Raw genomic sequence first — 119,082 nt, 5'->3', positions numbered from 1 at the left:
AGTATGTAAAAAAAATTAAATTAAATTAAAAGGGGGTGGAGGAAGAAAGAAAAAAGACAAGACAAAGCCAGGCTACCACCTCAGGGCGCAGTGTTTTGTTTTTGCACGTTTCACTACGAAAAGTCCGCTGGCTGCCAACCAACCAGTTTAACCTGCTGCCGCCGCTGCGCCTGCGCAGGAGTTTGTTTACGAAGTCGGGGCTCGGCTGGGTCCGGGGCTCGGGGCCTCGGGCGTTCACTGTTTTGATGGGTAACTCATGATGAAAATTATTTTTTCAGCCAGGAACACGGGTTGGAGGTTAAGAACAGGACCGTTTCTGTGTAAATCTGAAGCCAATGAAAATACGAACGGTAATGACAGCTCAGAACTCTCAAAAATTGTCGCCCCAGCAGACCTGTCGTGCAGAGGATAGCACCACCCTCGCCATAACGCAGAAGTGATAAGCAGCAAAGTAAACCCAGGAGCCGAGGCAGTATGTAGGGGCCTCCTTAAACTTAGTCTCTGTTATGGAAAAGATGCAAATACGCCTCAACCTGAGGCCAACCTCGAGCAATATCTGCCTGAGACTGACTCTTAAAGCCAGGTCAAAAAGGCAGCCATGCAAATTTTGAAACTAAAAAGAGATGACTCTAGAAGCAGTCGCCAGAAAAAGCACAAACCAAGAAGCAAATTTTAAAAGATGGTTTTAAGTTCCCTTCAAAGACAGTTTCAGATGGCTTAGAAGGCTGTGATACAAAACAAGAAGATAGGTTGAAACTACCAGTATGTCTTACAGATACGACTGGATGCACTTGCAAATAAAAAAGGCAGGCAAGCTGGTTTTTAAAAAATCTTTATAGAAAAGTTTCTAATGGTGCATTTTAATGTTCTCAAAAAGAACCTTAAATAGGTTCAGCTAAACCTGGATCTTTATCTTAGAGTTAGGTGAAAGTATAGTTTGGCAATTTTATCGGATTCTGTTTGTCAGATTTCAAATGATGCATTTGAAGACTTTAATTTGCAACAGAAGGTGAGATGTTTAGGGAGCATGGCATTAAGTAGAGAAAATGTATAGTCCTGTGAGGAGGGGCCAAATTTCTTAGGCTCTGGATGCTTTCAACATCATTCACAGTGCACAGTGAGCTTTCATTTAAAAAAATATAGCCTCTGGATTTTTCTTATATTCAATACCAGAGGACCGGTGCATGAAATTCATGCATGGGGGGTGGGGGGTGGGAGTGTGTGTGGGGGGGTGTCCCTCAGCCCAGCCTGCACCCTTTCCAATCTGGGACCCCTTCAGCTGCCAGACATCCCTCTCATAATCTGGAACTGCTGGCTCCTAACCGCTCACCTGCCTGCCAGCCTGATTGCCCCCTAACCGCTCCCCTGCCAGCCTGATTGATGCCTAACTGCTCCCCTGCTGGTCCATCGCCCCCAACTGCCCTCCCCTGCCAGCCTGATCACCCCCAAATGCCCTTCCCAGCTGGCCTGATCTCACCCCCAACTGCCCTCCCCTGCTGGCCATCTTGTGGCAGCCATCTTGTGATGATGACATGCGTGACACCACCTAGGCTTTAATTATATAGGACTAGAGGCCCGGTGCACAAAATTCATGTGGGGGGGGGGTCCCTCAGCCCGACCTGCACCCTCTCCAATCCAGGAGCCCTCAGGGGATGTCCTACTGATGGCTTAGGCCCGCTCCCCATGGGCCTAAGCCATAGTCTGGGCTACCTCTGCAGGAGGTGATCGGGCTGATCAAGGGAAGGTGCCGCCCCCATCGCCCTGCTGCTGCTGCTGCCACTGCTGTCTGCCGCAGCCACCAAGGTGTTTTCATCAACACAGACTCCAGTCCCTTCACCACAAAAAAATGACAACTTTCTTTAGGCATTTTCAAGATGTCTCTTTCATAGGATATGACCTTTCTTTCTTTTTTTTTTATCCTCACCTGAGGATATTTTTCCATTGATTTTTAGAGAGTGTGGAAGAGAGAGGGAAAGACAGAGAGAAACATCAATGTGAGAGGGACACTTCGATTGGTTGCCTCCTGCATGAGCCCTGACCTGGGCCCTGGCCAGGGAGGAGCCTGCAACCTAAGTACATGCCCTTGACCAGAATTGAACCTGGACCCTGCAGTCGGCAGGCCGAGGCTCTATCCACTGAGCCAAACCGGCCAGGGCAGGATATAACATTTCTTAGCTCCTCCAGCAGCAGAACTTTGTTTTTTCCTCCAGAAATGAGGTGGGAAAACCCTAGATCACCTCCTTGGATTCTTATTACCCAAGTTACCAAGAACACAGCAAATGGCGTACGGGGAGCTTAGCCGATGAGTGGTCACCACCGCCGTGGTGAGCTGGCAGGCTCTGCTCTCTGCAGGATGAGCTGCCGCGGCGAGCTGGCCTGCACCATCCATGGCTTGCCTCACCACACACGCAGTCCTCTCCCGCCCACCTGCGTGCACAGCCTCCTCCTGAGCCGTCGTGACCATTATGGCATCCTAGACAATTTGCATATTACCTCTTTATGTATACATATAGATGATAGTAAAATTTAGTAAATCTAGCAATTTGGACACTTACCTTTTAAGGCAAATTTGTACCAAAGTCAGAAGTGACTTTACTTGCTTCATTTTCTGGAGGTACATTCATTTGGTTGAGGGAAGGTGGTAACCAGTTTTCTAAGCCAACGTTGAATTGACATTTTCTTCATGACTAGCCTTCTGGTTCATACATATTAAGCACAATTAAGGTGAATTGACTCCTTGTTCACCTTAATGATTAAGACTCACTCATAAAAAAATGGCTCACTTTGTCAAGGCAATCCACAACTGTAAAAAAACTGAATACTTTTTTAACCCTCACCAGAGGACATATTGATTTTAGAGAGAGGGGAAGGGAAGGGAGGGTGTTGAGAGAGAAACATGACAGGGGATTGAACAGAAAACCTAAGTGTGTGACCTGGCCAGGAACCGAACCCACAACCTTTCAGTGTATGGGAGTACTGGACAATGCCTCAACCAACTGAGCCACAATGGCCAGAGCAACAGCTGAGTGCTTTTAATGCATATGATGAGATGGCTCAATAAAAAATTAAGTAGGGGGATTGGATGATGAGTTGATAAAGAATTGGGAATCCCTTGAGAGGATTGTGATGACTGATGAAAATGATAATGTAAGACTGGTAAGTAGTCAAATAAAACTTCATCTTTGTTCACTGAAAAAAAAGCAATTGTTTGATGAGTAAAAGAGACACTACTGGATTGATTTCCCATTGTTTGTCATATCACTCAGGAAATAATAGTTAGAAAAATGTCCACAATCGGTAGCTGAAAAAATTATCCATACCATTTCTTTAGCAGTGTATTAAGCATGCTCCTTCATGATTACCCTGACATTGTAAAGCAATGAAAAACTGCTGCCATTTGTATCAACATATTTATGTCAGTCTGGGTTCTTGAATTATTCTGACCCCAAGACAAATAAGAGGAATTGCTGAACAATAAATCTGATATGTATTACCAACTACCTAAAAGTGGCTGAATCAATACAATATTACTAAGTAAATGATAGAAACCTTTTGTCATGACATAACTTTACTTTTTTTAATAAATAGATAATTTTAATTTTAAAAAGTGTTAAACACATATATTAAGGCCAAATTGCTGCTTGTAGCTCTGCACTCTTTTAAGTGTTGGAAGTAACTCCAGCACTCTTGTTATGCCTTAAGAAGGAATGTTTCAATCAGATAGAAGGGAATCCTCAACAAGGGGGTGGTGAGTGTAACAGAAAAAGAAAGCATAAACTCTGGTTGTGAATGTTAAGCAATACCCACTGAGGGCATCTCTGCTGAAGCTCTTTTCCTTGTGCTAACTCCGCCCCATCCCCACCCCTCCTCCCTCCCATCCCCACCTCTGTGTGGCTGGCTTTTCATTACAATTATGTCTCTGATAAGGAAAGGTGCCTTTCTGCTCTGCCATCCTCAGTGTATTGAAGAGTCTTTGGTCATAGTCACAGGATGGCTGCCAAAGCTCCAAACAGCAAGTTCTCATGTGAAATGTTCCGAACAGAAAGGAAGAAGAGCTATAGGTAAAGAAGAAGAAAGCTTTGTGGCCTCTCTTATCATTCCATATGACTTCCCTTTACATCTCATTGTTCAACACTATTTGGCTACCCACAACTTTGAGGAAGGCTAGGAAAGTATGTATAGGGAAAACAGATACATTCTTTAATATGGTGCACTAAGAATAGCAGGGATATGGGAAATACTGTATAGGGTTAGGAGCAGATAATTTGAAACCTATGCAACTTTATTACTTGAGGACCATAAAAGTTACTATGCTAATAAAAAAAATTCTACATAGTTAAATCTCCAAAGGCATTTTTACTCAACAACATCCTTTAGAGAGCCATAAGGTCCAATATGTTAGCCACTAGCTGTGTGTGGCTATTAAGCATTTAAATGTGCTAATCCAAATAGAGCTGTGCTGTAAGTATGAAACATACACCGGATTTCAAAGACTTAGTATGGCGCTGGCTGGGTGGCTCAGTTGGTTGGAGTGTTATTCTGTACACCAAAAAGATTGTGGGTTTGATTCCTGCCAGGGCACATACCTCAGTTAAGGGGATTGCAGCACATAGGGGAGGCAACTGATCAATGTTTTTCTCTCTCTCCCTCTCTCTCTAAAAGTCAATTTAAAAACAACATATCCTCCAGTGAGGATTAAAAAGAAAAGACTTAGTATGAAAAAAATAATGTAAAATATATCATTAATAGTTTTTTTAATATATTTTTTATTGATTAAGATATTACATATGTGTCCTTGTCCCCACGTTACCCTCTACCCCCCCCCCCCCCGCTCATGCCCTCACCCCCCCGTTGTCCATGTCCATTGATTAGGCCTATATGCTTGCATATAAGTCCTTTGGTTGATCTTTCCCCCTTACCCCCACCCTCCCCTACCTTCCCTCCAAGTCCCGACAGTCCAATCAATGCCTCTCCGTCTCTGGATCAGTCCTTGTTCATCAGCTTATGTTGTTCATTATATTCCCCAAATGAGTGAGATCATGTGGTATTTATCCGCTCTCCAGTTCCATCCATGCTGTGGCAAATGGTAAGAGTTCCTTTTTCTTCTTCCTCTTCTTAAAGAATACCTTTCAGCATTTCAGATAATGCTGGTTTGGTGGTGATGAACTCCTTTAGCTTTTTCTTATCCGTGAAGCTCTTTATCTGACCTTCTATTCTGAATGATAGCTTTGCTGGATAAAGTAATCTTGGTTGCAGGTTCTTGCTATTCATCACTTTGAATATTTCTTGCCACTCCCTTCTGGCCTGCATGGTTTCTGTTGAGAAATCAGCTGACAGTCGTATGGGTACTCCCTTGTAGGTAACTGACTGTCTTTCTCTTGCTGCTTTTAAGATTCTCTCTTTGTCTTTTGCTCTTGGCATTTTAATTATGATGTGTCTTGGTGTGGTCCTCCTTGGATTCCTTTTGTTTGGGGTTCTCTGTGCTTCCTGGACTTGTAAGTCCATTTCTTTCACCAGGTAGGGGAAGTTTTCTGTCATTATTTCTTCAAAAATGTTTTCAATATCTTGCCCTCTCTCTCCTTCTGGTACCCCTATAATTCTGATGTTGGTATGCTTGAAGTTGTCCCAGAGGTTCCTTACACTATCTTCATATTTTTGGAATCTCTTTTCTTTTTTCTTTTTCGGTTGGGTATTTTTTGTTTCTTTGTATTTCAAATCTTTGACTTGATTCTTGGGATCCTCTTGTCTACTGCTGGATCTCTGTAAATTATTCTTTATTTCAGTCAGTGTATGCTTAATTTCTAGTTGGTCCTTTTTCATGTCCTCCATGGTCTCATGATACTTATTGAGGGATTCATTAAATTTATCGGCGGTTTCCATAAAATTCTTGAAAAACCTTATAAACGTGGCCTTGAACTCTATATCCAATCGTTTGCTTTCCTCCATTTCTGCCATTTGTGACCTGTTTCTTTGTCTCCGCATTTTGGCAGCTTCCCTGTGTTGATAGAGTGGCCCTGTGCGCCAGGTGTCCTGTAGGGCCCAGTAGCTCAGCCTCCCCAGTTACCTGGGGTGGACACTCTTGGTGCACTCTTGGTGCCTTGGTTGTTGTAGAATCACTGGGAGGAATTGACCTCCAGGCCAATTGGCTGTGAGAATCAGCTGTGTCTAAAGTGGGAGAACTTCTGTGCTGAAGACACCCTTCTGGGGCAAGACTTGCTTCAGTGGGGCTTTGGTGCTCACTGAGTCTGCTCCCTGAGTGTGTCCCTTATGGATCTGAGGAGTTGCAGTATGGATGGTCCCCCTCTGACCACTGGGTACAGTGGCTCCTGGATCTAAGGAGGTGCTAATTCAGCCTCTGCCTGAGGCCACACAGCTGAGCCTCTTCGTGGCTCCTGCTGTGTGGCCTCAGGCAGAGGCTGAGGCCACACAGCAGGAGCCACGAAGAGGCTCAGCTGTGAAGCAATGCAAGCCGCTGCGGGGCCTTGGGCCTTCTCTTGGAAGTTCCGGGTCTGCCTGGCTCGGCTGCAGTTAGGTACATTCACATGCAAAAGCCTCTGCCGCAGCCTGGGTGGGGCGGGGTCTCAGGGAGTCAAAGGGCGGAGAAAGCAGCCATGGCCGATTCTCCGCCCGGAGTCGCGCGTCTCAGTGTCCCGGTAACGGCTGCAAGCACCTCTGAGGGAAAGCCGCCCTCAAGTTCGCCCACTGCCGGACAGACCAGCCTCTCCCCGTATGAGTCCTGGGTCCCCAGAGACTTCCCAGAACCGGAGTTCAGAGCAGTCCGGAGCTTGTGATTCAAAAAGACAGCCGCGTCCTCAGGCGCCACCCCCTTTCCTCGCGCGCGCGAGCCGCCGTACCTCTGCACTTCACCTCCGCAGCGCCTCTGGCTCTCAGCGTGCTTTTCTTTCCTTCTAGTTGTAGAATTTACACTCAGCCAGCCTTCCTGTTGTTCTGGATGATGTTTGCTCAGTCCTTTGCGGTAATTTTCAATTGTTGTGTGAGGCGACAATTTCCTGGTGTTTACCTATGCCGCCATCTTAGTTTTTTTTTCTATCATTAATAGTTTTTATATTAATTACATCATTTCACCTGTTTCTCTTTTATTTTTATTTTTTTAATGTGGCTACTGAAACACTAATTGGATATGGGTTTTATATTTCTGTTGGACGGTGCTGCTTTAGACCCTTTAATCCTGGAAAATGTGCTTCCTCCTTGGACATATAGATCCTTGATAGCTTCTAATTAAAAATTAAAAATCTGGTCCAGAATTTAGCTTTCTTTATCAATCTGTTTCCTCCACCACACACAGGAAAATTATTTCACACCTTCATTTACATTGCAGCTTACCATAAAAGAAAAACTTAAAGGTTCTTGAAGCCACTAAACAAGACTTTATTTGCATTAAAGGAAATCACTCCTAAATAATTTTTTCCCCTCAAGGTCCTTATATGCTAAATTTTTCTGTTTAATTGTGAGAAGGCTTGCCCCTGATTGCTCAAAATGTAAGTGTGCTGGGAAAAATAATGAATGAGCAAATGTAATTTCTGAATTATTTTGACATTTCTCCATTTTCCAATTACGTATGAGCTAATAATGACATTATCTGGCATACGCTTGTTATTGTGAGAGAGAGGACTGCCAGTAGGCAAAAGGGAGAGAGAATTCCAATCCTATATTTTTAAAGGGTTTGCATATGATTTATGGGCTATGTTGGACACGGTCAGTGAATACTAACAGGGAATAAGATGCTTCTTCTAGTCACCACATTAACATTTAGTAATGTCTCATTGGATTAACTCAATCCCAGTTAAACTCTATTGAGCTCTTAAGACCCGTTTCAAAAGCACCCTCTGTAGACGCCTTCTCTGATCTCTAGAACCTGCATAGCACTTTGATTATATTATCTTTTTATAGCACATATATGTGGCCTGTATTAAAGTTATTGTCTCTTTGTTTAATTTGTGTAAGTAGACTAAAGGCCCCTGCCCCCATTGAAGACAGTGATTGTATTTTATTCATTTTTCGAAATTCCTCTGGTGACTGGCCTTATAGTTCATACAAATTGGGCACACAAGTATTTGCCATATTTAATTGTACTGAATCTATCCTATGATTTAAGGTATAAGTTGGTATTTGATTCAAATCTCTAGTGTAGGAGTGGGGAACCTTTTTTCTGCCTAGGATGATTTGGATATTTATAACATCATTCTCTGGCCATTCAAAATTATCAGCTTAAAAATTACCCTGCCATATTTGGTCAGACATTTAATGAACTCACTCCTAATGCCTTGGCAGGGCCAGACCAAATGATTTCAAGGGCCTTGTGGCCCGTGGGCTGGACATTCCCCACCCCTGCTGTAGTGCTTATAAAATGTATAACAGAACCCTCTGTGTAGAATAGTATTAGAAAATCCATCTAAACATGTTAGAGTGTGTACTGGTGGGGTTTTTAAAAAATTATTTTAAGTGACTATGACTAAATCCACAGTAAATACAGACCTATAATAAATCTGGATCCATATAATGATGACTCACGTTTTTAAAGACTAGTTTTCTGTGTCTCCCTCTTCCCTCACCTTGCTCAGTGCCTTTCCCCTTTCCTCCTAGTTTTAAACTCCTTATATTTTCTTTACTTCCCTGTGTGTTTTTTTTTGTATGTGTGTTTTTTAAAATATATTTTATTGATTTTTTACAGAGAGAAAGGGAAAGAGATAGTTAGAAACATTGATGAGAGAGAAACATCAGTCAGCTGCCTCCTGCACACCTCCTACTGGGGATGTGCCTGCAACCAAGGTACATGCCCTTGACCGTAATCGAACCTGGGACCTTTCAGTCCACAGGCCAACACTCTATCCACTGAGCCAAACCAGTCAGGGCTACTTCCCTGTTTTGATAATTGTTGAAAACAAGAGATCAGTAAGGGATGCCTAACTTCTAAAACATCATAACCACATTTAAAATCCTGGGAAGCCAGCTTTCATGTTTAGTAATGTCGTGATGAGCTTAGTAATTATTAACCCTGTCCATCTAATTATATCATCCTTTGTCCCAATAATCAAGGCACTCAAGAATGATAATTTATTTCTGTTCTGGTTTTTTTCTCTTGGGTGTACAGTATACTGACACAAATATCATGTTGACTGATAAACTGGACTTTGATGGAAGAACTCTGTTAGTATGGCAGAAGCAAAAGAGAACCTACAATTTAGGCAATCAGTATACAGTTTTCCTAAATTTTCTATTATTTATTTCCATTCTTATATCATGTTTCTGTGCTTTTCTCACTGAGCTTGGAGGCGGAGGCCCTCAAATACTTATTTGTATGTATTTGACTCTAGCACCAACACAATGCCTGACACATTGTAGGGCATCAACAGATGCATGAGAGAGTGAAATGCAGATTTGATTGAACAATTGCACATTGCATGTGAGCTTGGTTGGGTTTAAATATGTGCTTATATTGGTTATAAATGGTTCAAATTGGTTACCTAATTTGAACCATTCTCTGAATGAGTGGTGGTTGAGGAAGATCTTTGGTTGTAAGAAACAGTCTCATTGGTTACCTCAAGTAAGGTGTGAAACGTGTGCATGTTTGTGTTCAGACGTGTGACAGGAATCTTAGCCATACTGCCAAGTCCCCAGAACATGGGAAACCAAACTACTGGGCCTTGAGAGGGTCTCATATAAAGAGGAATCAAAAGTTCATTTGGCATGTTGGGAGTTCTAGACACCTTTGCCATGGAAGCCTATCATTCCAACACCCAGTGACTGCTGGTCCCTACATGTCCTTTCTCATCATCTGTCTATTCTCTTTTCACTATGACCTGATTCTTTTTTAAAAAAATATATTTTATTGATTTTTTACAGAGAGGAAGGGAGAGGGATAGAGAGTCAGAAACATCGATGAGAGAGAAACACCAATCAGCTGCCCCCTACACACATCCCACCAGGGATGTGCCCACAACCAAGGTACATGCCCCTGACCGGAATCGAACCCAGGACCTTCCAGTCCGCAGGCCAACGCTCTATCCACTGAGCCAAACCGGCCAAGGCTATGACCTGGTTCTTACTATACTTCCCAGTTTTCATTCTTGAGTGAGAATATAAGATTGAATTAGCTAATACCCATCTTCCTTCTTTTGGGCTGAGATATCTGTACCAGGCCCCTCAGAAATCACAGCTCTCGGTCAAGAGCACATGCCATACATGGTATAGGGGTGGGGCACTTTCTCTTAAAAGGGACTATAGATTTAATGGTCCCATGACTGTCATATCTTGGACCCCTAATAGAATGCAGTAGTGACTATCTCGTTGATCTTCACTGGAACGTGTGTATTTGCCCATATCTATTGGTCTCTACCTACTTTGCATTAATTTTGTTTAGAGGATTAAAATTGGCCTCACTGGATGGTACAAAAAAAGGTTAAAGACTGTAGATTATTCTCTGAAGTCAAGGTGAATATGTCAAGAGGCAATACATGTATTTGTGTGGGGGAGGGTATCTTTCTGAAAGAGCTAGGTTTGGTAGGAAAGGATCATCAGGCTTAGGTTGTTATCTTGACTTTGCACCTACTTGTGAGTGACCATAGATAAGTCACGTTTTATCTCTATTTCTACTTCCTCTCTTGTTAAAGGTTCTAACACTTTCCTTGACTACACAGACAATTGTTAAAACACTCTGCTGTGCATAATAAATGGTAAATTCAGATAATTATGTGAGTAATGTATGAAAATGATCTGAAATGTTTAATAGGTAGAATTGATGCCAATTTAGAGTTCAATTACATTTGGTGGGGATTACAACGCTTGTGTATGCATGTAGAAAGGTAGATTATAAATATGGTTGCCGTTTGGAATATTTGCAGGATTAGGGCTGACAGCGCTGGCCTTGTGCTGCCCTCCTGTGCTGTTTACACAGCGCAGCAGGACAATTACATTCCTGTGGGGGGAAATTCCATCTTCCATCCTCAGGTGGCCACAGAGGGCCTAATTATTCTGAATGTTTCTGTGTTTCTTTAGTAAAGGAAGAGAAGGAAAACTGCACTGGAACATGCTAGGTCAGAAGTATAAATCCAAATTAAGGGAAAAGGCAACAAATTGCAAATTGCATTTGACACTGGAGATAAAATTGGTCCAGTGATATCGGAAGATCCTAAGCCAGCGGTTCTCAACCTGTGGGTCGCGACCCCTTTGGGGGTCGAACGACCCTTTCACAGGGGTAGGCTAAGACCGTCGGAAAACACATATATAATTACATATTGTTTTTGTGATTAATCACTATGCTTTAATTATGTTCAATTTGTAACAATGAAATTGGGGGTCACCACAATATGAGGAACTGTATTAAAGGGTCGCGGCATTAGGAAGGTTGAGAACCACTGTGACCTAACCAGATTAATGAGGTTTGGAGAAGATACCATTATGACAGCATCAGGAAAGGCTTTTGTGTCAAAAATACATAGAAATTTAACTGATTGCCCTTTTAATATGCAAGGATTTATGATGCAGCTTTACACTGTTTATTTGGTAAATAAGACAGTCTGTTATGGTGAGAACAGAAGATGCTTTTCTACAATGATTTTCAAAGCAGAACATTAGCCAGTTGAAATATGAGACTCACAAGCAAAGCTAATTCTGTGCTAATTCTCAGCTTATTCTCCAAGTGATTCCTTTCAAAGAGGTAAATTTGTTGACATGACAATTTTCAGAAATTTATTTTTGAAATAAATTTAATAGTTTAAATTTATTATGTATTTTGCAATTATTAAATTGTATAAATTTATGTTTAATCAAAGTAGGAATTAAATAAATTGTTCGGAAAAGATATTGAAGGAAGCAGCATGAAACCACACAATAAAACAAGAAGAGAAGATAGTGACCTTTGTAGTGTGCTTACTCCTCCATCAGCTAATGCCCAGACCGCACCCTTGGCCTGCTTCCAGACTGGTTTCCTGATGTTAGGAACTAGATACTATCTTCTTAGGTTGGTTGTTATGTGTACACAGTTTATTCTGTGGGCATACAGCATACATATGCATGACTCTCTCTTAGTCCATCCCAGTCAAGCTTTCATATCCTCCACTCTACCAAAACTACTCTTATCAAGATCACCAATGATCTCCATGGCCAAATCCAATGACTAGTTCTCAGTCTTCAACTTACTTAGCTCTATCAGCAGCATTTGAACCATGTGATCTCTCTCCTCCTTGAAACAATTTATTTTACTTGGGTTTTTTAGTCACCTCTCTCTTGGCTTTTCACTCTATTCGTGGCTCCTTTCCATTCTCCTTTGCCTGAATACTTCCCATCCTCTTGATGGGAAACAGTAGTACCCCAAAGCTCACTGCTCAGGGCTTTCCACTTCTCTGTCTCACTCCCTTAGAGATCTTATCCAGTCCTATCCTATATAATAAAAGCCTAATATGCTAAGTTTCTGGTCTACTGGTCAGCCATTCAACCAATCAAAGTGTAATATGCTAATGATATGCTAAGGCTGCTCAACCACTCGCTATGATGTGCACTGACCACCAGGGGGCAGATGCTCCAACCAGTAGGTTAGCTTGCTGCTGGGATCCAGCCGATCAGGATTGAGTGAGACAGGCCAGACTATATAATAATAGGACAGGTCCCTCTGCGGCTGGCCAACCTCTGCGTCCCTTTCCAACCCTGATCATGCATCAGTGGGGTCCCTCGGCCTGGCCTGTGCCCTCTCGCAATCCGGGACCCCTCGGGGGATATCAGAGAGCCAGTTTTGGCCTGATCCCACAGGCTAGGCCAAGGGACCCCACTGGTGCATGAATTTGTGCACTGGGCCTCTAGCCCATATAATAAAAGCCTAAGCAACCATTATGGTGGAACGACCAGAACGACCGATCGCTATGATGCGCAATGACCACCAGGGAGCAGACGCTCAATGCAGGCGCTGCCCCCTGGTGATCAGTGTGCCCCTCAGCCAGAAGCCAGGCTCACTCCTGGCAAGCACAGCTGCCACGGAGGGAGCCTCTCCTGACTCCGCAGCAGCAGGCACAGCGGGCCGGGATGAGCATGAGCAGCAGCCGGCCTGATTCAGGCTCCTCCCTGGCCACTTGCTGCTTGGCACACTGCTACATCCCCCGAGGGGACCCAGACTGCAAGAGGGTGCAGGCGGACTGAGAGACATGCCCCCTCCAGTTCATGAATTTTGTGCACCGGGCCTCTGGTGTCTTTAATATCATCTAACTGCTAAAAATTTCCAAATTGTATCGCCAACACAAACCTCTCTCTTCTGAATTCCAGACTCATATGTACAACTGTTCACTCAACATCTCCATTTCGATGTCCATGGATATCTCAAACTTAATACATTCAAAGCAAAGTTTGTTCATCCCTCAGTCATCCCTATTTTAGTAAACAGCCATACCTTTCTTCAGTTGCTTAGGCCAAAAAGCCGTGGAGTCATTATAGACTCCTCTCTCTCATACACACACTCCATTTCCAATCCAAAGATACAGGGTTGGCTGTATCTTTAAGAACACATCTATTAACTCTACCCTTCTTTCCACCTAAACTGCTACCACCCTGGTCTGAGCCAGCATGACCTCCTTTTGGATTACTTCCATGGTCTGCTAACTGGTCTCCCTACTTCTTTCTTGCCTCTTTGAATTACTTTCCATTCAGTAGTCAAAGTGATTAAAGTCAGCAAAAGTCAGATAAAAACTCTGCTAAAAAATGACTTACCTCACCCAGCTGGTATGACTCAGTGGTTGAGTGTTGACATATGAACCAGAAGGTCAAGGTTTGATTCCTAATCAGGGCGCATGTCCGGGTTGCAGGCTTGATCCCCGGTAGGAGTCAGCTGATCTACCTCTCTCTCCCTCTCCCTGTCTGTCTGAAATCAATAAAAATATATATCTTAAAGATGACTTGCCTTGATCAGAATAAACTTCAAAGTCTTTACTATGGCTTATAACGTTTACATCATTTGGGTCCCTACTTCTTCTCTTATTTCATCTCCTAACTCTTCATCGCTATTTATTCTATTTTTGGAACACAGAAAATGACATGGTCCATACCCTAATTTCATTCAGGTCTCTACTCAAATGTCCTTTATCAGAGAGTCTTTTCCTCTTAATATAGCATCTGCCTTCATTACTCTCTGTACACTCGACTAGTTTATTTTTCTTTTTGGCACTTATAACAACATGACATACCACGGTTATTTATGTGTATTATGTGCCTTCCACACTTGAATGTAAGCTCTATTCCATAAAAGCAGGGAGACTTTGGCTATCTTTGTTTTCTACTGTGTCCCCAAAGAGTTTGGCATCTGGTAAGGGCTCATTAAAAATTTAATGAATGAAAGAATTAGCAAATATTCATGTGAACAATTATTCAGAGAGTTGCCAGGGGCAGAAAATGGGGGCAGTTTCCAGTTGTTATTCTTTTAGGGGTAAGTCTGCATAAACTGAAGGCGGAGATCAGAATCAATGGAGGTTTTCTCCTTCATGTTTTTTTCAATGTTGAGAATAGAACAGTGATGGCGAACCTTTTGAGCTCGGCTTGTCAGCATTTTGAAAAATCCTAACTTAACTCTGGTGCCATGTCACATATAGAAATTTTTTGATATTTGCAACCATAGTAAAACAAAGATTTATATTTTTGATATTTACTTTATATATTTAAATGCCATTTAACAAAGAAAAATCAACCAAAAAATGAGTTCGCATGTCACCTCTGACACGCGTGTCATAGGTACGCCATCACTGGAATAGAATGTAGTTTAATATGGTGACTTGGTGGTGAATATGTTTATTGTTCCAAATTCCATATTCTAGTCACAGAAGTTGTCCACTTATGTTTCAGTCATGGAAATTAAATCATGTGTATGGGCATGAATCCAGGTCTTGCCACTTATTTCCTATGAAACCAGTCATACTGGTAAACCTGCACATGCTTACTACGTTTTACTTGAAAGTGAAGATTTTTCTCTAAGTGAAAATGCCTGAAGCATTTTTTTTTTCTTTAAGCTCTGACCCCAGTAGATCCATTTTAAACTGTTCTTGAATCCAGTTTCTTTCAAAGATGCTATTTTTTCTTTCCAGGAAGTTGAATCTTATTTTCCCCAGGACATTCTTTTTTTTTTTATTATTGCTTAAAGTATTACAAAGAGTATTATATGTCTCCTTTTCCCCCCTTTCTTGGCATTCCCCCGGCCTCCCCTATCCCCCAGTGTCTTATGTCCATTGGTTATGCTTATACACATGCATACAAGTCCTTTGGTTGATCTCTTACACGCCCCCTCCTGTCCCCCAACCCTCCCCAGCCTTCCCGCTGTAGTTTGACAGTCTGTTCGATGCTGCTCTGCCTCTGTATCTATTTTTGTTCATCAGTTTATAATGGTCTTTATTATCCATAAATGAGTGAGATCATGTGGTATTTTTCTTTCATTGACTGGCTTATTTCACTTAGCATAATGCTCTCCAGTTCCATCCATGCCGTTGTAAATGGTAAGAATTCCTTCTTTTTTTTACAGCAGCATAGTATTCCATTGTGCAGATGTACCATAGTTTTCTAATCCATTCATCTGCTGATGGGCACTTAGGCTGTTTCCAGATCTTAGCTAAGGTGAATTGTGCTGCTATGAACATATGGGTGCATATATCCTTTCTGATGGGTGTTTCTGGTTTCTTGGGATATATTCCTAGAAGTGGGATCACTGGGTCAAATGGGAGTTCCATTTTTAAGTTTTTGAGAAAACTCCATACTGTCTCCCACAGTGGCTGCACCAGTCTGCATTCCCACCCGCAGTGCACGAGTGTTCCTTTTTCTCCACATCCTCTCCAGCACTTGTCTTTTGTTGATTTGTTGATGATAGCCATTCTGACAGGTGTGAGATGGTACCTCATTGTTGTTTTGATTTGCATCTCTCGGATGATTAGTGACTTTGAGCATGTTTTCATATGTCTCTTGGCTTTCTGAATGTCCTCTTTTGAAAAGTGTCTATTTAGGTCCTTTGCCCATTTTTTGATTGGATTGTTTATCTTCCTTTTGTTAAGTTGTATGAGTTCCCTATAAATGTTGGAGGTTAAACCCTTATCAGATATGACATTGGCAAATATGTTCTCCCACACAGTGGGCTTTCTTGTTGTTTTGTTGATGGTTTCTTTTGTGGTGCAGAAGCTTTTTATTTTGATGTAGTCCCACTTGTTTATTTTCTCTTTAGTTTCCAAAGCCCTAGGAGCAGTATCAGTGAAGAAATTGCTTTGGCATATGTCCAAGATTTTGTTGCCTTTGGATTCCTCTAGTAATTTTATGGTTTCCCGAGGACATTCTTTTTATGAATAGTAGGTAAATTATGCCAGGGAAGCCTCCAAATAATTTCCATCGTACCAAGTCTTTGCATCTTCTACAAGAATCACCACAATGCACTCTGGACTCAGCTTCAGAAGCGCAGGCACACTAATCCTAGTGCCTTTTCTAGTCTCTTTTGTGGCTTTGGAATACTCAGCCTTCTCTCTCCCAGGGCCTCCTATGCAAAAGAGGGTAACGGCATTTGTCTCACAACTGAGGTCTTATGGGGATTAAATGTGATGGCACCAGCAACGGTGCTTTCAAATATACAAAGTATTGTGTTCATCAGGGATGTCTTGGATTCAACTCACAGAAACAGAAACTCCATGACTTGGGGCAAAAGAGGGGGGAGATTGTTTTATACGCACAGGGCTGTTCCATAGAACTTAAGTGCAGGGAATGAAACCTCCTGAGCTGCAAGATCCAGAAACTGGGGGGTCTTTGGTTGCTAAGAGTTATCTGTCTTTCTAAAACCCATGGTTTCTCTTCTCTGCCCCTCCTGGCGTGTTCTTTCCTTTCTTCTGACCCACTGCAGTCTTAATCCGCAATGCCAGCACGATTGAAGATCGCTTTCTTAGAATGGCTCTTTCAATCTCAAATCTGCTGTACCTCATTAATCTCAAATTTACAGTTTACTAATTCAAGATCCTGAGCCCTGGTTCCAAATTTTCAGTAGAGAGAATTCGGCTGGTCCAGTTTAGGTCTGATAAACACCTCTCTCCTCATCTTGTCCGCTTCAGGAAGGGAATGGAAAGAGTGGCATATGGTCTGCTGTCCTTGTCAGAAGAGGCGAAGGAAGCAGACTCTGAGAAGGGAGTATGGGACAGTGAAGACCTCAAGTATGACATGAAAGCACTGAGAACATCACATGCGTTCTTATTCCCTTACTTTTGTAATATTTAATCTGCTCAGCATCTGACCTGGCCATATGATAAATGGCACACTGTAAGCATGTATGGGCCTCAGAAAGCCACACCAACCACGGCATCACTTCACGTTATGTGTCACATTCATGTCTCTGTTGTCCTCTTCGGGAACATAACCTCTTATTCATTCTTTCCTTGGGTATCCAATTAATTTAATTGCACATACTGGCTTAATGAAGCCAATTTCTTTACCTTTCCCTATTTCCTATCTCCCAAACTTCCCTCTGTATTAGTTAAGATTGACTGTAAAATGCTATAACAAATAGACCGAAAATGTAATGGTTCAACAAAATAGAAGTGTGTTTTTTTTTTCTCAAATCAGTTCAGGGACCCAGGTTGAGGGTGGCTCTGGTATCTTCAACATGTGGCTTCTAAGGTTGCACTAGCTTCCCCTTTTCAGCCCATGGGAAAAGGGAAAGAGGCAGAAGTGAAGGGGTCCTGTGACAGGTTTTCTGCACGAGGCCTGGAAGACACATACCTTATTATATTCTGTTGGAAAATACTTAATCACAAGGTCACATCTATCTGCAAAGGAAGCTGGAAAATTTAGTGTAGCTAGGCACCTGTATGCCCCGTTATAATTCTGATACTGGTCAGGAAGGCAAGAATGGGTTTGGGTGGACAGCTAGTAGTCTCTTACTTTTACCCTCTGTGGTACTTCTCTAATTAATGGCATTATTCTGTAAAATACTCAGGCTTGGGTTCTTACAATCATCCTCCAACCTTCATCTCTCTCCTTATCTGTTATAACTACCTAAGCAATCCCATATTCATTCCTTACTTTCTACTGCCTCCTCCACGGCACTGCTCAAGGCCTTTGTATCTCTTGGTTGAGCAGCTGTAATCAACCTCCAAAATTACCTCCCTAGGTCAGCCCTCAGAGGCTCATCACACTCCTCTTTCACTCTGCTGTCAAGTGCCACTTCTTAACACAAAGATCCAACTGTCCAAGAAGTTTGAGCACCTTAACGGTTACACCTCTACTCACCGGCAAGGCTGTGAGCACCACATACAGAGCACCTGCAGCTATGCCTTTGTAGCTCAGGGGGTCATTCCAGACTGCCTCCTACTCTGTTCCAAACCGTCTCATTCCCGTCTCATGGCCCACGCTTCTACCCTTTTGCCTCACACCAGGACTCTGCCCAACTTTATCTTCCTTTGGATTAACACCATAATGGGACTGTCTACCCAGCTTTTCATTCAGCTATGTCCCAGAGATGGTCTCTCAGGACCCAAGCTTGCTCTTTGTTCAGCAGACAAGTTTGGACAGTGATCATGTTATTCTCTTCACTCAAAGCAACATGAGTTCCTATTGCTTATGAATAAAACAGATTTTTTTTTCAGCATGCCATCTATGGCCTGCCTCCATCTGATCCCATTCCACAATGACCACCCTCACCAATACATCCTTATAATCTTCTTGACATTTTTCTCATTCTTTAGTATCTGACTCATATATCACCTCCTCCAGAAGCCTTCCTCGTCCTCCTCTTTTGTACTCCATCTTTGTACCACGTTCTTCTATGCATTGCTTTCTACTCCTATAGCTTTCGTGTATACAATGACCTCCCCATCTAGGGTGTATACACCCTACAGACAGGGACTGTGACTTAGTCATCCTTGCAGAACTCATGCTGCTGAGAATAAAGCCCTGGGGAATACTTTAGATCATGTTATTTCCACTGCTTAAGATCTCCTGATGCTCTCCAATGGCTTCCTATATCACTCCGTCAATGACAGAAACCCTACATAGGACTACATGGTCTTATAGTATCGAATGTTCCTGTTACCACTCTCCCCTTGCTCCTTGCTGTTCCTCGAACACATCAGACAAGACCCCACCTCAGAGCCTTTGCATTTGCTGTTCCTTTTATTGAGGCACTCTTTCCCCAGATATCTGCACGGCTCGCTTTCTCAACTTCTCAGGGCTTCTCTCCAAGGCCACTTTCTCAATGAGGCCTTCCCCAATCGCTTTATTCCCACTGGGACTCTTGCAACACGCTCTTTCCCTCTCCCCTGATTATTGTTTCTCCACAGCAGACATCACCTCCTTACATAATACATACTTTCCTCATTTAATGTGTTTCTCTCTCTCCCCCTGCTAGAATGTAAGCTTCATTCTAGTTTGAATCTGTTTGTTTACTTCTGCATCCCCAGAGCCTAGCTAGGATAAGGCCCGGCATATGGAAGACACCCAATAAACACTTGTTGAAAGAAAGTAAGAAGAATTACACTAATAGAAAGTGTTCAATAAATATTTGTTAAATGGAATGAAAAGTGTCAGGAACAGAGGACTGAACTTTCCAAATTCTAAAAAAATATGTTGGCTTGGGAGAACTGTGAAAGTGAGTGAAAGCTGCCTCATTATAAACATCCTTGAGGAAGAACTAAAATCGTGTATTGGTGGTGGGAGGGGCAACTGAGCGAGGCCATGTGGGCCTCGCGGAGGCATTAGGGGCTGCCTTACTTCCCCACTTGGATACAGTCTGTCACGCAGGTGTTTCCCTGAAGTTACCTCCTCAGCTTGTGAAGCACGCAGAACTCTTGAGCGGCTTACCTGACACTTCTCAGGTGTAACTAGGAAACTACCAGGAGTAAAAATGACAAAAAAACATCACCCACGACTAGATTTTGGGGTCCTGGGGAAGCAGAGCCCATTGCCGAACAGTGCGGAGGGGACCCTTCCGTCTTCTCCCAAGGCTCCGCCTTGACGCTGTTGATCTGAAATGCTCCTCCGCCTCACTCCTTTGCAGCCGCCTCCTTTCGCAGGAGGACGCGCTCCTGATCTCCGCCTTCCCTCCTCTCTCCTGGACCCATAGTATTTTTTTTTTTCTTTCTCACGCTTCGTTGCTGCTACTACCGCCCACACCGGCCCTCTCTTTATTGTGCCTTGACTGTAAACAAAACACGTTAGCTCGTAGCAAGGTCGATGTAGGCACAGTTTCTCTGCTGCCAGCCAGACGTCTTAAGGTGGTGTGACTATGACTCGTTTATTCCTCAAGATTAACAAAACAACAACAGGGTGCTGCTCCTAGGGATTAACGGAAGAAAGGTTCATTAGGTATGGAGGATAGAAGCATTGCTTTTCTACTTTTCTGTAGGATATGGAGTCCAAAAATAAAATGAAACTCTGTGGCAAGGTGTACCCCTCTGGAGTATCTCCATTTACATATTTGTGGCAGTGTGTGTATTAATGCATGTGAATATATGCTAACATATCATATGGAATTCCTGTAGAGCCCAGCAACTATTTTAAAATTTCGACCACAATGATCTAATTTCAGGGATGGGGTATAAATTATGGCACCGAGGCCTACCCCAACTGGGCTGTCCCCTCTCTTCCTCTTCTCCAGTCCAATAAAACTGGGGCATGAAATGTAGACAAATGAAGATGAGGCCACCTACTTTGATCCCAGGTGCAATATTTTCAGGAAAGAAGTCCTGACCTGAAGCAAGTATTGGGCACTGCCTCCCTCACTGCTCCCTGGGTAGGGTATCACCCCCGTTCCTTTGGGAATCTGCATTTTAGTTGAACTAGTGGATAGTGATACCAAAGGCCAGCGACAGCTACATTTAAATATCAGTGACCACAGGCCACATCAAGGAAACAGCAGCTGGCAGCCCCGGGCGTGTGAAGGAGCCATTCTGAATTACTTATAAGAGAGAAGGACCTGCAGATTACAGCACAGGCAAGTGCAGACAAAAACACTGACCCAGCTGGGGCCATCAGGTAGGAAAGAAAGAAAATGAACCAGCTTGGGAGAGGAGACCTCTGTCTAATCCTGTCTCTGCTGCCTACTGGACATGTGTCCCTGGATAGGAATCCTCCCAGTGTCCATTTCCTCAGTGGTAAAGAGAGGGGGGTGAACCATAGGGCTGCCAAGGCCCCTCTGAGCTCTAACCCTGTGGTGTGTATGAGGTGAAGCAGGCACAGTGTGAACAAACAATAATGTGGTTAAGAAAGGTTAAAAATCAAACGCACCTGGAGCATAGATGCATAAGAAAACATCACTGCTGTGGACTATTAGAATCGAAGGAGATTAGTTTCCAGTAAAATATATTAATTTGGGCTCAAACCAAGATTATATGTCTGGGGGTGGGGGTGGGGGTGGGATGGCAGTTGAAGACCCATTGAGATCTGAGATGTAACAGCTGTGCCCTTGCTGTTTTACCTTCTACCACTCTGCTCAAGACCATACTGATGGGTAAATTTCAGGTTGCCAAGGGGAGCAGAGAAATGCCTGAACAATATCAGTTCTAAAGACATGGTGGTGGTGGTTTTGGAAATCACTGCAGAATCTGGACTTTCAGATTATGAAAGTCCAACAGCATTCACTTGGCACCTGACTGTTGTTCTGGGTGGGAGAAGTGAATCTGGAGAGAAAGGCGGGAGAAGGAAGGAGCTGTTGTAGTTGGCGGCGGGACTCAGGTAGAGGAAACTACCACCACCGGGGAAAGAACTGAAAAAATACAAAGAGACGAGTTCCTACACGCAGCCCACGTCCATGGCTTTAACCGTGTTTGGGAGGCACGAACCTGGCCCAGGGGGTGTAACCTCGCTTTTGAACACTAAAGGTGTTTGAGACAGCTACAGAGTTTATTAGGGACTCAGGAGACCAGTTTGAGTTTTAGATCTTGAAATCTTATTTTGATTGAGAGCTTGGGTTCAGAATATACACGCTATTATAAATGTCACGCCTACTCCAGGCTAATTTGCAGAAAGACGTTCGCCTTGGCTTCTTCCCTAAGCCCCCTGTCTCCCCTAGAATAGCTGAGACTTCTAGGCTAAGGGTGAGCTAACCACGGCTCACCCACAGCTAAGGCTCCCAGACCCTCAAGCCCAGTATTTCCCCGCCTCCCCCGCAGTGCTAGAAGTTGGGGCAACAGGTAAGAGCCCAGCTGCGGGCGGGGCCCCCAACGTCTGCCTTCCCCGTAGCTGCCCGCAGTGAAGGGAGGGGGGGGGTAGGGGTAGGCCGGGGGGGGGGGGGGCGGACAAGATCGCCACGGAGGCGCACAAAGCGCAGCCAGCAGCCTTTGAGATCCTCTGGTCCAGCCCTTTGCTTGCCCGCAGAGGAGCGGGAGACCCGGGCTCCGGGCGGGACGGCTGCGCGCCCGTCGTCAGCGCAGCGCAAGGCCCCGCCGCCCCGGCCCCTCCCCACCTTCCCCGCCGTTTGGCTAGTTTGTTTGTCTCATTTTTTCATTTCTGCGAGGCCGGCCGGAGCAGGTTTGCTGGCAGCAGTACACCTCCAGCAATCACGGGACCAGCCAATCTCCGGGCGGCGCTCTCGGAGTCGGCGCGCTCGGGAGGCGGGGAGGCGGCGGGATCGCTCCGGGGCCACCTTAAGGCCGCGCTCGCCAGCCTCGGCGGGGCGGCTCCCGGCGCCGCAACCAATGGATCTCCTCCTCTGTTTAAATAGACTTGCGGTGTCAATCATTTTCTTCTTCGTCAGCCTCCCTTCCACCGCCATATTGGGCAACTAAGAAAAGGGGGCTCGTCTTTTCGGGGTGTTCTTCTCCCACTCCCCTCTTGCTCATCCCTCCGCGACTCTGACGCCGGCAAGGTTTGGAGAGCCGCTCGGTTCGCGCGACCCGCGGGCTTGCACCAGCCTGGACTCGGACGGGCTCTGCCGCCCCCGCCTCTCGCCTCTCCCCTCCCCTCCCCGCCCTCCCGCTCCCCGTACACTTGATCGGCGGAGACTTGGGGCTGCCTGGCCGGGGCTTCCCCCTCACCCCTCCCTAGACCCAGCGCGCTCCTGACGCTCGCCAGTTACTTGTTGGGGTTTGTTTCTCTTGGCTCCCAGGGCAGGCGCAGGGCTTATAAGAGCAGTTCGGGCTGGGTCGGGGCGTTTTGTTTTGTTCGGTTTTGTTTTGCGAGAGCGCGCGCGAGAGGCGGTCGTAAAGACCTGGGAGGAAGATGTCAACCGTGAGAGTGTCTAACGGGAGCCCGAGCCTGGAGCGGATGGACGCCAGGCAGGCGGAGTACCCCAAGCCCTCCGCCTGCAGAAACCTCTTCGGCCCCGTCGATCACGAAGAGTTAACCCGGGACTTGGAGAAGCATTGCCGGGACATGGAAGAGGCGAGCCAGCGCAAGTGGAATTTTGATTTTAAGAACCACAAGCCCCTGGAGGGCAGATACGAGTGGCAGGAGGTGGAAAAGGCCAGCCTGCCCGAGTTCTACTACCGCGCCCCACGGCCACCCAAAGGCGCCTGTAAGGTGCCCGCGCAGGAGAGCCAGGATGTCAGCGGGAGCCGCCAGGCGGTGCCTCTCGTCGTGTCCCAGGCAAACTCGGAGGACTCGCACTTGGCGGAGCAAAAGACTGATGCGTCCGACAGCCAGCCGGGCTTGGCGGAGCCGTGCGCCGGGATGAGGAAGCGACCTGCAGCAGACGGTAAGGACCCTCCCCAAGCCATAAAATGTCTGTCTGTCTGTCTGGGGCACCGCCTTGCCTGCTTGTGGGGCTTGACCCATCCCCTTTCTTTTCAGCCTACTCCGGTGCGTAGCTTCTTGGGAGGGAACTTTCGTAATCTTAGGTTGCGCGTGCTGTCCGACTGCTTCTCTGTGTTTATGATTTGTGAGTCAGGAGCCCGAGATTGTGTTATCTGATAATTTTACTAACCGAAAGCATCGCAGATGCTCGCTTATAGCCGGCGGTAGGTATGTGACAGCGTTGGGGTGTTTATCAGCGGCCTCCCTCTGCACTTGGGAGAGCGCGTTTGGGGCGTAGCAAGCGCTCTCTGTTCTGTGAAAACAACCTCAGTCTGCGCCCTGAAAGGCTGCTTGGCATGACGGGGCCCAGGATGGTGGGTGGAGGTGGTGGGTTTTTCATTCCCCGACGATTGAGCCAACTTCTGCCAGCCATTGTTTTTTCTAATAAAGACTGTGTGTGTTCTTTCTTTCTTTCTTTCTTTCTTTCTTTTAATCCCCTCTTGTCCCTAGATGCCTCTTCGCAAAACAAAAGAACCAACAGAACAGATGAAAATGTTTCAGACGGTTCCCCGAACGCGGGCTCCGTGGAGCAGACGCCCAAGAAGCCGGGCCTCAGAAAACGTCAAACGTAAAGTGCTCGGGTGGGTTGATGACCAGGAGCTAATAACTGGCACCCGAATCGGGCTGCAGGAACTCTCTGAGCTTTCCAACCCCAAGATAACCTGATCTCAGTGGCTGCCGGCAGATTAGAGCTTGTGGGTTTTTCTTTTGTTTATATTTTGTTAAGTCAAAAAAATCAGGAATGGCGAAGGCTAGACATCACTGTGGGGATACTGTATTTCTTCTCAGTTTCCATGTCCTCGGGTCATTTTCCCTTGGAACACGACGAGAGCAAGTGTTCCAGACAAGTCCTTGTCACCAGGGCCCTGTGGGTAGCAACGGAAGTTCCCTGTGAGTCCCACCAAAACATGTTGGGAACAATAGGTTCTTTCCTCATCTGACCAAGACCGAGGGGTGTATACCTCAGACCCACTTCAGGAGAATTCATTTCCTAGAGGTTCAAGTTGAATAACATATTCTGGGCCATACATGGAAAACTGCCCCTGCCCCCCCCCAAAAAAAAATTAAATTTAAATTTTGAGGGAAATGTTAGGTACAAATGGCTCATATTTGGTTAGTCAAACCGAAATGCAAAAGGAGAGGCATGTTGTGTTCTTTTATCATTTTTATAAACTGTCACTTTCCCTGTTTTCTGATAAGTTTTGAGGTCAGAGAAGGAAGCTGCATATTTTTAAAAACCAAAATAGAAAGCTCAAACAACAACAACTAAGGTTCCTACAGAAGTTCTGGTAACACTGAGGTTGCAAAGCAGAAGTTAAATTAACTCTGCCAGAGTAAGCAATCCAGGAACACGTCAGCGTGTGTATGCTAATCGTGCTATACCAGGGTGATCTGGATATTTGTATGGGAAATGGATAGTAGATATCAGGGCTGTCGAGGGTGGGTCTACCCCCAAACAAGGGAAGTGGAGATTTTTCCATCTACTAAAATCGATCAACATAAATAATTTGAGTAACTCGCTCCCCCCCCCCCCAACTTTACATGGATTAGCTTTTCATAAGAAGCAGAATATAGGTATTAATAGTTTATATACCTCTTACAGACAAGACTGTGACCTCTTCTCTCCCCCTCCCCCCATACATGCTCATAGCCTAGCATATAAAGAGATCTTAATAGATGTTGGTACTAACTTTTAAAATCCTCATGTATAAAAATTTAAAAATAAGTTAAAGAATCATAGGGATTAAGGTGGGATTCAAGCGTGTTGTGTTTTTAAATCATAATGTCACATATATGACTTCTTCAGATACATCTGATATTTTCAGAGCTTATACAAAATGGAACTATAGACCCTCTGTATTACAGCTATATATGAAGGGGGAAATTGGATGAAAAACTGTTCTGACACATCCTCATCACCTGCAGCTGTTGTTGGTTTGTGACTTGTGGCCTAGCTCAGTAGATGAGCCACCGTAAATCAGACCTACTGGATTTTGACCTGGTCCCATTGTGACATAGAGAGGCATTTGTTAGTAAATATTGCCCTTTCAGAGAATACTAGAAATAATAGGAAGGCCCCCTTCAGGAGCATTCATAGGTATATCCTGTATACGACTAAGACACTAGGATATTTTGAAAAAAAAATGTTAATAGAATTTTCTTTGTAGACTAGAAGTTATATTTTCCATTGTTTCTCAAATTTAGAAAATTTTGCAACTCTTAAGTGTTACAGTTTCTTAATTTTCCTCTCTCCGTTCTTTCTCACCATCTTTGACCCCCATTCTCTAGACCAGGGTTTCTCAACCTCTGCACTGTTGACATTTTGGGCCAAGTAAGTCTTTGTTGTGGGAGGTTATCCTGTGCATTGTAGAATGTTTGGCAGCATCCCTGGTCTCTCCCACTAGATGCCAGTAGCACCCCCCTTGTGACAACCAAAAATGTCTCCAAACATTGCCAAATGTCTCCTGGGGGACAAAATTGCCCACTGTTGAGAACCAGTGCTGTAGACAAAAGTACACAACACAGAGGAGAGCAAAAATTCAGTGAAGGGAAGAAACGTTGGATAGAGATGACTATAGTCATCAACCTTTAGTACATACTTTCTTTTCCATCAGGTATTTACCAACGAAGACAGTGACAAATAATTCCTGTACTTTATTGGTAATGTTATTCTGGTACTTTTCTCCTAATTCTTTCCTCTGTTTCTCTTGCAGAATTGAGACTATGTTTCCTTGTTTATCAGATACATCACTGCTTGGCGAAGCAAGGAAGATATGAATTAAACATTTTAAATACATATCGCTGACTCCATGGAATGGATGTCCTGTATAAGCACTGAAAAGTAACAACACAATAACACTAAAATTTTAGGCACTCTTAAGTGATCTGCCTCTAAAAGCATTGGATGTAGCATCGTGCAATTAGGTTTTTCCTTATTTGCTTCATTGTACTACCTGTGTATATAGTTTTTATCTTTTATGTAGCACATAAACTCTGGGGAAGGGAGAGGAGGGGGGGAGAGGGGGGAGCTGAGGAATTGGCTTTGGGAGGTATGAAGAGCTTGCTTCGATTTAGAGCAAGGAGAAAATTATTTGACTTAACATGAAGAGAAGCAGTTTAAGGAAAGGGTTTGAATTGTTTTCTTTAAAGTTGTAATGTCCCTTTCAGTGAAAACTGATACTTCGTTTTAAAAATCATCCAAATTTGAACACTGGCTGCAGATAACTGCTATTTATTTTTTACATGAAGCTATTTTTTTCATTTGGGAGCTCTGATTATTCCGTTATGTAGCAGTAAATGGCTTTTTTTTTTTTTTTTTTTAACAACAACAAAAAACTGTCTTTAGTGCTCCCCTTAAAATTGGAATTTACCAGTTAATTATTTAGCAGTTAGGTAATCACTCCAGGTAATTATAGGCAAAAAAATATAAATGGAGGGGGGGAGTCTGAATGCTCAGAATCAACCATCTAATTTTTATCAGATTTGTTGAGAAAATTTCTGAATTTTCTTTTCACTTTGGGCTGTGTAGACAAAGTCAAAATAATTCTAAATCCTTGGATATTTTTAAAAGATCTGTAAGTAATTTCACATGAAAAATAATGAAATAATTTTAAATTTAAAGCTTCTTATTCTATTTGCTAATTTGCCCAAAGGAAAGTAGTGTTTTAAGAGGAAAGTGTGTATACAAAAAGCCCGTCTGGTATAAGTGAAATGGATACTACATCTTTAAACAGTATTTTTCATTTCCTGTGTATGTGTATGAAAAAAAAAAAAAACCATTTGAAGTGTACCTGTGTACATAACTCTGTAAAGACACTGAAAAATTATACTAACTTATTTATGTTAAAAAAAGATTTTTTTTTTAATCTAGACAATATACAAGCCAAAGTGGCATGTTTTGTGCATTTGTATATGCTGTATTGGGTAGAATAGATTTTTCCCCCTTCTTCTGTTAAATAATATGGCTGTGCTTAAAAGGTTGCATACTGAGCCAAGTATAATTTTTTGCAATGTGTGAAAAGATGCCAATTATTGTTACATATCAAACAATCAATAAAGAAAGCTTCCATAACTGTTCATTGAGTTGAACTGTGTATATTGTGTTTTACTAAGCTTGAGGTATTCAACCTGGCATTTTAGTCATATTTACACAAATATAGTAGGAAGTGGAAAATACCTAGACAATTCAGGCCCACAACTCATGTTTATGTGGATCCGAATGTGGTAGTAACTATTTTCCAATTAGTTCTGTAGGGGTGGACAAAGCTTTAGAAGTAAAATGTGGAAAAGCCATATTTTCATGTAAATAAGATTGTTAAATTCTCCATTAGTTCAAATATTTATGTCTTCTAGGATATGAATGTGTCAGAACTAAAAATTCTTATATAAGTGTACACTGATCACACATTTGCAGGATTGAAAATGAAAGTAACATTGATGGTTTATCTAAATTCTCTATTTACACATGCGAAGTGTTGTGGGGAATTAGAGCAATTGTTTAGAGTGTCTAATCTACACCCCTTGTGCAAAATACTCAAATTTATAGGCCCTTTAGAAATTAGTGTGCATTCTACAGTAATTTAGATAAAACCAGCATTCTTCAAATTTCACTGGTCATCATACACAAGTTCCTAAACTTATAAATTTCCTGGTAATCTACACAACCAAAAATTGGTTAACCTAAATACAAAAATCTGAGGGTTTTAGGTTCTCACATTCACATAGCAGAGATATTTTTTACTTAAGTAAGAAAAAAAATTCGGACATTTTAAAGTCAGTTTACTAAAATCCTGTAATTTTACATTCTCTTCAAAATGTAAAAGTAAATTATTTTTTTCTAGGAAACTGCAAATGGTTAAATCGCAAAAATCTGAATTTGAATTAAATCGTTTCCCTCAAGTAGTTACATTTACATTGTTGCGCCCCAAAAGGGGGCTCTAAACAAGATAGTTTCAGCTTATTTTGACCCGAAGTTGCGTGTGTGTGTGTGTGTGTGTGTGTGTGTGTGTGTGTGTGTTTTAAAAATAGGGTTCTCTCTACAGCTGCGGGAAGGGAAAAGTAGGTCCTTCGCTGGCTGGGCTACATTTTCCAAGTAGGTATTATTTTAATTAAAGACTAAAAGGTGTTTTGTGATTCTATTCAAAACACGTATGGGTGTTTTTCAGGAAGACACTAAGAAAACAAGAAAAACAATTCAAAATGGGGAGGAAGGAGTGCAGGGAGAATCAGGAAATAATGAAATAAAGTTTCTCTGAAACAAAAAGGGTACTTTAAAAATAAAAAAGTTTTTTTCTAACATGAAAAAATTCCTCTTAATTGTTGCACGGACCCCATTTCCCTTTCCTAAAGAGGCACCTTTAATGTGAATTTTTAGAGGTTGCGTTTTAGGAGTGCTGGGCCAGGAAGCGGCGGATGCTCGCCGCGCTGGGCACGTTCACAGCAACGCAGTCCCCAGTCGTCGTGTTGATCCATTCCACTCCTGTGTCAAGTCTCCAAATGCGTCCCCCGCGATTCGGAGCGTCCTCTCCCCGGTCCAGGACTGCGTCGCCCGCCGCGAGCGTCCCTCGGAGGGGACCGGGCCACCAGCACCAGCCACCTCCTGTCCGGCTACCCTGGCCACTGCGCCGTCGTCTCTCCTTATTGCCCCGCAGTTCCGCGTTCGCCCGCCGCGGTCATTGCGGGGTCGGGCTGGCTGACGCTTCGGGACAAAAAGACCAAATCTGGCTCCGGGTCTGCAACTTGCAGCTCCCGCACCGCCGGGGTCCCTGAGCGCAGTACACGCGCCCGGGGCGCCCGCAGGCCGCGAAGGGCGGCTGCGTCTCCGCCTGAGCAGCGGAGCTGAGCGGTTTCTCAGAAACTTGCCTCCCTCATCATCTCTCCTCTGGGCTAAGAAAGAAGCGAAAGCCCCCCACTCCTCTCGCCAAACAGACCCTCCCCATCAGTACTCTGCCAACTCCAGAGCGATGGGGGGACCCGAGCGAAAGGGAGAACTTTTCCGAGTTCGTGTACCCTCCTGGGCAGTAGCACCCCCCCCCACCCCCCCACCCCCCCACCCCCCCACCCCCCGGGCTCCAATGACCCGCAGCCCCGCGCTTTTCGAAAGGCTTCCCCGCTCGCCGGCAGCCAGGAAGGCCGTAGGGGCGCACCCGAGGGCCGAGCGCCACCGCCGCTCGCGGGGGTCGCTGCCTCCCTTCCATCCGCTTGGCGAAGTCCTCTGTCGCATCCCCAGCTGCCTGGCACGAGAGCTGCGGCAGGGAAGCACTAGCAGAGGTTACGACTCGGGGACGGAAGGGACCGAGGAAATAAAACAGGGAGCGGGGCCGATGGCCTTTCTGGCCGCGGTGCGCCCACCGCCCTGGCCGCGCGCAGCGACCTTTCCTGGCAGTCTTGGAACGCTGCCTTCGCCATTTCATCTTCATCATCACTAGCGTCGATACTTGCTCTTCAGAAACTTTTTTAGGTGGAAAAGGATGTTTTAAAAGCTCGTCTAGGCTCTCCGACCTGTTTCTCAGAGTACTAACTTTTTAAAATCTGCCATCTCTTTCACCTGAGCCACACCCTACGCTCAGTCTCCCTTCCCTCCCGGGCAAATTGAAGGTAAAAATACTGCCAGCGAGGCGGGGGTGGGGGAGAAGTGGGCCCACGATCATTATAGAACCACCACCCGGGGCGGGGACAGAACTCGGGGACCTGGTCAACAACCGGGGCTCTCGTGGGGGTGGGGTGGGATGGGTGGGGTCAGTCTCGGAGCCCGCAGAACCGAAAGTGTAATGTTTACACGTAAACTCGTCTGTGTGTGTCCCCCACCCGCGTACCAACTCCATCTCGCGTGGGGGCACAGGGTAGGGAGGAATAGGAAAGTAAAAGATACAAAAAGAACTCTGCGTGTTGGGCGCGAAACGTCGAGGCGCCTCGAAAGGAACGCGAAGGAAAAGCAGGGAGAAGGCGCGCAGCCGAGTCCAGTCCGGGGGATTGCATCACTGCAGCTCCCCCGCAAGAAAATGGGCTCCAACCCGCGGCCACCATCATGGCGCTCGGCCGGGCCCGCGCTTCCCGCGCGCATTCCCCGAGCGCTCGCGCCACGGGCACCGAGCCTCCAGCGAGCGTTTGCAAACATTTCCTCTCCCTCGCGCGCGCGCGCGCCTGTCCCCCCACCCCCTCCTTCCTTTTGTGTGCTTGTGTGTGTGCGTGCGTCGGTGTGACTGTGTGTGGACTAAGATTGTTTTTTTCCTCTCTCTTTTTTTTTTTCCCCTCCCGTGCTGGTGGTTGTAAACTTGATTGGCATTGGCTGCGCCCACTGACCCCTGCGCCGAGTCCACTGAAGATTTAAGGTGGATCCGAGAGGCTGCAGCTACAGGCGGAGTCTCGCGCTCAAGCTGGTTTTGGAGGAAAAAAAAAACAACCACCCCAAACCCGGCGCCCGCCGTGTTTTTACGCATCCCCTGCGGTACCAGCCCCCGCGCGCCACGCCCGCCGCTCGCTTCCTCCGCCCCCCTCCCCCCGCCCGCTTCTTCCCCATTGGCCGCTGAGTGCAGTTTGAATTTTTTTTTTTTTTCTGGGACGATTGTTTTCTTGTGAAAAATACAGTTCTCTAGATCGTGTGCCAAAACCGCTGCAGCGGACCAGGTGAGGTGTTTAGCTGGTTTAGTGGAGGCGGGAAGGAAGAGGATAGGTGGAGCTTCTGTTCCAAAAATTTCCCCCAAAGTGCGGTTGACAGCGTACAGACGGGTGCGGTGCGTGGGGCCGCCGTCACCAACCGGGAGACGCTTCGGCGGGGCCAGGGATGTAGTACAAACGTTAATGGATGTCCAGGGTGCGCGTTTCGCCGGCCGCGGGCCGGAGGTACTGGGGAGGCGCCGGCAGGAGCCCCAGGCGAGGATGCACCTTCCCCTGCTTGGAAAGGTAGAATTAGGGAAGGCGGGAGGGTGAAGGTGGCCCGGAAAAGATCACCTCACTACCACGGGGGGAAAGAAAGAAGAAAAAAAATAGAAGAAATGCAAATACAGGGGGAAAAGTGTTATTTCAGGAGCCACCTAGTCAGGGATCACATAAGTCTGGAAGTCGGTGTCATTTTTACTGAATTTTTAAAAGAAAGTTGTCTGTCTCTCATTTCCAGAGTATTTTTATGGAAGGAGAAGGCTGAAACAAAACTCAAAGAAGGAATGATTTTGAAAGTGCCTTTGACTACTGGATCTGAAAGTTAATTCTTTTGATGAAGTACTTTAAGATTTCGGATAATGTTATTTGTAAAACAGGTCTACTACATATGATATCCCTCGTTAATTATAAACCAACTATGTTTTACTTTATGGTGAAAAATTTAAAGTTTATCACAATTTAAATTATTCTCCAAATCAGTTTATCTCCAGATTAGTGAAGTTGGCATATAAGCATATAGGTGTTTTTTGTTTTGTTTTGTTTTGTTTTGTTTTGTTTTGTTGGGGAGGGGGAATTTTATCTGTTTCTCTTGTTGCAATGTAGTTGACACTTTGAACCAGAATTTCAGCCCAGCCTTTAGTCTAACAGTTCCTATTCAAACCACCCCATCTATTTCGTAGTTCTTAATTCCCCCAATACTTCCTAGCCCAATTAACCAACCCCTTAAGGTAAGCCCAACCCAACAAAGTTGCTGAGACCACCATATGCCAACCTGCTCGTGCCCTTGGCAAGGAAATTTTGAGCTAAAATTGCCCCCAAATAGACTGGCTAGCCTCAGTGAATTCATCATCCCTGGAAGTGTGAGTCAAGCACTAGTCTAAGTGACCCCTCGATTAGGGACATTGTAGAAAATATTTGACTATCAAATGAATGTTTAGATTTGTGATTTGTAAAGTCTATTCCAGACCCTTGAGATATTATATTTCTAACATTTGAGTTTCTGGATTTCTATTAAATTAAGCAGTTTTCCTTTCTCATGACCATTTTCTTGAGTTGAATTGTCCAATATGGTAGCCAGAAACCATATGTGGCTGTTGAGCACTTGAATGTAGTTAGTCCAAACTGAGCATTGCTGAAAGTGTGAAATATACACCAGGTTTCCAGAATTAGTATGAAAAATATGTTAAATATCTCAATAATTTTTTTTAAAAATATTGATTTCAGAGAGGAAGGGAGAAGGAGAGAGAGATAGAAACATCAGTAGTGAGAAGGAATCATTGATCAGCTGCCGCCTACACGCCCCCACCCTGAGGATCAAGCCTGAAACCCAGGCATGTGCCCAGACCAGGAATCGAACCTTGACCTCCTAGTTCATAGGTGGACACTCAACCATTGAGCCACACCAGCCGGGCAATAATTTTTATATTGATTATATGTTAAAATGGTCAAACTTTTGAATTATTAGGTTAAATAAAAATATTAAATTTAATTTCATCTTTGTTTTTACTATTTTTTAGGGTGGTTACTAGACAATTTTAATTTACAGATGTGACTAGCATTATATTGTTGAACATTGCTGTTCTAGACCAACACCCATGGTAACATGAAGCCCCCATCTTTGCGTTTGGTGGCTGGTAATACTGAGTAGGTGGTAACTTCCAGCTGCCATCCTAACTTCCGAAGTTAAATCAAGGCCCAAACTCAGCCATTGGAACCTTTAAGAAGAATGTTACCAACATCTAACACCTACCATTTAATCTTTAACACAGTATTGGGTTTGAGCCCAAACCATGGAAATATGGTACAGATATGTCTAATTAAGTCAGATTTGATCACAGCTTTCCACATTTTGTAAAGAGAGAGACTGGGAAGTCCAGTATGTTAGGAATGACTCTGGAAAAAATGTAGACCCCAAACAAAACTTCCACAAGTAACTTTTCACTACCACTGTTCAGCAGACGTGAACAAATGAAAAGGTGAGTCATATTTTTGGATAGGAATACTCAACATGATAAAGATGGCAGTAAATTAATACCTTTTCAATTAAATTTATACCTTTACACTAAATTCTGGTAAGATCTAGTCATCCTATTTTGTTTCATTGTTCTATCAGTTTCAGCACTCAGAGCCAAATTATTTTAATTACTATAAATTTAGAATATGTTTTAATTTCTGGTAGCACTAATCCTCCACACCCTAACTAGACCCTTTTCAGAAATTTCCTGGCTTCTTTTGCTGGCCTTGTTTTCCAATATGAATTTAAAATGAATTTAGCCACAAATATACCGTAATCCCTATTGGCATCTACACTAATAAAAGAGAAAGATACAAATTGGCTGTACCTTCACGATGCCCACCAGCCAATCAGGAGTGAGTATGCAAATTAACCCAACAAAGATGGTGGGTTAATTTGCATAAGCAGGCTACTAGCGGCCAGGGCGGGCGAAAACAGGCATTCCGCACAGCCCCAGCTGCTCTGGGCCTCTGAGCAGCGTGAGAAGGCAAAAAGGCGGCTCCTGGCTGGAGTGAAGGCGGTGCCAGCAGCCAGGGGAAGGAAGGCCCATTCTTGCACGAATCTTTGTGCATTGGACCTCTAGCTAAAAAATAAAGTGACATTTTTGTTTCACGCTGTATACCAGCATAAATTCCTAAAGAATTTTAAGTGAAGTGTAAAAAAAATTAAAATTAAGCCCTAGCCGGTTTTGCTCAGTGAATAGAGCATCAGCCTGTGGACAAAAGGTCCCAGGTACGATTCTGGTCAAGGGCATGTACTTCGGTTGCGGCTCCTCCTGGTCAGGGCTTATGCAGGAGGCAGCCAATTGATGTGTTTCTCTCACATCGATGTTTCTCTCTGTCTTTCCCTCTCACTTCCACTCTCCCTAAAAATCAATGGAAAAAATATCCTCGAGTGAGGATTAACAGCAATAACAAAAAAATTTAAAATTAAAAAAACGAAGCCATGGACATACCAGAAGAAGCCTCAGAGGATTAAAAAATATATAATCTCAGAGTGGGGAAGGTGTAACTATGACAGAAAGCATAAAATTCATAAAATGTAATGTTGATAATTCGATGACATAAAAATAAAAATGTTTTTTATGACAGTAGAGTGAAAAAAGTGAGATGGGGGTTGTGTGAGTATACTCAGTGCCACGGAGCTGTATAGTTAAAAATATTTAAAGTGGTAAATTTTATTTTGTTATGTGTAACTAACTACAGTAGTAAGTAAATAAATAAAACCGCTAAAATGTTTTAAAGGTCACCCATGTTCTAGCTAAGTGAATTTTGCACAGCGTTCTGGTCCCATCCTCTGGGAGACAGACACTGGTGCAGTGGTTTGATTTCAGGCTCTGGGAGAGTCTTGCTTGGGTTTGAGTCCCAGCTACCTGACACCCCGCCTGTGAAACTTGTTGCCAGTTACTCCACCTTCTAAAGTTTCTGTTTCTGTGGCTATGTAATGAGCTGTTTACAGTTCTTCCATAGGGTTATTAAACTATTCAGTAAGATGATGTATGTGCAGTACTTAGCATAGTATCTGGTATACATATAATACATAGCCATTATATGTTCATAAACAATATAATTAATAGATGTCCAGTTCTTATTTTGGATTCTCAAGTAAGCACAAGCAGCACTATATTAACCTTGTAAATATGTTTTCTCATTTTTAAACACTGCTCTTATTACCCTTAAAAAGAACAAATGATTTTTTTTTGGTGGCATTTAATGAACAGAATTAATGTATTGCAAAAAATGGTCAAAATGGTACATTTTATGTCATATTTCACCACAATATTTTGAAAAGCTTAAAAAGAAAAGGGTATTTGTTAAGTTTAGGGTCATCTCTAATTATCTTAGAGAGAACCTGGTATGGATTTGTTTGTGGAACTAATCAGTGACACACCCATACACAGACAATGGAAAATGTTTGCAATCCATACATCAAAAGGCTAATTTCCCTGATAGTGTCTATAAATACATGAGAAAAAGCAAACAAACCAATAGAAAAATAAGCAAAGGCTATGAACATGGTTTTCAGAAAAGGAAATACAAAAGGCTTCTAAAATGTGAAAACATTTATAGTTTGAGACTATTGGGACATAAATTATATAGAGAATGCATAAATTTAAGTAAAGAGTTGCAGTTAGTGTCACTCAGATGCAAAGGTGGCGTTGATCCTTCCTTGATAGTTTAACTTTTGCTTCCCTCCCTTCGATCCAAGGCTGAGTTTTCCCCAGCTTCGTTGACCAGAGAAGCAAGGAGTTTGCGTGTGTGGAAGCCACAACTACCTTTCAAGTTCAGGGTAAAATCTCTCTCATTCTAAGCATGTAATCTTTGGCTTACCGGCATCATCTTACTTTGCCCTTAGAAATCCCCTGCATCAGCCTCTTAAAGCAAGCACAGTGACCTTTCTCGACACATCTCGTCCATTCCTGTGTTTAATGCCTGTACATTAGCCCATAATCGGAGTCTCTGAAATCATGGCTTGATTCTGGTTTTTCCTTCAAGTTCTTTATTCTCTTAAAGCTTCAAGCAGAATTTATTATATGATTAATATGAAACGTCAGCGTATATGATGGAGTAAATGGTGTTAGGTTAGAACCACACATACATAATGCCTTTTATGTACTGTGGTTTTACACTTGGATTCAGTAGTTCCTTTCTACAAATTTACTTTTGGGAAATGGTCAGATATGTGACTAAAGATGTATTTACCAGCATGATCATTGTGAAGTTACATATTAGACTTTAAAAAGAAACTAAATAAATAACCGAACAACATCCCCTTAGATATAGGGTTAAAGGATTGATTATGTGGTTGCAACCATTAAAACATCCAGGTAGCTTTATTTATATTAATATAAAAGTCCATAATATTAAACCAGGTATAGAACAATATTTATGGTATAACCCCATTTTTTGTAAAAATAATAAAATAAAAAAATTTAAAATTCACATGTGTATGCTTCAATTCCTGAGAGTAGAATTATGAAGAGACTTTCATTTTCTTTATTTACGTATTGGTTGTATATTTTAATACTGGATTTTAACAGGGAAAAGCCATAAAGATATTTCAAATTTAAAAATAATTACCCTTAAAATTCTTGAATGGAGACCAAGTTTCTCTTTGTAGTCTCTCTTCTCAGATATTAGCACAGAACAAGGCATTTCCATAATTAATTTTCCTTCCTAAACTTAATTTTTCTGTCTAGTTTCAGATATCATTAAGTCCCTACATGAATTATGAGGAGTGTTGTGTGTTTGGGTATATGGTTTTGCTTCCAGGGCACATAAATTAAGGGCAGAAATATCATCCCATTAACTCAGGGCTATCTTAACAAGCCATGGAAAATTGAGCCTATTCCATCTTTTTGCCACATGGGATCCTGGTGGTAACATTATCCCAAACCTCACATTCCTTGATCTTTGGCATTTGGCACACCAGGATTCTGCCTGGAATTCAACGGCTCAACTCCCTGCCCGTAGTTTAGTTACTTAGGGCATAGTGCTGGGGAGATTGTTTTAAATTTCAAGTTAGCAGGCCGGTCTGGAGCTGTCACTCTCCGTGGGCCGGGCCTGGGCGAACTGTAGAATTTCAGAACACGGAGAATGGGAGATCACTGCATCCACTTTCATTTTGCAAATGAGAAAATTCTAATCCTTGATTTCCTGTAAAGTGAGGAAGTTAGGCAAGGTGATTTATAGGTTCCTTTTGGCTTCCAATCCTGTGATTTGTTTCCTAGTCAAGATCACGCAGTCCATCCCTATGGATCAGGTTTTTTTCCAGGGGAAGCTGGATTACTGATTTTTGGCCGCAAATTGCGTACTCACAGGAGTCAGAGGAAGATGACAGTACAATAGTGTAGGCTGAAGAGTGAACTTTTATGATCTCCCTAGAAAAGAAAAGCATGTGAAAGTATAACTTCATGGTTGCTTAGTGGGACTAAACACTGCTTCATTGTTGCATGAAGACTCATGGAGTCCCTGCTATGGGCCAGGCTCGCTGTCTTCAACATGACAGACAGGAGCCATACCCTCTTGGAGCTCCCGGCTGCTGGAGGAGATGGACAGGGAATCACAGCCATAGTTATTTAGTGGGATTTAGGTGAGTGTCCTGAAGGATCAGTGCCATGAAGGGACCTCAGAGCCCCTGCTCTGTGCTCCTACAAAGGTGTCCAGCGGAGGGCGCCAGCACGGGCGGGAATCCAAGCTCTCCCCAGGCCAGCCATGTTTATCCAAAAGAAACAAGCCTTTAAAAATCCACCCCCCCACGCAGTGCCTTCTGGTTTTCTGAAAGTCCCCTGTGTTGTAGTGGTTGCTCCGTAGTGGACGATATAAGGGTTTGGAACAGGGGGCCTCACCTAGTGATGGGGGCTCGCAAGTCCCTCCTAAGGCAATGACCTTTGAGCTGAGACATGGAGGCTGAGCAGGAGTTAAGCAGTTGGAGGCAGGAGGGGAAGAAGAGCGATCCAAGCAGAGCACCGTCCAAGGCCCCAAGTCAGGGAAGGACTTGGGGGAAGTGAAAGAAGGTGCTTGTGGCTGGGATGCCATGAACCAAGAGCAGCAGGCACGGGTGATGTGAATGGAGTGCTGGGAAAGTCCGGATGGCGATGGGCTCTTAAAGCCATGTTAGGAATTTCGGACTTGACTTCAAGAGCAGTGGGAAGCCGTTGGAGACTGAGAGTGACTTGAGCAGCTTCCGTTAAACTTGCTTATTTCCTCATTGCATCTTATTCTAGTCAAAACCCTTAGTACTGCATTGGGATCGTTCCCATAGGATGCGGGAAAGAAAGTGCAGGCCGGCACCTTCATTCTTCACACACATAACCAATATAAAAATGTTTTAAAGCTCTGGGCACATGGTTTTTCAGTAAGTGAGGGGAACGTGAAGTCCTGGGACCATCAGAACAGATACTGGTCACAAGTGATATGTCTCAGGTTTTGAAGGAGGGCCCACACAGGCACCATGGCGGGTGTCAGTCTGCTGCACTGGAGGGTGGAATAAGCCCTTCTCACCCCTTCCGCTCCACCCTGCCCTTGTTTAGCTTGCAGTCTGTTTTCATTGCCATAATGAGCCCATTGCTTGTCATTTAGAAGCTTGCCCATGTTTTGTCCCTTGCCAATACAATTGGTGAGTATCTTCTAAGCATATGAACAGCTTAGGGGTGAATACTGAATCATTTTCTTCAAAACTACCTCAGCATTTTAATCATGTTACTGAGCAGCTGGATTCAGTGTTTACTAATACTTTGGCCAAAGGATTAACTATTTACTAGGTTTTGGAAAGAGACATCAGAAAGAGAGATAATAAAAATGAACCCACAGGGACTTAAAAATATATATTATTTAATTAATTATTTATTTTTAAATATATATTTTTATTGAGTTCAGAGAGGAAGGGCGAGGGAGAGAGAAACATCGGGGATGGAGCCCACAACTCAGGCATGTGCCCTGACAGAATCAAACCGTGACCTCCTGGTTCATAGGTCAACACTCAACCATTGAGCCATGCTGGCTGGGCTTGTATTTTGTTGTTGTTGTTTTTTAATTGAAGATTAGTAAAAGAGAGACCTCTGCTGGCTACACTGGTATAATGCCCTAGAGTTGGTCTGTCACCCACTGAGAAGCCCCCTTTGAAGCTTTTACAGGTAGGTGTTAGAACACCCATGGCTCACTGTTTGTTCATTTCCTCAGCTATCAACGCAGGTTCTTTGAAGCTAATCCAAGTGACCTGTGATTCCAAGCCCCAATCACAGTAGTTCTGTCTTTAGGAAAAGTCTTAGTTTTTTATATTTCTAAAAAATTATAGCGTTATTTTTGAAAAATATTTTTGATTTCAGAGAGGAAGGAAGAGGGAGAGAGAGATAGAAACATCAATGAAGAGAGAGAATCATCGACAGGCTGCCTCCTGCACACTCTGTCACTGGGGATAGAGCCTGGAACCCATGCCCTGACAGGGAATCGAACCGTGACCTCCTGTTTTATAGGTCAACACTCAACCCCTGAGCCATGCCGGCTGGACAAAAAAGTTACAGCTTTAAATATCAGCCCCGAGACAAACCCAGACCTGAAATAACTTATGAATTTTATCTTTGTTTCCTTTCTCTCTTCTGCCCTTCACCTCCCTTCCTCCCTCCATCGGTAAAACAAATAAAATAAATCTTCACTCAAAAGAGAGTACTGCTAAAACTGGTACATCTACACAATTGAATACTACGCTGCTGTAAAAAGGAAGGAATTCCTACCATTTGCAACAGCATGGATGGACCTGGAGAGCATTATGCTAAGCGAAATAAGCCAGTCAGAGAAAGATAAATATCACATGATCTCACTCATTTGTGGAATAAACTGATGAACAAAAACAGATCCAGAGACAGAGAAACATTGATTAGACCAGTGATGGCGAACCTATGACACGCGTGTTAGAGGTGACACACGAACTCATTTTTTTGGTTGATTTTTCTTTGTTAAATGGCATTTAAATATATAAAATAAATATCAAAAATATAAGTTTTTGTTTTACTATGGTTGCAAATATCAAAAAATTTCTATATGTGACACGGCACCAGAGTTAAGTTAGGGTTTTTCAAAATGCTGACACGCCAAACTCAAAAGGTTCACCATCACTGGATTAGACTGTCAAACCTCAGAGCGAAGGCAGGCGCGGGTTGGGGTAAGGGGGAGAGATCAACCAAAGGACTTGTATGCATGCATATAAGCCTAACCAATGGACACAGACAACAGGGCGGTGAGGGCATGAGTGGAGGTGGGTGGGTGGGGAGGCAACGGGGGGATAAGGACACATATGTAATACCTTAACCAATAAAAAAATAATTAAAAAGAGAGAGAGAGAATACTGCTGATGGAAGGTGAGAAGGGCGGAACTTACCTGCTTATCTCTAACATACTCTCAGCTGAATACCCAGGCTTGGGGCCCAGGGTTGGGGTTAGATACCTGAGGAGAGCTGTGAATCCCATTAATGTCTTCTGATGGATGTGTTCAGCCATGGGGATGAGGAGGCACCACGTGAAGGAGACTGGGTGAATGGGAGACCCAACAAGTGAGAATGTGAAGGTGGCTATGTAGTGGGAGAAAGGGAAGGTCTCCCTGAGACCTTTCATTTGTTAGCAATTATGGTGGTGAGGGCCTCTATGGGCCAGGCTGTGGGCCAAGCACTTTACGTACCTTTATTCTGTTTCTTGCTTTTCCTCTCACTTCATATCTTAAGAACATCTTTCTCTGGAAAGTATTTAGTATGTATAAAAATAATAGTTATGTGTATGCTCACTATTTTATTATGTTTTTATTCTGGAATATGCTGCAACTCCTTCTCATGAGAAGAGGCCTTCCCCAGGCTCCCCAGAGTAAGTCCTAAATGTGCTTCTACAATAACACCTCCTGCGCTCTGCGGCGGAGCAGGCGAGAGGCCGCTTTGGCTTGGCAGGTTGTTTCCACACAATGGCTCCCACGTCCTGTCTTCCCGCGTCTCACGCCTCCTACACCTTAAATATCCATTCTCCTCTCAACAGCCTCTTCCGGACTGGCCACAGCATGAGGTATTAGTATCCAGGGATGATCATTTTAATGCTGGTAAGGGACCACCAACCTCTCCTTTAAGGAAGAGGAGGCCCAGGGAGGTCAGGTGCCCAAGGCTATCCATCTAGTGGGCAGCTCCCCGATTCTTGATGTGACACTTCCTGTATGACATCCACGCTGTCGTTGGTCTGCATTGTGCAACAGATGGTTTTCCTTATACTTTCTGCTCCTCTTCTCCAGTTGCCTGCCACTACTTTTCTAAGCCTTCTACCCCAAACTGCGGCACACAGGCAACCGGGGCCCATTAGGGCGCCCCCAGGAGCTTCTCTGACCAGTCCAGGCAGCTTTTCCTCCCTCTCCTAAACTTATTGATTCTGTTTGGGCCTTGTTAGGGCACTAATAAATCACTTGACTCACACATTTACCAAAAGTTGCCCGTAGACTTCTATCTTCTGAACTGCCTATTAATCTTGACATTTCTATACTGCTGACTGTGTTATTTTTTGTGTACACTTTTGTAGGGCGCGGCTATAAGGTTAAGCCTCGGACATACCTGTTGGCAAAGCCACAAACAAGTCCCAGCTTAGAGGGCACAGTCCTCTTAGCATAATTAGGCTTGGCCTTATGAGCTCCCTAGATTTTACCTGGGTAGCTAATGAGCTGTGGGAGGTGCAGCAAGTGCTGCCAAAACAAGTGAAACTCACAACAACACTGTAACTATGGTGACCACTACCTTGTTTACCTGTGGCTATAAAATAAAGGCTCAGCTTGCCTCTGGATCTCTCTCTGTGGCTTCAGCCAGACATGGGAAGATCCACCTAGACCCAGCTTATTCTCTTTGTCTGTCATTTCTTCATCCTTCACCGCCCTCCCTCAGGCTCGTGGAACCCTTGGCTGAGCTGGCTAGGCATACACCTTACATTTGTATGTTAGAAGTTGCCTTATACATATTGAACGCTCCCTGCTCCCCCAGCATAATACAGTGCCTTTTACTAAAAATACAGTACCTCTTACTTTCTTAATCCCAAAGAATAAGTCTTTAACTCGGGATTTTAAGGACTGTGGCAAGCTGATTATATAGATACTAGAGGCCCGGTGCACAAAAATTTGTGCACTCGGGGGGGGAGGGGGGGGTCCCTCAGCCCTCTCGCAGTCTGGGACCCCTCGGGAGATAACGACCTGCTGGCTTAGGCCCGCTCCCGGGTGGCAGAGGGCAGGCCCAATCCCTAGGTGCAGCCCCTGGTCGGGCTCAGAGCAGGGCTGATTGGGGAGTTGGGGTGCCGCCCCCTGTCATGCACAGAGCAGGGCGGATCGGGAGGTTGCGATGCCACCCTTAGTCACGCTCAGGGTAGGGCCGATTGGAGGGTTGGGGCACCACCCCCTGTCACACTCAAGGCAGGGTCGATGGGGAGGTTGCGGCACCACCCCCTGTCACGGACAGAGCAGGGCCAATCAGGGGGGTGGGGCTCCGTACCCTGTCATGCACAGAACAGGGTGGATCAGGGGGTTGGGGAGCTCCCCCGGTCACACACAGAGCAGGGTGGATCAGGGGGTTGGGGCGCTGCACCCTGTCACACTCAGGGCAGGGCCGATGGGGAGGTTATGGCTCTACCCCGTCACACACAGAGCAGGGCCTGTGTGTGGGGGGGGGGGGGTTTGGGGCACTGCACCCTGTCACACCCAGAGCAGGGCCGATCAGGGGGTTGGGGTGCCACACCCTGTCACACACAGAGCCTCAGGGCGATCAGGGGGTTGGGGAGCTCCCCCCTATCAGGCACAGAGCAGGGCTGAACAGCGGGTTGGGGCGCCTTCCCCTGTCACGAACAGACCAGGGTGGATAGGGAGGTTGTGGCCCCACCCCCTGTCACACACAGAGCCACAGGGTAATCGGGGTTTGGGCGCTGCCCCCTGTCACGCTGATCCCAGTGCTGGGAGGCCTCTCGGCTCCGCTGATCCTGGTGCTGGGAGGCATATTACCCTTTTACTATATAGGATAGAGGCCTGGTGCATGGGTGGGGGCCAGCTGGTTTGCCTTGAAGGGTATCCTGGATCAGGGTGGGGGTCCCGCTTGGGTGCCTGGCCAACCTGGGTGAGGGGATGATGGCTGTTTGCAGCTGGTCACACCCCCTTCAGGGTGGGGGTCCCCACTGGGGTGCCTGGCCAGTCTGGGTGAGGGGCTGAGGGCTGTTTTCAGGCTGGTGGGTGACTGAAGCTCCCAACCGCTCCTTTTTTTCTTTTGTTTTTTATTCTGGGCCAGCTTTAGCTCTGAGGCTTGCCTCCAGCTCTTAGGCCTCGGCTGCTGAAAGCAGGTATCTGGTTTGTTTGGGTTCTATAATCGAAACACTGTTTCAACTCCAGCTCTGAGATCCCGGCTGACTGAAAGCAGGTTTCTGGGGTTTTGTTTAGCTTCTATATTTGTAACAATGTTTCAAACTGCAAGCTCAGAGGCCGGCAGCAGCAGGCTGGGAACGTTGGAGTCCTCTGTCACTGAAGCAACCAAGCCTCATGTTCGCTTCAAGCTGCCTGGCTACCAGCCACCATCTTGGCTGGCAGTTAATTTGCATATCGCCCTGATTAGCCAATGGGAAGGGTAGCGGATGTACAGCTAATTACCATGTTTCTCTTTTATTAGATAGGACTAGAGGCCCGGTGCACGAAATTTGTGCGCTGGGTTGGGGGGAATCCCTCAGGCTGGCCTGTGCCCTTTCACAATCTGGGACCCCCTGGGGGATGTCCGCTTGCCAGCTTAGGCCCAATCCTCCAGGGATCGGGCCTAAGCCGGCAGTCAGACATCTCTCTTGCAGTTTGGGGCTCTCACAGTCTGGGACTCCTCGCTCCTTACCGCCCACCTGCAGCGGAGGCGGTGGGAGAGGCTCCCGCCACTGTCGCTGCGCTCGCCAGCTGTGAGTTTGGCTTCTGGTTGAGTGGCGCTCCCCCTGTGGGAGTGCACTGAACACCAGGAGGCAGCTCCTGTGTTGAGCGTCTGCCCCCTGGTGGTCAGTGCACATCATAGCGACCAATCGTTCTGTCGGTTGTTCCCCTGTTCAGTTGATTTACATATTAGGGTTTTATTATATAGGATTCTATAACAGGGTGTCCTTTTAAGAGTTTCCAATTATGCCCTAGTTTCTAATATGATGCCCTGAGTATACTGTTAAGATTAAGTAAAGTTTCATAAAAGATAAACTGCCCTACTTCAGAATGAATGCATTCATGGATCTGGCAATTATTAAGGAGTGCTCATGAAGTATGCTAGCCCGTGTTAGGCCCTGAAAGCATTTGCTAACAAGTTTGACATCTGCCTGTCTGTCCCCCTCTGGCTGCCTAGAAGGTGGGTAAGGTGGATGCAACCTGAGGAGGCATCCTTTGTTCTGAGGACAGAAGGTGCATTGTGGAGCAGAAAGATACAGGAACTATAGGCGATGCCACACCAGCTCTGTATCGCTTATCTCCAGAGTTCCTTTACAGAAAAGAAAACTAAACTTTTATCTTGTTCAAGCCGCTATTATTTCTGGGCTCTGTTACTAGCTGCCAAATGCAAATCTTAACTGATAGAGAAGTCCTTGCGGATTTTTGAGCAAGGCACCGATTCTGATTGGTAGCTCTGCAAGCGACAGATTCCGGGAGTGGGTGTTCCGGGGCAGACAAAGAGATGGAAGTTGGCTTGGCAGGTGGGGACAGATAGGGCTGGGAGACTCTGAATGGGGAGAATACACATCTTGCCCAGGGTCATTGAGTCGGGGTTTTTTCCCAGGACACCTCTGCTAACCTCCTATTATACAGTGGTTACTTAAATATGTAGTTTTTGAGTAATTTGCATTCTGCTATTGTCAAGTGGCATGAAAGCTAGGGAAATTGAGGAGATGGATACTCTTTGTGTCTTAAAAAAAGAAGCAGGCAAAAGCTGGAATACGGAAAGAGTATCAGTGTTACCGTAAAGTGGTTTTATGTGTTCTGAGCTCCTGCAGACATTTTCAAGGAAAGGAACTTTTGTTACGCGCATGATCGTCTAATCAAGATACATTTGAAATGTATCCTTTACTGGATAGCAACTGTAAATAATATTTTAAAAATATGTCTTGGGGGCAGAACGGGGGCGGGGAGTGCATTTGGCCTCGGCGCAAGAGGATTGTGCACCCAGGGCTGCCAGGAAATTCCCTCCAACTTCGGAGGCTGCCCTTATTTACCTCGGGCTTACAGAGGGAGAAACTGAGGCGCACAGCACATCCGGTGTTGCCCAGAGGCGGAGCAGCGGAATCCCAGGCCCCGGCACCCGAGAAGCAGGACCCCTGAGCTGAATGTCCTTGCGTGGGGCGGGAGCTGGTCATTCACTTGCACCTTAGTTCATTTATTTTCATTGATTCATTCAAGCAGCATCTGTGGAACACGAACCTGGTTCCTGGTACGCGGGTTGCCTGGGGAACCGCTGGCAAGGGGACAAGTTCCCCGCCACCCTCACAGGGCTCAGTCCGCTGAGGCTGTGGGAATGTGCAGCCCTTTGGCTGTTTCTAATCGTGGTAATTTAATGTAATAACCCTGATTAGGCCCCTACCGAGTGCCACACGCTGTGCTAACCACTTTATCAAGACAACTCGAAAGGCAGAGCTGTCCCATTTTACAGATGAGGAAACTGAGGCTCCGCAGGGCAGAAGTCCCTCGGCTGGCTTGTGCTGGCGGCAGGATTTGAGGCCAGGCCTGGGAACATCCAGGCGCCAGTTAGTGCAGTGATTTCCATTTGTCCACCTAAGAAGGGGGTCCAGTGAGAGGACCCCTGCGTGACTAGCTGGGGCCCCCAAGAGGTTGGGGGTGGGTCTTTCAAGACCTCTGTGGCCCAAGTCCCCTGGGCCACTCCTCTGGCTTGGAAGGCAGGAGGGGGCAGGTGAAGCCCCTCATTCTGGGACTGGGGGGCTTGTCGGCTGGGACTGTCTTGTCTCTGGGAGGATGGAGGACCCAGCTCACAGGCCAGCTGGCTAGGCTCTCCTTACTCCCTCCAGGGCAGCCTGGCTGCTTGGTCTCTTCCCTGCTTCCGATGCACTGCGCTGTTTCCCATCTCGGGAACTTGGTCCCTGCTGTGCCCTCCAGCTAAACATTCTTCCACTTCCTCTTTCAGGTCTCAGCTCGCCTGTCCTTCCTCAGGAGGGCCCTCCCTGATGTCCACCCAAGAATGGTTCCCTTTTTCACCCCCCCGCCCCTGTGCACTGTGAAATTGTACTTTTTGGTCTGTCTCTTCCCCAGGAGTGGGTCCGTTTCATTCATTGCCACGTCTGCAGGACAGCGCCTGGCACACAGGTGCTGAGTACATGTATGCTGAATGAATGAATGAATGAATGAATGAATGAATGAATGATTAGCCTGCAGAGCTCCAGGCCTGGCCCAGCTGCATCCTTGCCCAGAGGCCAGGCCCAGGTGATGAGCTGGCGGTTGAGCAGGAGTCGGGGATAGAGAGGCAGAGGGGAGCCCGGCTGCAGGCCAGCTGCCCTGGAGGCCAGAGCCAAGTGTCTCAAATGGCTCCTGCTCCTCAGCCTGTCCAGTGCTGCCCCGTCAGCCATGCCTGGGAGCCCAGAGCAGAAGGAAGGAAGCAGGTTCTTCCCACAGACCCAGTTCCAGTGGCCTCTGTGGTCCCACCTGAAGTTGGCAAAGACCTCATTCATGTGAGGATGTGGGAGGGGCAGGCTGGGAGCCCCAGACCCAGGCCTGGCCAAGTGATTATGGAGGAGGTGGGGATACTTTTAGGGAAAAGATTCTGGGAGAAAAAAATGGTGAGGTGGAATGTAACATGGCATAGAAGTTGAGAAAAAAAAAGTGTATATATCTATACTAATAAAAGGGTAATATGCTAATTAGGACGGATGTCTTCTAGACGTCCATCTGGACAAAGCCACAGTGGCTGCTAGGCCCGGGGCTCAGGCTTCACAGCTGCCACAGCTGGCAGTGATAGCAGCAGCAGGGTGATGGAGGCGGCACCTTCCCCTGATCAGCCTGGTCACCTCCCACAGAGGGAGGCCAGACTGCAGCTTAGGCCATCCCCTGAGGGCTCCTGCACTGGGCCTTTAGCACACACACACACACACACACACACATACACACACACACACACACACATTCCAATATATATAACTTGCAGGGTAAAGATAATATCATATGCTAAACATTTCTAAAAGGGGAAAAATCTATTTTATTAGTTTATGCTAAGTTTCATGTGATCACATTGAATAATAGCTGTCTCTTTGTAGTGAATTTTTCATCTTGATGTTGGGCAGGTAATTTCACTCCTCTTATATTAGAAGATGTTTAATTAGTATTTACATGGATTATAAAAATATAACATAACATAGCTTTCCTCTGAACTAGATGTGCTAACTCAATATCCAACTCTCTGTTTCAAAAAAAAAAAATGGGTTGGCCATTCCAAAGTTTCTTACAAATCTGGCTCAAACAGGTAATTAGAAGCTTTAACACAACTACAAATTTCAAGGTCCCTTAAGGCAGTGGCCTTCAGCCGTTCTCCCCTGCATGGGGAAGGGCAGATGTGCGCAGTGTGACCTGAAAATTCTCACTTATTAACTATGTCTCTCCCACTTCCCCTCATTTGGAAAAAATACACTAGAATGCAAGTGACTGAATATTACTAGTAGGTTATAATCTGGACTGTCTGTTGCAACTTTCCGTACTGTTTCTATCAACTCCATTTTAATAGTCACCTATGACTGTCCCTCGTTTATAATGGGAAGAAATATTAAAATGATTCAAAATTTTAGGTTTTTGATTTATACCTCCCTGAAGTGCCTGTTGCATTTTGCTATAGTCTGCACACAGGAAGCACACACACACACACACACACACACACACACACACCTAATAGTCTGGTAAGCAGATGTTCTCTCTCTCCATTTAATAAATAATAACATAGCCAATATTTATGGAGCAGTCAGTGTGTGCTAAGCCACTTATCTATGTTATTTCTTTTAATCCTACATTCTATTCCAGTGATGGCGAACCTATGACACGCGTTTGAGAGGTGACACGTGAACTCATTTTTTTTGGTTGATTTTTCTTTGTTAAATGGCATTTAAATATATAAAATAAATATCAAAAATATAAGTCTTTGTTTTACTATGGTTGCAAAGATCAAAAAATTTCTATATGTGACACGGCACCAGAGTTAAGTTAGGGTTTTTCAAAATGCTGACACGCCGAGCTCAAAAGGTTCGCCATCACTGGTTTAGAGGCTGTCCTGTTATTCTTGTAAATACTCTCAGTGAGAACAAGGCCAACTGGCTCAGTCTGACACTTGATCCAAAATTATTCTCTTTCCCTTTCTGCCAGATTGGAAGGCGGTATAGTGATTAAATATTTCTCGTCAGCAATATCTTGCCATTTATGGAAAAATGATACCCTCAAATCTTTAATAATTGTTTCATTAAGAACAGAAACAGAACAAAGCCCCTGCTAAACTTTGGAATGAGAACAGGAAAATCTCTTTACTTCTCTGCACCTCACTCTCCTCAGGCAAGATGCAAAGAATAGGATCACTTTCAAAGTAGCTTTGGGAAGAAGACAAAGAGTGGGTGCTACTTAGTTATAATTAGTAGACTGTGTGTGTGTGTGTGTGTGTGTGTGTGTGTGTGTGTGTGTGTGTCAGACTACAAATAACATTTTAAGGATAGAGAATCCCTTCTTTATGGTAAGAAAAACTTGGTAGGCCCAAGGAAGTTTATAAAAATATAAGCTTGCCTCTGAACCTCTGTTTGCTTTTAGCTCCCTGCAGATTAAGGAGTTTCTCAAAGTCCACCTTCTTGCAAGGTAGGTGAGAAGGCCTGCTCAAAAGTTTTATATTTGCTAAATTTGTTTGTGTTGGTTTCCTATTTCCTCCATTATTTGCCTGGGAGGGGTGACCCAACTTACTTTGGGGAAGGTTTCAGGGGTGGGCAAACTTTTTGACTGAGGGCCACAATGGGTTCTTAAACTGGACCGGAGGGCCGGAACAAAAGCATGGATGGAGTGTTTGTGTGAACTAATATAAATTCAAAGTAAACATCATTACATAAAAGGGTACGGTCTTTTTTTTTTTTTAGTTATATTCATTTCAAACTGGCCGGATCCGGCCTGCAGGCCGTAGTTTGCCCACGGCTGTTGTAGGTAGATAGGAGCCAAGTGATGTTTGCTAATTTGTTTATTTAGTGAGGGGCTTTCATTAAAAAGGTCATCTCCTTTGTGCAGTTAAAGAGCTCCCAGGGGAGTTTTCTCACTTATCTGTTTTGCTGTTTTGGAGGTAATTCTGTAAAGAACAGTTGAGCCTTAGGTCTTCTTTTCAGGCCCTGGAAAGTCTTGTTGCTCTTTGGGTGGGCACCCACAGCTGCGATGGGAGTGGGGTGGATGGGAGGAAGGTGGATCTGCCTAGTTGAAATCAAAGGCCATCTTCCCCAATGGGACATTGCAGATGTCTCCTTCAGCTGAGCCAGAACAAGCTTGAAGGTTGGGTCATTATTATGGTATAGGATGCCTGGTTTAACCTCTAAGTTTATGAAGGACACTAATAACTTCCTTCAGGTAGTTGTCATGACCAACTGCTTTATAAATATACTAGAGGCCCGGTATATGAAATTCGTGCATGGGTATGGTCCCTAGGCCTGGCTGGCGATAAGGGCCAATCAGGGCCTTCCAGCTGCAGGCTGGGGCCTCCCTTCCCCTGCTGCTGGCTGCTGGCTGGGGCCTTCCTTCATTCTGCACTGCCCCCTGGTGGTCATCGCACATCATAGCAAGCAATTGGTCTCCCGGTCGAACTCCTGTGGGGACAATTTGCATATTAGGCTTTTATATATAGATAGATTATTATAATGTATGAAATGGTGGCTAATGGGAGTGCTACAAAATGTTAGTTATTACTAATAGGAGTGCAAGTCCAATATTATGTCTAATTGGAGGAAGCTGATTGATACACGTGTGGCAACTTTTCAAAATATGTCCTTTCCCTCCCTGTTCACTGATATTTCTCAGCATCCATTCCCATCACTCCCAGTTCTCTCTCAATTTGCATAGTGTATTAATATAAACACATTCTCCCATTTAGCTTTAGCAGATGGAACATTGTATTTGCTTTCCTTGGTTGTTCTGTTCTGTGTGGAGTGCACACTGACTACACATGAGTCTTTACTTTGAGAACACTGAGAACAATTCAAAGCCAAGGGCATGTTGTAACACTCTTTAGTAATCTGATGTAACATGGCCCATGTTGGGAATAATAGGTATGTTTTCTTCAGGGCTGGTGTGTTAGACCTGTTTCTGAGGGCAGTGCCTCATTCCAGAGCACAATACATCTTAATCGAATGAGAACCAGACCATGTTGGGTATGGTGCAACTGCATTAGTGCCTGGCATAATCTGTAGCCATCCGGCCGAGTCATTAAGATAGCTAAAGTAACTGTGAGAACAATGGCTCTCACACCTGGTGTGAGAAAGAATTGCCTAATGTAATTTTGAGGATGCACGTTTGCACAAGGTTCAGGCAAATATCTCCCCGGGGAGGAGTTCTGTATCAGTCATTTTTCCTTTTTTCTTTCCCTCCTTCCTTCCAATAAAAATGTATTGCGTGACTACTGTGTGCTAAGTATTAGGTATGAAAACATTATTCCTGCCCTCAAGGAGCTCAGAGGTGTGTGTGTGTGTGTGTGTGAGAGAGAGAGAGAGAGAGAGAGAGAGAGAGAGAGAGATCAGTACAATGAGTTACAAACAATGAAATAGGTTTGAACAACCTCTGTGAGAGTATACGTGGGAAAGGACAGTTCTGGGGAGGCTTTGCTGAGGAGAAGTGATTTTAAGCATTGAAAGATAAATAGGAATTTGCCCGGCCCCCAACCAACCAACAAAAAAGTAGAATATGGGCCGTCCACGTGGTTGAACAGAGCCCCGGAAGGCGCTAGTTGAGGTCTGGAGGCACACAATTGAGGAAGGTGGTGTATGGTCATTGTTACCGGTACCTGGATGCATGTGCCACAGAATTGGACATTTTGTGGATGTGCTCCTGAGTTTTCTCAGTGGCTACGGTAACCATCTGCTAATATCTGCCTTTTGTAGGCTAACGTTATTTTTGGTCTACTTTACAGTGTGGAATTTTGGAGGATCAGTAGAGCTCTTATGAGTCAATTCTCTGTTCATGAGTGAAATTCTGAACCCTTGAGTCCACTACCCGTTGCCTACTGCCACTCAATGGTAAGTATGCAGAGAGTATACTCCAGGCAGAATCACTTTGTATCATTTGGGTTTCTTGTTCTGGTAACTAATGCGGGGTTTTAAGAGTGACACCAATTCCTTTTGCCTAGACTGGAAATACTAAATGTCTCCCCCTGTCACTTTTCTCCACTGCTTTAGGCTGTTTCCTATTGACTGCCTACCACAGAGCCCTCCCAATAAATGAAAACATCTGATTATGGGTTTGAAAGGATGCACAGACGGACAGTGCAAGAAGTAAGAGGTCTAAGTTAGGAAAAGCCAAGATGGAGTGAGTCACGTGGAAAGAGCAGCCAAAGGGTTCTCATGGCTCCCAGGTATCCTCTTACCTCAGTGTCACCATTGCACTCAGTCATTGGTCAGGAGCAGCCTTGGGAAGCGTGGCTTTAACCCAGACTGGGTGATGGGTCGCCGGTGACTTTGGTTTGAGGACTCCCCTGTGGCCTTGCGGAGTTTTCTTTAGAACTGCACTGCAGTCTAAGGCCGTTTCCCTCTGTCTCCCTCCCTTCCCGTTCTCTTTCACTCAGGGTCAGACCTCCATGGTGGTCTGACAGTTCTCCCAACCTCTCCTCATTTCCTCTACATTTTCCCTAATAACTTGTCCCTAATACATTTCTTATATATCTCTAATTTCATCTGGGTGGCTGTTTCTTGGAGGGCCCGGAATAATATTGGGTGGATACCATATGATTTCACGCATATGTGGAATCTGATGAACAAAATGAACTAACAAACAAAATAGAAACAGACTCCTATAAAGAACAGGTTGACAGCTGTCAGAGGGGAGGGGGGTTGCAGGGCTGGGTAATAAAGGTACAGGGATTAAGCAAAAACAAAAAACAACAACTCATAGACACAGATAATACTATGGTGATTACCAGAGGGAAAGGGGGTAGGGGGAGGTAAAAGAGGGTAAAGGGGGGATAAATGGTGGTGAAAGGAGACTTGATTTTGGGTGGTGAATACACAAAACAATATACAGGTGATGTATATACATTTTTATTGGAAGGAAGGAGGGAAGGAAAAAAGGAAAAATTATAGAATTGTACACCTGAAGGGTATATAATTTTATTGACCAATGTTACCCCAATAAATTCAGTAAAACGTGTTGGATGAAAGGGCAAAGAAATGTGTTGTTGTTGTTGTTGTTTTTGTTCTAAACATTTTAATACATACTGAGATTCAAATGTAAGAAAATGTAGTACTTGGATCAAAAGAACAATTAAAAAAAGAAGAGAAAGGTAACAAAAAATGTACCAAGCAAATACATCAATAGAAAGCGTTTGAACAATACTAAAGTTAGATAAAATAGGGACAATCGGGAATGAAATACAAGAGGAGAACAATTTTAAGTACATGTTTGAAGAAATATGAGGGGGGGGGGCGTGAAATAAGAAAAATGCAATTTTATGTAGTATCACACCACCCCCTCTTCAATGGGAGTAGCCTCACTTGTCAACCAACCTGGTTGAATCTCAGTCTTGGGCTACTCCTTTAGCTTACTAACTCACTCTTAAACGACAGAAATCCTTTCTCCCAGTGTCAATTCGATAATTAACACTATCCAGTTTAATGTTTACCCCAAACTCCATCTTCATTTAAGGGAAAAGCTGCTCCTTACCTACCAGCTGGAACAAGAACCATCCTGTGGCCTTTGCTTTATTCTATTTGTCAAAGCAAGTTGCATGACTGACTCCAAAGTTAATATTCAAGGAAGTACACTTATTCCTGAGTGAGGAGCACTGCAAAGGTACATGATGAAGGGTGTAGATAGAGGGAGGAACAAAAGTCAGGGTCAGTAGTTCACTCTTCCATAGTACCAAAGGGAAAGCCTAATTAGCTATGCTTGGTCATGTGTTCATCCCTGACCATTCCTTGTGGGCTGGGTGGGGACATGGCAGTATGACTGGCAGCTATAATAGGACCATGTGCTTGAAGAGGGTCAGAATTGCTGCTCCCCGAAAGAACGAGATGCTGACCCTGGAAGAAAGGAGGCATGCTGGACAAACAAAACAAGCACTATTCATACCACACCCTCCAGCCTATCTCCCCAGTCTCTGTAATCATTCTTTCAATAGGTACTACTAATACCTTCTTTTTACAGTTGAGAAAATTGAGGTTATGTAACTTGTTCAAGATAACACATCTTGAGTGATGGAGATTTTTGGATTAAAAAATATAGGGGCAAGCCCTAATTGGTTTGGCTCAGTGGATAGAGTGTCGGCCTGCGGACTTAAGGGTCCCAGGTTTGATTCCGGACAAGAGCATATACCTTGGTTGTGGGCACATCCCCAGTAGTGAGTGTGCAGGAGACAGCTGAATTGATGTTTCTCTCTCATCAGTGTTTATAACTCTCTATCCCTCTCCCTTCCTCTCTGTAAAAAATCAATAAAATATATTAACAAAAATATATATATATATAAGGGCAAGATGTTTTCCAATAGCGTGGGTCAACTGCCTCCTCCCCTATGTACCCCCCTCCATCCCCCCAGGCAGAAACCACCTGGATAGCAAAGATCTGCTTGAGAAAGGTGACCTCCCTAGCGTGAGGGAATGACTCAGCACAGGAAACTGGGGTGTCTGCCTTTTGAGCTCTAACCCCAGAGCCCCTAACCCTGGCTCTGTTCACATAGCTCCAGTCCACTCTGCCCTCTCTCTGCCAGAGCCCAAGGTGAGTGGCTGCACATGAAGTTTTGTGCATTGGTCCTTTAAGAGGGTGCTGGCATTTCCAGCCATCTTTTCCTGGCAGACAGCAGCCCTGCTGCTTTTCACAGCCAGAAGTTATGTGGGCACCTTTCTCAGTTCTGATCATCTCTGCTGGGGAGGGAGGGAAGGGGTAGCTTAGGGATTAGACCCTAGAGTTCTCAGTGGCAAACCCCCACAGCTGAGATATCTCTCCAGAATTTCATCTGCTGTCGGTGGGAGCCTGGCCAGCCCTTTCATGCCTCTGCCCTTCCTACCAGTCTTTACACCAGTGATTCCCAACGTGGGGCACATGCCCCACAAGGGGGCAATTTGATTTTTAAGAGGGGCAATTGGAGAATGAGTTATTACCAGTGAATTTTTTGCATTTCTTATGGTTCTAGGGGCCTCATATACAGTATCTATATACTGTAGGTCCTCGAGTTACGTCGGAGATCCTTTCCTATGGTGTGATGTAACGCGATTTTCGCCATAAGTTGGAACCCACCTACATAAGCACCTACATCACTCACATGGAGCACATACACAACAGTAATGAAGTGAAACAGTAAAATAAATGTAAAAGAAAGATAATTCCTGACTGTTACTTGTGGTGAATAAATAATAAAAAAAACATAAAGCACATATGTACATATGTTGAAATGATGGAACTTTTTTTTTTATAAATACTATAAATGGGAGATGGCGACGTAACCGCGAAATTATGTAAGTCCAGTCCAACATAACCCGAGGACTGCGTGTATATAAAAGGCTAAGTTGCCCTAACCGGTTTGGCTCAGTGGATAGAGCGTCGGCCTGCGGACTGAAGGGTCCCGGGTTCAATTCAGGTCAAGGGCACGTACCTTGGTTGCGGGCACACCCCTGGTATGTGTTCAGGAGGCAGCTGATCGATGTTTCTCTCTTATCGATGTTTCTAACTCTCACTCTCCCTTCCTCTCTGTAAAAAAATATCAATAAAATATATATATTTTTTAAAAAGGCTAAGTGACTGGCCACACTGACCACCAGGGCACAGATGCTCAACGCAGGAGCTGCTGAGCTGCAGTGACTTGGCAGTGGCGGTTCTTGGGTGACGCACCCCAGAACCAGGGAGGAGGGAGCCCTATTCCTCACAGGACTGCAAGATTCTACCTTCAGCCATTGGTTATGCTGTTGCTGGGGCACTGTTGGCCCCGAATCTGGTTTACTGCACACTTGCGTTTGTGTTCCACACTCTGTACGACAGCAACTTTGCAGAGTGCCCTCTCGCACTCTGGGACCCCTTGGGGGATGTTGGAGAGCCAGTTTCAGCCGACCCCCGCAGGCCAGGCCAAGGGACCCCACCTGCCAGAGGGACTCTGCTCACTCCGCAGACGCCCTTTGAACCTCGGCACCGCCCCAGGTGTGGCCGGCCAGGGAGGGACCACGAGAGATTGGCTCCAGGGCATGTCCAGCCCTTCTCGCCCAGTCCTGCCCTGCCAGCCATCTTCTAATTAATTTCCTTTTAATGTGCATGAATCCGTGCACCGGGTCACTAGGGTAAATATACATCGTGCCATATTTATGCATTTCAGTTCTCTATTATATGTTTTGAAACTTTATTTGCTTTTTTTCATATCACTTCATATTGTTATTTTTTTAAAACAATTCCTTAGTGATTTCTTCCTCAGTACTTCAACTGTCCTTTTGTTCTTTTATTTTTCTCTTTCATGGATGCCATGTTCTTTGGAAGCTTGTTTAGACCAAGTTAATGGCCTGTTAGGCTTCCCCCACGTGAATAGGAGTTCACTTTTTGAATAATAAGAATTATATGTCACAGGGCGGGCATCAGGATTTTAGAGATGCTTAGGTGGGGCGTGGCCAAAAAAAGGTTGGGAACCACGGCTCTACACAGTCTCCACTTTCCGTCCTTGGTTACCAGAGTTCTCTCCAGCTAGCCTTCAGTTGATTATTCAGGATTTTTGTTGTTGTTGTAATTCTAGTTTGGTCCTGGGCTCAACATCTGTGTAGCATCCACTCACTCTGCTGCCATTTTTAATCTTCCCTCTTGTGTGCATTCCGAGAACAGCAACCTAGAAAGGGATTAGTTGCAATAGTGTCCTCTTTAAAATATATACAGATTTATCAATTAACCAAAACTACTGTAATCAAGAGAGTTGTATTTATTGAAAGGATAGGCACAAAGATCAATGGAACAGAATACAGAGTTCAGAAGTATATCCACTCATGTACTGTCAATCAAGTTTTGACAAAAGTGCAAAACCAATTCAATGTAGGAAGAATAGTCCTTTCAGTAAGTGGTGTTGGAACCAAAAGAAAACAAAAAAAAGAAAAGAAAAATAACCTTAGCCTAGACCTTTCATCTTATGCAAAAATCACCTCAAAATGGTTCATAGAACTAAGTGCAAAGTGTAAAACTAGAAGCTTCTAGGAAACATTCTTTGTGACTTTGAATGAGGGAATTTTTAGATATGACACTGAAAGCATTATCCATGAAAGAAAACAAGCATAAATTATACTTCATCAAAATTTAAAACTTTTGCAGCATCGAACAGACTGTCAAACTACAGTGGGAAGGCTGGGGAGGGTTAGGGGGCGGAAGGGGGGGGTAAGAGATCAATCGAAGGACTTGTATGCATGCATATAAGCATAACCAATGGACATAAGACACTGGGGGGTAGGGGAGGCTGGGGGAATGTCAAGGGGGGTGGGGGTGGAAAGGAGACATATGTAATACTCTGTATAATACTTTAAGCAATAAGACAAAATTAAAAAAAAATTTAAAACTTTTCCTGTTAAGAGGATGAAAAGACAAACCACAGAGTAAGAGAAATATTTTCAAGTCACATAACTGATAGACTTATATGCAAAATTTGTAAGAGCTTTCAAAACTTATTAGTAAGAAAACAAACAACTCAATTAAAAATGGGCAAAAGATTTTGAACAGATACTTCATGAAAGAAGATATATGGATGACACATACGCCCATAAAAATATGTTTAACATCGTTAGTAATTAGGAATTGCAAATTCAAACGACAATGAGATAATACCACACACCTATTAGAACGGCTAAAAACCCAACCCAAGTCAAACTACAACAAAACATAAAACTAACATGAAATGCTGACAAGGCTGTAGAGCAGCTGGAACTCTCATACATTGCTGGTAGGAATGCAAAATGGTACAGCCCTTTTGGAAAAGAGTTTAGCAGTTTCTCATAAAGATAAATATGCACTTGTCATATGACACAGTAATCCTAGATGTTTGCCCCAAAGAAATATAAACTTAAATTCACACACACACACACACACACACACACACACACACACACAAAACTGTACATGAATGTCTATTGCAGCTTTATTCATAATCACTGAAACCTGGAAACATAAATATCCATCAGCAATTGAATGGATAAGCTGTGGCATAGCCATACAATGAAGTAAAATAAAAAGGGAAAAACTATTGATACACCCAGCAGTTGGGTGAATCTGAAGTGCATTTTGATCAGTCAAAGAAGCCAAACCCAAAAGACTACAAATCATATGATTCCATTTATATGTTGTTCTCAGAAAGGCAAAAGTAAGGGGATGGAGACCAGATCAACTAGTGGTTGCCAGTAGCTTGGGATGAGGAGACGTGTTAATTACACACAGGCAACGCCAGGGAATTATTTGAGCTGATGTAACTCTTTGTATCTTGATGGTGCTGGTGGCACCATACTGCTGCTTCACTTCCTAGTCAAGAAAAGAGAAAAGATGCACACATTTTTACCAGTCTAGGGAGCTAATAGCGAAATATCGTCATTTCTGCTTTCCTAAATTAAAATAATCACATCTACAAGTTGGTTTCTCTATAAGGGCTTTTGACAGGGCACCTGTTGGAAATTCCGGAGTCGTTGACAAGCTTAGGTGCCTAAAAAAGTTCCATCATCGATAAAATTGTGGCATGCGGAATAATGGCTCCCCAAAGATGTCTACATCCTACTTACTGGTACCTGTAACTATGTTGCCTTGAGTGGCTTTTTACATATGTGATTTTATGAACATTGAGGTGGGGAGAATATTTTGAATTATGCAGGTGGGCTCAATCTAATTAAAAAAATTCTTAAAAGCAAAAGCAGAGAACCTTTGCAGCTGTGGTCAGAGGAAGACACAGGTATGGAAGAATGGTCCCTTCCTCTCCCCAACCCCTGTTTGGTCTTTCTCCATAGTACTTATATCACTGTGTCATAGGCGGAATGCTGGCTCCTCAAAGATGTAAACATCCTAATCCCCCGAATCTGTGAAGATGTTATGCTACCTGGCGAAGGGGAGCTCAGGTTGCAGGTGGAATTAAGTTTGCTCATTTGCTCACCTTCAAGTAGGAAGGTTATGATTTGGATTACCCCAGTGGATTCCAGGTAATCACAAGGGAACTGAAAAGTGGAAGAAAGCAGAAGAGGTCAGTGAAGTGATGAGAGGCTCACCTTACTCTTGCTGGCTGTGCAGATGGAGGCAGGGGACATGAGTCAAGGAGTGCAGGCGGCCTCTAGAAGATGGAAAAGGCCAGGAAAAGGACTCCCCTCTCGAGCCTTCAGCAAGGAAGCAACCTGGTCAACACCCTGACGTCAGTCCAGTGAGACCCATGTTGGACTTTTATCCCACAGGTATTGAGTTTGTATTGTTTCATGCCACCAAGTTTGTTACAGCAGCAATAGAAAACTAATACATAAGTAGAATGTATGATTTTTAAGCGTGAGGAGAAAGTACCAGGATTAGGGAACTGCTTGGTTTGCTGGGTCCTCAACCCTGGACTGTAGGCAGGTGACCTATTTATCCAATTTTCATAATCAGTCTCCTTGCCACAGGGATCAGTTCTGATCCTGGCAGGAAACGTGTGGGGGTGTTTATTAAGTATAACATTTACTGAGTTTTAAACCGCATTCCTGTTGCCCGTGCCCAGTATTCCTGAAAACATTTTCTCACTTGGCCTCCTCTTGTACAGGCGATGTGGCCTCATTTGAACCCAGTTTTATGTTGCGTCTGCCCCTCCCTTGAGATCCATGTTCCCCACATGCTTTCCCTTCACCAGATACCACCATAAACTGTGCTTTTCTAGATCCCATATTTGCTTCACCCTGACATAGGTTTTTCTTCCCTCCACTTCTTGCCTGCTTGAGATTTTGTTTTATGTCTGTGTGACAGAGGGGAAATGTATTAAAATGATGTACTGGCAATACCCCCTTCTTGTCTACAAGGAAGAATGAATGCTTTGTGCACTCAGCTCACTGGAGGGCCTTTGTTGAATTAAGCAGGGTATTGGCAGTGAGGAGAATAAAAATGCCACGAGGAGACCAAATTACTCTACCCACCGCAGAATGAGGCCGAGACTTGGAAGGACATTTTATAAGAAGATTGGAGAAAGGAGGAAGTGGAGGTGGGTGAACTCAGAGCTGTAGAACTTTTGAGGACAGAGAAAGAAACTCAAAGAATATTTAAGAGGAAGGCTTTCTATAGAATATGCAGTGTAAGAAACACCCGGCAAATGTTAGCTTTGCAGGAGATTGGATGCATGAATCGCTGAGGTTGGCCATAGGGCAAGAGTAGGATGACTCCAGCCGGAATAGTTTCAGGTGGTAATGATGAGGCAAATGGGAAGGGAGGATGCAAAGTGGTCTTTCCAGTAGCAGGTCCTTCAGCAGGCACGCTTGCTCAGCACTCGGGAAGAATTCTTCAGAAAGGTTGCAGGAAGAAGCGACACCTCATGGTAGCCCAAGAAAGAGAGAAAGAGGGCGTTTACCTGCCTGCTCCCTCCCATCTCCTTTCCCTTGGCCAAGGTTTATTCTGCAGAGCCAACTCCCCTGAACTCCCAGGCGGGGCCACTTGGCTGCTCTGTAGCCACTCAGGAAATTAATGTCACACCTCATGGCGTGTCCATTTCATTCAAGTCTGGAAGTGGGATGTGGCTCGAATGGGTGAGGCACTGACGAAAAGAAAGAACAGAAGGAGCAATAGAAGGAATCTGAGAAGGCTATAAATGTTTGTCTCTGTGATGAAGAAAAACTTTTATTTAAATCTTGCTCCGCCCAGCCAGTGTGACTCAGTAGTTGAGCATAGACCTATGAACTAAGAGGTCACCGGTTCGATTCCCTGCCTAGGTTGTGGGCTTGCTCCCCAATGTAGAGCGTGCAGGAAGCAGCCCATCAATGATTCTCTCTCATTGTTGATGTTTCCATCTCTCTCCCCTTCTCCCTTCTCTAAAATCAGTAATTTCTATATGTGACACGGCACCAGAGGTAAGTTAGGGTTTTTCAAAATGCTGATACGCCGAGCTCAAAAGGTTCACCATCACTGTAATAAATGATGCCCAAGAAATCTTATCATTAGACTTCCAAATTGTAATCATAGAAACCCAGTCCCACAAAGTAGCAGCTTCTATTATCTTGGTTTTTAAAAAATCAAGGTATTTAATTATCCAAGTAATACATACATATGTTTTACTAGATTAAAAAAAAAAAAGGCTCTACCCAGTTTGGCTCAGTGAATAGAGCATAGGCCTGTGGACTAAAGAGTCCTAGGTTGTATTCGGTCAAGGGCACATGCCCAGGTTGTGGGCTGGATCCCCAGTAGGGGGCGTGCAGGAGGCAGCCAATCAATGATTCTTTCTCATCATTGATGTTTCTATCTCTCCCTCTCTCTTCCTCTCTGAAATCAATAAAAAATAATAATAAAACAAAAAACTTTAAAAAAGAAACAAACACTGAACTTCTAGGTGAAGGGAATTGCATTAGTGTAATACCTGGCTTTTCGGTGCCCTTTCTTAACTCTGAACTAAGGAGGGCGTGATTTCATTGACAAATTTGGGGAAAATATAGTGGCATGCTCATGTCCCCTTTCCTCTGTGGACTCCAGCCAGTACAGGTCTGCTCTGGGGGCAGGCTGACGCTCCCACCCCTGTGAGGCAAGCTGACTTTGGACCCGAACTGTGGCATCTTATTCTGCAGCTTAGTGCTGGAAAGCTCTTCTGACTCTCCTATTAAGCTGCATCCTGCAACCCAGCTTTAGCAGAAATTAATGAATAATTTGGCCTTCTTCTGTTCCTTTATCTTATTAATTTTTTTTGCACCTAGAAAAGGAGGAAGGGTACTTTTTATTGGGTGTCCCTTCAAAGTTCCAACATTTGATGCATTTGGCCAGAAAATTAACATGTAAACAATCAGGAACACACTTAGAGAGAAGCAATGAATACACATGGAGTGATTGAGGCTTCTGGAGAGGCCAGGGATTGGCCTTGGCCCTGGGCCTTGATCTGTGTGCAGGACATTTCAATCTTGGCAGTTGGTGAAGGCTTATATTGGGCCAGGTGGGTTTTTATGTGCACTTGGCTTTTGAAGCAGTAGCCTGGGGGGAAAGACCTTGGAAAAGCCACTCAGAGGCAGTAAGAGGGCCTTGGCATGGGCACAGGGACCAAGAGCGGGTCTTAGAGTCCAGCAGGCCGAAGAAGACTTAACAAACAGAGCTGAGGCAAGGATTCAATTACAGGGAGAAAGAGACAGTCTTTTCATACACTTTCCCTTTAGATATTAAAGGAGTGCAAAAATATTTTCGGCTCTTAAATTGTGGGGCAGCTGGGCTCTCTCTGGGCCACAGAACGTTGGTGAGAGATTAGTCTTTGATGTACTAGTGCGAGGTCTAGGTGGTAATGTAAACAGACAGCTGATTTTTATTTCTCTTTTATGTTATTTTGAACTATCTTTAAGGGCAAAAGAGGGCGGGGTGGATAAACTAAGTTTGCTTTCATGTAGCTCAAGAGTCATTCTCTCTCTGTCCCTAAGGCTGTTAGAAAGTGGTTATTTAAATATGGTGGAGTGCTAGCCAGTTTGGCTCAGTGGATAGAGCAACAGCCTGCAGACCAAAGGGTCCTGGGTTCAATTCCGGACAAGGGCACATGCCTTGGTTGCAGGCTCCTCCCCGGCCTGGGCCCTGGTCGGGGTGTGTGCAGGAGGCAACCAATCTATGTGTTTCTCTCACATGGATAAATATCTCTGTCTTCTCTCTTCCACTCTCTCTAAAAATCAATGGAAAAATATCCTCGGGTGAGGATTAAAAAATAATAAACAAACAAACAAATAAATAAATAAGATAAAGAAATATTTCCCAGGTCATGGTTTTCTTAGGCCCGAGGAAGAGGCAGTGGGAAAAGCCATTGCAGCACAGGAGTCGACATGCTCAGTATTATTGTGGGTGCTCTGTTTGTAGAAGGAATTCACCTTCATTGCAATACCACTGTGCAGGCACCTAAAGTTCAAAGGGGACAGGAATTAAAAGGTTTTGAATATCTGGGTGAGAAAGAACAGCTCCTCAAATCAGGTCTGATAACTGAGGATGTTGCCAGTGCATGTTTCTAAACTTTGCAAGAAGGCAGCACCTCCCTCCTTGCTTTGCCTGAGAGAGGAGGCAGCACCCAGAGGCAGCGCTTCCTGGAAATGGTAAGGGCAAGGTGCCATCGTGCGGAAATTGGCCTGCAGCTAGGAGATTCCTCCTCACTGGGTGTTAATCCACAGGCCACAGGTTCTGGGCTCTTGCGTCCATCAGCTGGCATCGGGGTGAGGCTGCAGTCTCTACAATAGTCTTTGGCCACAGAGAGTACCGGTTTTGAATACATATTTGGCTTGAGATGCCTGCTAGGAATTGGCTTGTTTTCTGAATGCAGTGGCTGTAGGGCTAGTGCTAAGATCATTGTGCATCTTCTACTAAATCTATAGACTCTTAAGGGAAAAAAGATACATTACAGGTGTGCTGTTTTTATTTTCTGAGAGGCCCTGTAGGAACTGTGCCCATTCCAGTGAGATATAACTTGGCCTGCCGTTGCTAAAAGACCCCTGATTCTACCTAGGCATGGAAATCCCCTCCACCTGATACAGAGCAGAATAAGAAGTTGAGGAAGATGAAATTTGGATTTTAATTTCTTTGAATTTTAACCCACACAAGCAAGAGAATTTTAGCCCTGCCAGCGTGGCTCCGTGGTTGAGCATCAACCTATGAACCAGAAGGTCATGGTTCTATTCCCGGTTAGGGCATATGCAGACTTGATCCATAGTAGGGGGCGTGCAGGAGGCAGCCAATCAAAGATTCTCATCATTGATGTTTCTGTCTCTCTCTCTCTCCCTCTTCCGTCCTCTCTGAAATCAATAATAAACATTTTTTAAAAGATCATTTTATTTCCAACTTTACTTTCTTTGAAATGTAATGTCTCATGACTTTGCTTTTATTTCTTTGACATTAATTTCTCCCGAGATATTTGATAAAGGGAAGAGGATTCTGTTAAAACATTTTCCCCTCAACATTATTGGCATTTTGTTGTGCATGTTATTATTGGAAGAGTGTACTTTTGTCATTTAATCTCATTGCTGACCCTCTGATATGGTATGCGGACAATATGGATAGGCACCATATAAATGGATAATAGAAAGATGAATAACACTTCAGCCTTGGATATAGCTTGGCATGTAACAATTTAATTAATGCATATGAAAGCACTTGATGAGTGTATCTCCTTTGTTCTTGGAGGTGGTGATTTATCTGATTGGTCAATTTAAAATAATACACTGAGCATGATCAGCTTGGTTACATTCTTCTTCCTCTTTGGGAGCCAGTCACCAGAGAAAGAACAAATTCTACTTCTTGTGGGGCAGGATGCCACCTGTGTGATGAGACCTGCCCCAGTCAGTGCTGCGGGGCCTGGCTGATTAGGTTCTGTGGTTCAGTGTTAGCAAGTTCATTTGGCTTTCATGCTAAGTGAATTCTCTAGTGGCTTTTATCAGAATGAGTTGGTATTTTGGCCTCCACAGACCACTTCTTTGTCCTATGTCCCTCTTTGTACATAACTCAAGCATGGCAAGAGAGTGCATTTGAAGATACAGTAGTCTCCCTTATCTGCAGTTTTGCTTTTATGGTTTCAGTTACCTGTGGTCAACCATGATTTGAAAAATATTAAGTGGAAAATTCCAGAATAAACAATTCTTTTTTATATCTGTTTTTATTGATTTCAGAGAGAGGAAGGGAGAGGGAAAGAGGGATGGAAACATCAATGATGAGAGAGAATCATTGAATGGCTGCCTCCTGCATGCCCCACGCTGGGGTTGAGCCCACAACCTGGGCACATGCCCTGATGGGGAATCAAACTGTTACTCCCTGGTTCCTAGGTTAACACTCAACCACTGAGCCACACCAGCCAGGCACTCTCCCACAACTCTTTATGAAGGCTGGCAGCTTCTAAGGATAAATCTAGACCTTCTTAATTTCTTAATATGACTAATCTTTCGAAGAATTTTACATTTTACTTCAATTGGTTTGTTAAGTCATATAGTGAGCAACCTCTCCTTCCTCTACAGTTGCTTTCTATACAGTTTTTTTATTGTGATAAAATATGTATAATATAACATTTAGAATTTTAACCCTTTTTAAAAATATACATTTTTATTCATTTCAGAGAAGAAAGGAGAGGGACAGAGAGAGAGATAAAAACATCCGTGATGAGAGAGAATCATTGATTGACTGCCTCCTGCACACCCCCCACTGGGGATTGAGCCAGCAACCTGGGCATGTCCCTTGACTAGAATCGAAACTGGGACCCTTCAGTCTGCGGGCCGACGCTCTAGCCATTGAGCCAAACTGGCGAGGGCATTAACCATTTTTAAGTGTACAGTCAGTAGCATTAAATATATTACCAAAGTTGACAATATTTTACTAACCTGGCTTAACTTTGATGCCAACAAGGATAAAGACAGCATAAGAGAAAAAACAAGAAAATTTGTAGAGCGGGCTGGCAGGCTAGAAATTCAGGGAAGAGTGGATGTTGCAATTTTCAGTGTGAAACCTGCAGGCTGGAAACTCAGTCAGGAGTGGACACTGAAATCTTGAGGAAGATTTGCCTCTTTGGAAAACTTTATTGTTTGCTTTTAAGGCCTTCAACTGATTGGATGAGGCCCACTTACACTATGGAGAGTAATCTGCTTTAATCAGGCTATTGATTGAAAGGTAAATCACATTTATCCATTTTCATAACTTTTCCATCATCCCAAACAGGAGCTCTGGACCCATTAAACAAAAGCTCCCTACTTCCCCTACCCTGACCCCCTAGTAACCACTATTCTACTTTCTTTCTCTATGAATTTGCCTCATCTAGGTACCTCATATAAGTGGAATCATACAGCATTTATCCTTTCTACAGTTGCTTTATAACTGAGTAAAAGCTTCTCCAAAACAAACAAGAGAACTACAAAAAAACATCCAGTAATTGTTGCCCACACTATTATCTTAAAGGAAATTCAAAGAGATTGGAATGTGGGCTCATGTTTTCAGGACCCTGGGCAATAGTCTTGTAAACTTCTCCAGGAGACCCCTGGAGGCTGTCCCCAACCCCTTCCTGGAGCCCATCCACCACAGTCCTGACTCTGGTGGCCCTGGGCCCACTGAGCCACAGCATACTTGCTAGAACACTCTGCAACATTTGACTGATGCCACCTCGCACTGCTGTCTTGGACAGCCTGTCACTGGTCTGGCCCAGGGCTCAGAGCAGCGCACTGAACTAGCCCTGTGCTCCCTCTTCTCACCCACGCCTTCAACATTAATGATTTCCTTTTACTTAACCTTTTACTGAAAAAATAAAACACAGGTTAGAAAACTGCACAAAACAAATTGTCATAACGAAAACATGTTTGTAACGCCCACCAGGCCAAGAAATAGAACCTTGTCAGCCACCCCAGAAACCCTTGTATGTCCCACCTGCATCTCAGCCCCTTTCTTCCCAAAAGTAACCACCCTCTTGATTTTTTAACCACTTTATTGATATATAACTCCCATACCATTCACCTACTTAAAGGGTATAATTCAGTGGTTTTAGAATAATCACAGAGTTGCACAAGCATCTCCTGACTTGTATAGCTCTCTATTGCACCCAGGGGTATAGTTCATATAGGAAAGGCAGGATAAATGCTTGCTCTGTCCTTTCATTTACCAGTTTTCAGGATATTAAATTAATTTCCTTGCATCCTCCAAAGGTGACCAGTTAGTTGGGAGTTTTTGTTTTCTAGATCCTTTTAAACCATTATGAATGCATATCCTATATAATAAAAGGGTAATATGCAAATAGACCAAATGGCAGAACAACCGAACAACCAATCAAAGCATAATATGCCAATGATATGCTAAGGCTGCTCAACCTCTTGCTATGACGTGCACTGACCACCAGGGGGCAGATGCTCCAACTAGTAAGTTAGTTTGCTGCTGGGGTCTGGTGGCTGATCAGGACTGAGCAAGATGGGCCAGACATGCCCTGGAGCCCTCCCATGGTCCCTCCCCCACCCCATCATGCACCGGTGGGGTCCCTCTGCCTGGCCTGTGCCCTCTCACAATCCGGGACTCCTCAGGGGATATTGGAGAGCTGGTCAGCCCGATCCCGCAGGCCACTCCCCTTGGGAGGGCAACAGATGCAGGGCTCATGGCTGATGAGCGCTGCTGTGGCACTGATTGGGTGCAAGCCCATGGCAGGCACAGTGGGGCTGGGATGAGTGGGAGTGGCAGATAGGAGCTGCAGGCAGCATTGGACTGCAGGTTTTGGCCTAATCCCTGCAGGCCACCCAGAGGGACCCCACCCATGCATGAATTCGTGCACCGGGCCTCTAGCTTTTAAATATGTTTGATGGGTTTCAATTCATTACAATTATTGTCCTTTGTGAAGCTCAAATTGTTCCATTTTGGCCAACATTATTTCCTGGGTCCCTTTGACACATTGGTAGTAGTCTTTGATAGCTTCCTTGCTATCTGGTGTGATGAGCTGCTATAAAGCATATCACAGACTTCGGTGATGTAAACAATGTGATACTGATGTAGAAATGGACAACTAAATTAATAAAAATATGGGACTTAGTAAGTCATAAGGTTATGCAGTGGACATCTATTTGCTTGTTTTCTTCTTTCAGCATTATTGCTTTTTCTACTTGGAATAGTTTCCCAAAATTTGTTTTGGACATCACTCTGATTCATTCAGCCTTTTTAAAGTGTGTTGAGAAGGACTGACCCCATCTTCAGCCCCAGTTGCTGCCTTGATTGACTTAAGCCAATCAGCATATCCAGTTACCCTGCCCACAGGGACTAGTGATAGGCATGACCAGAATCCATGAAAGCCAAGAAGATTCAACTTCTAGGAAAGATGTTGGGATCATTGGCCTTCCATTTGGAGGCAGATATTAAATTTCTACTTCTTACCATTCATAAATATTCATAGAAGTGGTATTAAGAATTGAAGAGTTATTATTAGAAGACACAGAAAGATAAAAAGCCATATTGATTGATAATTTGGTTACATGGTATTAGGACTACAAAACAGCATGAGTACAAAATAAAGCAAATTGTATGGAAGGAAATATTTTATATATATATAAAGAGTTAGCATCCATATCATAGTAAACCTTCTATATGTGGATAAGAAAAAGGGCAACACAATAGAAATATAGGCAAATGGTTGACTCTCTGCCCAGGAGGGAAAGAAAATATTCACACACATACACATACCCACACACAAGATATAAGCAGAAGGGAGAAACTAAGATGGTGGCATAGATAAACTCCGGGAAATTTCTGCTTCCCACAACAATCGATAAATGCATCAAAAACACAAGGTGGACATCATTCAGAACTACAGGAGGGCTGGCTGAGTGTAAAGTCTACAACTAGAAGGAAAGAAAAGCACACTGCGAGCGGGAGGAGCTGCGGAGGTGGCGTGCAGAGGTACGGGGGCTCGCGCGCGGAAAGGGTCTGGCACCTGAGGACGCGGCTGTCTTTTTGAATCCGGAGGGAGACACAAGCTCCCGACGGCTCTGAAATCCGGTTCCGGGAATTCTCTGGGGACCCAGGACTCATACGGGGAGATACTGGACTGTCTGGCAGTGGGCGAGCTTGAGAGCGGCTTTCCCTCAGAGGTGCTTGCAGCCATTGCCGGGACACTGGGACTCGCGACTCCTTAGGGCAGGGCTGAGGCTCCGCCATAGCTGCTTTCTCCGCCCTTTGATTTCTTGAGACCCCGCCCCGCCCAGGCTTCGGCAGAGGCTTTTGCATATGAATGCCCCGGCCATTTGCAACCTGTAATTACCTAACCGCAGCCGGGCCAGATAGACTCAGAGCTTCCAAGAGAAGGCCCAGGCCCCACAGCGGCTTGCATTGCTACACAGCTGAGCATCATCAGGGCAGCTGATTCTCACTGCCAATTGCCCTGGAGGTCAATTCCTCCCAGTGATCCTACAACAACCAAGGCATAGCTACAACAAGACTGTGCACAAAGCCCATGAGGGGGTGCACCAAGAGTGTCCACCTCAGGTAACTGGGGAGGCTGAGCCACTGGGCCCTACAGGACACCTAGCACACAAAGCCACTCTATCAACACAGGGAAGCAGCCAAAATGCGGAGACAAAGAAACAGGTCACAAATGGCAGAAATGGAGGAAAGCAAATGACTGGATATAGAGTTCAAGGCCACGTTTATAAGGTTTTTCAAGAATTTTATGGAAACCGCCGATAAATTTAATGAGTCCCTCAATAAGTATAGTGAGACCATGGAGGACATGAAAAAGGACCAACTAGAAATTAAGCATACACTGACTGAAATAAAGAATAATTTACGGAGATCCAACAGCAGACAAGAGGATCCCAAAAATCAAGTCAAAGATTTGAAATACAAAGAAACAAAAAATACCCAACTGAAAAAGAAAAAAGAAAAGAGATTCCAAAAATATGAAGATAGTGTAAGGAGCCTCTGGGACAACTTCAAGCGTACCAACATCAGAATTATAGGGGTACCAGAAGAAGAGAGAGGGCAAGATATTGAAAACCTATTTGAAGAAATAATGACAGAAAACTTCCCCCACCTGGTGAAAGAAATAGACTTCCAAGTCCAGGAAGTGCAGAGAACCCCAAACAAAAGGAATCCAAAGAGGACCACACCAAGACACTTCATAATTAAAATGCCAAGAGCAAAAGACAAAGAGAGAATCTTAAAAGCAGCAAGAGAAAGACAGTCAGTTACCTACAAGGGAGTACCCATACGACTGTCAGCTGATTTCTCAACAGAAACCATGCAGGCCAGAAGGGAGTGGCAAGAAATATTCAAAGTGATGAATAGCATGAACCTGCAACCAAGATTACTTTATCCAGCAAAGCTATCATTCAGAATAGAAGGTCAGAGAAAGACCTTCATGGATAAGAAAAAGCTAAAGGAGTTCATCACCACCAAACCAGCATTATATGAAATGCTGAAAGGTATTCTTTAAGAAGAGGAAGAAGAAAAAGGAACTCTTACCATTTGCCACAGCATGGATGGAACTGGAGAGCGGATAAATACCACATGATCTCACTCATTTGTGGAATATAATGAACAACATAAACTGATGAACAAGGACTGATCCAGAGACGGAGAGGCATTGATTAGACTGTCGGGCTTTGGAGGGAGGGTAGGGAAGTGTGGGGGTAAGGGGGAAAGATCAACCAAAGGACTTACATGCAGGCATATAGGCCTAACCAATGGACACGGACAACGGGGGGGGGGGGTAGAGGGTAACGTGGGGACAAGGACACATATGTAATATCTTAATCAATAAAAATATATTTTAAAAAAAGAAAAAAAAAAGATATAAGCAGAAAATCCACATAGAAGGACATGAGCAAAAAGGGGCAACACCCCCCACCTCAAAACCCCATTATAAACATATGGAAAGTGTTCAACTTCACTCATAATCAAGGAAGTGCATTTTAAGTTTAACTCACCATTTCCTTACTGATGGAAATGTAGACGATTCATTTATTACACACAGTGCTCAATGAACATCTCTATCTTGCTTCCTTGAGCCTCTCTCTGTTTTTGCGATATTAAACCTTGTAAACTTAAACCTAGAATGTGGTAGCAAACACCTTGGTATCTGGACCCCAAACAGACGTTGTATATTATGTGAATGTGCTCTGAAACGGGCTATCAGAATGTTCTTTGGATTTTATTCTTAATCATGTGCTTAATCTAATACACTTAGGGACTATTGGAACTTTTTCTAGCCAGATTAGTTCAAACAATCAGAAATTGTTCTCCTTTCTTGAATTAAAGCTGATTGAAGGATTATGTTGTCTGAATAGCTGGTATAAAGAGGTTATTTTTAGGTTAAAAATATTCACAATTTCTTTTGGATTAATGGTCTAACATGAATGTTTTACAATAGCCTTACTTTTTCACTTATCATAGCTATAGCTTGTTTGTTGCTCATTAGCTATAAATATATTCCAGGAAGAGGAAATAGTTGATGTGCTGCCCAGGAGGGAGAGAAAATACTAATCAAATTCAAAATATGTACACTTTTTGTTCCAGCAATTCCAATTTTAGGACATTCTCCTACGGAAATACTCACCAAAAGTATTCACACACAAGGATGTTCACTATTACCACTGTAATAAACAATTCCCTTAAAAATATGGTAAATGCCCACCAATAAAGGAATGGATAAATAAATCATGACCTGACAATATGTTGAATGACAGCTATGAGTATCACCTTGGAAAAAATATCTGTGCATGCAAGGGCCTGGCAGGAAGAAGAACTCATTCCAGATGTTTCAAGTGAAGAGATTTTTAAGGAAAAGTTTACTTACAAGAAGTTGATTAGAGTGAAGCCAGCAAAGAAAAGATGGCAAAGTACCTACAGATCAGCAATAGACGAAAATTATTACCATTCCTAGGGCTTAAGGCACAAGGGAGAGGACACATATACTAGGAACCCAGGGAAATTTGGAACCATAGAGGCAGGGCCACCCAGGGAACAACAGCCAAACAGGGACACAGCTACCACAAAGGACAGCTGAAGGGAGGGAGAGCAGGGGAGGGGTCCTCTGACTTCTTTCCTCTTAGATCTGTTCTATTGCTGGTGCCTCCCATTGGCTAAACCCCATCAGAAGCCTCTGGCAGGGGAGCCTGAGTGAGGCAGTCCATAGGAGTCAGCCTGTGGGGCACAGAGCAGGCCAGAGAGAAAGGGAAAAATAACCTATGAGGATAGGGAATGACACTATTTGTGTTATATTTTTAAGTGGGGAAAAAAGTTGCATAGGAATATATACAACAACTAGAGGCCCGGTGCACAAAATTCATGCATTGGGGGGGGGGGTGTCCCTCAGCCCAGCCTGCACCCTCTCCAATCTGGGACCCCTCGGGGGATATCTGACTGCTGGTTTAAGCCCGATCCCCGTGGACAGTTGTGGGCAATCGGGCCTAAACCAGCAGTTGGACATCCCTCTCACAATCCGGGACTGCTGGTTCCCAACCACTCGCCTGCCTGCCTGCCTGATTGCCCCTAACCGCTTCTGCCTGCCAGCCTGATCACCCCATAACCACTCTCCTGCCAGCCTGATCAACGCCTAACTGCTTCCCTGCTGGCTCGATCGCCCCCAACTGCCCTTCCCTGCCAGGCCAGTTGCCCACAACTGCCCTCCCCTGCCAGCCATCTTGTGGTGGCCATCTTGTGATGACATGGGCACAGCCATCTTGTGACCACATGGGACGGTCATCTATATATTAGAGTATGTGTGTGTGTGTTGGGTTTGATCCCAGGTTGGTTCCTCGGCCTGGCCTGTGCCCTCACACAATCTGGGATCCCTTCAGGGGATGTCGGAGAGCTGGTTTCGGCCTGATCTTGCTTCACTATAATGTTTAATGTGAAATGACTGAAATCTTTTATTAAAAATAGGCTATAAACAAAGTTAAAAATAAAAGAGAACCAATATTCAACATTCTCTCGCCTACTAGAGACACACTAAAAATGAAACTATTCAAGTTGTCTAAAAGTCGAGGGAGAGCTTCAGATTTATTATGACTCTGTATGCACAACACAAGCAAATGTCATAATCCAGGTTGCAGTGATTGTTATATATGTCTGAGAACTTGAGAGATACTGACTAAGCCTGGGAAAGAGAGAGACCAAGGTAATAGTTGTCCTGTGTCCTGGTAGATAAAAGAATCTTTATGGTTACTTGAGAGGTGTGGACTCAGCTGCAGTCTTTCTGGCAGCAGAGGCAAAAGCATATGGTAAAGAAGATATGCTGTAGAGCCATAGGGCAAACACTTCTATATTAATGATGTGCTGTATGTTTCACCCACGTGATCCCATGTATTCTGTGCAGGTGTGCACACCTGTGGAGGAGGAAATAGAATAAACCTAAACTGACCTCAGTTGATCACATTAGGGAGACTGGGGCAATTGAATAGCTTCCAATGTCATCTTTGTCCAAAAGAATAAGCAAGTAAAAACAACAACAACAAAAAACACACAAAAGAATAAGAAAGTAAGCCGAAACCGGTTTGGCTCAGTGGATAGAGCGTCGGCCTGCGGACTGAGAGGTCCCGGGTTCGATTCCGGTCGGGGGCATGTGCCTGGGTTGCGGGCACGTCCCCAGTGGGGGATGTGCGGGAGGCGGCTGATCGATGTTTCTCTCTCATCGATGTTTCTGACTCTCTGTCTCTCTCCCTTCCTCTCTGTAAAAAATCAATAAAATATATATTAAAAAAAAAAAAAAAGAATAAGAAAGTAAGAGTATACCTTTTTTTTTCTTCCAGAAAAGGGAAATGATAGTAGAGTCTCCCTTTAAAAAGAAAAATCTTGCCCAGCTGGCGTTGACCTATGAACCAGGAGGTCACGGTTCGATTCCCAGTCAGGGCACATGCCCAGGTTGCAGTCTCGATCCACAGTGTGGGGCGTGCAGGAGACAGCCAATCGATGATTCTCTCTCATCATTGATGTTTCTCTCTCTCCCTCTCCCTTCCTCTCTGAAATTAATAAAAAACACATTTAAAAAAATAAAATCTTATGATGAAGCAGTGATTATAGCAATGTGGAACAAAAGCCACGAAAATGTTCATTCTTACCCTGATTGGTGTGGCTCAGTTGGTTGGAGTATACCCCAAAAGGTAGCAGTTTGATTCCCAGTTAAGGGCACATACCCAGGTTTTGGGTTTGATCCCAGGTTGGGGCCTGTTCGGGAGGCAACCGATCCATGTTTCTCTCTCACATCAGTCTCTTTCTCTCTCTCTAAAATAAAATAAAAAGTTCACTCTCTTTCACCTGGTATTTTTTCCATATGTGAATATTCCCCAAAGAAATATCCAAAGGGAGGAAATTTACACAGATGTTTCTGGCACCTCTGGTTATAATAGTGAAAAAAAATTGGAAGCAATCCAAGTGTCTAATAGGGAAGTGACTAAACAAACAATGGGATTATTACATAGCTATTAAAAATGACAAGAGGTGAGGACTATGTCAACACAGAGAAGTGTGTATCTGCAGGAACGTTAAGTGGACAAAAGAACACAGAGCAGTATTTAAACACTAGTGGTTAAGGATGTGTGTATACATTATCAAAGGCCAGAGGCCAAGAAAAGAAAAGAAGATAGCTGGAGTTCAGTGTTCACTGACCTGCATAATTCCATGAATTTATGACAAAATAGTTCAGATGTCATGCAATGTGGATATCCTGGAAGTCCCCTGCAGAATAAGAGCTTTAACTTACCCACCAGGCTGTATATTCCAAGAGATAATTTCATGCCAAATTCTCATCAAATTATTATGAAAATAGTGCCATTTCTTTAAGAGAACAAAATACCTTTCTTTAGTTTTATTCAACAAGCAATTCTGAGGAGCTTAATGATATGCTAGAGCAGTTACAACCTCATGGAATTTACAAAAAACATGGGCGAAATCCTCAGGTGGATATGTGCTATTATCTTCATTTTTATTTGAGTGCCTGCATGTATTAGGATCTATTACAAGGGAAAGGTCTGGAAGATCTTTGGCCATTGTGAATGAAACCTCACAAATTGTCTTGATTTTATACTGTTGATGTTGTCTCCAAAAGGAATCCTATGTATGGTCACTGAGATTATACTGATAAAGATGAAAAGGAGAAGGTCATCATCATACTCTAAACTTGTGTCAGATTACCACTGCAGTGCACTGTGGATTAATATTTTATAGATCCTGTGATTATCTGGTGAGTAGCAAAATATTGACATTGCAAAAATGTATTATGTTGTAATTAAAAGATATAAACCACACATTTTCATATCTTGTCTTAGAATTTATTTATTTATTTAAATATATTTTATTGATTTTTCACAGAGCGGAAGGGAGAGGGATAGAGAGTTAGAAACATCAATGAGAGAGGAACGTAGATCAGCTGCCTCCTGCACACCTCCTACTGGGGATGTGCCCGCAGCCAAGGTACATGCCCTTGGCTGGAACTAAACCTGGGACCTTTCAGTCCGCAGGCCGATGCTCTACCCACTGAGCAAACCGGTTAGGGCTATTTTTTTTTTTTTTTTATTCACCGAGAGCCTCAACAAATAGACATGGCCTAGGCTTTTCTACATCTCTGGGAGGCCCTGATCATGATTTTCACTTTAACATGTGGTTGTTTTAACTAGGGCCCAAAATGAATAAATACCTACCTAACAAACTGCACTCTACTAGCCATACTGTTTCTGCTGCGTGCAACTAGTGGTCAGAAAATTCTGGAGCAGTGAGTGATTCACAACCCTGGTGCAGGTGCGAATCCCCTACACCTGCCCAGACACCACTCCAGATCTGCTGATTCAGACTCTCCAGGGCTGGAGGTTGGAGATCCCTGTCCTTAAGGAGCTCCCTCCCTCTTCTCTTGTACTAGGGAAGTTGGAGAAGCACATGGGAAGTGAAACCTCAGGGTGTTCTTTCTCGCCCACCGCCTCCTCACCCTTGATGAGGCCTGGCTTACATTTCATTTGGAGTGTCAATGCCTATGGGGACACATTTTCCATCTCTTTTTTAAAAAATATATTTTATTGATTTTTTACAGAGAGGAAGGGAGAGGGATAGAGAGTTAGAAACATCGATCAGCTGCCTCCTGCACACTCTCTACTGGGAATGTGTCCGCAACCAAGGTACATGCCCTTGACTGGAACTGAACCTGGGACCCTTGAGTCCGCAGGCTGACGCTCTATCTACTGAGCCAAACCAGTTAGGGCTCTACCTCTTAATTCAAAAGCTCAGGCAGATACTGAAGGCATCTTGACTAAGGTGATATTTACCCTTTGAGGAACTATAACCAGAATATTTGCATATGGACCAATGATTCAAAAAAGTCAAGTTCAAAAGGACCATGGTTGTGAGTAGTAACAAATGGCGCTGTGTTGATAAAGACAAAGTATAGTTATAAAGGTGGCGCAGTTCACTGTGTTCCAGAAAGATATGGCTGTTAAGATGAACTAGAGAGTTGAGACGATAATCATTTAAGGGAGAAACCAATTTGGCCCTCCTTATTTTAAGGTGCGAGTGTTAGAAGAAGGATAACACATTAGGGGTCCTGTGGTCAGAGGCTGCCAGGCTGAGCTCCAACCAGCAGAAAGCACCCACAGATGCTGTACTCCCCATTTCCTCCTGAATTATTCAGACAACCGCCCTTCGAGTCATGCTTCACTAACCTGGAGATAGAATCCATTCATTTAACTATTGCATGGACTACAATTGCTACTTCAACTGCAAACCCAGGAAGCTGAATCCCTGCTGCTGTTTTGAGTATATAATTAGCTCCTTGTGCAGCCTGACCCCACAGATTTTTTCTGACGCATTTGGCCTGCAGCGTGACCTTTCTGAGACCTCCAATATCTTCCCTGCAGCTGGAGATGCCCAAAACTGCACGCAGCACTTCCTTCGGGTGTGGCCGTGTGGTTGCTTTTTTTTTTTTTTTTTTTTTTTTTTTTAATTTTTTTTAGGGCCTCATGCTTATTGGATCACATTTTTCAACCACTCTCAGATTCACATAGCTTTTTAAAATACAGGAGTGGACTATAAGTGGCTATCTCAAACAAAACAGTTCCCGCCCTCCCCCCTTTTTAAAAAAAAATGATTTTGGAATTATGGCCTCTCAAGAAACACTATAATTGGTCAGCCTGGGGTGCGTTTGATGTCCTCCCAGATAACGTCATTAGCTATTCTCAGGAGAGGAAAGGCAGCGTATTACCCTCCTGGGAGAATGACACACTCGTTTCAAGTTGGGGAAGAGCCTGCTGTTCTTTTCCTGCGTTTGGGGGAAAAGCGAACACACAATGTTCACTTCCTAAACACGGGATGTGCTGTGAGGCTGGCAGGTCATTTTCCACCAAGTCATATCCTTCTGGGTGAAGGCAGCGGGGGCCAGGACAGGAAAAGGCAATGCTCAGGGTGAGGCAAGGCTTTCCCAGGGCAGCCATTGGCTCTCGGGAAGTATAAAGCATGCTCATCCAGAAACAGCCTCCGATTTCTCTTCCCGGAGGTAGCCAGAGGTGAACGGTAAGTGGGGAGCCTAGAGGGACACTACCTGAAAAATTGCCATAGGACTTGTAATACTGGGCTTATATCCCTGGTCCATTATATATTTTGAGTGACTTCTTCCCACTTTGCTAAGAGTTGTCTTTACTTGGAAATGTATCACTGGTGGGTGGAATTATGGAGGCATACAAGTAAATTAAGACCTAGGAAGAGTCAGGAGACCAAGATTCTAGACTGGGCTCTGTGAAGGACTGGCTGCATCTAGAATCTGTGTTTCGATTTCCTCATCTTTCGGATGAGAAGAGCGATCTCTGCCCTGATTATCTCACAGGATCGGAACGCTCCATTTCTGTGTCTTATTTGCTACTTTAAAGAAGTTCCTGATAATGATGAGTACAGCTGATAGGAAGGGGGGAGTTTTTGGCAACTAGCAAGGATGTACTTTTACCCCATAATATACAGTTCTGTCTTTTTTGTTAGTCATCTGTAATTGGCTTCAATTCAATTTGGTGCAAGGTTTGCCCTCCGTGAGTTGTTAAACAAAAAATTTGGGTTGGGTGACTATTTTATTCAACTGTTATTCATTTAAAAAAATAATTTTATTGATTTCAGAAAGGAAGGGAGAATAAGAGAGAGAGAAACACCAATGATGAGAGAGAATCATTGATCGACTGCCTCCTGTACTCCCCACATGGGACTGAGCCCTCAACGGGCGGAATCTAACCGTGACCTACTGGTTCATAGGTTGATGCTCAACCACTGAGCCACACCAGCCGGGCCAACCGCTATTCATTTTTTAAAAGGAAGCTTTCATAATAGAGACATAGTGGTATTAATTTAATTTAGTTTTAACTAAGCACCCCCCAAAGAGTGAGACCTGATGAGCTCTACCTAGAATAAGCAGCAAAACCCACATCTTAGGCCCTAACTCTTTGGCTCAGTGGATAGAGCGTCAGCCTGCGGACTGAAGGGTCTCAGGTTCGATACCGGTAAAGGGCACATGCCCCAGGTTGCGGGCTCGATCCCCAGGGTGGGGTGTGCAGGAGGCAGCCGATCAATGATTCTCTCTCATCATTGATGTTTCTATCTCTCTCTCCCTCTCCCTTCCTCTCTGAGATCAATAAAAATACATATAAAATAAAACAACACCACATCTTAGGCTTAATTCTAAGATAAGAGCCTGGAAGAATAACAAGCAGAACTGTTGCTCCAGGCAACCATCTAACTTAGAAAGATTAGTTTCTTTCACTTGATAGATAATAAGATTTTTGAGTTTTTGATGACTTATTGAGAGAGAGAGAGAGAGAAAGAGAGAGAGAGAGAACTGTATCACAACTCTTAGGATCCAAGTCTTCATGTAACAAAAGGACTTTGTAAGCAGGTACAACCTCCCGCTTGTGAAGTATTATCTTCCCACAGAGCAGAGGTCTGAGCATTGAGATGTTAAAAGGCTCCTCCTCTCCACAGGGCATTGACATCTTACATAACAAATACTTAGTGAAGTGCATCCTTAGCGTCCCCTGGGAGGAAAAGCAGAGGACAGCATTAGCCCTACTTGCAAATGCGGACTCAAGGTCCTGAGAACTTGGGCGACCTGCCCCAGGTCACAGCACTGATCTTTGGGAACTGAGACCCTTCAGTCCGCAGGCTGACGCTCTATCCACGGAGCCAAACCAGCTAGGGCCTAAGATGTGGGTTTTGCTGCTTATTCTAGGTAGAGCTCATCAGGTCTCACTCTTTGAGGGGTGCTTAGTTAAAACTAAATTAAATTAAGTGACCCCTTGGCCCTTGCGTGGCAGTAGCTGCTAGGTTTAACTTTTGCCGACTGCCCCCCAGCGCGTGGAGGCCGCGATGGCGGGCCGCTGTCGCTCAGGGGGACTCTGGAATAATGCGTGTCTGTGTCCCCGCAGGGCATGGAGCGGCCGGCGGCCGGGGAGCTGCAGGGCGCCGAGGCGCTGCGGCGCTTCCAGGGGCTGCTGCTCGACCGCCGCGGCCGGCTGCACGGCCAGCTGCTGCGCCTGCGCGAGGTGGCCCGGCGCCTCCAGCGCCTGCGCAGACGCTCCCAGACGGCCCGCGTGGCCGGCAGCTCGCTGACCGCCGCGGGCGCCCTCACCGCGCTCGTGGGGCTCTCGCTCAGCCCGGTCACGCTGGGGGCCTCGCTCCTGGCGTCGGCCGTGGGGCTGGGGGTGGCCACCGCCGGAGGGGCCGTCACCATCACGTCCGACCTCTCCCTGATCTTCTGCCACACGCGGGAGGTGCGCAGGGTGCAGGAGATCGCGGCCGCCTGCCAGGACCAGATGCGCGAGCTGCTGGGCTGCCTCGACTTCTTCTGCCGCTGGCAGGGCCGCGGCGACCGCCAGCTGCTGCAGAGCGGGAGGAACGCCTCCATGGCCCTGTACAACTCCGTCTACTTCATCGTCTTCTTCGGCTCGCGCGGCTTCCTCCTCCCCAGGCAGGCCGAGGGGGCCACCAGGGTGAGCCAGGCGGTGCTGAAGGCCAAGGTTCAGAAGCTGGCGGAGAGCCTGGAGTCCTGCACGGGGGCTCTGGACGAACTCAGTGAGCAGCTGGAGTCCAGAGTCCAGCTCCGCACCAAGTCCAGACGTGGCCACGACCTCAAGATCGCTGCCGACCAGCCCCCGGCGCTGTTTTTCAGAGAACATCCTTTCTCCTAAGGACCGAGGCCAGAAAGCACCCCTGTGGGATGCTCCGGATTTGTGGCTCCCTCGGGAAGCACCCAGCTGGGTGAGGAGCTGAGTGCAAAGGAGGAGAAGAAACTGTGCTGGCGGGGAAGCGTCCTCGCAGCCCTTCTTTTTCCGTCACCGTGACATTCTGCTGAGGACTGTGTTATTTTCTGATCCTCGTGGAATAGATGACCTGAAAACTGTTTTTCCTTGATCAGAACCGTCCAGTCTTCACATTACTGGGCACTCGGGTTTTAAGTTGTTGGGTGGTCCCTGCCCCTGCCCAGGTGGTTTGAGCTGAGGCTGGAGGGGGTGCAGATATGGCCATCCTTTGGGTCCTCTCTAAGCTCTACTTGGCTTGGAGGCCCTCAGAAGGCCCTAGTGGGGAGACACAAGCATAAAGCCTCTCTTCCAGAGTCTCTGAGTACAAAGACCTCCAGAATCCAGAGCCAAGTGACCCCCTCTGAACAGTGTTGGAGGGTTCAGGATCCAAGAAAGGCCCCTCCCTCTGACATAACATCCCCCCTCCTTCCCCTCTCAGCTTATCCACTCACAGCTCCAGCCTGGGGATGGAGTGGACCTTCCTGGGTGGCTTCATATTCAGGCACTGAGAGGGGGGACCAACCCATCCCTAAGTGCTGTCCCTTGCAGGACAGGCTGAGGCCAAGGAAGATGAAGTGACTTACAGCTTCATGTACTGACTTCCTAGTGTACAGAGAGAGCAATGGCTTTGAATTAGATAGTCCTGGGTTTCTTACGTACCCTGTCACTACTGTGTGATCTTGGCCACTTGGTCTCTCTGAGACGTGGCTTCCTGGTCAAAGAGAGATGCCAAACCTTACTCTGTTGTGAGTCATATGTCAGATGCAGTGCCTAGCACAATGTCTGGCTCATTAAGAGTAGCCCCTGGACTGGCAATATCGGCATCACCAGGGAACTTGTTAGAAAGGCAAATTCTTGGACTCAACCCCTGACTTATGGAGTCGGAAACTCTGGAGGTGCATTTAAACAAGCCCTCGGGGTGACTCTGATGCCTTCTGAGGTTTGAAAACCACTGCAACAGATGTTCGTTTCTGATCCCCTCAATGAGCTTTCACTCAATCTCAGGGCCTCCCTAGGAGCTCCATGGTCTTCAGACTGAAGGTCAAGGACAGACTGTGTCCCAGAAGTAAAAGAATGTGTGTGCATTGATCAGTGCATCTTGGGGCACCTTGCCGTCATGTTAGCTAAGGGCTGTAACATAAGAAGCCCTTTCGAGGGCAGTGTTGCCCACTCATTGTAGAAACTGGTACAGAAAGGAATGTGAATTTATTGGAAATTGATCTTCATTACCTTCTCTGAAAACTGCTAGACTGTGTATTATTTTTTATTTATTTTAAGTTTTTTTATTTATTTACTTTTTATTATTTGCATTTAATTTTATTTAATCGTGACATTTAGGAAATAATAGGAATAGCAAGTGATTGAATGGGAGACTACTGAGGTTCTTTTCACGAGATGAGGTTGAGTTTGACTTTCTGAGGCCGGTCGTGCGTTCTCCTTGAATAAGTCTCTCTTCCCACGTGGAGTAAATGTGGGAAGTTCTGAATAGACAGACCCAGAGCTGAGTTTAAGCTTATAAATGGAGGCTTGACTTGCAGGATGTGGAAATGATGCAGGCATATTTAACCTGAAGGTACCTTGCCAGCAGATAACACTTGACCTGAAAGGAGAATCTGTTTAGCCCTGGGCTCTGAACTACTTTTCAGGGGAAAGCAAAACAATTAAAGGCACGTGAAGGAAGCACCTAGACCTCGGAAGCCTGATGTCCTGTCACATTGTCTTATGGGTTATAAACAAAATAGCTTGTGTGATGGGGGCGATGTGTCATATTTTTACATTGGGGGCTGTAAAAAGTCTGTAAGCTGTCTCTAAGAAAGAAAATATAATTTCACTTTCCATTCCTACAACTGTAATGTTGAAAAATATGTTGAAAAGTCTTTGAGGCTACGTATACAGAAACTTGGCTGTATGATTAATGAGTTAGCAGGCTTTAAATTGGTTCTGTTTTCTCCCAGGCTTCCCAGTGATGGCCGTGTGTCTGAGGAAGTACAGTGTCAGTGCTGGGGTGAGGTGGTTGGTGGTTCTAAATTTTAATTTTTCGTATAAATTTCAATCTGTGTGTATCCTGGCTTGTTTTCAAGTTGGTACTGGTTTCTTTTTAAACTGGTGTCATTTCCTGGACTACCCTGCACAGATGCTAGCATTTTAGGTCACCAGAATGTACTTAATGTTGTCATTTTGTGCTATGTCATAAAGGTACAACCACTCCCTAACTCCATCTTCTATTAATGCTTAAGTTTGAATTATATTCTTCCAGTGCCTGAGCTGTTCCCTAGAAATATATGGGACACTTTTGGCAGCAGCAGCAGCAAACATTTCCTATCATTAGGGTATTTTGACTATATCAAAGTCCTAGGCCCACTTTACATCTAAGGAAGAGTGTCTACTTTGGAACCACTCTTTGAATAATAATTATTCAAATGCATTTGAATAATTTAATGAAATGCTTAGCTATTATTTTAATAGGAATTTATTGATAATGAAAGACTATCCATCCTCTACATGCCTGTTATAAAGACTGGAGCCTCTATCAGGATTTAGTCAAGTTCAGTTCAATGGATCCTAGAGACAAATATTCATTTCTTTTGTGGGAATGTGAATAAGGCTTTTCCTTATGGCCTACATGCTACAAACAAGCAGATTGAAATGGTATGTTGCAACAAGAAGGAGGCAAAGCAGTATTTAGATCACAAGCATACTCCAGAAAAATGTCCCGAGTTTGAAAAATAAATGTGTTTGTACTAAAGGCTTATTAAGTGCTTCTGGTATTTTCTGTGGTTTACAATCATTTGAATGGTTCTCTTTCACAATAAAGGGGATTCAACAAAACTACATTCTGCTCTATTGAAAAACAATCCTTCGAAAACTTGCTGATCCTAATTGCTTTGATGCGTTTGCCCTAAGGCATCTGTCATTTCCAATATGGCAAATGTCAAAGTCAAAAGTGTGTACTGGGAGAAAAAAAGAGAGAGAGAGAGTGGTGTAGAAGCCACTTTAAATCAGATATGTCAAACCATCAGTCAACTTGATATAGTTCTCATTCTATGCCTTGGTGTGAAAAGAAAGAGGGAATTGAGACATGGAGATAAAGACACTACAGAGATAGAGGGGTTCAGTTAAATGAAGCAATTTTTGAATTCCATGGTTTTTCCCCACTGTAGCAAAATTAGTTCTTTCCCCAATTGAAATAAACTGTCCACTCCTCAAATGTTTTGATCTCTGTAATTAATCACCTAATCTCATGTTTGCCTGTGTACGAATTAATAACTGAAAAGGGCAGATATTTAATCACTTTCATTTAGAATATTCAGTATCAAACCATGTAAATCAATTTTTAAAAAGCAGTTAACTCATGTACAGGAATATTCTTATTACCTAGAAATCAGACTTCCAGCAGTTTTTCCCGGGAGGCAAAATTTCCCCACAGATGTCCAGAGAATTTCACCTTGCAAATCACTGATCTTGACCGTGCCAGGGAAATGTAATCATTTTTAGCTAAAAACTGGTGGATCCCAATATACCTATATTCTGTTGGGAAGATGGACATAGGATAGGGGGTCCAGCAATCCAGAGAGCTTGCAGTGGTTGCTAGAGTCAGTCAAGAGCTCCTGTGTGGAGGTGGTCTCCCTATCTGAGTGCCAACCAGCCTGAGTCTCCCCACCTTGGAAACATGCCTGGGTCCAGGTGCTGTACTGTTAGTGGGTGTGCAACCAAAAAAAAAAAAAAAAAGACCCTGACTATTTGCAAAGCCAGCCACATGCTGGGATCCTGTTCGTGCTGTAGCAATGTGTTCCTGTCTTAACAAGTGTCCATTTAGTTAATTGCAATAAATCTCTCCTTGTTGAGTTGACATAGGTGGGGATGTTAACTTTTTGCTCCAGGCAAACCCTGGGGAATTCTGCTGTGGTCTGGAATAAGACAAAGAGTGATGTCTTAGATTTTACTGTTTCTTTTCTGTCTCTTCACAATTTTTGCTACATTCTTTAGGTTCCATATGGTAGGCCTTGGCAGCTTCCGGCTCATCAGCACACCAAATCTAGCATGAGAGACAGGAGAAGCACACTTAACCGATAGTTCAAACACAAGTCCCAGAATTAAGTGTTGCTGGCCTTGATTAGCCTTACTAAGACACTGTGCACACTGTTGAATCAATCCTTGTAATAGAGGATGGGAGACATGCACCAGTTGGCTTATTCTAGGTCATGTGCTCCACCCCTGGATCCCAGGAGGGATGGGGGATCTGAAGTAGTGGGCTGGTTTTACAGTTGTCCTACCTGTATATCACACTCTTTCCTAGGGTGGTGTCTTCTAAGAGTATCATTTGAGAGCCTGGGGTGTTTATTGGACTCCTTTCTTCTTAGCGGATGTTGAACTCCCCAGACCTTGCTCCTTCAGATGACCACTTGTTCTGAGTGATGGCACACGCACTTTCTGAGCAGCACTTTAAAACGTACAAAGAAGTGGAAAATTTGGTCTCTGAATGGTTTGCCTCAAAACAAGAAAAGTTCTATTGGGACGGTATCCACAAATTACCTGAAAGATGGGGGAAATGTGTAGTTAGCGATGGACATTACTTTGAATAAAGCATTTTTGATGTTTCTCTTGAAATTATTGTGTGTTTTTTGGATTACAAAATTTGCATTATTAACCAGTAACGCCAATCCGCACTATTAACCGGGTAAGGGCCAATCCACATTATTAACTGGTTAATAATTAATCCACAATTTGAAAGAATCTGTGATCATTTATTTATTTTTAAAAAATATATTTTTATCTTATTTTATTTGTTAAGGATTTGTATTTTTTTCTTTATTGATTAAGGTATTACATATGTGTCCTTATCGCCCCATTACCCGCCTACCCCCCCACTCATGCCCTCACCCCCTTCTTGTCTGTGTCCATTGGTTAGGCTTACATGCATGCATACAAGTCCTTTGGTTGATCTCTCCCCCTTACACCCACCCTCCCCTACCTTCCCTCTGAGGTTTGACAGTCTGATTGATGCTTCTGTCTCTAGATCTGTTTTTGTTCATCAGTTTATGTTGTTCATTATATTCCATAAATGAGTGAGATCATGTGATATTTATCTTTCTCTGACTGGCTTATTTCGCTTAGCACAATGCTCTGTAATCAGTTATTTATTTATTTTGAAAATATATTTTTATTGATTTCAAAGAGGAAGAGAGAGGGAGAGTTAGAAACATCAATGATGAGAGAGAATCATTGTTCCTTGCCTCCTGCACACCCCTTACTGGGGATTGAGCCTGCAACCTGGGCATGTGTCCTTACTGGAATCGAACCTGGGACCCTTCAGTCCACAGGCTGATGCTCTATCCACTGAGCCAAACCGGCCAGGGCTGTGACCACTTATTTATTATCTGTCTTCTCCACAAGGGTACAGGACGCTGCCCTTGTCACTAAGCATACATTGTCACTAAGCATAAAACAAGCCCTAGTATATGGTAGGCACTCAACAAATGTTTTAATAAATAAATGAAATAATAATTATAATAAATAGTACTGTGATATCAACCTGTTTAAAACTCTATGGTTGAAAAGTAAGGAGCATAATGGGTGGGGATCTGAAGGGCATATTGGAGGCCCTGGTCATCGGACCCTTCTGTACTGGGTTCAGTTCCGCAAGTCCACACTCATATCCGTTTCTAACTTTCCCACTAGGTTTCCGCGAAGCCACAGCCCTCCGGTCCGTTGGTGCAAAACCCGGCGAGGCCGCAGGGGGGCGCCCAGAACACGCGGTCGGGAGAACTACAACTACATTACCCAGCATCCCGCGCGCCGCCGCCCCACTTCCGGAGCCGCCGGACAGCATGGCGGCGCCCGAGGATGCCGGTTCCCCTACAGAAACGCCGCAGCCGGCCGTGGAGGAGGAGGAAACGAAAACATTTAAAGACCTGGTGAGGGCAGTTTCTCTCTGTACTGCGGGCGGCAGGCGCAGGCAGAGACCAGTGGCCTTAGATCCCGGCTGGTGGTGGACACAAGCCGCTGGGGCCTCGCTGAGGCGTCCCCCGGAGTTCCCGAAGCTCGGGCTCCGGGCGCGCTCCCTGACCCGCTGAGCTTGGTCGTCGGGGGCGCGGGTGGCTGCCGGCCGGGCTGTGAGAGCCCCGCTGGCGCTTTTCTCCGTGTTGATGTGGCGACGCGTGGGCTTTGGAGGCAGATGAGCCAGGTTCGGATTCTGGCCCAGCCTCTCCCCAGAGCGGGTTGCTACGCCTCTGCCTCCTCGACGTCTGTGAGTTGGGGAAGAGCCCCATGGGATCATGAGGATTAAATGGAATAATACGGGTCAGGAACCTGGCTTTGTCCCTGGCGAGCAGTAGCACTTATAGGAGGAGCGGGACGAGCGGACGAGCGGACGAGCGGACGCAGGGCGGGCGCCCTTGGAAGGAGTGTGAGGGATGCGCGCACGTGCCGCCGGCCCGCCCGGGGCTCCGACAGCCACTTCGTGAGGGGCGGGGAGTGTGTGCTGATGTCCGCGTTTTGTTTTTATTCCAAGGGGGTGACCGATGTGCTGTGTGAAGCTTGCGACCAGCTGGGATGGACGAAGCCCACCAAAATCCAGGTGGAAGCTATTCCTTTGGCCTTGCAAGGTAGGTCGGCGGTAAGCAGGTGGCCTGGGACAGCCGGTGTGAACTTAGGAGAGTGTCAGGGAACTGCTCCTTGCTGCTTCAAGTGAGACAAAAGCGTGCTCACTGACCACGCACAGTTTTGGTGGCGTGTTGGTTTCTGTAAAAGTTCTTCTCCACTTTTACTTTCTTTTTTTTCCTTATAATATGATTTGTGAATCACTTACTCTGTGAAACTACATATCGTCACCTGTTACGTCTTCTGTTGAGAGAGAGAGGAAAGCAGAGAGAGAGAGAGAGAAGGAGGGAGGGAGGGAGGGAGGGAGAAACATCGACGGGGATGGAGCCTACAGCGTGGGTATGTGCCCCGACGGGAATTGAACCCACAACCCTGCGGTGCCCGGGATGACAGTCCCGCCGCCTGAGCCACCCTGGCCAGGGCTGAGCTGACTTTGTATCAGGAGCTTTAGTGTCTGCAGCGGATGCTGACCCAAGGAAGCACTGGATTAAAATGTACTAACACGAGACTTGTTAGAAATCATGACTCGCTTCTCGGCCTTTTGGCTAAGATCAAGTGCAATGTCTGTTCTTAGTTTAATATCTGTTGCATCCTCTTTCTGAGGACATTATATGAAATGTATTTTTGGAATAGGGAGATGGAATCGGAGCTTGCTCCGTCCACTCCACGCATCGACCCGTATTGCACTACCTCCAGAAACGGTGCACCAAACAAAACAAAACCAAAACAACAAAAAAAGGCATCATGAATAATAAGTGCAGATTTACACAAGGGTCCCTGGAACCGTTGTTAGTATCTGGAGCTGTTGAGAGCTCTTGCTGTAAGACATGGATATCAGATTTGCAGAAGAATGGCTGATGACTAGTGGGCCTGGAGCTAACGGGGTGAACTTTAATAAGGGGAGAAGTGAAATCCTGTTCCTACATTCCCAAAACTCAACTTTAGAGGACCAGGCTGGGAGGAGAAAGACCCAGAAGTGTTAACTGAAATTCATTAAGATCCTCAGAGAAAGTGAGGTACATTACCATCGGAGAAGGGGGACATTCTTGGGGTTTCTTGCCCCTTTGAGAATCAAATAAAAGTTAAAGCGTTTCTCCCCAGAAAAAAACACATAAATCTATCCACACATAAAATTTATCCCTTGCTCTGACTTTATTCCTCTCCCACGAGTCCCAGGTTAAGAACTAAGCTAGCTCTAGAGAGAGAATAGTGCTTTGAACTGTATTTCTAACCCCCACTTTTCTTCCGAGCCCCATGCAAGTATTCCCAGCTGGTTTTTATTTTTATTTTTTTTTTAAATTTTTTAATATATTCTATTGATTTTTTTCAGAGAGGAAGGGAGAGAGATAGAGAGTTAGAAACATTGATGAGAGAGAAACATCGATCAGCTGCGTCCTGCACATCTCCTACTGGGGATGTGCCCGCAACCCAGGTACATGCCCCTGACCAGAATCGAACCTGGGACCTTTCAGTCCGCAGGCCGACGCTCTATCCACTGAGCCAAACCGGTTTTGGCAAGTCTTCTATGTTTTTTAAAGCTTTCAGCCTCTCGTCATCCATCCTATGGGAATGCCCTTCCTTACCTTCTGTGCTTACTTCCAGATTTAATTTAGTCATCATCTCTTTTAGCTCTCCTGACTCTTTAGGGCAGTAAATTACTCATTCCTTTGTGTTCTTACTGTATTTTGCAGGGGCTTATATTAAAGCCCTTATCACACTGTACTGTATTTGTGTATCTCGTCCCTGGATTTTGAGCTCATCTAGAGCTCATCTCGTCTGTCTATTCAACCTTCTTCTGCCCCCAGTTCCTCAAATATTTATTCAGTGTTTACTTTGTGCCCAGCATTGTGTCATTGTAGAGAAAGTGGAAAAATGCAGAGAAAATCTCTTTGCTGTGAGATGTTTTCTTTTTTTCCACCCCCTAGGTCGTGATATCATTGGGCTGGCGGAAACCGGCTCTGGAAAAACAGGGGCCTTTGCTTTGCCCATTCTGAACGCGCTGCTGGAGACGCCTCAGCGTTTGTTTGCTTTAGTTCTCACCCCCACCCGAGAGCTGGCCTTTCAGATTTCAGAGCAGTTTGAAGCCCTAGGATCTTCTATTGGAGTACAGACTGGTAAGTTCTAAGAGGAAAGGAGTCTTAGGGCTCCTTCACTAGTTGAGAATGAGTGTGTGCCGGGAGCCGGTCCATGCTTGCTGTTTCAAGGGACCTGGCATATATGGCATATTGTTCTTAATATGTTTGCTCACCTTCTTGGCACTATGTGTTTTAACCAAGGTCTCTGAGAAAGGTTGTTTCCCAGGTAGGGATTTTCCCCTGAAGTTAGGGAGGGAATAAAACCTCTTAACTAAGTGCCAGGCGGGTAATTAATCACTTTAACTACGAACAATCGTGCTTAAGCTACATAATCTTTACTCCCTGGAATGAAGATAAGAAACGCCCTAACCTTTGTAATAGAGACTGATAGGATTGAATCAACTAGTATAAATACAGATGCAACAAGACAGCAAGACACAGAACTTAGAATACAGAGCTTAGAACACAGAACTAGGAGGCACAGAACCTACACAGAACGTTCTCTAGAGACAGAAGAACTTCTCTGGGGAGAACATGGCAAAAGATCCTGGACTGAACCTGACTACAGAAATTGGCAAGAGAACCTGACTAGAACCTGGTGACTGAACCTGGCTGGAGAACCTAGCGAGGGAACATGGCCACAGAACCTGGCTGGAGATCCAGAGCAGAACCTCTCTGGAGATCCAGACCAGAACTTGGCTGGAGATCCTGGCTAGGCTGCTGATCAACTGAACACTGTCTCCGTGTCTTTCCTTCTTTGCTGACTCCGTCCACACCTTTGGGGACCCCTGGACCCGCTGGGACTGGACCCCAGCAAGTGTGAAAGGAGAATGGAAGGAAGTATAATTAGCATAAGTTTATTGACCAAAATGCTGATTTGGTATTTTAGCTTTGGGGAAAGTTGTAAATTTAAGTAGAAATCTAGCATTGACTTTAAAAGGTGATCAGTGAACTATGGAAAACTAAGGGTCTCTTTCCTATGTTTATTATTATTATTATTTTTTTCCTGTAGCCGTGATTGTAGGTGGAATTGATTCAATGTCCCAGTCTCTGGCCCTGGCAAAAAAACCACATGTAGTAATAGGTGAGTAGTTGCCAAAGGTAAAAGATACTGGCAGTGATGACTTGGAGAAGATCTACCAATGTTGGGAGTTACTTACTTGTGTGGAAATGTTAGCAGCGAACGTGGACCTCAGTTTTTGAGTTCGGCTAGGAAAGAATTCAGAGCCAAGAACTAGCTCAGGAGGCAGTTTATTTAGCAAGCAAAGCAAAAGTATACTCAAAAGGAAGAGTTGAATGGGCTGCTCAGAGAGCTACCCTGGGGTATTGTCAAAGGCTCCTTTTTAAAAATATATTTATTGATTTCAGAGAGGAAGGAAGAGGGAGAGATAGAAACATCAAAGACAAGAATCATTGATCGGCCGCCTCCCTCACACCCCCTACTGGGGATCCAGCCCTCAACCTGGGCATGTCCCCTGACCAGAATCAAACCAGAAATCGAACCATGATTTCCTGGTTCATCGGTTGATGCTCAACCACTGAGCCACACTGGCTGGGCTTAGCTCCTTCTTTAAGCTAACCTATCAGGGCCTTTCCTATTCTCGTCTCCTGTTCTTGTACGGGAGTAATAAGAGGCTATTCTCCAGCCCCTTGTTCCTTCTCTAAGGAGGTCTAAACCAATGACCAATGACATGCTACGGGAGGAAAGGTCACCCTGGGCAAGGTGCCAGCCTATAGTAGTTGGCACCTGGAACTTTCCCCTCCCTGGTATCATTCTATACGTTGCTGCTCTGTTTGTGCCTGCTTACTCTAACAGAAAGACTTTGAAGAACAGGTTTTTGTAAACCTATTTAATTTTTCATTTCTGAAATTGAGGGGGGTGGTAGTGGAGGAGGGGCTTAGTAACTTCCTTTTTGTCCTTGTTCTTAAACATTGCTCTTTCTCCTCAACCTTTCTTTGGTAGCAACTCCTGGTCGACTGATTGACCACTTGGAAAATACAAAAGGTTTCAACTTAAGAGCTCTCAAATACTTGGTCATGGATGAAGCAGACCGAATACTGAATATGGATTTTGAGACAGAGGTGAGCTCCCAATTTCTTTCCTCCTCTTAGAGCATCTCAAGTGCCCTGTTTCAAAATTTGATTTATTGCACACCTGCTGTATGGGGAGAGCTGCATCATTATCCGCTGACCTAAACATCTGCCTTTTTCATTCGTGGTGCTCTTCCCATTGTTAGTGCCTCAGCATCCTCTTTAGAGTATAGTTGACTCGGATTTCAGAGATGAGGAATATCAAAACCAGATTTTCTTTTTCCATTTTATTTGATATAGACCAGGGGTCCTCAAACTACGGCCCGTGGGCCATATGCGGCCTGCCGAGAACATTTATCCGGCCCGGCCCGTCGGGTGTTTTTGCCGCCGCTGTGTGCATAGGAATTTGTTCATAGTTATTTTTTAGACTATAGTCCAGCCCGCCAACAGTCTGAGGGACAGTGAACTGGCCCCCTGCTTAAAAAGTTTGAAGACCCTTGATATAGACTTCTTCCACACACTTTGAAATATCTGTGCTTTTTTTTTTGATGACCTACTCATCATAGCTTATGTACTTGATTAATACCTATTTTTGACTTTTCTCTTAGATTAGTTCTTATGTACTAATCTAAATTGTTCTTTTTCACTGAATCACATTGTTTTTTTTATAGCATTTGGTATGGTATCAAATAGTAAATATTTTGTAAATTTTAGCTGGATTGAATTGAATTTTTGAGTCCCCAAATCCCCACAGTGTTGTATTTAGTTTGTTATTCTATTTTCTGTCTCCTTCACAAAGAATATTTGCAGATGTCTAGTCTAAATATTATATTGATCCCTAGCCGGTTTGGCTCAGTGGATATAGTGTTGGCCTGCGGACTGAAGGGTCCTGGTTTGACTCTGGCCAAGGGCACATGCCAGGGTTTCAGGCTCAATCCCCAGTAGGGGGTGTGCAGGAGGCAGCTGATCGATGATTCTCTCTCATCATTGATATTTCTATCTCTCCCTCTCCTTCTCTGAAATCAATAAAGAAATTCATTTTTAAAAAATACTGTATTGATACCCTTTCCTCTTTGTGCCTTAGGTTGACAAGATTCTCAAAGTGATTCCCCGAGATCGGAAAACTTTTCTCTTCTCTGCTACCATGACGAAGAAGGTGAAATTTTCTAGGACTTCTTATTTCTTCCTTATAAGAATTGATTAATGCAAACAACAATAACAATAGTAAAACTATTTGTTTTGTTTTTTTAGGTACAAAAGCTTCAGCGAGCAGCACTGAAGGATCCTGTGAAATGTGCTGTTTCCTCTAAATACCAGACGGTTGAGAAATTGCAGCAATATTATATTTTTATTCCCTCTAAATTCAAGGTGAAGTGTTCCCTCTCCTTCCTTTCCAAAGCATCTGAAAATGAGTCAACTCTCGATTAGTTAAGAGCTGTGCTACAGATTGGAGTTCTTTCTGTTTGCTTTAGAGAGCCGGCTGTGGTTCTGTTTATCACTGATAAAGTCAAACATTCCACGAATTCACAACATACTAAGTAAACCACAGTAACGAAATTATGATATAATTCCTTCCCAACCCCATCCTTGAGGTCATTTTTCTTTTGTGTGCTTATTATGTGGCTTTTTTTGTAGTCAAAGGACCCTGTGTTGTGCCTTGATGTGAGGACTTTTTCTGATTGCTGAGTACAGATCTCCTTGTGCTTGGCTCAGGCTGTATGAAATTCAGAGTTCACAGAGACGATAATGCTGTTTAAGGAGTGCAAAGCTGACCTGGCTGGTGTGGCTCAGTGGTTGAACATTGACCTATGAACCAGGAGGTCATTGTTTGATTCCCAGTCAGGGCATGTGCCTGAGTTGAGGGCTCGAGCCTCAATAGGGGGCGTGCAGGAGGCAGCAGATTGATGGTTCTCTCTCATCACTGATACTTCTCTCTGTCTCTCCCTCTCCCTTCCTCTTGGAAATCTTTAAAAATATATACTTTAAACCTAACTGGTTTGGCTTAGTGGATAGAGCCGTCTGCCTGTGGACTGAAGAAGGGTCACAGGTTCGATTCCGGTTGGGGGCACATGTCTGGGTTGCAGGCTCGGTCCAACATTCAGGAGGCAACCAATCAATGATTCCCTCCCATCATTATGTTGCTGTCTCTCCTCCCTTTCTCTCTGAAAACAATAAAAATATATTTAAAATATATATATATATTTTAGCCCTAGCCAGTTTTGCTCAGTGGTTAGAGTGTCGGCCTGAGGACTGAAGGGTCCCAGGTTCAATTCCAGTCAAGGGCATGTACCTTAGTGGCAGGCTTCATCCCAGCCCTGGTTGGGGCGCATGCGGGAGGCAACCAATTGATATGTCTCTCTCACATTGATGTTTCTCTCCCTCTGTCTCTCCCCCTCCTTCCCATTCTCTTGAAAAATCAATGGAAAAATATCCTCGGGTTAGGATTAACAAAAAATGAAATAAAGAGTGAAAAGCTGGCAGCTAGGGGTTTGTATAATTGAGAAGCAAGTATAAGTTTATTATTTTTATGGAATTTATATGCCCAGGACCCCAACCTTTTTTTCCAGGTTCAATTACATGTATTGTCTTTTGTTTGTAATTTAGGATACCTACCTGGTTTATATTCTAAATGAATTGGCTGGAAACTCCTTTATGATATTCTGCAGCACCTGTAACAATACTCAGAGAACAGCTTTGCTACTCCGAAATCTTGGATTCACTGCCATCCCCCTCCACGGACAGATGAGTCAGGTAAAGATTCCTCGGTGTCATTGGAGGTGATCAGGTGGCAGGAGGAAGATAAACCATATAGCAATAGATTTGTACAGTAACAACACATGGCATTAGTGCATCTTCCCAGGCTTGATTTTATGCATTTGGCGTGTTGCTCTGGATGCTTACTTCTTCCTTTCAGGATAAGCAAGAGATTCTAGTTAATTCCATAGGTAGTTTCTGATATGGAAGCCATTGAGTTGATTTATTCAGCCCTTGTGGTAATAGTGATTCTCTGATCTCTAAGAATTTTTAATAAATTATTGCCCAATTATCTATTATGTTAAACAATTCTTATGTCATGCTAGTATTTTCTAGCCTTAGTCTTAAATATTTTTTTGTTGCTTTCATGTTTCTTTTTTGCCCCGTGAAGTCCAATCTGGACTTGGGGGGAAATATCTTTTAAAAAATTTATCTCTTGTATTTAATATGTCTATTTGGTATGTCTGAGATTCTAAGAGTCCTTAAATTATTTTCATGTCTTTTTTTTCATCATTTCAGAGCAAGCGCCTAGGATCCCTTAATAAGTTTAAGGCAAAGGCTCGTTCCATTCTTCTAGCAACTGATGTTGCAAGCCGAGGTTTGGACATTCCTCATGTGGATGTAGTTGTCAACTTTGACATTCCTACCCATTCCAAGGTGAGTCCTTTTCTGATCTGACTTTCTAGTCCCAAAGTGAAATTAAGGTGTAATTCACATATAACATTATATTCGTTTCTGGTATACAGGGTAAAAGTTTGATATTTGTATATATTGTAAATGGTCATTACAATAAGCCAAGTTAACAGTTGTCACCACACATAATAATCAGTATTTTTCTTGAGAACTTTTAAGATCTATTATCACCTTTCAAATATGCATTACAGTATTACAGACTATAATGCTACATTCCCAAGACTTTTTTATTTTGTAGCTGAAAATTTATACCTGTAGACACCGCCCCCCATCTCCTTACCCATTTCACTCCCCTAACCCCACCTCAACCTGTGGCAACACCACATGTGTTCTCTGTGTCTATGAGCTCAGTTTTTTGTTTCTGTTTTCGATTTCACATATAGGTTAGGATCATGTAGTATTTGTTTTTCTCTGAACTATTTAACTTAGCATAATGCCCTCAGGATTCTTCCATGTTACCAGAAATGGCAAGATTTAATTCTTGTTTTTTATGGCTGAATAATATTCCATTGTATTGAGAGTGTATTTTTTTTAAAATTTTTATTGATTTCAGAGAGGAAAGGAGTGGGAGAGAGAGAGAGAAACATCAATGATGGCCCTAACCGGTTTGGCTCAGTGGATAGAGTGTTGGCCTGCAGACTGAAAGTTCCCAGGGTTTGATTCTGGTCAAGGGCATGTGCCTTGGTTGCAGCATATCCACAGTGGGAGGTGTGCAGGAGGCAGCTGATCGATGTTTCTAACTCTATCTCTCTCCTTTCCTCTCTGTAAAAAAAATCAATAAAATATATTTTTAAAAAAAGAAAGAAACATCAATGATGAGGGAGAATCATCCATCGGCTGCCTCCTGCACACCCCACACTAGGGACTGAGCCTGCAACCCGAGCATGTGCCCTGACCAGGAATTGAACTGTGACCTCCTGGTTCATAGGTTGACACTCAACCACTGAGCCACAGCTGGGCCAGAGTATATTTCTTAATGAAATGTTTACTGTATTTTCTTTTTCTTTCTTTGGTCCATGATTAGTTAAGTGTCAAAAACTAGGAAAGCTCCTGATTTATTCATTCTTACCATTTTGCACCTGCCTGCAGATACACTATTAATAAAGGTGAATGAAGGTAGCCACAGAGAGGTGTTAAATAATGATCACAGTCAGAGGGGCAGATGCAGTGTGCTGATCTTCGTCAGTCTCATTTTTTTAGAAGTGACAGCTTGTGGTCCTTAGTGTATCTTGGGTTTCTCAATCTGGACACTGTTAACATTTGGGGCCAGTGAAGTCTTTGTTGTGGGGGCTGTCCTTTGTAGTGTAGGATGCTTAGCAGAATTCCTGGCCTTTACCCACAGGTGACACTCTGACAAGCAGATAAGTTTTCAGATTTTTCTAAATATTCCCTGGGGAGGACAAAATCCTCCCTGGTTGAGACCAACTCGTATCTCTTGGCTATATTTTTAACTGCTGTAGACAAGGTGCTGTCTCATTTGATTTTCACATTCACTGTGAGTTTGGGCATGTCTTCTATCCCTGTTTTATAGGTAAGAAGTCAAGGTTCAGACAGGTTATGTGATTTACAGACAGTTGCGTAGCTGGTAGGTGGTAAAACCAGAGCTGTGACTCAGGTCTGCCTGTAGATCCAATGCTGTTTTTCTCTGCACCATGTGAATATGCTTAGTGACCATGTAGATATGCTTTGTAGATTTGTCTTTCTATAAAAGAAAGGAAAAATGGGGTCAGTTTGTGTTGTGAGAATAAAAAAGGTGATGCAGATTTATCTCAACAGAATTTTAAATCCATTGTCCATGTTCCAATACGAATTTGTTTTCTTTCAGAGGTTTGCAGTAAGACCTTACTTACATAGTTTTTATTTATACTACATGTAACTCAAATTCATTTACCCTTTTTGTTTCAGGATTACATCCATCGAGTAGGTCGAACAGCTCGAGCTGGGCGCTCCGGAAAGTCTATTACCTTTGTCACACAGTAAGTGAATTGTGTTTGGGGCAGAGCAGTGTTGAGAAAAAAGCAGAGCTTGGGAGCAAACCGACTTGGAACCTGACTCTACCAGTTACTTAACCTCCCTGATCCCAGTTTCATCGTTCGTAAAATGGAAATAATGCCTGCCTTTGGAAAAGTCTGAAAACATCAGTTTGTCACAGTGCCACCTGTGGGTAGAGGCCAGGAATGCTGCTAAGCATCCCACACTGCAAAGGACGCCCCACAACAAAGAATTCACTGGCCCCTAATGTTAATACTGCAGGGTTTTAATGAGATTGGAGATGTTGTCTACAAGGGCTAGTATAGTATTTGGTATATAGAAGGACAAAAACCACTCTATTATTTCTTTTTTTTAAAGTTTAATGTTTTTAATATATTTTATTGATTTTTTACAGAGAGGAAGGGAGAGGGATAGAGAGTTAGAAACATCGATGAGAGAGTAACATCGATCAGCTGCCTCCTGCACACCTCCTACTGGGGATGTGCCTGCAACCCAGGTACATGCCCTTGACCGGAATCGAACCTGGGACCTTTCGGTCCACAGGCCGATGCTCTATCCACTGAGCTAAACCGGTCTTTAACTGCTAGAGCCAGAGAGCACTGACCTCCCCTCACCTCACAGAATTAGAATAACTATTTCTGATTTTCTTTTTAAAGGAAAAATTTTATGAACCCGTGCTTTTCTGGGAGTAAAGACTGTATTGGGGGATTTTCTAATGGGCTATGCACAAAATATTGCATTTAGTTAGTATTCTGAAAAGGAACAGTAGATTCGGTATTGTTTAACACTGTGGCTCCTGTTGCATCATATAATGTAATATATATTTTGGAATGGGCTAACGTTTGCATTGTCAGTCCACCAAAACCATGCCAATATTTCTTCCTCAGGTATGATGTGGAACTCTTCCAGCGCATAGAACACTTAATTGGGAAGAAACTGCCTGTCTTTCCAACACAGGATGACGAGGTTATGATGCTGACAGAACGTGTGACTGAAGCCCAAAGGTTTGCCCGAATGGTATGCAACTTATTTTTTTTACCCACTTTTTTGCAAATGATATTAACTATGTGCTAGATATTGTATTAGTCCTCATAATAAAATGTAGGAGCTGGGTAATGTATTCTGAATTTAAGAATAAATGCATTTCTAAGCATGCTAACGCTTAGAGATGGTAGGTCCATCATTAGACAATGCAACTAAGTGGTTGAATCAGGATTCAGACTCAGTCTGACCACAGTGACCACAGTCTCAGCCACTGCTCATGTTTCACATGTGGCAGGAAAGCCTTAGAACTTGAGATCAGATGTCCCAGTTGTCACTGATTTCTCAGAAGCAGATCCTCACCAAGCAGTTCCTATCCTAATTTAGGGAGTAATGCTTACCTTGAATACCTTACAGGATTCTGTGAGCACCAGGTAAGCTAATATAAACTGCATAGTTGCTAGTAGTAGCAATAACAGTAGCAGTGGAGATGAGAAGATTCTAAAGGAGAATCCTTGCAAGTGTCATCTGCTCCCTGGAATTCTAGTCTGAGGGACAGAGGAATTTCGCCCGTGGGGTGCCTCGGAGTAGCTGAAGTGTGGACTTGGTTTTATTTTTCTTTCAAAATAGAATTCTTTGTTTGATATTATTGTTTACATGTGCATTGGGAGGGGGAAATTCAGAAAATACAGAAAGGATTCAAATAGTAAATGGAACGTATAAGCCACCCCTCACAGAGAACCATAGGTAACCGTTGGCTATTTTTCTTTTCTTAGCCATAATTAGACTTTATCTAATTGTATATGATTAATATTTTTTGATTTCAGCAAATTAGATCCATGTGATCATTTCTTCATGGCTGCAAAGAATTGTTATGCATATGTAACATGATTTACATTGATATGTATTTAGGCTTTTTGTAATTTTTTCTGTCTTAACTAGCACGGTTGAACATCCTAGTATGTACAGTTTTACATACTTGTCTTGTTTCCTTAGAATAATCCTTAGAACAGTTGGGCTGAGGAGTATACAGTTAAAATTTGAATTCACATGGAATGCTGCATTGCCCTGTAGAAAAGCTATAGCAGTTTACACTGTCAGTGAAAGTATATGTGAATGTCCTCACATTTTGACTAATACTAGATATTACCATTCTCTAAAATCTTTGCTAGTCTGCCATGTGAAAATAATAGCTTATTGTTTGAATTTGTATCTTTGATTGTTAATAAGGTTAACATTTTTGTATATTGGGATTTTGGTCTTATTTCCTTGCTAATGTGAAACTTTAGGAAGTTACTCATTGTTTGATTTTATGGAGGAGAGACCAGGATGTGTTAATCTTCAGTGACAGTGGTTCATTTTCAGTCCTATCCTTTCTGTTTTGCAGGAGCTGAGGGAGCATGGAGAAAAGAAGAAACGTACACGGGACGATGCTGGGGACAATGATGATACGGAGGGTGCTATGGGTGTCAGGAACAAGGTGGCAGGAGGGAAAATGAAGAAACGGAAAGGCCGTTAGTCTCTTTTATAAAGACTTGATTTCTGCTTTCGGTTGTGTGAAAGGGGATTGAGGAAGAGAAAGAAACCTCCTGCTGTAGAGTTCTTCAGACCGAAATCTGTCAGAATTATGTCCAGAATCTGCTCAGCTGCTTCAGTACTTTCCTTTCTATGTGTTGGAGTGTCATGACTGAAGAATGTTTTGTACAGGTTTTACTGTTCTTCCACTTTGGTTCCTGCTCATGACAGGAGTAGGATGTGCCCTTCTGTCACTTCACACAGACCTGTTGCTTTCTCAGCTGCAAGTCAAGGACTATGTGATGCAGCACTTGACCTAGAATTGTAAAGAAGCTTCTGCATCTGTAGAATGGGGATACCTAGGATACATAAGCAATCTCAGCTTGTGCTTCGTTAGACCTCATGTGAATAATAAATTTAAATATTATTTTTTAAAGATTGAAACTTCTTGAAGACCTTTATAAGGTAAAGGACATAGATTTAAGAAGATCTTGCTCATAGGTAAGAAACTAACAGTGGCAGTTACGTGGCAAATTCATTGGTGGTTCTTAAGTTAAACGTGGTTGGGAATCTGCAGATGTGGAAAACTCACTGTATGCATTGTTTTACGCTATTTTATATAAGGGATTTGAGCATCTGCAGATTTTGGTATCTGCAGATTTTGGTATCTGCAGGGGGCCCTGGAATTAATCCCTCATGGATACTTGGGGGCAACTCTAGTTATTTTTTGGGGGGAGTCAAAAATTATATGCAGCCCTGGTCGGTTTTGCTCAGTGGGTAGAGCATCGGCCTGCGGACTGAAGGGTTCTGGGTTTGATTCAGGTCAAGGGCACATGCCCAGGTTGCGGGCTCGATCCCCAGTAGGGGGCGTGCAGGAGGCAGCCAATCAATGATTCTCATCGTCAATGTTTCTATTTCTCCCTCTCCCTTTCTGAAATCAATAAAAATATATTTTAAATTATATGCAGATTTTCAACTGCATAGGGCAGGGGAAGGATTGTTGAATTACTAACTTGTGTTCAAGGATCAACTTTTTACCTGCAAAGACACTCTTTCCAAATAAGGTCACATGTTCTGGGGTTCCAGGTAGACATGAATTTTTTTGGGTACACTAGTCAATCCATTACAAACTCTTTCTGGACTGCTATGTTCCTTAGGGTTTAAGATTGCATTGTGAAATAGAAGTGGTAAGAGTTGATTAGAAGAGACAGGAGATAGGTCTTCAGAAATGGTGGGATAGGTAGAAGTTTAGGGGTTTAAAATGACTTTCTTTAAATGAAATGTAAATTGTCTTTGCAGTCAGGTTACCAGTGGCTCTAGTTAAGGAATGGGGAAGGAGGTCTGTGGCCTTTGTTCTGTTCCCTTCTTGGTGTAATTCTTTAGTTCTGTTTTCCTGATTTAAGAAACAGCTTCAACCAACTGACCAACCTCTCCACCTCTCCCAACTGCAAACAAACACACCTCACCTGAATTTTAAGACCTTTAAAGGGCGTATCTCAATAGTCATGGAATGCTGGCCCAGAGAAAAAGTTCTCTATTTCTCAGCTGAATCATAAAACCACTTTTTATAGCTTTACGGTGTCATGACTTCATGATCCTAGTGAGCCTGGCTTTACCTCTTCTGTACAGAGCTAACGTGAGGTGAGGAAAATACCTCTGTCTTATGAAGGGGTCAGTTGGAGAGGCCATTCCAAGCTTCAAGCAGGCTCAGAATCCCAGGCACTCTGGAATTTCGGGCACTCTGAGGGCATTCTAGTGGTTGCCAGAAGGGGTCTAGATAGATCACGATTCTTTTAGTCCTTAAACAATGTAATGAATATCCTAGAACTTGGCTGACTATCAAGACAGCCAGCTTACAGCCAGAGTGTTTTCCAGGTAGCTTCTCACCTGCAAAAAATGTAAATCAGGTACTCTAATCTGCCCCAGGTCCCTCAAAGGCCTGGGAAATGGGACTAGAAAGAACCTCGGGCTGTGATATTGGTTACAGAAAATGAAGGCATTCCAAGTTATCAAAAGCAGGTAACAAAGTAACATCCAAGAAAGCATGTTCCAAAGAGCAAACACACACAAAGACTTGAATACAAAATTAGAGAATATATAGGAGGTTTTAATCCACATATTTCTTAAGGTGAAACCTAGCCTTAGTGCAGATAATAAATCAGGGTGTGAGTCACCCCTCTTTGGCTGGAATGACAAGAGACCCAGACCCTGGCACTAGAGATTCAAGGGTTACCCACACCCACATTCCTTTTCATGCCTCACCTGTCCCAGGTATGCAGTAAAATTCCAGCTAAAAATAACTGTAGAAACTTGAACTCTGGGAAATAGCCCTAAACAGTCTCACCTAGAGTAAAGAGCTGATTTGTGCCACGTGGAAGAGAGACAGGAAGAAAATGGGCCCATTAGAGACCGTGTAATCTCTGATGTGGTCCCCGATGTCTGCTCATATTGAAGTTTTTATCTGCTTATAGCCATCCACCCACCTGATACCCTCAGAAAGTATTACCTTCATTAACCTCTCGATGCCACCTGGGGGCCTGGAAGAAAGCAGAGGGATGGGGGAGTGCAATGAAGTTGGTAAAAGTATCAGTCGCTCCCACTCGCCCTTGCTGTGTGATCTTGTGATAGGTCCTGAACCTTGGTCTCTCTCACTTGCTAATATGGAAATTAAGGGCATCTATCCTGTCTGACTCAGAGTCTTGAACCTAATTTTATTTTATTTTAAAAACTATGTTCCTTCCCAGTGCCTGCTATATACTAGCCACTGTGCCAGGTACTAGGAAGACTATGCCGAAGAAGGTTAAAAAAAAAAAAAAAAAGTCCGATGCTGTCTTTGCTGAACTGTCTTAGCTGAACTCGGTCTCAGTACTGTGTTGTAATTGTGCTTGCCTAGAGGGCAAGGACCATGGCTCATTCATGGATGTGGATGCAGCTTTACGATCTTGCAGGGCCCAACCCCCAGTGAATGATCAATAGCTGTTGTTTTTAAAACGTGCTGTGTGTCAGCAGCTTTACCTGTGTTGCATCTAAGTCCTGAAAGGAACAATCCTGAAAGGTGGTTATCGTTCCTGTTATGACTGTGGAGTCAGACTGTCAGGTCTGCTTCTTATGAGTTGTGAGACCATGGGAGAGGTATTCACCCTTTCCATGTTCCAGTCTTCTTATCTGAAGAGCCATAGATCTTATGTAATGTGCCTACCTTACAGGGTTGTGAGGTTTACATGACTATATTATGGCTCATCATAATGATTAATAATGTTAGCCACTATATTTATCACTATTATTACGATTACTACAGATGAAGACTGGCTAAGTGGCTTGTCTAGGTTGTATAGCTGATAAGGAGTTAAGTAAAAATTTGAAGCCTCTATATTATATATACTGTGTTTATATGTGTATACTTTCATATTATGTTATTCATAAATGCTTATTTGATGAAGGAAAGATGGAACCATACATATTTTTTCCTTTGGAAAAATGTCTTTCACATAACAAGTATTACATAAATGAGCTTTTGGACTCCAACCTATTTGCAAATCAGGAACAGTCAGGTGAGGGAATATATGTTCACTTCCACCAGTAGATGGCAGAAGGGAGAAAAGATACCCCTGAATGGGAAGGAGTTTTCTTTCTGAGCAGTGACTGCAACACAGGGACTCATTAAAAGGACTCTTTGTGCAGTGTTTGGCCCACAGAGACAAAGGGGTGGGAGTCAGGGTGCGTATGGGAGCTACCTAGAGGTATTTGAAGGGTGTCAGCCTTCAAGAAGATCTGCTAGGCTGGCCCAGAAGACGGGGACTGGGAAACCGAAGTTCAGATGTAGTAAGAACAAGTTGCATTCCACTATTATCTCTTCTTCACAGCCCCAGTCTGCGTTTCCTCCCTTTCTGCTTACAAGCAGCTTTTTCTTTCTAAAAGTCTGCCTTTTCCTTCTGGAATTCTGGTTAAGTCATTGCCCTCTGTTCATTCCCCCCCCCCCCCCCCCCACACACACACACACTCTGTAACCTAGGAGTACTATTACTGCTTATCCCAGTACATGTTGTTTGTGTTTATGAGTGTAAATTGTATCTCTCCTACTCCATCGAGTAAGCTTTACCCATAGCCCTCCGTCAAATAAGCTGGTGAGCCACTTGTTTGTTCATCCTGTCCTAGGCATGTCTTCCAGCAGCAAGTGATGGGGAATTGTCCCTCTGGTTCCAAAACAGTACGAGTAGCAGCGATCATATGGGATGGTCAGAAATATTGGACTAGACGGCTAACTCCACTCTGATTTCTATGTTGGCTCTTTCCCCCAACATTCCTTTTGGGGGAGGAGTGTACCCCTGCTCAATTCCTGACCTCTTGGACACTCTAACACAATGATGCGAACCTTTTGAGCTCGGCGTGTCAGCATTTTGAAAAACCCTAACTTAACTCTGGTGCCGTGTCACATATAGAAATTTTTTGATATTTGCAACCATAGTAAAACAACGATTTATATTTTTGATATTTATTTTATATATTTAAATGCCATTTAACAAAGAAAAATCAACCAAAAAAATGAGTTCGCGTGTCACCTCTGACACGTGTGTCATAGGTTCGCCATCACTGCTCTAACCCAAACTGTTAGATTCAGTGCCGACTTCCAACCACCATTGTGTCTTCTGGGTGGTCAACAGAGTAGGGACCATGAGAAGGTTTCTTATTTCATATATTTCTGTTTGGACATTTGTGATGGTTTGTTTGCGATTTTTTACAACGAGGCTGTGGAGACCTTGCTGTGCAGGTGGTATTTGCTAGGTGCTTGCCATATAGTTTTTTTAAAAAAATATATTTTATTGATTTTTTATAGAGTTAGAAACATCGATGAGAGAGAAACATCGATCAGCTGCCTCCTGCACACCCTCTACTGGGGATTGCCCGCAATCAAGGTACATGCCCTTGACCGGAATCGAACCTGGGACCCTTCAGTCCACAGGCCGACGCTCTATCCACTGAGCCAAATCAGTTGGGGCTTGCCATATAGTTTTAAGTTTCCTGGAGGTAATGAGTCATTTCTTGAGGAAACATTGAAAAGCTTGTTTGTGATATTTTAAAACCTGGCCATTCCTTATTCTGCATCTTCTGTGATTTCCTACGTTCACCCAAGGGTATTCAGGAACTCTGCGGGGTGAACTCATGCCAACAAAATGCATAGAGATTTGGTCACATCATCGTTAATCCATGCTTCTGTTTTCATTTCATTGGTTTTGGTGGAATTCAGAGGCCTGGGTGAGGGGGAAGGATTCCCTGCTTCACCGTAGTTCTCTGTTTTCACCAAGTCTCTGGGAAATGTGTAAGTTTGACCTTTGGACTCTGCCATAACGTTCATGTAAAACTTCACACAATATCAGAATTTTAGGGTTTGTTGGCTGGTATGGCTCAGTGGTTGAGCTTTATCCTATGAACCAAGAGCTCACGGTTCAAGTCCCGGTCAGGGCACAAGCCCAGGTTGTGGGCTCCCCCCTAGGAGGCAGCCAATCAATGATTGTCTCTCAGCATTGATGTTTCTATCTCTGTCTCTCTCTCCCTTCCTCTCTGAAATCAATAAAAATATATTTTAAAAAAACGAATTTTAGAGTTTGAGAGGATGTTAGTGATCAAACAGATTGTTCATTTTCCCTTTGAGGATACTTAAAGGAACTACGAGTATGTTTATCGGTTTGTATGTGCTTGGCAATGCGTAGGTTTGTGTATGTTTTATAATGTGTTCCAATGGTTATAGCTACTTAAAGAGATACACTAAAGTAGACTTTTCCTATTCTTCAAAAAAGTTGTAGTGGGATTTTGTTTATAATACCTGCCCAAGGAAAAGGTGCTTGCTTTTCAGAACTAACATCTTAGAGACTGAAGTCTCCTTTCTGAGAATAGTGATGGAAGATTTGGGGGGACAAAAATGTGTTTTAGGTAACCCTGGTTAGCCTAACTAATTTCCCTAGCCAATGCTAGTGTTGTCCTTAACCAGGTTCTATCTTGGAAGGAGTATGGGTAAGTCACATATCATGCCTCACTTCTTTAGCATCTTTGTCCAGGTGACCTCCAGTTCACATGTGATCACCAGGAGGAGCCTGGGAGGAGGCAGCAAGCCTCACAAGGAAGGGCTCAAGCTAAGAAGTTTATGCGGGAATGAGAGAAGAGGAACCCACTTCTGGGCTGATTACCTGGGGAGGGTGCACGGACAGAAGAAAGGAGCGGGAGAGGAAAGGAGAAGAGTGTCATGTAAAGTGTATAGCCTGTACATAAACTTCAGAATTTTCTGGAACTCAGAAGCATACAGTCATTTCCTGCCCCTTCTCCACTCGCTAGACTCCCTGAGTAACTCGTTGGCCAGCGGCTTGCAGCTGTTCCCTGTGGCCTAGAGGGGTGGTTTCCACAGTAGGACCGAGCATTCAGGGAGAGCCTGACAGTTTGTCGAGGTGTGGGAAGAAGATACAGAACTTTTACTTATGTTTTTGAATTCCTGTTTTTGTATGTGTTTTATAACATACACTAGAGGCCTGGTGCACAAAAATTTGTGCACTCGGGGGGTGGGGGGGTGGGGAGGGTCCCTCAGCCCGGCCTGTGCCCTCTCGCAGTCTGGGACCCCTCAGGAGATAACGCCCTGCTGGCTTAGGCCTGCTCCTGGGTGGCAGAGGGCAGGCCCAATCCCTAGGTGCAGCCCCTGGTTGGGCTCAGAGCAGGGCCGACTGGGGAGTTGGGGCACCGCCCCCTGTCATGCACAGAGCAGGGTGGATCGGGAGGTTACGATGCCACCCTCAGTCACGCTCAGGGTAGGGCCGATTGGGGGGTTGGGGCACCGCCCCCTGTCACACTCAAGGCAGGATTGATGGGGAGGTTGCGGTGCCACCCCCTGTCACACACAGAGCAGGGCCAATCAGGGCGTTGGGGCGCTGCCCCCTGTCACGCACAGAGCAGGGCCCATTAGGGGTTGGGGCTCCGTACCCTGTCACGCACAGAGCAGGGTCGATCAGGGGGTTGGGGAGCTCCCCCCGTCACACACACAGAGCAGGGCCTATCGGGGGTTGGGGCTCCGTACCCTGTCACAGAGCAGGGCCCATCAGGGGTTGGGGCTCCGTACCCCGTCATACTCAGGGCAGGGCCGATGGGGAGGTTATGGCTCTACCCCGTCACACACAGAGCAGGGCCCGTGGGGGGATGGGGTCGGGGCGCCGCACCCTGTCACACATTCAGCAGGGCCGATCAGGGGGTTGGGGCACCACAGCCTGTCACACACAGAGCCGCAGGGCGATCAGGGGGTTGGGGAGCTCCCCCCTATCAGGCACAGAGCAGGGCTGAACAGCGGGTTGGGGCGCCTTCCCCTGTCACGAACAGAACAGGGCAGATAGGGAGGTTGTGGCCCTGCCCCCTGTCACACAGAGCCACAGGGCAATCAGGGGATTTGGGCGCTGCTCCTGTCACGCTGATCCCGGTGCCGGGAGACCTTGCAGCTCCGCTGATCCTGGTGCTGGGAGGCATATTACCCTTTTACTATATAGAATAGAGGTCTGGTGCACGGGTGGGGGCCGGCTGGTTTGCCCTGAAGGGTGTCCTGGATCAGGGTGGGGGTCCCCACTGGGGTGCCTGGCCAGCCTGGTTAGGGGATGATGACTGTTTGCAGCTGGTCACACACCACTCAGGGTGGGGGTCCCCACTGGGGTGCCTGGCCAGTCTGGGTGAGGGGCTGAGGCCTGTTTTCAGGCTGGCGGGTGACTGAAGCTCCCAACCGCTCATTTTTTTCTTTTTTTATTCTGGGCCAGCTTTAGCTCTGAGGCTTGGCTCCAGCTCTTAGGCCTCAGCTGCTGAAAGCAGGTATCTGGTTTGTTTGGGTTCTATAATCGAAACACTGTTTCAACTCCAGCTCTGAGATCCCGGCTAGCTGAAAGCAGGTTTCTGGGGTTTTGTTTAGCTTCTATATTTGTAACAATGTTTCAAACTGCAAGCTCAGAGGCCGGCAGCGGCAGGTGGGGTACTTTGGAGTCCTCCATCACTGAAGCAAGCAAGCCTCATGTTCGCTTCAAGCTGCCTGGCTGCCGGCTGCCATCTCGGCTGGCAGTTAATTTGCATATCACCCTGATTAGCCAATGGGAAGGGTAGCGGATGTATGGCTAATTACCATGTTTCTCTTTTATTAGATAGGATAAGTATTATAACAATTTAAAAATATACAAACATGGAAGTATGTTTAAAAAAATTGCATGTTAAATAGGGGCACACTGTAAGACAAGTTGGAGACTGAAGCCCTGGGAAATTATTCTGACAGCAGTTCTTTAAAAGAATTATTTTATTTCATTCTGAAATTAATTTTCAAACAAAACTCTGATACAGACTTTTTAAGAAAAGACTTTAGAGCAGTTTTAGGTTCACAGCAAAATTGAGAGGGAGGTACAGGTATCACCTTTGACCCCACACATGCATAGTTTCCCCATTAGCAACATCTCCCCCAGAGCGGTACCTTTGTTACAGTCAATGAACCTACATTTATGTTAAGGTTCACTATTTATTTATTTATTTTTTAAATCCTCAGCCAAGGATATTTTTCCATTGCTTTTAGAGAGAGTAGAAGGGGGGGGGGGGAGGAGAGAGAGAGATGAGAGAGAGAGAGAGAGAGAGAGAGAGAGAGAGAGAGAGAGAAACATTGATGTGAAAGAGAGACATTGATTGGTTGCCTCCTATACACCCCCTACTAGCGATTGAGCCCACAACCTGAGCATGTGCCCTTGACTGGAATCGAACCTGGGATCCTTCAGTCTGCAGGTCAATGCTCTACCTACTGAGCCAAACTGGCTAGGGCTCCCACTTTTTAAAATGTAGTAAAATGCTCATAACATAAAATGTATCCATCTTAACCATTTTTAAGTGTACAGTTAGTTCAGTGGTATTAAAAACATTTACGTTGTTGTGCATCCATCCCCAGAACTCTTTCATCTTGTAGAACTGAAACTCCTTTACCCTTTAAACAATAACTTTCCATTCTCCCCTACCCCAGCCCCTGGCAATCACCATTATGCTTTCTGTTTTAATTATTTTGTCTAAGTACCGCATGTAAGTGAAATCCAACAGCGGTTGTCTTTTTGTGACTGGCTTATTTCACTTAGCATAATGTCCTCAAGGTTCATCCATGTTGTAGCTTATTGCAGGATTTCCTTTTTATGGCTGGAGAATATTCATTGTATGTAAAGACCACATTTTGCTTATCTATTCGCTCTTAGGTTGCTTCCATGTTTTATCTCTTGTGAGTAAGGCTGCTATGAACATGGGTGTTAAATGATCTCTTTGAGACCTTGCTTTCAATTCTTTTGGGTATATACCTCAAAGTGGAATTGCTGGATCCTATGAATTCTATTTTTATTTTTTTGAGAAAGCACCAAATGTTCCTATAACAGCTGTACCATATTCCCTTCTCACTAACAGTGCACAAGGGTTCCAGTTTCTCTACATCCTTGCAATGCTGTTGTTATGTTTTGTTAATAGTAGTTATCCTAATGCAGTGGTTCTCAACCTTCCTAATGCCGCGACCCTTTAATACAGTTCCTCATGTTGTGGTGACCCCAATTTCATTGTTACAAATTGAACATAATTAAAGCACAGTGATTAATCACAAAAACAATATGTAATTATATATGTGTTTTCTGATGGTCTTCGGCGACCCCTGTGAAAGGGTTGTTCAACCCCCAAAGGGATCTCGACCCACAGGTTAAGAACCGCTGTCCTAATGGGATTAAGGTGGGAAGTCATTGTAGATTTAGGTTGTTTTATTTTCTAGTTCTTTACTTAAGTTGTAAAGTTAGGTTGTTGATTTGATGTATTTTTTTCCCCTTCTCCACCACTTTTATTGTATCTTTATATTTAAAGTGGATTTCTTTTTAAAAATATTTTTTTTATGGATTTCAGAGAGGAAGGGAGAGGAAGAGAGAGATAGAAACATCAACGATGAGAGAGAATTATTCATTGGCTGCCTCCTGCATGCCGTGCAATGGAGATCGAGCCCGAAACCTGGATATGTGCCCTGACTGGGAATCGAACTGGCAACCCTTCAGTGCATGGGACAGCGCCCAACTAACAAGCCACACCGGCCAGGGTCAGGTTTATTTATTTATTTATTTATTTATTTATTTATTTATTGTTAATCCTCACCTGAGGATAGTTTTTCATTGATTTTTGGAGAGTGGAAGGGAAAGGGAAAGACAGAGAGAAACAAACATGGATGTGAGAGAGACACATTGATGGGTTGCCTCCCACACATGCTCTGACTGGGGCTGGAGATTGAATCTGCAATGGAAGTACATGCCCTTGACTGGAATTGAACCCAAGACCCTTCAGTCTGTGGGCCAATGAGCTATTCACTGAGCCAAACTGGCCAGCGCCAGTTTTTTTTTTTTTTAATTAAAAAAAATGTTTAACAGCTTATTTTTTAAAAAATATATTTTTCATTTCAGAGAGGAAGGGAGAGGGAGAGAGAGATAGAAACGTCAGTCATGAGAGAGAATCATTGATTGGCTGCCTCCTACATGCCTCCTATTGGGGATTAAGCCCAAACTCAGGCATGTGCCCTTGATCGGAATCGAACCTGGGACCCTTCAGTCCGCAGGCTGAGCCAAACCAGCTAGGGCTTTAACAGCTTACTGAGATGTCATTTACATAGCAAAAAAATCCACCCAAAATGTTTCCTTGTGCCCATTTGCTTTGTGTTTCTATTATTTCGCCTTTTCTTGTGTTTTTTTTTTTTTAAGATAGAAAAAAATTATGAATTCATATTGTTATTTTTAATTCTGGTCATCCTGTAGGCGGCATCTTCTTTTGCCACGCCTTGTAAATCAGACGGGTTTGGTTGGAGTTGAACCTGAACCTGAGACTACTACCATGTTAAATGGTGTGTGGTGACCCTCCCACCTTCCTTTGGAAGAATTCCCTCAGCTGCTGCTAACAAGCCTCATTTAATCTCTTCCTCCACCTCTCTGTCAGTTCAGCTTGGGGTGCTTCGGCTCGCTTTTCTTTTCATCCCCTGATTTGGGAAAAATACTTAGGCATAAAATGAAGATCTCTTCTGCAAGATAGAAGCCAAAATAAGCAGTGAGGCCACACTGAGGTTTTCTAATTTAACTTTCATCTGATGCCAAAATGCACAAGGGACTGTACAAAGCACAGCATTAACCCGAGTCACTAGCTACGGGGATGCAGTGGGAGTGCGGAGGCCAGGAAAACCCAGGAAATGCACCACACCATCTGACCCCATCCCCACAGTTGACAGGAGGTTACTATGGAGAACCGCCATGGCTCACTTCTACACGGCGGAAGTGTAGATTTCTGATGACAGTCCCTTTTTTTCAACCTCTGGTTTTTCAAATTAGGAAACAGCAAATGGAGAATTCAGGTGATTTGCCTCAAACCTCCAGCTGGGTGGGGCAGACACAACCTTGCTTGACCCGGACAGTGCTCGCTCCCTGTAATGAGGCACAGGAGAGACCGTGAAGGAATGGGGAAGGTCCTGCTCAGACCAAGGGTGGACCATGTTTTCTATATGACTTCAATGGCATGACTGTTGTGTGGGCAATGCCACATGGGTGTTTACGCTCCCTGCACCCTTACCTTTCCTTATTGTTAGAGGAGGCAGACTGTGCCAGTCCAAGGAGATATTTGTCACTGGTTTTGCTTTTTCCAGAGTTCCCCAGTAGGTGAAGCAGCCCTTGTCAACTCTCAAAAAGACAACCAACCCACTCACCTACCACCCTTAGTGTCTTCCCATTGCTCTTTAGAGAAAGGAAAGACAAAGCCACTCAGCACGGCCTACAAGGCTCTACATGGTCCCTTTAGCCTCTCCAGCAACTCTTCCACTTGTCCTTCCTCCCCCACTGGCCTTTTTTCAGTCCCTGAGCTCCTGCCTGCCACAGGGCTTCTGTACATGCTATTTTCTCTGCCCGCTTTCCTCTTCTGCCTCTTCACCTATGCAAGCCAGCATCTTTGCCAATATGCCATCTCATTCTGGTACTGCAGTGGCTACTGTTTCTATGCACTCAATGTGCTATATTTACTAAACAGTCAGTTACTAGGGCACAAGCTTCCTGATTGAAAGGGGCTGTCAGTGCATTTTTTAAAATAAATTTTTAAAATATGTTTTGTATTGATTTCAGAGAAAGGAAGGGAGAGGGAGAGATAGATACAAACATCAATGATGAGAGAAAATCATTGATCAGCTGCCTCCTGCACACCCCCAACTGGGGATCGAGCCTGAAACCCAGGCATGTGCCCTGACTGGGAATTGAACCATGACGTCCTGGTTCATAGGTCAACGATCAACCACTAAACCACACTGGCCAGCCGTATTTTGAGCCAGGATGTGGAAGACAGTTCTGGACTATCTTAACTTCTTGCAGGTGAACTCAAATATCCCTCCACACATCCATGGCCCCCAAAGGACCTACTCATGGCCATCCACCCATCACCTTCCCATTGTACAGGCTCTGGGGTTCATCCCTCCAAAACAGCCCAACTGTCAGTGCAATGGGTTAACAGCCAGGACTCATGAGTGATCACCAGCCAAAGCACTCGGTTCATTCAGCCCACTGGCTGCTGAGGTTCATTCCTTCGTGAGAGGCTCTACCTGGAGGAGCCCTGTGTGCACTGCTAGGAGCTGTGGCTCTGTTGGGTATACCGGGTGGGGGACTAAAATCCTAGGGGCACTCTCTCCTTCTGCTGTCTCTGCCACAGTGCCTGACCCTTACCTTCCAGAGTCACAGACACAGCTAACTCGAATAGCAGACCTCTTGAGAGGTGCCCAGAGCTTTAATCCGTTTCAATCCATGTTTGTCTTCTCAAAGGAAGCTTGCTGCTCTCATCCCCAGTCCCATACGTGCCCTTTCTTTCTTTTATTTTTTTTAACCAAGATTTAATGTACATTTATTCTTAACAGGTGGAACATATAGTATAAAGATTTCATACTGAATAAATAATATTCATTAAGCCAAAAAAGGAAAAAAGGAGGAATTTACATCAAGTTTTAGCTACATTGTTTGAAATACAAATATGCAGATTTTATCACTGAAAAAATCTCAATTGTGTTTCTTCATCAGGAACTTTAACTGAACCTAGAACTTTTTCACACCTCGATTAGAAACAAAACAAAACAAAACAAAACCCCAGGCCTTTCTTTTCCAGGAGACAGGACAGAGGCACTGTGCCAGGCGGGGGTAAAACTCCCCCAAGCTCCCAAATCCCTACAGATGCTTGCACTTCCTTTACATCTTTATGGGTTGGATAGGCTTGCCTCTTACCATTAAGCTTCTGGAACAACACGCGTCTTATCTGACCAAATGGCTCCCCAAACCTTACGGCAGTGCCTGGGCCTTGAGTTTTCTGTGGGTTCCTCTCCCATTTTCTCCCTGGCAGATGTTCCCACAAAGTCTGCAGAGTGTCCTGCAGCAGAGGCAAGTCACATGTTAACATATGTCATCAATACAACGGACTCATTTTACCGACGTGGGGAAGGGAGGGCAGGGACAGGTCTCAGGCTCCCGTCCATGACATATTGTGGGCTGTGCAGGGGGCCTTGGGGAAGCACTTGAAAAGCTCATTGTTGCCCCTCCCAAGTGAAGGCAAATTGATCTTACTTATCAGAAACCTATACTTGTCTTTCCATGAATCTCCTTGAAGGTGAAGCACGTTGGCAGAAACACTTTGCAAAAGCATCAGAGCAAAACAGTAACATTCTTAAGTGACAACAGGCTTAAAAATGGCCACAGTTAAAGATCTGGTGAGAGTTCACATACACACACAAAATGTAGCAATTGACTGAGTTATCTATTCCAACTTAGGCAGCTTGGCCACATAGAGTTCTTTACTCAAGATCCCTTTTCAGCGAGCCTTCTGCAACTTCCTCAAACCTGCAGCTTTCACAGACGTCCCAGCTTTTGTTCTATCTTTCCTTTCTTATTTTGAAACAATCATTTTACTTCAGGATAAAATTAAATTTTTCTTTTACCAAACAATAAATCTTCTTTATATTTTTCCTTATGTCATCATAAGAGACATCACCCAAACCTGTAGAGGATTTTTGCCAGAGTTTGTTTGAGTTAAACTGATGATGACACATGCCTGGAACAAGATCTCAGATGTTTCAGAGAATAAATTTTATAGCCTCTTTTGTGCATTTGAAATTAAGGAAGGGACTGAAACCAAGGTTATTGGATTACAGGATGGCTAACAAGATTATGTGCTTTCTTGAGGGTGGTTACCCTTATTCCAAAGGTGTGTTAACCTAGATACACAGGAACAATGGACAGGACTTGCTTACAGCAAAGATAAATCTTTCAATAAAGAAGTTATGTGCCTGGGGTGGGACTACCCACCATGACCTGCCAGTTTGGAATTTATGACCAGACCAGTGGCCACTTCCCATAGGGGCCCCTTACCTCCACAACACGCCCTTGACAAAATTCCATCTGTTTTTTTTCATACCTGCTTTTACCAAGAACACACATCCTACTTTCTATATACAGGGCGGAGCAAAAGTAGGTTTAGAGTTGTTCATGTAGAAAATAAATAATACAAGGATAAACTGTGTTTCATATACTCACAACTGTAAACATACTTTCCCTCCACCCTGTATGGTCCTTTTTTTTCTTTTCTTTTCTTTTTTGGTACATCCTTATTATTTTTAGTAGTTTTTTAAAAAACCTTAGCTCTTTCACAAATCCATTTGACAAGTGAACACTCCACAGCAGTATGCATTTTTAAAAGGCCTTTTTCCTTTAGTGTCTGTGGGCAATGGTTTGGTTAACTCCTGGGTGTTTACATTTCAAGGATCTGATAAGATTTAAAACTTTAAGTGATAAAGAAAGAATGTAAACTTTCTCCTAGGTGTTTTGGAGTAATTCTGTTTAAAAATTTTCTTTGTATGGGACTGCATGGGGCACTTAATCTGTTTCTGTTTCCCTGTTCATCACCATAACACCCTCCCCTTCACTCTCCTCACTTTCCCATGGATTCCACCTCTTAGGGTCCCAATCAGGCTGTCACAGGCAGAGCCTCAGTAGGCCTTAATCCACAGCAGCTTGTGTGGATTTAGCTTTATATCTTTTTAAAAAATTTTTTTATTTTATTGTTTAAAGTATTATAAATAGTAGTACATTTGTCTCCTTTTTTCCCCCATTGACCTTCCCCTGGCTTCCCCTACCCCCCTGTCACCTGCCCTCACTACCCCCCCCCCCCAGCCTCAGTGTCTTGTGTCCACTGGTTATGCTTATATGCATGCATATAAGTCCTTCGGTTGATCTCTTACCCCCCGCCCCCAACACTCCCCAGCCTTCCTGCTGTAATTTGACAGTCTGTTCGATGCTGCTCTGCCTCTGTATCTATCTTTTTGCTCATCAGGTTATAATGTTTCTTTATTATCCATAAATGAGTGAGATCATATGGTATTTTTCTTTCACTGCCTGGCTTATTTCACCTAGCATAATGCTCTCCAGTTCCATCCAGGCTGCTGCAAATGGTAAGAATTCCTTCTTTTTTTATAGCAGCATAGTATTCCATGGTGTATATGTACCATAGTTTTCTAATCCACTCATCTGCTGATGGGCATTTAGGCTGTTTCCAAGTCTTAGCTATGGTAAATTGTTTAGCTTTATATCTTGTTCTCCCATCTTGTCTGCAAGCTTCCCCCTGCCCCCCCCTCCCCCCTGCTCCCACATATCCTTCTCTAACTGCAGTGTCACCCTCTATCCTCTAACTGCAGTGTCACCCTCTAGCTGGGCTTTGTGATCAGCTGATCTGTCCACAGTAGAGGCCACTGCGCTGCCTTGCGCTCCCCTTCTTTGCCACAGTGTGTTATGCTCAGTTTCTCAAACAAGCCCATTAAGTCAGCCGGCATTTTCAGGGGATCCCCATACTCAGGTGACAGTGTATACACATCTAACATATTGATCACCCCTCCCCACGTAGACATAGTGGCCAACTCGGGATTTCCCCCAGGGTGTCTCTTTCCCAAGACCCATTTCTTTGGTCTCCTGGATGACTCACCAATTGTTAGGTCACAAGTTTCTTGGGGTCTTCCCAGGTGTAATCTGAAACTAAGGAGAGACAGAAGAAAGGGGCAGAGCAATCCAGATTGGCAGGTGGAAAGTTTAATAAGCAAGGGAACTTTTTTCCAGCTATTTTGGGCTGGGGCAAGATGAGTAGTTTCCCCTGCCTGCCTGCCAGATTTTAAAAGTTTATATGGAGACCCTAACTGGGTTTAGTCATGTACCCAGGGGGCGTTACCTGGAGTCAGTCACGTACTGCAGTCCAGATGGTCTCAACATTCCATTTCTATCTCAAGACTGTATCCTTGGGGCAGCTTCTGGGCGTTTACGAGGTGTTGAATGCTGAAGAGTGGTTTCAACCTGAAATAATGGTATCACCTGTATCATAGGGGGTTGTGGGAGGAAATGAGATCGTTTAGGTAAAACGCTCAGCCTCGTTCTGGCCCTTTGAATGTTGTCATTTATTGTGAGTTCTGTTCAGTCATTCATTCATTCAACTCATTCTGAGTAAGCAGCTACTATGTACCAGGTGCTGGTATGAACATGAGTGAACCCTCAAGGAGTGGCCAGTCCAGTCTCCTGTTTAGTATACACCAAAGTATAGGGTATCTCAAAAAATGTATACATACACTTTGAATAATTATAAAGGCAGGGTTTATTAAAATACATTTCATTTTCAAAATTGGTCTATCAGCTGTTACACTGTCTATACATTTTGGGAACACCCTGTAAGAGGAATAATCCCCCTCTTAATTCTCTCCCAAAGGTATGGACTTTCAAGTATGCAAAATATAACTAATGATTTAGTCATAAAATGTACAACATGGAGATAAATTCACAGGTCTAGAGGATATTTTCTGCTGTGTTCATTTGACATGACTTTTGACAAGTCCAAGTTACTGTTGGGCAATATTCTTTTCTGTAATTAACTATAAATATATTTAGTCACATGTGATATGGTATATGTTATATGTAGAATGTTACCATGTAGTAGGCTATGTGATAAACATTACAAATATGTAATTAATTCTTCCAACTATCCTCTAAACTAAACTTTGTTATCCCTGTCTTACTCTGATGCTCAGAGTGTTTGAGAAATTTTCCTTAAGTCACTCAAAAAGCAAGTGCAGGACCAGGATTCAAAGAACTCCATCTGACTCAAACGCTCATGCTTTTATCAACCGCACTATGATGCTTTCCTTTGTTAACTTTCAGCTTGGTGTGCCAAGGCCTGGACAGCCATTCCCTCACCCTTCCCCCACCACTCAACTCATCACACCGTGTTGTACTTGCTTGGTAGTCTTTTCCATTAGACGAGGGCATCCTTGAGGGTAGATACAGTCCGTTGTTCACCACCGTATTTCCATCGTGAGAACAAATACAAATAAGTTTGTCACTTATCACCGCTTAACAAAACTACCCTAAAGATTAGTGGCTTAAAAGAATAAATCACAGTTCAGTGGACTGACTGGGCTTAGCTGTATGGTTCCCGTCTTGGGGTCCCTCATACAGCTGTAGTCAGGTGGTGGCTGGGGCTGGTGTTGTTTGAACATCTGAGATGACTTCTTTATCACGTAGCTGGTGCATGGCCCTTGGGTGGCTGGGACGGCTAAAGATTGGCTGGACATCTATCCCCACGTAGTTTTCCATGTGGCTACCTTGGCTTCTTCGCAGCAGGAGGAACTTCTTACATAGTGTCTGATCTGCCCCAGAGTGAGCATTCACTGAGACTTGGGTGGAAGCTGCCAGGCTTTTTATGACCTGGGCCCGGAAGTTACTCAGTATTACATCTGCCATCGTCTGTTGTGAGTCACAGGGCCAGCTGAGAGTCAGCATGTGAGGCAGCTATGTGAGGGCATGAGTGTCGGAGGCATCACCCACTGGGGACCATCCTTGGAGACTAACTCTTACTGAGGGGAGAGGGCAGTCTACGGAGGGAAAGCTCAGAAGAGGCACTGTATACATGGGGACTCTCAGAGGAAGAGTAGGAGTTCGCCAAGTGAAGAAAGGGGGCAGAAGACAAAGGATGAGAGAGGAAATTGTCTTCCAGGCAGAGGGAACCCGCTGTGCAAAGACTTGGAGATGAGAAGAGGGGTTGAGGGGATGATGAGCATGGTGTATTCGGGTTCTACCATTTATTGTCAGATAAGTTGGATAATATTTAACCTTTCTGCATCTGGGTTTCCTCATCTGTGAAATGGAGACAATCAGTTATTATTTAGTAGCATTGAAAAAATTAAATTAGTTAATGCATGAAGAGTTCCAAAATCTGGTATCTAGCAAACAATAAGTATTGGTGATTGTTAGTATTATACAGGGAAACCTGGGTAGTTAATATGACTGGAACATAGGACTCTGGATGGGGAAGGGTAAGACATGAGTGTGGAACAGTAAGCAGGGGCCAGAGCACGACTTCGGAAGTTATACAAAGGTGTTTGGATTTGGTCCTAGAGTAAAGGAAGAGATGTGGCAGATTTTAAGGAGGAGAGAGTTGACCAGATTTGGGATTTCCGGAAGCTCTCTATGTCGGAGGTCCCCAGAGTGGGGAATAATTGGGAGAGGAGAAAAACCAGAGACAGAGATCAGTTAGAAGCTGTTGTGGTCCAAGAGAGGGACACAGTGGCCTGGCCTAAGGTTATGGTAATGGGGATGGAGAGACGTGGAACTGCTAAAGGCCACAGTGCTGGTTAGTGACAGAGCAGGGACTGAGCTGCTGACTAATTACACAGGAATTTCCTGCCAGGAAATTAACCTTTTTTACTTGTTTATTTAGGCAGGCGTTTAATATGTGCTATTTGATGGAGACAGATAAGTAGTTAAAGTAACTGGGCAGGGATAGTTCAGCTGGGAGGTATGGTCTTCCTTTTCGTTGCTTATGCCGGCAATTGCTAATAACAGGTACACTCCCATAAATCACTGCTCGCAAAAGAAACTGGGCAAGGTGAGCGATTTTCTTTGAAGGAGAGTTTTTTTTTCTCCTTCCAGCTCTACTGGAAGGGTCACACCCCATCTATCATAACCGCCTCGTCTGTTCTCCTTTGGGTCACACTGGGAGTGTTATTTGCCTTTTCTGGTTTATTTGGCATGTAAACCAGCAGTAAGATCTGCTTGGCTACTCTGTTGGTGCACCCTTTGCCTTTCAAGTTGTGTTTCTCAAACATTCTCTGTAGACACAGGTTGGTCATGGAGCTCACAGTTCTTAGAAGGTCTGGGAATAGCTGGGAACAGGGGACTCCAGGCTGCTACCTGGAGGTGTGGGCTCTTGAGACATTTGAGGCAACAAGGGTGGCTGCTGAGACTGGGCAAAGAATGAGCTTGGTGTTGTCATCCACTGAATTAGGCGACCGTGAAGGTCTAAGATGACATTCTAAATGAACGCTGACAGGATCCACTCTAATCTCTTCTCTTGTCTTTCAACACCCCATGCTTGTTCCTAATTCCATATGGGATGATAGAGTCCTATGTCAATAGAGTCCTACAAGTTCTTCAAGGCTCAGGTCCCACCTCTGCGGGAGCCTCTCTTCACTCTCCCAGCCCTGTGGGTCACGCCCGCTCTCACCTCCAACCTTTGAAGAGGAAGAGTAGGCACCATATAACTCAGCACTTACTCACCTGCCGTGTATGTTGTTCTCCCAACAGGATGCTACTCTTAGCATCCTCTTTTCTGGAAGTCCTCTGAGTGCTGAGTCCTCCTTTGCTCCCATAACACCTGTCAGAGTTTTTGGGCAACCTCTGTTGATTGACAGATCCAGAAATGTGGAAGATCTGTTAGCCCTAAATTATAGCTTGGGAAGGTTAGGAGGAAAGAGTTAAGTCACCTGCTTAAGGTTGTGAAGATTGGCGCTTATCCAGGAGCTAAGCAGGAATGGTCCCTAGTTAAACATTTCACATACATTTGTGGTTGACTCTCCTACAAGCCTAAGAGATAGGTCCTATTGTCCAAACTCTACTGCTGAGGAAACGGAAGCTTACACTTTGTAAGGAACTCCACAGCACTTATGTGCCAAACCCACCCAGAACTAAAACCCAGCTATGAGTTTTACTGCTTCTCCTTTTCAGCACTTCCTACATCGAAGCTCCTGTTTACCCACTTGTTTCCTCTACTTAGGCTATTGCCTTTTCTAAGGGCAAGGGCCGTGCTTTCGGTTTTATTTTCATCTTGGTCACCCCAGGGCCTAGCATAGAATCCAGTGCTCAATACATGATTATTAACGAAGTGTGAAATGAATAAAAAGCCAACGACAAAGCTCACTTTGGTTCCGGGCAGCACTGCCTCCCTGCGAAGCCTAGGTTGGTCTGTCCCCTCTCAGAGTGGAACCTCATAGGCGCCCCTACTCCCCTCAAAGTGTTAGCATCCTTCCGACACCTTGTAAGAGGAGAAATCTTACTTCCCAGCTTCGTTGAAAGCCCTGTGGGAAGAGGTTGGAGGCCAGGTGAGCAAGCAGCCTTCAGACCTCCTGCCCTGGCCGGGGGCGGGTGGAGAGGTGAAGGGAGGGTGGGGGGGGGGAAGGAGGGGGCACGGGTGGCAGGAAGCCTTCAAACCTGCTGTGCTGGGCCTCCCTTCTGGCTTTCCTCTGTGCAGAGATTTAGTCTCAATCCACAGAAACCCTTGAGAGAGTAATCATCAACCTCAGCATGGTCAGGGGATTGAGGTTGGTCCTGGCTCCCCCCCCCCCCCCCCCCCGCCAGGTCTGTGGCCTTGAGCCCATTATTTAACTCTATGAAGCCTCAGTTTCCTCCCTGTAAAGTGGGGATACAATTGACGTCCACTTCACGGGCTGTTGTGAGAATTACCTGAGAAAAGGGGTGCGTGGCCTTTTCACAGCGCAGTGGATGGTAGCCATGGCTATTGGCCATTGAAAGGCTGGAGACAGGCCCTAGCTGGTTTGGCTGAATGGATAGAGCATCAGCTTGCGGACTGAAGAGTCCCAGGTTCGATTCTGGTCAAGGGCACTTACCCGGGTTGCATGCTCGATCCCCAGTGGGGGGCATTAGGAGGCAGCCGATCAATGATTTTCTCTCATCATTGATGTTTCTATCTCTCTCTCCCTCTCTCTGAAATCAATAAAAATATATTTTTAAAAAAAGAAGGCTGGAGACAGAATCATGAAAGAGTAGCAATAATACAACATTGGACACTGCAGGGTGCTTTGCCAATCACTCGTCAAATACCCTGTCTCAGGCCCCTGGGTTCCTTCCTCAAAGGACCTTCCCAA

General features: G+C 44.4%; 3 protein-coding genes, 1 long non-coding RNA gene and 1 other non-coding gene across 17 annotated transcripts; all 5 read left to right on the top strand.

Annotated features, from left to right (window-relative positions):
• Nucleotides 1-22,626: 22,626 nt before the first annotated feature.
• CDKN1B (cyclin dependent kinase inhibitor 1B) lies at nt 22,627-27,822 on the top strand. Of its 2 annotated transcripts, none has more exons than XR_004965996.1 (3): nt 22,627-23,641; nt 24,190-24,434; nt 26,454-27,822. XR_004965996.1 is itself a non-coding variant. In XM_036298687.1 (3 exons), exons 1-2 carry the CDS (start codon nt 23,167-23,169, stop codon nt 24,309-24,311), a joined length of 597 nt encoding a protein of 198 aa, XP_036154580.1. In that variant the 5' UTR covers nt 22,649-23,166; the 3' UTR covers nt 24,312-24,320; nt 26,454-27,822. The 2 variants fall into 2 exon arrangements, 1 of the variants encoding a protein (XP_036154580.1); XM_036298687.1 differs by having other exon boundaries at nt 22,649-23,641; nt 24,190-24,320.
• A 3,462-nt stretch (nt 27,823-31,284) lies between these two features.
• On the top strand, nt 31,285-60,185 carry LOC118651251. Of its 11 annotated transcripts, none has more exons than XR_004966152.1 (8): nt 34,482-35,920; nt 48,914-48,958; nt 51,258-51,363; nt 51,523-51,698; nt 52,985-53,131; nt 58,279-58,467; nt 58,556-58,713; nt 59,362-60,185. It is a non-coding gene; the product is annotated as an uncharacterized LOC118651251 (long non-coding RNA). The 11 variants fall into 11 exon arrangements; XR_004966151.1 differs by having other exon boundaries at nt 59,359-60,185; XR_004966145.1 differs by lacking the exons at nt 52,985-53,131; nt 58,279-58,467; nt 58,556-58,713; nt 59,362-60,185 and adding exons at nt 31,285-31,365; nt 46,391-46,444 and having other exon boundaries at nt 35,840-35,920; nt 51,523-52,270.
• Nucleotides 60,186-76,076: 15,891 nt separating this feature from the next.
• Nucleotides 76,077-82,920, top strand: APOLD1 (apolipoprotein L domain containing 1). Its single transcript, XM_036299961.1, has 2 exons — nt 76,077-76,429; nt 78,319-82,920. The coding sequence occupies exon 2, from the start codon at nt 78,322-78,324 to the stop codon at nt 79,078-79,080; it is 759 nt and encodes a 252-aa protein (XP_036155854.1). The 5' UTR covers nt 76,077-76,429; nt 78,319-78,321; the 3' UTR covers nt 79,081-82,920.
• A 2,034-nt stretch (nt 82,921-84,954) lies between these two features.
• On the top strand, nt 84,955-98,276 carry DDX47 (DEAD-box helicase 47). Of its 2 annotated transcripts, XM_036299594.1 has the most exons (12): nt 84,955-85,106; nt 85,703-85,796; nt 87,717-87,905; nt 88,879-88,950; nt 89,830-89,948; nt 90,982-91,053; nt 91,149-91,265; nt 92,502-92,648; nt 93,171-93,308; nt 95,250-95,320; nt 96,224-96,353; nt 97,705-98,276. In XM_036299594.1, exons 1-12 carry the CDS (start codon nt 85,020-85,022, stop codon nt 97,834-97,836), a joined length of 1,368 nt encoding a protein of 455 aa, XP_036155487.1. In that variant the 5' UTR covers nt 84,955-85,019; the 3' UTR covers nt 97,837-98,276. The 2 variants fall into 2 exon arrangements, with proteins under 2 accessions (XP_036155487.1, XP_036155488.1); XM_036299595.1 differs by lacking the exon at nt 88,879-88,950 and having other exon boundaries at nt 97,705-98,268.
• LOC118652407 lies at nt 86,317-86,503 on the top strand. Its single transcript, XR_004966634.1, has one exon. It is a non-coding gene; the product is annotated as a U2 spliceosomal RNA (small nuclear RNA).
• Nucleotides 98,277-119,082: the final 20,806 nt, after the last annotated feature.

This window comes from Myotis myotis, unplaced genomic scaffold (genome assembly GCF_014108235.1).
Source record: "Myotis myotis isolate mMyoMyo1 unplaced genomic scaffold, mMyoMyo1.p scaffold_m19_p_3, whole genome shotgun sequence".
NCBI classification, from domain to species: Eukaryota; Metazoa; Chordata; class Mammalia; order Chiroptera; family Vespertilionidae; genus Myotis; species Myotis myotis.
The sequence above is the reverse complement of the archived record's forward strand: the minus strand, read 5'-3'. Positions and strand labels throughout refer to the sequence as shown.

What these genes read in the sequence shown, in the direction of transcription:
- CDKN1B (XM_036298687.1), top strand. Translation starts at nt 23,167, where the DNA reads ATGTCAACCGTGAGAGTGTCTAACGGGAGCCCGAGCCTGGAGCGGATG. An exon ending in GAAGCGACCTGCAGCAGACG is followed by an intron (nt 23,642 to 24,189) that starts GTAAGGACCCTC and finishes TCTTGTCCCTAG; the next exon opens with ATGCCTCTTCGCAAAACAAA.
- DDX47 (XM_036299594.1), top strand. Translation starts at nt 85,020, where the DNA reads ATGGCGGCGCCCGAGGATGCCGGTTCCCCTACAGAAACGCCGCAGCCG. An exon ending in AAAACCACATGTAGTAATAG is followed by an intron (nt 88,951 to 89,829) that starts GTGAGTAGTTGC and finishes TTTCTTTGGTAG; the next exon opens with CAACTCCTGGTCGACTGATT. An exon ending in TCTATTACCTTTGTCACACA is followed by an intron (nt 95,321 to 96,223) that starts GTAAGTGAATTG and finishes TTTCTTCCTCAG; the next exon opens with GTATGATGTGGAACTCTTCC.
- APOLD1 (XM_036299961.1), top strand. Translation starts at nt 78,322, where the DNA reads ATGGAGCGGCCGGCGGCCGGGGAGCTGCAGGGCGCCGAGGCGCTGCGG.